General features: G+C 38.8%; 2 protein-coding genes across 2 annotated transcripts; one reads left to right on the top strand and one right to left on the bottom strand.

Annotated features, from left to right (window-relative positions):
• Positions 1–58,207: 58,207 nt before the first annotated feature.
• Positions 58,208–59,654, top strand: LOC140772205 (uncharacterized). Its single transcript, XM_073114149.1, has 2 exons — positions 58,208–58,763; positions 59,231–59,654. The coding sequence occupies exons 1-2, from the start codon at positions 58,251–58,253 to the stop codon at positions 59,546–59,548; spliced, it is 831 nt and encodes a 276-aa protein (XP_072970250.1). The 5' UTR covers positions 58,208–58,250; the 3' UTR covers positions 59,549–59,654.
• Positions 59,655–61,250: 1,596 nt separating this feature from the next.
• Positions 61,251–115,996, bottom strand: LOC140771648 (coilin-like). Its single transcript, XM_073113221.1, has 13 exons — positions 115,684–115,996; positions 112,945–113,009; positions 98,190–98,453; positions 96,762–96,845; positions 88,470–88,539; positions 79,638–79,715; positions 78,201–78,336; positions 73,789–73,820; positions 63,360–63,551; positions 62,989–63,057; positions 62,340–62,492; positions 62,026–62,236; positions 61,251–61,901 (listed from the first exon to the last, which is right to left on the bottom strand). Exons 1-13 carry the CDS (start codon positions 115,984–115,986, stop codon positions 61,672–61,674), a joined length of 1,887 nt encoding a protein of 628 aa, XP_072969322.1. The 5' UTR covers positions 115,987–115,996; the 3' UTR covers positions 61,251–61,671.
• Between the last annotated feature and the right edge of the window lie 28,183 nt (positions 115,997–144,179).

The following is a 144,179-nucleotide window of genomic DNA, read 5'->3' as shown; positions in this document are numbered from 1 at the left end:
AGTGATCGGAGACGTGAATGAACCAATTAAGACAAGACGACAAATCCAAAGTATGGTATCATTTACTTGTTATACATCTTCTTTTGAACCTAAAAATGTGAAGGAAGCATTGTTAGACGATTCTTGGGTTAATGCTATGCATGAGGAATTAGAGCAGTTTTCTAGGAATGATGTTTGGTATTTAGTTCCTAGACCTAAGAATGTGAACGTCATTGGAACAAAATGGATTTATAAGAATAAAAATGATGAACATGGCAATATAGTTCGAAATAAAGCCAGACTAGTAGCACAGGGATACACTCAGGTTGAGGGTATAGATTTTGATGAGACATTTGCTCCTGTTGCTAGATTAGAGTCTATTCGTATACTGCTTGCCATTGCTTGTCATTTAAAATTTAAATTGTTTCAAATGGATGTTAAAAGTGCTTTCTTGAATGGTATCTCGAATGAAGATGTTTATGTGGAACAACCTAAGGGTTTCGAAGATCAAAAATTTCCTTCTCATGTTTTTAAATTGAAAAAGGCTCTTTATGAGCTAAAACAAGCTCCAAGAGCTTGGTATGAGAAGTTGACCACCTTTTTAGTGGATGCGGGGTTCACTCGAGGGGGAGTGGACAAGACATTGTTCATTAGACGTGAAAACAAGAGTTTAGTTGTGGCACAAATATATGTGGATGACATTGTTTTCAGGGCGACGAGTCAATTATTAGCTAAGGAGTTTGCAGATCTCATGCACAGTCATTTTGAGATGATCATGATGGGTGAGTTGAAGTTCTTTTTAGGGCTTCAAATTACTCAATTGGAGAGAGGGATTTTTATCGCTTAAACCAAGTATGCTAAGGATCTTGTGACTAAATTTGGTTTAGAAAATGCAAAACATGCTAGAACTCCTATCTGGTTTAGTTATGACTCGGGCACTATCATATCGGGATACACGGATTCTGATTGGGCAGGTTCATGTGATGATAGAAAAAGTACTTCAGGTGGATGTTTTTATGTTGGAAACAATCTGGTTGCTTGGCACAGCAAGAAACAAAACTAGATATCTTTATCTACTATGGAGGCCGAGTACATTGTAGCAGGGAGTTGTTGTTCTCAGTTACTATGGATGAAACAGATGGTCAAGGATTATGGCATTGAACAAGATACTATGGTGCTTTATTGTGACAACATGAGTGCTATTAATATATCGAAAAATCCTGTTCAACACTCGCGTACAAAATATTTTGATATCTGACATCATTTTATACGCGAGTTAGTTGAAGGCAAAACAATAGCATTAGAATATATTGAGACGGAGAAACAGTTGGGCGATTTGTTTACAAAACCTTTGGATTTACAGAGATTTGAGTATCTTCGTACTTCTTTAGGTGGAAAAGGACAGATCATATGCATTTTATTCAGTACTATAATAAATCATGCTTATCAGAAATTTAGGTGGAAAAGGAGTCAAAGAAAATATGATGCAATGAAATCTCCAATAGTACATATATCACATGCATACTCATGCTATATATCAACTAGATATAAAATGATAACAGTATAGTCATCTCTAATCATCTCTATATATCATCATCATACTCATATCCAAGACCATCCTAATTACATGGATGATAAAATATGCTGGACCGTAATTATTTCTAGATGAAGTTATATAATCATGCTGGAGGCCGAAATATGCGTGTGCATAATATATAATATAACCTAATTTGAAAAACGCGTCTAGGGGATAAGTCTACTATTAGGGTTACTTGTATGTTGTTGACAGTCAGACTTGAGTTATTCTTAGTTTTGATACTGTGGATAAAATTATGATGTTGATATAGGTTTCTTTGATTGTCGACAACTAATCTAGTTGTCAAGTGCCTCGCACGTGCCGTGTGGGCTTTGTGCCATGCACGTGTTTAGAGTTTGGAGTTTGTGTGTTACATGAAGAGAGATTTACTTTTATACCTAGGTTATCTTACTCGTACTCCTAAGATAAACTCAAGACTAAAATAATTTCTCAATGTTTGGATGTTTAATAAAGGAGCCCAACCCCTCTATATATAGAGGTCGAGTACAATAAGTCCCACTAGGACTAGCCCTAAAAGCTGCTACAGCTTGAATTAGGATTTGCCTTATAGGCTTACATGACTTAATTGGACTTATAATTAAAGGATAAATAGACTCGATCAATCGAGCCCAATGTCTCGGTGAATTGATCCGATGAGATATGAATCACGTCATCATGAGAATTAGATGTCTGGATGAGGTCTTCGTAATGGTGGACAAAGGTTGGAGAGTCAAATCTATGAGATTCACGTTTGAGTGACGTGATCCAGATCCGATTGGATCGACAATATGATACTCGGTTGGATTGGATCTATTCATAGTTTCTTGCACTTCTTTTTGGCGCTGCCTTGTTAGTTGAGCCATAAATGAAGTGCTTGCTAAATATGGATTCAACATGTTAATTTGTTAATTGAGTCTAGACTAGTCAATAAATTGTTTTAGTCAAGTCATGAGATGCATAGTGAACCTGAGTTCGACTCGGGCTAGTTGAGTTGAGTTGAGTTGGTTGATCAAGTCCTGATCAATATTGGTCTAGGGTGAGCCTCTATAAATATATGGAAGAAACCCTAGTTTGATCTTAATATGATAATTGTTCTGATATTGCTGCCCCTATATCCCTCCTTGCTCTAGCCGTCGGTGCCCTCTCCCATCTCCTTCCTTCTACCGTTTAGGTCCTTGGTTGACCTCCTCTAACTCCTAAACCCATATATTCTACAGTAACTTCTTCCCCTTCATTCTAAAACAGAAGTTCTCTTGGCATCTATCTAGCGATTGAAGAAGCACAAGTCAATCCAAACTTTTGGGTACTATTTGACTAATATCTCGAGATCTAGCCATCCAAATCCTAAGATATTAGATCCAATGGAAAGCTCTTTCCATGAGTGACAACATATCCAAATTTCAGTAGGATTCAATGGTTAGATCCAGATCGATTGTAATAGCCTTCGAAAATTCCATGTAAAACTCTACCCAAAACTGTTACGAATCGGATCAAGCCGGTTCATAACAACAATTTGGTATAGCCATTGAACAGCTAACAAGCCTGGATTTATCTTGACCTTTTGGCTACTGTTTGGTTGATATCTCGAGATCTAGCCATCTAAACACTGAGATCTTAGATCCATTGGAAAGCTCTCTTCAAGAGTGACAATATTTCCAAATTACAGTAGGATTCAACAGTTAGATCAACTGTAATAACCTTCGAAAGTTCCATGCAAAACTCTATCCAAAACCATTACGAGTTGGATCAAGCCAGTTTGTAACAATTTGGTATCAGAGCCACCGTTCCTCAGATCGTCATGATTATCACAAGATCGAGAGCGGTGAAACAAACGGAACAAACATCACAAACTGTGGATCAAACCATGGAGAGGAAGCACACAACACCACCAAGGTTGCCAACTCCACTGCATTCACGAGATCCCATGGAGTACCTAGTCGATCTACCTCAAGCCATAGCTTCCATGGCGTAGGCGATAAGGGAGATGAAGGCAACCCTTGTGGAGATGAATCAGCAATGTCCAAGGCATACATCAGACCCTACCAGCAGCGGTTCAACAAGATCGATGCCCGGTCCCTCGTGATCAATTTCAAAGACCAGAGGAGCGTCCCTTACAATAGGATTGGGTCCAGCAAGGATCAATCTTGGCCGCACCATGGCACCAACTCACCGAACTGCATGGGCGACGCACCGAATTGCCACCATTGCATCCGAGGGCTCCAGTGGCCCGATACTCAGAGAAAGAACCTTGGGAGGAGTGGGAGGAGCCCATATATAAATCAAGAGTCCAGCAAATGATCTGCTTTACCGAGGACGCGGAAATGGATGTGATCAAATATTACAACCTCGAACTGTTCAAGTTGATTTTCCTAAATTCAGTAGAGGCGACCCGTTGGATTAGATCTATAGGGAAGAAAAAAATTTTACCTATCAACGAACAGCTGACCGCCGAAAGGTGCTTCTGGCCTCATTCCACCCTGAAGATGTAGCGGTGAGGTTCCTTATGGCTTGGTGCGCCACTTCCATGACTTATGGCTGGACATGAAGGGGTGTTGTGCACCTATAAACAGCTGAACCAGAGTTGCACATGGGCTGGAATGAAGAAGGATGTGCAAGGCTATGTCCTAGCTTGCAAGGTGTGCCAAAGAGTGAAGACTGAATTGGCTAAACCTGTCGGTTTGCCTCAACCACTTCCGATTCTTGAGTGGGTTTGGGAGGACATCACCATGGACTTCATCGACGGTCTACTTAAGAACAGAGGTCATCCGCTGATCATGGAGGTGGTGAACCGCCTCAGCAAGTATGTACACTTTTTGGCATTAGCATATCCCTACACAGCGAAGGTTGCAGAGATTTATGTGTTGGATGTGGCCAAAATGCGTGGTATGCCAAAATTGATTGTTTCAGATCGTAACTCTATATTTGTGAGTCAATTTTAGCAGGAATTCTTTGCTCTACAAGGGACTACTTTTCGTATGAGTTCAGCATATCATCCTCAGACTGACAGCCAAACTGAAGTGCTGAACCCCATGCTTGGAGCAATACTTGTAGTGCTTCGTGGGAGATCAACTACGATGCTGCTTAGCCTATTTTCCATTGGCGGAGTAGTCATATAATAAAGCCTTCCACTCAACTATTGACATGACCCTATTTGACGTCATCTATAATCGATTGCCCCTAACCTTGCGCACTTATTTGCCATCCCGAACCGAGGTCGATGAGGTTTTACAAGGCTGAGATGAAGTGTTGAGGAGACTCAAGTTGCACCTAGTGGCCGCCTAAAATCGAAGGAAGCATATCTTTGATGAGAGACACCAAGAGAGGTCATTTGTGATTGGGGATTGGGACTACATCAAGCTCCAACCATATCGGCAAAGCTCAGTTAGACCCATCCTTAACCAGAAATTGGCTCCCGCTCCCAAATCCTATAGACCCTATCAGGTTGCTGAGCAGATTGGACATGTCCTATCAAGTTTGCAATTTATTGGATTTTCGTGAGTACGGATAAGACTTGGATTTGGCTCTATCTTGAAGATCATATATAAGGATTGTGATGCCCTATCTCTAGGGTAGTTGAAGAAGCATTATTGAAGGAGACTTCTTAAGGCTACATCGGTTCTTCAACGAATAAGGTTCTTCTCATGTACAAGAATTTAATCTTTTGTCTTAAGAGCTATCTAGACGAAAGATCAATCTCGAGGGCTACTGATATTGGACTTCAATCACAAGAAGTAGTGAATCGTGGGTTCTAGCGATCAAGACTGAGAGAAACAAAGTCGTTTGGATCGACGGGCTGTTTTATGAGTCAGTCTTGTAACTGCTACTATCACAGTGATTGGTTTTGATCCGAGTTTGGATCCGTGGTTTTTTTCTTGTTTTGGGTTTTTCCACGTTAAAATCTTGGCGTTTATCTTTGCTTTCATTCTCAATATTTCTTCCGACTTTTACTTAAGCGAACGAGCGATATCATTGCCTAGTGTTTAGATACATACGTGTGTCTAGGGGTTTTTTCAATTGGTATCAGAGCAAGTTCTCTCACCCTTTGAGAGAGATCATATAGGCATGGATTTTCATAGAGATGGACCCTCATCTATTATACCTCCTATTCTAGATGGATCAAATTATGGATATTGGAAAGCTAGGATGAGAGCTTATTTGAAGTCTATAGATGAGCGAGTATGGATGGGCATTGTGAACGGTTGGAGTCCACCAATGTACATGGTGAATGATGAGTTTATTGAAAAACCGATTGAGTCATGGGATAAGACAGATTATGAAAAAGTTGGTTGGAATAGCAAAGCAATAAATGCAATTTTTAGTTGTGTTTCCTCGGAAGAATTTAGAAGAATTTCTACTTGTGAAATAGCAAGAGAAGCCTGGACGATTTTAGAAACAACTCGTGAAACCCTACGTATGGAGGAGAATGAAACATTTGATGAGTTCTATGCAAAGCTGAGTGATATAGTCAACTCCAGTTTCAACCTATGAGAGAAAATTCCTGAAAACAGAATTGTTCGTAAGATCCTTAGATCTCTTCCAGAAAGGTTTCAAGCAAAAGTTATAGCTATTGAGGAAAGTAAGGACATCGACTCTATGAAAGTTGAACAATTGGTAGGAAATCTACAAACATTTGAGTCTAGTTTTTCAAAACCGAGGAAGTCCAAAGGGATGGCTCTATCCACTGTTGAACAAAATTTAGAGGAATCTGATGATGAAGGTGATTTAGATGTTGAGATGTTGGCTATGTTTGTCAAAAAGTTCAATAAATTTTTTCGGAAGCCAAACAAGTTGAATGCTGAAAAATTTTAAAAAAGCAAAGCTTTTGTGAAAAAGAAGAATTCTGTGAGTTCGAATACAGGTGTGAGCAACAACAATGTCAAACAGAAAAATAAGAATTCTGAGAATAAAGTTCAATGTTTTGAATATTCTGGTTTTGGACACATCGCACAAGAATGCCCTAACCGTCTTAAGAGGAAGGGCAAAGCTATGAAAGTTACTTGGGATGACTCAGATGAATTCTAATAATGATTCTGAAAAGGACGAATAAAACTTTGTAGCCTCTACTTAATACTGACCCTGTTGTTGATACTGATAGTACAGATGATTTTGATATGCTACCAGCTGAGGAAGATGAATTTGAAATTCAAAAAGCATATAATGACTTGTACCTGGAGTCGTTTAAACTCAAGAAAAGCAATCTTAGACTACTTCAAGTCGTCAAGGTAATTGAACCAGAAAGAATTTAATTTGAGGAGAAGTGCAAATTGTAGCTTGAACGTGTCAACGACCTTTCGGAACAACTTGACAATGCGAAAAATAAAATGAAGGCTGATGAAATTGAAATAGAGCGATTGCATAAGGAAGTTACATTTCTAAAAGGGAAGAACAAACTGGATGAGATTCTAAAAGCTCAGATCTCTCGAAAAGACAGGTATGGTGTTGGATATACTGATAATTCAAATAATAATAAAACTATTTTTGTTTCTGCAGGTATACAAAAGGAAGAATACCTGAAGCCATCAATCGCATTTTCAAAGCAATCCTGGATGAATCCTTCTAAACTGAAGTTGAATCTACAAACTGGTGAATCTTCGACGGTACCAAAGGTAAACTCTAGTCACACTCCTCGACGAAAGGTGAGTAGAAAAGGGTTTGTTCCGACATGCTATCATTGCGGCATTCTAGGGCATATTCGACCCCGTTGCAAATTTTTGCAAAAACCTAGAAGTGTTTTCATTTATGGGATGAAAATAAAGGCCATATGGGTCAAGAAAAGTGATTTGAAATGTTATGTTGTGCATACAGCCTTAAAAACTTTAAATTCTGATTTGTGGTATTTAGATAGTGGCTGTTCAAGACATATGTCGGGTGACAAGTCGTTATTTTCTAATCTCGAAAAACATGAAGGGGGAGTTGTGGCATTCGGATATGGTAATTCATCCAAGGTAATAGGTAAAGGAAAGGTAGGTACTCTAGGGATTCTTAGTCTCAAAAATGTTCTTTATGTTAGGGGCTTGAAAGCAAATCTACTGAGCATCAGTCAATTTTGTGATGAAGATTATGAGGTAAAATTATCCAAAAATGATTGTACTATTCTAGATCATGATGGTAATGTTATATGTTATGGATCAAGAACATTTGATAATTACTATGTCGTTAGAACTTCACATAAACTGAAATGTAACAGTGCCTCTTTCGATATTGCAGATCTTTGGCATCAACGTCTTGGACATATGAATCACAAGGAATTATTTACTCTATCCAAACATGAAGTGGTAAGAGAAATAGCTAAGATGAAAGAAATGTCAAAAAGAGTGTGCGGTTCGTGTCAAATTGGAAAACAAATTCGTATCTCACACAAGAAGGTAAATGCAGCTACCACTGACCGTGTGCTACAATTGGTTCACATGGACTTGATGGGTCCAACAAAAACGGAAAGTCTTGGAGGTAAACGCTATATATTCTTAATGGTCGATTATTACTTTAGATATACCTGGGTTGCCTTTCTACGTGAGAAGTCTGAAACCTTTGAAGTTTTTAAATCACTATGCTTAAGATTGCAGAATGAAAAATCAACAACCCTAGTTAGGATTCGTTCTGATCATGGTAGAGAATTTGAAAATAAAATTTTTTCTATATTTTGCGATTCTCTTAGTATTCAACATTTTCTTTCTCCTATAACTCCACAACAGAACGAGATTGTTGAAAGAAAAAACCGAGTTGTGCAGAAAATGGCTAGGGTTATGCTTCACGCGGTCAATACAGCGGTACATGTGATAAATCATGTTTATCTAAGACCAAGTACAAAAATCTAGTGTTAAATATTTTCGAGTTTTTGGTAGTAAATGTTATATCATGCGTGATCGAGAATATTTGACTAAATTTGACACTAGAAGTAGCGAAGACATCTTCTTGGGGTATTCGAATAATAGTAGAGCCTACAGAGTATTTAATCTTGACACTTTTACTGTTATGGAATCTTGACACTTTTTCTGTTTCTGCAGATACATATTACGAAGAAATAGGAAAGGAGCTTGATCTGGAAGTTGAGAATCATGACAAGGACAAAGTTGAAATGAACAAAAATGACTGCAACGTACCGGAACCATCTGCCAGAGTGAAATCAAATCATCCATTGTCACAAGTGATCGGAGACGTGAATGAACTAATTAAGACAAGACGACAAATCCAAAGTGAGGTATCATTTACTTGTTATACATCTTCTTTTGAACCTAAAAATGTGAAGGAAGCATTGTTAGACGATTCTTGGGTTAATGCTATGCATGAGGAATTAAAGCAATTTTATAGGAATGATGTTTGGTATTTAGTTCCTAGACCTAAGAATGTGAACATCATTGGGACAAAATGGATTTACAAGAATAAAAGTGATGAACATGGCAATATAGTACGAAATAAAGCCAGACTAGTAGCACAGGGATACGCTCAGGTTGAGGGTATAGATTTTGATGAGACATTTGCTCCTGTTGCTAGATTAGAGTCTATTCGTATACTGCTTGCCATTGCTTGTCATTTAAAATTTAAATTGTTTCAAATGGATGTTAAAAGTGCTTTCTTGAATGGTATCCTGAATGAAGATGTTTATGTGGAACAACCTAAGGGTTTCGAAGATCAAAAATTTCCTTATCATGTCTTTAAATTGAAAAAGGCTCTTTTCAAGCTAAAACAAGCTCCAAGAGCTTGGTATGAGAAGTTGACCACCTTTTTAGTGGATGCGGGGTTCACTCGAGGGGTAGTGGACAAGACATTGTTCATTAGACGTGAAAACAAGAGTTTAGTTGTGGCACAAATATATGTGGATGACATTGTTTTCGGGGTGACGAGTCAATCATTAGCTAAGGAGTTTGCAGATCTCATGCACAGTCATTTTGAGATGAGCATGATGGGTGAGTTGAAGTTCTTTTTAGGGCTTCAAATTACTCAATTGGAGAGAGGGATTTTTATCGCTCAAACCAAGTATGCTAAGGATCTTGTGACTAAATTTGGTTTAGAAAATGCAAAACATGCTAGAACTCCTATGAGTACAACTACCAAACCAAGTAAGGACATGTCAGGAAAAAGTGTTGATCAGATTGTGTATAGGAGCATGATTGGTAGCCTTTTGTACTTAACTGCTAGTAGACCTGACATTGCATTTAGTGTTGGTGTGTGTGCTAGGTTTTAGTCTGAACCTAAGGAGTCACATTTGTTTGCTGTGAAACGTATCATAAAATATGTCAGTGGCACAGTTGATTTAGGTATCTGGTTTACTTATGACTCAGGTGCTATCATATCGGGATACACGGATGTTTTTATGTTGGAAACAATCTGGTTGCTTAGCACAGTAAGAAACAAAACTCGATATCTTTATCTACTGCGGAGGTCGAGTACATTGCAGCAGGGAGTTGTTGTTCTCAGTTACTATGGATGAAACAGATGGTCAAGGATTATGGCATTGAACAAGATACTATGGTGCTTTATTGTGACAACATGAGTGCTATTAATATATCGAAAAATCCTGTTCAACAGTTGTGTACAAAACATATTGATATCCGACATCATTTTATACGCGAGTTAGTTGAAGACAAAACAATAGCACTAGAACATGTTGAGACTGAGAAACGGTTGGGTGATTTGTTTACAAAACATTTGGATTTACAGAGATTTGAGTATCTTCGTACTTCTTTAGGGATTTGTGATTTGGACTGATTTTATTGGGATTTGTGTTCTTTTTAGTTTGCGAGTTTCTTTCGTTTCGTTTTTTTTAGGTTTTCTTTTACTCTGAAATTTTCCTTGGTTTTAAGTTTCAGATTTGTCGAGAGTTTTTGTCATAAAAAAAAAAAAAATTGATGCACTCCTAGATTCAATAATATACTCTTGACATAAAAATATGATTTTTCTCTTGATTATGAGTTGTTATAGTCAATTTTGTCATCTTGTAATATATTGTATCAATTTTGATTTTGTCACTCCCTCGACTTCTATTATAATGAAACTAAACTTAATGCACTCATAACGTATGTATATTCTTGAGTGAGTATGATATCATGAATTATTTTTTTAAACAGCTCATATTAACCTTGATTTGCACAGTTTGACCTCATGCTTAGTCATCAAAAATTTGTTCGTAAAAGATCAATGAAAAGGGCTACAATGAGTTAGTGTGAAAGCCATCTTGTTTAGAGTCCAGTTTGACTCAGTACATTATTTGCAAATTCAAAAAATGATAGATGTTAATTTTCTTTTTGCACTTTGTTTGATTTGTACTACAAGAAAAGGGCTACCTACTCATGTGTTAAAGCCATCATTGCACCTATTTTTTAAAAAAAAATATAGGAAAAATTCCTGTTATGTTAAGGAGAATAAGTTGAAAAGTGTAAAATTTCAATACTAAGTCGGTTTGACTACTGTGTTGCATCATTGTTTATATAGGAAAGTTTGTTTAAGAAGATTGGTTCATGTTATCTATGCTCATCTTGCATATGCGTATCGTTATGATCAATCAAGATTAATTTAATTTTGAGTGATGCATTAGAATTTATTATAATATACTTTTGATGACTTGATTGATCTGTGTATGACTTATTTCATTTGATTGTCATATTTTATGTCTTGAATATATTTTGAATTTCTAGAAGTGCATTTCCAAAGTCTATTGATCTTGATTGATTTTGTGCATTTCACGTTTTGATCACGTTAATGTTAACACCTTGATGTTTCTTGTGAGATTGAACGTGATATCTTTGAGTTTTCACCTTGATGTTAACACCTTCATGGTTTCTAAAATTTTTTGAAATTCTTGCTTTTTTTTTTTTTGGTTGCTTTGGGCTTGTATTGAATCTTGCAACTTGTTTCTTTCTCAGGAATGCCTAAAAAAAGTGACAGTGACCAAGAAACCAAGGCCGCCTTCGTCACCGTCTTTGACTCCAAAATTTTCTTCATCGACGGCTGCCGGGCGCTACAAACACAATTTTGGCACTCGTCTTGTTATCTGTGAAAGACCTGAGGTTATTTCTGATTTTTCTGAATTGGGGATTGAACAGATCTTTACTGAGTATCTGTGTGTCGGATGAGTGGGATTGCTTATGTGGAAGTTGTTCAGGAATTTTTTAGTAATGCCACGGTTTTAGATCGTTGTATATGTTCTACTGTTCGTGGTGTGTCTGTATACTTGGACTCAGATGTTATTCGCGCTGAACTTCGTCTTCCTGATGGTGAGTTCCAGTATCCAACGTCTGCTCCACTTCCTGATGTCAATGAATTTGCTGGTACTGTACTGATCAAAGGGGAACGTTGAAAGGGAAACATGAAGCCGCATGCGAAGCTGACATCCGTGGCTCGCATGCTTCACCTTTTTTGTTTGTACAATGTCATCCCTAAGACTCGACATTCCAGTATTAGTCTGGATCGTGCATTCCTTCTTCATGAGATGTTATCTGGAGTCTCTATTGATTTGGCTGCCGTGATTTATGATTCGATTCTTACAGCTGCACAAAAAGAAGCACCTCGTGAGGGGTTATCGTTTGGCATCTTTATTACAAATTTGTGCACTCAGAGTGGGGTGCATGTGGATGTTTCGGAACCTTCCCTTACTTCGCAAAAACCGTTGGATCGGATTACTCTTAAGCGTCAAGCTCACGACTAGTCGTCTCCTCTCAAGCCATCCTCTTCCGCCGCTGGTCGTTCATCGCACCTCCACAGTTCTGATGATAGCTCTGACGATGACTCCTCTCACACTGAGGGGGAGTTACCACTGTACTCTGACCGTTTTGATCAGCTTAGTACTCAAGTGCAAGATCTCCATTCGGCAGTGAATGATTTACGAACTGAGCAAGCTCGTCAAGGGACGACTGTTCTTGACTCTGTGTTGACGATTCTTCCTCGTTTGTTTCCTCCAAGTTTCTAGTCTTTGGCATTTGTGTCAAAAATGGGGAGAGTGTCTAGGTGTCTAGGTGTGTAGGGGTAGTATGGGCATAGGGGGAGTTTATTAGAGTCGGAGTTTACAAGAGTCTTTAGAGTCTTAGTAACTGTGAATTTTGTCTGCTTAAGTACTTTTGAACTTATGCTCCATTGATAACTTGTGTTTGGATTGTTTATTCATTTTAAGTTATTTTCACTTGATCTTGGATTGGTATATGTTTATTTGCAGGAATTGATGTGCAAAATATTCTAGACTTGTTGATTGCTCAGTTTGAAGTCTTTGTAATATCTTGTAACCTAGGTGTTTTGTCACAAATTGCCAAAGGGGGAGATTGTTAGGTTTTTATTTGTTGGCAATTGTGTACAAAATATTCTAAGTGTACTTTTTCATGTATATCTTTGGTTTGAAGAATTGCAAGATTAGTGGTGAAAAGATGTTGAGTTCACACCGCGTTCACAAACGCGTTCGAACGCGGGTACTGCATTCACACAGACAGAGAGCCGTGTTCACAAATGCGTTCGAACGCGGGTACTGCGTTCACAAAGACAGAGAGCCGCGTTCACAAACACGTTCGAACGCGGGTACTGCGTTCAAATAGACCAAGAGCAGCGTTCACAAACGCGTTCGAACGCAACCTGAAGAATTCAAGATGTCGCGTTCGAACGCACTTGGGCCCGTTCGAATGCACCTGAGATTAAGTTAGGCCATTTGAACGAACCCGGGCCGCGTTCGAACGCACCTATGAAGTTTGCAATTTATTGGATTTTCGTGAGTACGGATAAGACTTGGATTTGGCTCTATCTTAAAGATCATATATAAGGATTGTGATGCCCTATCTCTAGGGTAGTTGAAGAAGCATTATTGAAGGAGACTTCTTAAGGCTACATCGGTTCTTCAACGAACAAGGTTTTTCTCATCTACAAGAATTTAATCTTTCGTCTTAAGGGCTATCTAAACGAAAGATCAATCTCGAGGGCTACTGAGATTGGACTTCAATCACAAGAAACAATGAATCGTGGGTTCTAGCGATCAAGACTAAGAGGAACAAAGTCGTTTGGATTGACGGGTTGTTTTGTGAGTCAGTCTTATAACTGCTACTATCATAGTGATTGGTTTTGATCCGAGTTTGGATCCGTGGTTTTTTTCCCGTTTTGGGTTTTTCCACGTTAAAATCTTGGCATTCATCATTGCCTAGTGTTTAGATACATATGTGTGTCTAGCGGTTTTTTCAGTTTCAAGCCAAACCCTAGCCACGGGTGGCTCAGTTCAAGCCAAGCTCTAGCCGCCATTAGGTTAGACCAAGCCCTAGCCATGGGATGTGGAGTTTCAATGCACCGAACGTAATCTCATGCCCCTAATCCTAGTGGGTTCGGCCATTGGTGTGTGCACGCCAAAGGGATGGGTTCCATTCAAAACCCTACAACATCCTCTCATTCAACCAGTTCAGTGCTCATCAATTCGAGAGCTGCAACATTCCTGTCTTTTTGGGTTTGGGGAGTCCGTTCATCATGGAGTTCACAAATAGCACTATCTCAGCCTTGATTGCTTGTATTAATTACAAGGATTGAAGCACCTCCGGCGGAGTTGTCGTGGGTGGTGGGATCAGCGGTTCCAGCGGTGGACTTGTGTTTTTGGGAAGTCGTCGCCGAGGGTCGATACATGACCATAGAAGTCTCCCCAATTACTCTTACTGCCATCCCTTGTGTGGTTGCCATCTGGTCTGAGGATAACGACGACTCTGATACCAAATTGTTACAAACCGACTAGAGATGATCTGCAATAAGTGAGTATAGGCTTCGGTTTGGGCGAATGATGGTAGATGGAGGGGGTGGAAGGAGGGATGATGGCGGTGGTGACGGTGAAGGGAAATTAATTTACTTCAACTCCTAGGCTATCTTACTCTTACTCCTAAGATAAACTCAAGGCTAGAATAATTTCTCAATGCATGAATGGTCAACAAAAGAGCCAACCTATCTTTAGATAGAGGTTGGGTACAATGAGTCCCACTAGGACTAGCGTTAAAGGCTGACACGACTCGAATTGGATTTGCCTTCAAGGCTTCTATGACTTAATTTGACTTGCCTTAAAACAGTTACTTGACTTAACTAAACTTGCCTGGAGGGTTGTTGGTCATGTAGAGCTGTATTGGGTAAATTGTTACATACCGACTAGAGAAGATCCACAATAAGGGAGTGTAGGCTTTTGTTAGGGCAAATGATGGTAGATGGAGAGTGTCGAAGGAGGGATGATGGCGGTGGTGATGGTGAGGACGATGAGGCAGCAATGGCGATGATGAAGGGAGATTAATTTAGTTCAACTTCTAGGCTATCTTACTCTTACTCCTAAGATAAACTCAAGGCTAGAATAATTTCTCAATACTTGAATACTCAACAAAAGAGCCAACCCATCTATATATGAAGGTTGTCTAAAATGAGTCCCACGAGGACTAGCGCTAAAGGCTGATACAATTCGAATTAGGATTTGCCTTAAAGACTTTTATGACTTAATTGGACTCGCCTTAAAGACTTACTTGACTGAACTAAACTTGCCTCAAGGGCTGTTAATCATGTGCTCAGGTAAATTGGTCATAACAACTATGTAGGCTGCAACTCAGGCTCGCAAGCTAAAACATGGAACACTAGGTGCACTCGCAAGTCATCGAGAAGATCAAGTCAGTAGGCCACCTTGCCTGCACGTTTAATCACTTGGCAGGACCCAAAGTACCCACATGCCAGTTTTTGCTTCATGATAGAGGTTGAACTGAAGCATGACGGATAGGGCTGGAGTATGATGTAGACCCAATCTCCTATAGTGAACATCCAATCTTGGTGTCACCAATTGTAGATCTGCTTCATCCATTTCTGTGCAGCTGCGAAGTTGGCCCTCGTTGGATCTGAGCATCCCTGTCCGCAAGGCTTTTCTCAATGTCTGTGCGTTCCATTTGTCGAGTCGGTGCATAGGAGGCGTCCTACCATAAACTGCCTCAAACGGCGTGGTATCTATATGGCTGAGTGGAGGGCAATGCTGCAGGTACACTCCGCCCATGGTAAGAATTGGAACCACCACCTTTAGCTGCTCTCTGGTGTGGCACCGTAGGTAATGCTCCAGACACCAGTTCAAGACCTTTATCTACCTATCTGTCTGTGGATGGTATGCCGAGCTTAGCCAAGACGTCGTGCCCTGTAGACGAAGGAATTCTTGCCACATCTAAGTAGTGAACACCAGATCTCAATAGATCGTGGTATCCAATGAAATTTAGCTACGTCACGAACAAAGACCTCCGCGACCTTCCGTGTGGCCTTTGGACAGTTGGTAGGCCTTCAATGAAGTCCATTAAAATATCTTCCCAGATTTGCTCGGGCACGGGAAGGGTTGGAGAAGGCCGGCTGGACGAGTCGAATCTGCTTTGGCTCATTGGCAGACTTCACATGTCTAAATGTAGTTGCGCACATCATTCTTCATGCTGGTCCACTAGAAATTGGGACCTAGTCGCTATGGGTTCAAAAGATGCCTACATGGCTCACGAGGGGTGACTCGCAAGTCTGGATTAGTTGGGATTAAGATCTGGTCCCTCTTGATTGGTTGTAAACAAGGATGTTGTTAAAAAACACCAAAACATACAATCGTAGGAGTAGGCAAAATACATTATTCATCAGCCCTAGAAAAGTTTCTGAGGCATTGGTCAGGCCAAAGGGCATTGCAAGGAACTTACATAGCCAGCCTGCAAACTTAAATTGGTGAAGATGGCAGCACTAGCTAACTCGTCCAATAATTCCTCGATAACTAGTATGAGATACTGGTCCTTGATGGTGATAATATTTAGTTTTGGGTAATCCACATAGAATCGCCATGAGTTGTCCCTCTGCAATAGTAGCACTAGCAAAGAGTAGGCACTATGGCTTGGCCGGATAATGTCTTGGTCCAACATCTCTCGTATCAACTCGGTGATCTCATCGTTTTGGGCATGCAAACACCAGTAGGGCCTCTGGTCCGGCTCTTGATGTGATCTTGATTCGACGATCATGGTCTTGGATCAACAATTGTCCTTGCGGCTCTTCAAGGGACTTGACCAAACCCTTGGAGGAGTCCAAATCAGCGGGTATAGTGTTACCCAGGTTCGGTTCTTCCATGGTTGATATCAACCACATCAACAAGCCATCCAGCCAACTTGTGCTAACCCGGTTAGGGCTTGAAGGCTAGCCTACTTTTCGGACGCAACCCTTCGAGTTGAATTGGTCTTGCCTCATACTCGAAGTCCATCCAAATCATGCCAAAATCAACTAGGATTGGGCCTAAGCGCTAAAGCCATTTGAAGTCCTAGGACCAAGTCGGCCCCCTTGAGCACCAACTGGTGTAGCTGTGCCATCCCCGATGGCTACATCGAATCCGATGGTTGGAATGACCCCCAACCCGATTTGTTGCACCAACTTCTCATCCATGAATTTATGTGTGTTGCCCTAGTCCATTAGTATCTTGACTTGGTGCTTCTAGATGAAACCCTGGATATTCGCTACCTCCTCTGCATCATCGCATGGCTCAATTTCGCCTCATCGTCTCCTCCAAGAAACTTGATAGTTGCAAGTTATTTTCCACACTTGTGGCCCAGAGCAAACTTTTCGTCGTAGTAGAAGTGCTAATCCTTGGCTCTCCTTTCTTTGATTTATGCCGGGGTTAGCCGTCGGGAGAAGCATTTTTATTGCCCTCCTTGTGGCTGAGTGGGAGAACCAAATCCAACACTGCTTGACGGGGCCAGCCGGGATCCACTCTGGTTCGTAGGCTCCATGGCACCTTGGAGTTTCTTCCTAACTCCTTCACCTTCTCCTCCATCATGGCCACTGTAGAAAAAGCCTCCAATAATGTCGTAGGCCTCATGGCCTTGACCTCCACTTGCATGTTGGACCTGAGTCCATTAATGAAGGTTTTGCGGAGGGCTGAGTCTAACAAACCCAGTACGTGGTTGCAAATTCTCTCAAACTCTTCTTGATAAGCTCAGACCGAGGTCTATCGAGTTAGCTTAGTCAAGATTGTTTGGAAGTTTTCATACTCAGTTGGACCAAGTCCTAGCCATTGGATAGGGTGGAGTTTCAGTGCACCGAACTCCATGATGTGCGCTTAACCCTAACCCTACGACATCCTCCTCTTGAACCATTTCAGTGCTCATCGGTTCAGGAGCCACAACACTCCTCTCTATTTGTGTGCTGGTGGCATCCTTTCATCATGGAGTTTGCCAATAGCGGACACCATCTTAGCCCTAAATGCTTGTATTGATTGCAAGGATTGCAGCACCTCCGGCTGAGCTGTCAAAGGTGGTGGAGTCGGCGAGTTTCCAGCGGTGGTCTTTTGTTCTCGGGTAGTCGGGCAATCGTCGCCTGTGGTGGATCTCTGACCATGGAAGTCTCCCTGATTACTCTTGCTGCCATCTCTTGTGTGGTTTTCATCTGGTCCGAGGATAATGACGATTTTGATACGAAATTATTACAGACCGACTAGAAAAGATCCGCAACAAGGGAATGTAGGCTTCGATTAGGGGGAACGATGGTAGATGGAGAGGGTGGAAGGAGGGATAACAGCGGTAAGGAAGGTGATAAGCAGCGATGGTGGTGATGAAGGGAGATATTTTACTTCTAGACCTAAGTTATCTTTCTCTTTCTCCTAAGATAAACTCAAGGCTAGGATAATTTCTCAATACTTGGATGGTTAATAAAGGAGCCCAACCCCTCTATATATAGAGATCCCAGTAAGACTAGCCCTAAAGGTTGAGACGACTAGAATTAGCATTTGTATTAAAGGCTTACATGACTTAATTGAACTTGCCTTAAAGGCTTATTTGATCTAACTGTACTTGACTTAAGGGCTATCATGATATATTTGGATAGCCTTAATGGTTCCTCTAATTTGATGGTACTCCGCTCTTAAGTCAAGTGTTGAGAAGTTGCATGTGTCTGCCAAATTCTTCCAGCAACTCTTCAATCATAAGTATGGCATACTAGTCTTTGACGGTAGTGGATTTGAGTGCTTGGTAGTCCATGCATAACTGCCACGATCCATCCTTCTTCTGCACGAACAAGACCGGTGAAGAATAGGTGCTTCAACTTGGTTTTATAACTCCGCTAGACAATATATCTTGGACTATCTTTGTTTTAGCCTCCTTTTGGATGAAAGGATTATAGTATGGTTGAACATTTGTCGGACATGCCCCTCTCACGATCTTGATGTGATTTTCTTGCGTTCTAGGTGGAGGAAAACCTTGTGGCTAATTGAATACATCTTCAAATTCCTGCAAAATAGCTTAAAAGTCAGTAGTAGATCATTCTTGCCTTTGTCCTCTTCGATGAGTTGCTGCATGAGGGACTTGCTGCGGCACCCTGGTTTTGGTAGCCCTTCAAGAGACTTCAAGGAGCCCTTAGCCTCCTTGCTTGGTGTGGCTGGAAGCTGGACAGGTTGGTCTTGATGGCTGAACTACATCGCCATGGTGGTGAATTAGAAAGGTGACCGATCCAAGCCCTCTAAGCCAATGTACCCTGAGCACCAAGTCAGCCCCTTGTAAAGCCAATGGATAGAGATCAATTTGGAAGACACGGCCTTAGGTATGCAGCTGAACCTTGCGACATATGCCCTTCGTTCTTAGTATCATTCTATCACCAATATCATCAAAGCTGTTGTAAGGTTCTGACTCCAAGCCTAAGCACCTGACCATCCAAGAATCAACAAAATTGTGGTACTCCCTAAATCAATAAGGATTGGAACTTTGTTCTTCTTGATCATACCTTCAACCCAAATATTTTTCGATGTCGTCTCATCTTGCTGGTCCCCAAGATCTTCAATGGGATCCTCCTTAATCGCCTCTTCCATGAGCATAATGACAGTAGGCAATTTGGTGCATTTATTGCTTGGTATGAAGCGCTCATTGCAATAGAAGCATTGGCCTTTCGAGCGCCGATCTTCGGACTCCGCTTGTTTATGGTGAAGACCAATCATCCGCGGTTGTCATGTAGGGTTAGACTCGATCCGAGATTGAGGTAGCCTTTTTGGGATTGGCGGAACCCACCTCGAATGCACCACGCTTGAGAGCTTTCGTAGGTTGGTGCTTAACTCGGATGGTGGTCCAAGTCAGTTGCTGGGTCACCTTCAACTACCGTATCTTCTCCCCCTCCATCATTTGTGCCGCTGAGAAGGCCTTCAACTGCCATCATCTTCAAAACCATCACCACATCCACCATCATCAGAGCATACACTCCTTTGTTATGGATCTTCTCTAGTTGGTCCGTAACAATTTGGTATCAGAGTCGTCGTTATATCCTCGGACCAGCAACAAGAGTAATTGATGAGACTTTTACAATTAGGGATCCACCGCTGTGATGACTACCCGAGAACACAAGTCCACCATTGGAATCGCTGACCCCACCACGCTTGACAGCTCAGTCGGAGGTGCTACAATCCTTGCAATCAATACAAGCATCCATGACTGACAGGGTGTCCTTTATCTGCGAACTCCATGATGAACAGACACAAGGAGTACAAATTGAGAGGAGTGTTGTGGCTCCTAAACCGACTGATGAGGAGGAAGGGTTTGGACTGCACCCATCCCTTGGGCATGCAGACCGATGGCCGAACCCACCAAGGTTAGGTGCACTAAAACTCTACCACCTCCAATGGCTAGGGCTTGGATTGACCCGACGGTGCCTAGAGCTTCGTTGAACTACCCACGCCCAAGGCTTGGAATGAGCCACCCACAGCTAGGGTTTGGCCCAAAACATAGTGAGGTGGGCCTTGGCATGAACCGCACCAAGACCAAGGCTTGAGCCACAGCTAGAGATTAGCTCGTGCCACCTACGGCTACGGCAGGTAATGGAGTCGATGCCATATGCCATAGTGGGCCCGTCCACATGAATAAGGGACCCACGTGACGAGCGGGGAAATGCCATCCATGAAGGTGGGGCATTTGTAGGGGCTCAAGTTCGAACCCACTTGATTTCCCTATGTTCGCCGGAGGGGAGCCACTATATAGGATTGGAAATCCTGTATTTTACATATCCATACAATGGAGTCCTTAGGTTTCCGAAATAGTGTAATGCAGAAAGAAGTGCTTTGAATCATTGCTATTTGACTCGGACTTGTTCTGAAAAAGTCGAGGTATTTCGAATTGTTTGTTGACATGGACAAAGTAAGGGAAAACCTCTGAAATGATTTCAATATTGGACCTTGGAGATAGCTCTATCGAGTAGATCAATTTGTCACCTACCAAGGGACACCAGTGCTGGATTTGGTCCTCCCATTCTGCCACAAGGGGGAAAATCCCTTCCACGTAGTGCTCCTCTCACTGACTTTGGAGGGCAATGGAAAAGCTTCTCTGGATAGCTAAGCCCAGCAAAAATTGAGGAAAATAGGGCCAAGGGATGATTGAGGAAAATAGTGCTTGGTAAGGCCCTATCGGTATCAACATGCTCAAAGGGATGAAATCATTTGGCAGGTATGAGAGATGTTGGACCATGGCATCATCTAGCCAAGCCATAGCACCTACTCTTCACTAGTGCTCCTGGTGCGGAAGGACAGCTCATGAAAATTCTGGGTGGATTACCAAGCACTAAGTGCTATCACCATCAAGGTCCAATATCCCATAATGATTATCAAGGAATTATTGGATGAGTTAGCCAGTGCCACCATCTTCACCAAGCTAGATTTGCAAGCCAGCTATCACCAAATCAGGGTTCGAGCGGCCAACATTCACAAGACAGCCTTTCGAACCCATGACGGGCATTGCAAGTTCCTTCTAATGCATGCCCTTTGGCCTGGGCAATGCCCCAGCAATTTTTCAAGGGCTGATGAATGATGTATTTTGCCCACTCCTTTGACAGTATGTTTTGGTGTTTTTTGATGACATTCTCATTTACAGCTGATCAAGAGAGGAGGACCTACACCTACGAACAGTCATAGAGATACTATAGGTGCATGCGGTGAAGGTAAAAAAAAGCAAGTGCCTTTTGGGGCAGCCAAGAGTTGAGTACCTAGGGCACTTCATCTCTTCTGTATGTGTGGAGGCCGATCCCACGAAGGTGGCTAGCATGGTCCACTGGCCACGACTGAAGATGCCCAAGGAGCTCTGAGGCTTCCTCGACCTCACTGGCTCACTATTGTCGATTCATCCAAAGCTACATAAAGATTGCTGCCCCACTGACCTCCCTACTCCGCAAAGACGGGTTTAAGTGGAATGACAAGGTGGAATAGGCATTTGAAGAACTCAAGCAAGCCATGACTAAGGCGCCCGTGTTAGCCCTACTAGATTTCACCAAGAACTTTATTGTCAAGTGTAATGCATCAGGGTTTGGGATTTGCACAACAAACCAAGAAGTCTGCCCTACTTACTCAGGCAAAGGATCCACACTCCAACGCAACAAAGGTGGCTTTCCAAGTTGCTCGAGTATGACTATGACTTGGGTTACAAAAAGGGTTCGAGAATGGTGCAGCCGATGCACTCACATGCCAAGAGCTAGCCACCCTATTGATTCCAACCCTCCACTTGTTGGACCGGATCAGGGAGGCCACCTTGAAGGACCCAAGACTAGTGGAACTTGCGGCTAAGGTGACTCAAGACAAATCAGATCGAGTACAGCAGGAGAGACGGCCTTCAATGAAGTCCTAATCCCAAGTAATGCCACTTCCACGACTCACCCCTCGCAGGCCACGAGGTCATATTTCAAACCCACATGCAACTAGGCCTCAATTGCTAGTGGACCGACATGAAGAAAGACATGCGCAACTACATCCGCACATGTGAAGTATGCTAATGAGTCAAAGCAGAAATGACTCGACCAACTGGCCTCTCCAACTCTTTCCCGTGCTCAATCGAATCTGTGAAGATATTTCGATGGACTTCATTGAAGGCCTATCAATCGTCCAAAGGCAATCTCCTCCCGAAGTATGTGCACTTCTCAGTGCTCGACCACCTCTACACCGCGCGAAAGCTCGCAGAGGTCTTTGTTCACGACATGGCCAAACTTCGAAGTATACCACAAATAGTGTCTAACCAAGATCTGGTGTTCACTAATCAGTTCTGGCAAGAATGCTTTCATCTACAGCCATGGAGAGTAGCCAAGGCGGTGGCTCCCATTCTAACTAAGGGCATAATAGGCCTACAACACTGCCCACCAGTCAACCGTAGACACCACACCATTTGAGGCAGTTTACGATAGGCCACCCCTTACCTCGGTCTCCTACTCACCAACTCGACAAACGGAATGCATTGACATCGAGGAAACCTAGTGGCTAGGGATGCTTAGATCTGACAACTGAGGTCCTACTTAGCGGCTGCACAGAACCGGATAAAGCAAATCTATAATTGGTGACACTAGGATCGGACATTCATAGTAGGAGATTGGGTCTACATCAAACTCTAGCCATACTATCTAACCTCGGTTCGACCCATCATGAACAAACTGGCACAAAGGTACTTTAGGCCATACTAAGTGATTGAACCGGTAGGCGAGGTGGCCTACCAACTTGATCTTCCAGATGACTCGTGGGTGCACCCAATGTTCCATGTTTGAGCATTGCGAGCCCAAGTTGCAGCTGAGACAATTGCTATGACCAACATACCCAATACAGCCATACAGGACCAAGAGTCCATGCCACTGTTATGAACCAGTTCTAGACTAATATGGACGTCAAAAAATTATGAAAATTGGAGGTAGCCTCATAAGTTTGGGTTCTTATGACTTTGATCCCACGTCAATCGGATGTCTGGATGGAAAAGATATAACTAAAATAATGGAACAATATCAGAATGGGGATGAATAGCAAAGATCCGATATTGGGACGATCATCGGAGGGAGGTGGTGGATAGATGTAAGATAGGGTGGCTGTTGGAGGTGATGGTGGCTATGGGTTGGAGGTAGAATTAGGATTTCTAACTTAGATCTACTCCTAGAAAGATAACGATGATCTAACGGCTACGGTAAAGGATAAGGACAATAAATAATGCAAGGTGAATAAACTTAACTCAATATTCCTTCCATTCAATTCCATGCATAAAGAAAGAAGCCCAGCCTCTTTATATATATAAAAGTCAGGTATAATGGGACCTACTTGGACTAGCCCTAAAGGATTATATGATTTGAACTAGGACTTGCCTTAGACTAACCCTAAAGGCTTATACGACTCGAACTAGAACTTGCTTTAGAGGCTTACATGACTTAGTTGAACTTGCCTTAGTGGCTTACATGACTTAACTAAATCAGCGTTTCTTATCGTTTTAGTACTGATTCTTTGTTCTACCATAGATAGAGTCCAAATCTGGAGAAACCTTGAATACGGAAGTTGTAGATCAGGACACGTCTTTGATCTTCTTCAAGTGGTTTCATAATATTTGGTCGTCTGCAAAATATCTTTCAAATATTTTTCCGAAACTGTATAGAGCTGAATTAGTTAACTAACAAATTCTAACCTAATAGGACTCTAATTAAAGCAAATAAGCATATAAGATAACTAGACTCAATCCATTGAGCCCAATCTCTCCTTGATGTGATCTGATTTGACCTGGTTTGTATCAGCCATTTCAGATTCTATCTAAGAGAAGGATTTTGGTAGACAGAAGATTTATTACACAAGTACAAGTGGAGTGGTCTAACAGACCAATGAGAGATCTGACTTGGGAGTCATTCAAGTTGATGTAGCACTTCCCAAACTTCTTACCTACAGGACAAGGTGGTCGGAAGTGTGGTGAAGTGACGTGATCCGGATCTGATTGGATCAATTCATGGGGATGTGGCTTGATTGATCAAGTCTATTTATCCTTTAATTATTTTATGATGTAAGTAGGGGTGGCAATCGGGTTGGTTTAAATGACTTCAGGTCGGGTCAACTTCACCATGACATGAACACAGCCCGATTACTAAACATGTTGCCTTTGGTAGACACAAACACGACTTGATTATTAAACAGGTAACACGACACGACCTGCCTAACCCGTTTAATACGACACATCTAACCCATTTAATAAATACTATATAAAATTTAAAATTTATTCATTTCTCATACAAACAAAATAATCTATTTCCAACTCAACTCATAGAACTATCAAAATTACAATTCTAATAATTCAGGTCATAACAAAACACATTTTTAATAAATACTATATAAAATTTAAAATTTATTCATTTCTCATACAAACAAAATAATCTATTTCCAAGCTTGGCAGGGAGCTGCAACGTCATCGCTGGTGATGAAGCTGTCGTGGTCGACTGTCGATTGACCGAGGAGAATCAACTCATAGGAATTTAAAATAGAGTTCTAACTCTTAAGCCCAAATTCATACAACAAATTATATGAAATAAAATTTAAAACAAATCCATACAACATGCTATAGAACAAAGTTTAGAGTTTAGAACAAAGTTCTAACTCTTAAGCTGAAATCCACACAACAAATTGTATGGAATAAAATTTAAAACAAAGTTTAGAACAAATCCATACAACTCTCAAATATAACATTCCCATAATAATTAGAACAAAGCTTATAGTCCATTATAAATTACAAAGCTCAAAGTTTGCAGTCCATTATAAATTACAAAGTTTAAAGTATACAGTCCGTTATAAATTATAAATGTAACAATCCGATAATAACCAGAATGCTGGATTTTGCTTTAATGGTTTCAACAACACAGTCCAAAAGTAGTTTCCAGTCTGCAAGTTGGGCCTCATCATGTAATATTAAATCACAGTTTATTTTTTATACAAGCACAAATGTCATATAGGTATACTTAACATTCTGCATATGCTAATGACTTTCCTGTGGTAGTTGAATAGTAACTTTATTTGGAAATAGTTTAGTCAGTTGCTTCATTGTCTAGTGAGTTTATTTACTTCTTTCATGCAGTCTGCTAAAGTTATCCTGCTTCACAATATATTTATAGCTTTACTTCACGAAACAAGGAGAGTGATGTATGGAGAAACATGAATCAAAATTAATTGACCCCATGCTTATTGGATAATACTACTGTCACATATGGTGGGAAACTGGGAATTAATCATTGATTACCAATAAATTATTCCTTTAATAAAATGAAAAGAACCTAGTTCATGTCAAACAAACACAAACAACTTGCCAATGAAAAGATTCATTCGTTCTTGTTGGAAAACTAGAGATTACCTGGAAAGCAAAGTCAAGTAGAGCTTCGTTGCACCCAAATTTTGTAAGATAGAGGAGAACAGATGAAAAATTATCCAACATCTACAAACAACAAACAAAAGGGGAGATTGTGTCATCGGGCTAGCTGAACCGTGCTGTAAAGCCTCCTATAAATACTTAGGTGCTGGAAACATTGTTGACTATTAATGAATGAGAATTTGATCTAAGTCCCTCTCGCACAACCTCCCCGTCTCTCTTCAAGCTTCATCCTCGGTCATGCCCGTCACCATTGTCGCCCTTCCCTTATGTTAGATCGTCCCCTCTTGTCACTCAGATTACAATCACCCCTCTTGTCATCTAGTTTCATAATTTATCCCACCATGACAGCCATCTTCCACCTTCCATAACCCTAACCCTAGCCACAACTCCATTATTCCACCTTCCACGTACATCTCGCTACCCTTGACCTTCCATGACCTGGTCGAGTGGTGGAGAACGGCTAAAACAGAGGTGTAGATAGAAATTTCCGAGGTGATGGAGGAGGCTAGTTAGAGTATGGCTACTCCTATGGCTAAAACTAGCTGATTCATTTCATAATGAGCAACAGAGCTGCACACCACAATTTAGTGGGTAACTCCGAGTTAAGGTGGTTAACCCTCTTTTAGACTGACTAATGCTAATAAGCAAACTTAGACAAACTAGGTCTAACAAGCAAATGCAACAGACCATAAGGTCTTAATTGAACAACTTAAAGGAAATAAGCAAAAATTTAAGATAGATAGTGTGTGCGTCCAATAGTAGATCAAGTGATTTTGCTTGGCTAGGCTAGATTAGGTTGGGAGTCATTACACTCCACCATGCTTCTATTCACCTTGTCCTCAAGATGAATATTCTGGAAAACATTGCATTAGTTCTAACTCCAACTCCCATGTTGGGTCCTTAGCTGGTCCACCAATCCACTCCACTAGGACTTAGATCGACCTCCCACCCATGTCTTTCGCTTGGCTAGAGTCTTAAGGGGAACCGGATCATGGTCTTCTGTGATAGTGCCACACAAAGTCAATCCAGCATGACCTTCTCACCTCCAACTCGTGCTTGTAGAGCCGACACGTGAAATACAAGATGTATCCTCACATCATTGAGCAAGTCCAATCTGTACCTCACCAATTCGCTCCACGACCTACCTAGTATGGAAAGAAATAACAATGAGCTAATTTCTGGTTGGGCACCGGTCGAACTGAAATTTGGCGATTTGGTTGTAGTTCGACAAAGACCCAATCTCCTAGAGCAAAAACTTGATCTGTGTGTTTAAGATCATAAACTTGACTCATCCGATTCTGATCTCGAGTTAGATTTAGCTTCAATTTCTTGAGTTGCTCATCCCAGTCCATGAGAGCTTCTCTACTTCTGTCCTCTCTGAACATCATTCTGCAAGATATGCCACAAGAGTGGGTGGTGGTCTTCTGTACACAGCTTCAAAGGGCGTGACACTAGTAGCAAAATGGTGGCCGGTGTTGTATGCCCAGTCCGGTCTATGGGAGTAATTCCAGCCATCTTCGTGGTTTCTCACTAGCATAGCAACGTAGATATTGCTCCAAGTAGCGATTAACTCTTTCAATTTGCCCATTAGTTTGAGGATGGAAAGCGGAGCTCATCTTCAACTCGGTCTATTGAAAATGTGTCATTTCAATCCAGAACTTGCTGGTGAAGATAGGATCTCAGTCAGACACAATAGAGCGTGGAACCCATGGAGACGAACCACTTCGTGTATAAAAGCTTTCGCCACTGTCCGAACCGTGTAAAGATGACTTAGCATGATGAAATGTGCATACTTGTCGAGACAATAAACCACAACCATGATAACAGATTTTCTCTGAAGCATTGGCAAGCCTTTGATGAAATCAAGCGAGAGGTCTTCCCAAATCTGATCTGGTTAAGGGCTGCAGCAAGCCAGCGGGCATGTGTCACAAGCCTTGACATAGGCTAGCATATCCTTCTTCATCCCTGTCCACCTACAGCTGCGTTTAAGACAGAGAATCATGGAAGTAGCAGATTAAAACTCTTCTAAGTTCAGCATTTGTGATCAGAATTAGGCCATCCCTCATGGTGTGGTTCGATTCAGCCAGATTTTGCTCAATTTGAAGTTTGATTTTGTGGAGCTCTGAGTCTTCTTTGGTAGCAGTCCTAGTTCTGTCCAAGAGGGAAAATGTTGAACCAGACAAGGTTGCTAGTTCAGCCAGTTCTGTTTGCCTTGATAGAGCATCTGCAGCATCATTTTCGCTGCCCTTGTTGTTGAGATGGTGCAATCTCTGCGATAGAGCCTTGCTTATGTATGCTATTGGTCTTCCTTCCTGCATCAAAACCTCTCCTAGACCTGTCCCTGATACACCACATTCCACCACGAAGGTCTTAGTGAGTAAGGCAACCATTGGTGCACTGGTCATAGCTTGTTTTAGTTCCAGAATTACAGAGTCAACTTTTTCACTCCAATTGAACCCGTTCTTTGTACAGGAGGTCCATATACCTGAACGAACTGCCGGTAGTATCCGGTCAAGCCAAGAAATTCTCTAAATTCCTTGGGTGTTCTCTGCTTAGGCCAGCTCACGGTGCCCATAATCTTCTCTGAATCTGCCTCTACACCATTGGCTGAGATTATGTGGCCCAGATAATCAGCTCGAGGCTGAGCCCAGGTGCATTTGCCACTCTTGACTCATAGGCCTTGCAAGTTTAAGAAGGCTGTCTTAGGAATGTGTTCTGCTCGGATTCAAATCTGGTGATATCCTGCGCATAGATCCAGTTTGGTGATGATTGCTGCACCCGCCGACTCATCTAGGAGCTCCTCAGTGACCGGAATAGGGTATCGGTCTTTGATGGTGATTGAGTTCAGGGCACAATAATCCACACGGAACTACCATGAATTGTCCTAGCACACAAGAACTACTACTGAAGAGTAGGCACTATGGCTCGGTTGGACGATTCCTTGATCTAGCATCTCACACACCAGCCTTGTGATTGCCTCCTTTTGAGTGTGACGGTATCAGTAGGGCCGTACATTCGCTGGACCAGCTCACGGTGTGATCTAAATGCAGTGGTCACAAGCTCTAACCAAAGGCAACCCTTTTGGTTTGTCAAATACTCGTGGGTAGGCTTGCAAAATAGAATTAGGTGGCTAACTCCGAATTAGGCTAGTTAACCCTCATCTAGACTGACTAATGCTAATAAGCAAACTTAGACCAATGAGGTCTAATGAGCATATGCAATAGACTATAATGTCTTAATTGAACAACTTAAAAGAAATAGGACAATTGTTACGGACCGACTAGAGATATGATCCGCAACAAGAAAGTGTAGACTTTGATTAGGGGTGAATTATGATAGATGGAGAGGGTGGAAGGAGTGATGATGGCGGTGGTTATTGCGAGGAAGATGATGGGCAGCGATGGTGGTGATGAAAGGAGATTAATTTACCTCTACTCTTAGGTTATCTTACTCTTACTCCTAGAATACTTTGGCAATGCTTGGATGCTTAACAAGGAGCCCAGTCTCCCTAATATATAGACGTCAATTACAAGGTCCCACTAGGACTAGCTCTAAATGCTGACACGACTCGAATTACGATTTGCCTTAAAGGATTACATGACTTAATTGTACTGGCCTTAAAATCTTACTTCACTTAACGAGACTTGCCCAAAAGGCTTATATCATGAAATAATTAAAAAATAAATAGACTCGATCTATTAAGCCCAATGTTCCCATGAATTGATACAATCAGACCAGGATCACATCATTCGACCATGCTTCCGACCACCTTGTCCTCAAGGTGAGAAGTCTGGGAAGTGCTGCATTAACTGGAACTCAGACTCTCAAGTCGAATCTCCCGTTGGTCCGTTGGACCACTCCACTTGTACTTGCATGATTAATCTTCTATCTACCCGAATCCTTCTTTTGGCTAGAACCCAAAGAGATGTGATTCGAGTCTAATCAAATCAATTCACGGGGACATTGGACTCGATTGATCGAGTCTGTTTATCTTTTAATTATTTCATGATGTAAGCCTTTTAGGCAAGTCCAAATAAGTCATGACAGCCCTTAAAGAAAGTCCAATTAAGTCCATATTTATCTTTTAATTATTTCATGATGTAATCCTTTTAGGTAAGTCCAAATAAGTCATGACAGCCTTTAAAGAAAGTCTAATGAAGTCATGTAAGCCTTTAAGACAAATCCTAACTTGACTCATATCAACTTTTAGAGCTAGTCCTAGTGCGACTTGTTATAACCGACCTCTATATATAGAGTGGTTGCGCTCCTTTGTTAAGCATCCAAGCATTAGGAAAGTATTCTAGCCTTGAGCTTATCTTAGGAGTAAGAGTAACATAACCTAGGAGTAGAAGTAAATTAATATCCCTTCATCACCGCCATCGCTACCCATCATCTTCCTCACCATCATCACCGCCATCATCCCTCCTTCCATCCTCTCCATCTACCATCATTCACCATAACAATTTGGTATCCGCAACAAGGGAGCGTAAGCTTTGATTAGGGTGAATGATGGTAGATAGAGAGGGTGATGAAGGGAGGATGGGTAGCGATGGCGGTGAAGGGAGATTAATTACTTCTACTGCTAGGTTATAGATAAACTCTATGCTAGAATACTTACTCAATGCTTAGATGCTTAACAAGGAGCCCAACCCCTCTATATATAGAGGTCAGTTATAACGAATCCCACTATGACTAGACTAGCCCTAAAGGCTGATACGACTCAAATTAGGATTTGCCTTATAGGGCTAATTAGACCTCTCTTAAAGGCTTATTTCACTTAATTAGACTTGCCTTAAGGGCTGTCATGACTTATTTCGATCTGCCTAATTGACTCACATGACTAAACTAGACTTGCCTAAAAGGCTTACATCATAAAATAATTAAAAGATAAATAGACTAGATCAATCGAGCCCATTGTCCCTGTGAATTGATCCGATCAGGCCCGGATCACATCACTCCACCATGCTTCTGACCACCTTGTTCTCAAGGTGAGAAGTCTGGGAAGCGCTGTATCAACTCGAACTCAAACTCCCAAATCAAATCTCCCCGTTGGTCCTTAGACCACTCCCTTTCTACTTGCATGATAGATCTTCCATCTACCGGAATCCTTTTCTTGGCTAAAACCTGAAGTGGCATGGACTTTCGGTCGTGTGCTTGGATCACGTATGCTGGCCGCAACAGCTGTAGCGACTACAACTTGGGCTTGCAAAGTTGAAACATGGAACACTAGGTGCACCCATGAGTCATATGGAAAATCAAATCAGTAGGTCACCTCGCCTACCTGTTCAATCACTTGGTACGGCCCAAAGTACCTATGTGCCAGGTTTTGGTTCATGGTGGGTTGAACTCGAGGTTTGGCGATAGTGCTAGAGCAAAATGTAAGACCAAATCTCCTACTACGAACGTCCAATCCTGGTGCTGCAGGTTGTAGATCTGCTTCATCCAGTTCTGTGCAACCGCCAAGTTGCCCTCAACCATCAAATCTGAGCATCCCTATCCACAAGGGTTTCCTTGATGTCCGTGAGGTCTGTCCGTCAAGTTAGTGGGTAGGAGACCAAAGTAGGAGGCAGCCTATAATAAACTGCTTCAAACGACATGATGTCTATGGCTGCATAGTGGGCAGTGTTGTAGGCCCACTCGGCCTATAGTAAGAAGTGGAGCCACCACCTTAGTTGATCTCCGGCATAGATCATAGATATTACTCCAAACACCGAATCAAGACCTCTATCTGCCTGTCTATCTGTGGATAGTACGCCGAGCTTATCTGAAACATCGTGTCCTATAAATGAAATAATTCTTGCCATAACTTACTAGTGAACACCAGATCTCGGTCAGACACAATAGATCGTTGTATCCCGTGAAGTATACCCACGTCACAAATGAAGACCTCCACAACCTTCTATGCAGTTTAGTGGTGGGCAAGTGCACATACTTGGAGAGGCGATCGACCACCGCGATGATAACCGATCGCCCTTGGGCAGTTGGTAGGCCTTTAGTGAAGTCCATTGAAATATCTTCCTAGATTTTTTCGGGCATGGGAAGGGGTTGAAGAAGGCTGGCTGGTTGAGTCATCTCTTATTTGGCTTGTTGGAGACTTGACATGTCCAAATGTAGTTGCGCACGTCTTTCTTCCAAAGGCATAGTCACTTGTGGGTCCGAAAGATGCCCTTGTGGCCCGCGAGGGGCGAGTTGTGGAATTGGCTAATCAAGGAGATCGACAATTCTGCATTAGTTGGGATTAGGATCCGGTCTCCCTTGAGTACTAGTCCGTCTCTCATGCTATACTCGGTTTGACTTGATGGGTCTTGAGTCACCTGAGCCGCAAGTTCCACTAGGCTTGGATCCTTCAAGGTGGCATCCCTGATCTGATCCAACAAGGGGAGGGTTGGAATAGATAGGGTGGCTAGCTTGACAGCATCAGCTTGGCAGGAGAGTACATTGGCTGCACCATTCTCTGAACCCTTTTTCATAAACCAAGTCATACCTGAGCAGCTTGGAGAGCAACCTTTGTTGCGCTGGAGTGTGGATCCTTTGCCCAAGTAACTAGGGCAGACTTCTTTGATCTCACTATGAACCGCTTTCCAATCAGGTATGGGCGTCACTTGCTAACAATGTTGACCACGGGTAATATCTCTCGCTCATACGTCGAAAATTGGCATGACCGTTGCGAGAGGGCCTTGCTCATGTAGGTTACGGGTCGTCCTTCTTGCACCAAGATTGCACTGATCCTTGACCCAGATGCGTCACACTCGAAAACAAAGGTCTTAGGGAAATCTGGTAGGGCTAACATGGGCGCCTCAGTCATGGTTTGCTTGAGTTCTTCAAATGAGCATTTCACCTTGTCGTCCCACTCGAACATGCCTTTGTGTAGTAGTGCCATCAGCGAAGATGCAATCTTCTTGTAGCCCTGGATGAATCTATGGTAGTAGTCGGTGAGGCCGAGAAAGCCTCAGAGCTCCTTGGACGTCTTTAGTTGTGGCCAGCGCACCATCCTAGCCACCTTCATGGGATCGGACTCCGCACCCACAAATGAGATGAAGTGCCCCAAGTACTCAACTCGTGGCTGCCCCCAAAGGCACTTGCATTTTTTCACCTTCAGCCCATGCCTTGTTATCTCCATTGCTGTCCATAGGTGTAGGTGCTCTCTCGATTAACTAACTATAAATGAGGGTGTCATAAAAAAGCCTCTAAAACAGACCATCGAAAGAGTGGGCGAAATACATCGTTCTTCAGCCCTTGAAAAGTTGCTGAGGTATTGGTCGAGCCAAAGGGCATTACAAGGAACTCGTAATGCCCGTCATGGTTTCAAAAGGCTGTCTTGTGAATATTGGTTGCCCCGACGCTAGCTTGGGGAAGATGGTAGCACCAGCTAACTTGTCCGAAAATTCTTCAATAACCAATATTGGATATCAATCCTTGATGGTGATGGCATATAGTGCTCGATCCATGCAAATCGCCATGAGTTGTCCTTCTTCCGCACCAACAGCACCGACGAATAGTAGGCACTATAGCTTGGCTGGATGATGCCTTGGTGCAACATCTCTCGTACCAGCCGTGTGATCTCATCCTTTTGGGCATGTGGAAACCTCGTAAGGCCTCATGTTCATTGGTTCGGCTCCTGGTGTGATCGTAATCCGATGATCGTAGTCTCGAAACGAAGACTTGATCAAACCCTTGGAGAAGTGAGTCCAAATCAGCAGCTAATGTGTTACCTGGGTTCAATTCCTCCGTGGTTGAGACCAATCCCATCAACAAGCCATGCCAACCGGCTTGCGGTAACCTAGTTAGGGCTTGCAGGCACAACCCTTTGAGTCGAATTGGTTTACCCTCATAAGCCATGAAACCATTGAACTCCTAGGACCAAGTCGGCCCCCTTGAGCACCAAAGCTTGCAAGTCCAACTGGACCATCTCACCTTCAATCTGCCCCTTTATTCCATTGCACCTACTATCGATCCGCAAGACTGTGTCATCTCCGATGGCTACATCGAATCCTATAGTTGGAGTCACCTCCAACCCAATTTGTCGCACCAATATCTCATTCATTAAACTATGTGGTGCCCGAGTCAATTAGTATCTCGTCGTTGGGAGAAGCTATTCCTTGCCCTCCGAAGTCGATGAGAGGAGCACAAGGTGGTAGAGACTTCCCCCCTTGTGGTCGAATGGGAGGACCAAATTTACCATTGCTCGATGGAGCCAGTCGGGATCCTCTCAAGTCTGTAGGGCTCCATGTCACCTTGAAGTTTCTTCGTAGCTTCTTGACCTTCTCCTCTGTCATAGCCACTGTAGAAAAGGCCTCCAACAATGTCCTAGGCCTCATGGCCTTGACCTCCGCTTATATGTTAGACCAGTGTCTACTTATGAAGTTGCTGTGGAGGGCTGAGTTTGACCAACCTGGTACGCAATTGTAAATTCTTTCAAACTCTTCTTGATAAGTTAGTTTAGTCAAGATTGCTTGGAAGTCTTCCTACTCAGTTGGGCTGAACCGAGTCCAAAGGGCAGACGCAAACTTATCCTTAGACGAAAGTGGTCTGTTAAGTTAGTTTAGTCAAGATTGCTTGGAAGTCTTCCTACTTAGTTGGGCTGAACCGAGTCCAAAGGGCAGACGCAAACTTATCCTTAGACGAAAGTGGTTGAATTCGTTGTGCTGCTTGGAACCATCTGATCGCGACATCCTCCACGTGGAATGAGGCTATTAGAAACTTCTTGTGGTCTAGGGTCCCTTGGTAGGTGCAGAACTGATCCGCTCGATAGAACCAGGTTAGTGGATCCCCTGCTGCGGACTTGGGGAAATCAAGTTGTATGGTCCGAACTTGAGCCTCTACAATGGCCTGTCTTTTTGGAAGGCACGTCCTTGATGCGAACCGGGTCACATCAGATCACATCAAGAGGAGATTAGAGTCTTATTAATTAGAAATTGTTAGTTAACTAATTCAGCTCTTTGCAGTTCTGGGAAAATATTCAAAGGATATTTCACAGATGACCAAATATTATGAAACTACTTGGAGAAGATCGAAGGCATCCTGATCTAAAACTACCATATTCAAGGTTTCTCCAGATTCGGACTCTATCTGTAGCAGAATGAAGAATCAATCTGAGAAGGATAAGGAAGGCTGTTGGGGCTAAGTCATGTTTATCTCTTACGTAAGCCCTTAAAGCATGTCTAATTAACTCATGTAAGCCACTAAGGCAAGTTCAATTAAGTCATGTAAGCAGTATAAGGCACTAAGGCTAGTCCGAGTAGGACTCATTGTACCCAACCTCTATATAAAGGAGCTGGGCTTCTTTATTTAACCCAAGCATTGAGAATTATTTGAGTTTAGTTATTTTTTTATTACCGCATTTACCATTTGATCGTAGCCGTTCGGTTGTCTTTATTTCTCTAGGAGTAGCTCTAAGTTAGAAACCATAATCCTACCTCCAATGTAACACACCTGCTCGGTATAGGCACGTGCACGGCCACGCGGTCAAACAGCACACACGACGCACACGACAGGTGAGGCAAGGCCCGTCACAGATAGATACACTCCTGTGCATATATTATCATGACATCATCAAATAAAACCTGCTAACATATCCATGCTCACATAAACCTGTTAACATATGAATATCTAAGTCCGTAACAATGCACTAGACAGCTAGATAATCTGGCAAGGCCCTCACAGCCCACGACAAACAATCAAAATATAACTAAAATTACCAATACATTAGTACACTATGATTCGACCTGTATTATACAAATCATCATCTAATACAAAGGAGTATAAGTATCAAATACTGGTATAACTCAATTTCTATATAAACTATCATTTATACCATCTTGCATTTATAGCTCACCTCATCATTGCTCTAAAATATCACCTGAAGATATCTCAAGTCGCTATCACGTACCATATACCTGAGAGGGGTTAGAAAAGAAAGAAAAAAATAGTCATGAGCAAACGGTTTAGTGAATAGACCTTACCACGAATCGGTGATGCCAAACAGAGAGTAAATCATGTACTGGATAATATGAATCACATAGGAGCATTATATCATAAATAAGAATATGAATATGTCTTCAATAATACATAAATAAAATGTAGATAACATGTCATAACTGATAAAAATATATAATCCTCGACAATGAATAAACAAATCTCCATGTTATGATTATCATAATTCTCTCTCAAATATGACACATGATGCATGTCGACTATAACCATGCTATGATATCAAATGCAATCATATATGAAGTATATTTGACCACTAGATAATCAGGTAATCAGATGATAATAAAATCATATGTATTTCTTAACATCTCAGTCATCAATGTCATCTCTGAAAAATCATCATCATACTAGACCACTGTGCATAGTCAATTCCTGGTACCCATTCTCAACATCATGCCCAAAGGCTCATAGTATACTCTGCCACCCGCAAGGAGTATCTCAAATGTAACAGGAATTTAGGTGGAACAGGAATCAAGAGAAAAAATGATGCAATATAGTCTCCAACCATATAGCCAACATTACTTAATTAAACTTGCTTTAAAAGCTTACTTAACTTAACTAAACTTGCCTTAAGGGCTATCATAACTTATTTGGACTTGCCTAAAAGGCTTACATCACCTACAACAATGGTCCGAACAAAGGGGTCATAAAGCTGATGGCATAGTGGGGTGCCCCGTTCAATGTGGCAGAAAGGACCGATGCGGGGAACGAGGACGTGCCATCCATGAAGATGGGGCATTTGTAGGGGCTCGAGTTCAGACCAAATGACTCAATTTCCCCAAGTTCGCAAGAAGCTATTGTCTAGACTAGCTCTATCGAGGGACCCTAGACCACCAAAACGTCCTAATAGTCTCATTCCAGTTGGAGGATGTTCCAATCAGATGGTTCCGAGCAGCATAACGAAGTCAACCGTTTTTGTCTTGGGATGAGTTTGCGTCCGCCCTATATACTCGATTTGGTCCGACCGAGTATAAAGATCTCCAAGCAATCTTGACTCAACGGACCATGGTTCGAGCTTATCAAGAAGAGTTTGAGAGAATTTGCAACTGCGTACCAGGTTGATCAGATTAAGCCCTCCGCAGCACTTTTATTAGTGAACTCAGGTCCAACATACAAGTAGAGGTCAAGGCCATGAAGCCTAGGACATTTTTGGAGGCATTTTCTACAGCGGCCATGATGGAGGAGAAGGTCAAGGAGCTACGAAGAGGCTCCAAGGTGCCATCGAGCCCTACAGACTGGAGAGGATCCCGGCCGGCTCCATTGAGCTATGCTGGATTTGGTCCTCCCACTTGGACTCAAGAGGGGAAGTCTCTACCACCGAGTGCTCCTCTCATTGACTTCAGAGGGCAACGGAAGAGCTTCTCCCAACAGACAACTTCGGCACAAATTGAGGAAAGGAGGGCCAAGGGTTTGTGCTTCTACTGCGATGAGAAGCTTGCTTCGGGCCACAAGTGTGGAAAACAACCTGTGACGATCATGTTCCTCAGAGGAGATGAGGAAGGTGAAATGGAGTTGTGGGGCGATGAAGAGGAGGTAGCGGATATGGAGGACGCAAACCAGAGGATGAGATGCATGCTAAGTTGAGCTTACATGCCTATTTGGGCACGCGAGCACCCCGAACCCTACAAGTAGATGGTTCGATCAAGAAGCACCAAGTTGAGATACTAATTGACTTGGGCAACACACATAACATAATGGATGAGAAGTTGCTGCAACATTGGGTTGGGGGTAACTCTAACCAGAGGATTTGACGTAGCCATCGAAGATGGCATAGTCTTGCGGACCGATAGTAGGTGGGATGGAGTTGAGGTGCATATCCAAGGTGAGATGTTCCGGTTGGACTTGCACTCATTGGCGCTTAAGGGTGCTGACTTGGTCCTAGGAGTTCAATGGCTTTAGGGTTTAGGCCCAATCCTAGTTGATTTTGGCATGACATGGATAGACTTCAAGTATGAGGGAGACCAATTTGACTCGAAGGGTTGCGACCCAACCCTATGGCTAACCTTCAAGCAATGGCTTGCTTATGCGATTGGTCTCAACCACAGAAGAACCGAAGCTAGGTAACACAATAGCCGCTGATTTGAACTCACTTCTCCAAGGGTTAGAGCCGCATGGACTACCGCTTATCTGAGACAACGATCATCGGATTGAGATCACACTGGGGACCGGACCAGCAAACATGAGGCCTTACCGGTATCCACATGCCCAAAAGGATGAGATCACACGGCTGGTATGAGAAATATTGGACCAAGGCATCATCTCGCCATAGTGCCTACTCTTCATCGGTGCTACTAGCGCAGAAGAAAGACAACTCATTGCAATTCTACATGGATTACCAAGCACAAAATGCCTTCACCATCAAGGACCGATATCTGATACCAGTTATCGAGGAATTATTGGACGATTTAGCCAGTGCCACCATTTTCACCAAACTAGATTTGAGAGCCAACTATCACCAGATCAGGGTTCAAGCGACCAACATTCACAAGATAACCTTTCGAACCCATGGCGAGCAATACGGGTTCTTTGTAATGCCCTTTGGCCAGTCAAATCCCTCGGCAACTTTTCAAGGATTGATGAACAATGTATTTCGCACACTCCTTTGATGGTATGGTTTGGTGTTTTTTGACTTGATGGGTCTTTAGTTACCTGAACCAAAAGTTCCAGAAGGCTTGGGTCCTTCAAGGTGGCATCCCTGATCTGGTTCAATAAGGGGAGGGTTGGAATCGATAGGGTGACTAGCTCGGCAACATCAGGTTGGCGCGAGAGTGCATCCGCTGTGCCATTTTCTGAACCCCTTTTGTAAACCAAGTCATAGTCATTTCCGAGCAACTTGGAGAGCCACCTTTGTTGTGCATGAGTGTGGATCCTTTGCCGGAGTAAGTAGGGCAGACTTTTTAGATATGGGTGCCACTTGTTAACAGCATAGACCACGGCTAACATCTCTTGCTCGTACATCAACAATTAGCGCGACTGTTGCGAGAGTGCCTTTCTCATGTAGGCTACACAGGTCACCCTTCTTGCATCAAAATTGCACCGATCCCTGACCTAAACATGTCACACTCGACAACAAAGGTTTTCGTGAAATTTGGTAAGGTTAACATGCGCGCCTTGGTCGTGGCTTGCTTGAGTTCTTCAAATACATATTCCGCCTTGTTGTCCCACTCAAACCCGCCTTCGCACAATAGGGTAGTTAGCAAGGGCTGCAATCTTCCCATAGTCCTAGATGAATCGACGGCAATAGCTGGTGAAGCCGAGGAAGCCCCAAAGCTCTTTTGGCATCTTCGGTCATGGCCAGCGCACTATGCTAGCAACCTTCGCAGGATCAGCCTCCACACCTGCAGAAGAGAGGAAGTACCCTAGGCACTCAACTCGTGGCTGACTTCAAAGGCACATGCGCCTGTAGTATCTCCATGACTGTCCGTAGGTGGTGTAGGATCTCCTCTCTTGATCTACTATAAACGAGGATGTCGTCAAACAACACCAAAACATACCGTCGAAAGAGTGGGCTAAATCCATCGTTCATCAGCCTTGGAAAGTTGTCAGGGCATTGGTTTGGCCAAAGGGCATTACAAGGAACTCGTAATGCCCATCATTTGTTCAAAAAACTGTCTGGTGAACGTCAGTTGCCCGGACCCTCATCTGGTGATAGCTAGCCTATAAATTTAGCTTGGTGAAGATTTGGCACCGGCTAACTCGTCCAATAATTCCTCAATAACCGGTATTAGATATCGGTCCTTCATGGAGATGGCATTTAGTGCTTGGTAATCCACACAGAATCGCCATGAGTTGTCCTTCCGCACTAGAAGTACCAGTGAAGAGTAAGTGCTATGGTTTGGCTGGATGATGACTTGGTCCAACATCTCTTGTACCAACCGTATGATCTCCTTGGTCCAACATCTCTTGTACCAACCATGTGATCTCATCCTTTTGGGCATGTGGATATCAGTAAGGCATCACTTTTGCTGGTTTGGCTCCTAGTGTGATCTCAATCCGATGATCGTGGTCTCGGATTGGCAGTAGTCCATGTGGCTCTTCGAAGACTTGATCAAACCCTTGGAGAAGTCGGTTCAAATCAGCGGCTATTGTGTTACTTGGGTTCGGTTCCTCCGTGGTATAAACCAAGTGCATCAACAAGGCATGGCAGCCAATTTGTGGTGACCCAGTTAGGGCTTGAAGGCTAGCCCTAGGGTTCGGCTGCAACCCTTTGAGTCGAATTGGTCTACCCTCATTCTCAAAGTCCACTCGCATCATGCCAAAATCAACTAGGATGGGGCCTAAGCCATGAAGCCATTGAACTGCTAGGACCAAGTCGCCCCCTTGAGCACCAAAGGGTGCAAGTCCAACTAGAACATCTCACCTTGGATCTGCACCTCAAGTCCATCGAGCCTACTATCGGTCTGCAAGACTATGCCATCTCCGATGGTTGGAGTCACCCCCAACCCAATTTGTTGCCCCAATTTCTCATCCATTAAATTATGTGTGCTGCCCTCAATTAGTATCTCAATTCGGTGCTTCTTGATCAAACCCTCTACCCGTATGGTTTGGGTTGCTTGTGAGCCCAAATAGGCATGCAATTCATCCTTGTGGTCCATGACCTCCATATCTACTACCTACTCTTCATCGCCCTATGACTCCATTTTGCCCTCCTCATCTCGTCTAAGGAACATGATTGTTGCAGCTTGTTTACTACACTTGTGTCTCGCAGCAAACTAATTATTGCAGAAGAAGCATAATCCCTTGGCCCTCCTCTACTAAATTTGTACCGAGATTAGCCTTCAGGAGAAGCTTACATTGCCCTCCGAAGTCGGTGTGAGGAGAACAGGTGGTAGGGACTTCCCCACTCGTGGTCAAGTGGGAGGACCAAATCTAGCATTGCTTGATGGAGCCGGCTGGGATCCTCTCTAGTCAATACGGCTCCATGGCACCTTGGAGCTTCTTCATAGCTCCTTGAACTTCTCCTCCGTCATAGCCGCCGTAGAAAAGGCCTCCAACAATGTCCTAGGCCTCATGGCCTTGACCTCCACTTGTATGTTGGACCTGAGTCCACTGATGAAGGTGCTGCGGAGGGCTGAGTCCGACCAACTCAGTACGTGGTTGCAAATTCTTCTTGATAAGCTCGGACCATGGTCTGTTGAGTTTACTTAGTCAAGATTGCTTGGAAGTCTTCATACTCAATCAAACTGAACCGAGTACATAGGGCGGATGCAAACTCATCTCAAGAGTGAGACGGTTGAGTTCGTCGCTTGGAACCATCTGATCGCAACATCCTCCAAGGGGAATGAGGCTATTAGGACCTTATGGTGGTCTAGGATCCCTTGGTAGGTGAAGAACTGATTCGCTCGATTTGAATTTGGATTTGCCTTAAATGCTTGCATTACTTAATTGAACTTGCCTTAAAGGCTTACTTGATTTAACTAAACTTGTCTTAAGGACTGTCATGACTTATTTCGACTTGCTAATAGTGGCTCACATGTCTAAACTAGACCTGCCTAAAAAGCTTATATCATGAAATAATTAAAAGATAAATAGAGTCGATCTCCAATCAGGGATCACATCATAGATAAATTATCTTCTATACCATCTCAAGTTGCTATCACATACCACATATCTAAGGGGGTTAAGAAAGACATAAAGAGAGTCATGAGCTAAAGGCTCAGTAAATAGGCCTTACCTCGAATCAATGATGCCAAATAGAAAGTAAATCATGTACTGGATAATATGAATCATAAAGAAATATAATGTCATATATGAGCATGTATATGTGTCCTTGATAACATACATATAGAGATGTAATCAATATTATCTCATGAATAGGCATATTATATCCTCAACCAAAAATTTCACATGATGAAATTATAATATAACATCGCCCAATATAAATACATATGATGTAGTTCATGCTCTAGTGGTAATCCCTTTGACTCCTCCTCGGTCTCTCCATCAATCAGCATCACCGTATTGGTTGGCCATGCATAACTGTGTCCTAGGGTGAACTTCTTGTCACAGCTGAAGCACAATCCATTAGCTCTTTGCTCCTCTACCTAGGTAGGTGTAGAGTTTGCATAGGGGTCCTAAGGGCTATTTTTACATCATTAGAAATGAGGAAAGGTGGCCGCCATCTAGCTACACGTACGTAATTCGAGCCATCAAGTGCATGCGTCAGAATTGGTTGAAGCTTGCTACTCCATGGTTGCCTCAAGTGCCCTCTAAGTGCTCGAAGTTTATCCTCCATGAGCAGTGTATCCTCTATGGCATTGCCCAAAATTTGTCGGTCATAGTGCTTGCACTTTGGCTTGTGTGTCCTCCCTCAAATGGGCAATGAATGTGGATATGAGCTAAATATTCAACCATGATGGTGTGCATAGGCTAGACACTAGTTCAAATTCATCATGGTAGGCTCTCAACGTCGTCTTCTGGACCATCTTCTTCGAGATAGCATGAAAGTCATCATAGCCCAACGATCTAAACCGTTTGTAGACCAAATAGTGAAACTTCGCCCACATTTCAATCGGCCGATGAGTGGTAGCTGACTGAAGCCATCGTAGCGCTGCATCCTCGAGGTGGAAAGATGCAAGGAGAACCTTATGGTGCTGCTCCATGCCTTGGAACATGACGAATTGTTCGGCTGGATAGAGCCAATCTATTAGATCTCCACCTCAAAAAATTAGAAACTCCAACTGAACAGTGTGCCCATGGATGCCTATACCGCAGTTGGGATCGAATCTTCCTCCACCTCTAATCAGAGGTGGGTGTTGATGTGATCCGGGTCTGATCGAATCAATTCACGGGGATATTGGGCTCGATTGATCGAGTCTATTTATCTTTTAATTATTTCATAATGTAAACCTTTTAGGCAAGTCTAGTTTAGTTATGTGAGCCATTAAGGCAACTCGAAATAAGTCATAACAATCCTTAAGGCAAGTGTAGTCAAGTAAGCCTTTAAGGTAAGTCCAATTAAATCATATAAGCCTTTATGACAAATCCTAATTTAAGTCGTGTCAGCCTTTAGGGCTAGTCCTAGTGGGACACATTGTAACCGACCTCTATACATAAAGGGATTAGACTCCTTGTTAAGCATCTAAGCATTGAGAAAGTATTCTAGCCTTGAGAAAGCATCTAAGCATGTAAGCACAAGTGACTAGGCAAGTATTTGAGAAAGCATCTAAGCATGTAAGCACAAGTGACTAGGCAAGTATTTGAGAAAGCATCTAAGCATGTAAGCACAAGCGACTAGGCCTCGATTGCTGGTGGACTAGCATGAAGAAAGACATGCACAACTACAACCGCAACACCAATGAGCCAAAGCAAATTCCACTCGACCAACCAGCCTTATCCAACCCCTTGTCGTGCCCGAGCAAATATGGGAAGATATTTCAATGAACTTCATTGAAGGCCTATTGACCATCCAAGGGCGATTGGTTATCATGGTGGTTGTCGACTGCCTCTCCAAGTATGCGCACTTCTCTTCGGTCGGCCAACCCTACACCGCACAGAAGGTTACAGAGGTCTTCGTTCGCGATGTGGCTAAAGTTCTTGGATACCATGATCTATTATGTCCGATAGAGATCCAATTTTCACTAGCCAATTCTGGCAAGAATTCTTTCGTCTATAGGGCATGACATTCTGAATGTGCTTGACATGACATCCACAAATGAACGAGCAGATAGAGGTCTTGAACTGTTTGAACCAATACCTACAGTGCTACATTAGAGAGCGGCCAAGGCGGTGTGGAATGTTTTGTTCGCAATGTCGGTCCTATTGTATTGTACTGCTTTGGAGTCCTTAAATGGGATGCAACCTTAGGATTGCAATATTAGTGTCGTCGCAACACTAGTTGGGGATTTTCCTTGCACATGCCTACAAAAATAATAGGGCTTACTTTCAAAACGTAATGCCCCACAACACCTTCAAAACGTAGTTGGGGCTTACTTTCAAAATGTAATGCCCCACAACACCTTTGATCCCCCCGAGATGCAGAATTATGGATGCTCATACTTAGGAGTATAGGATAACTATCTAGAAGCATTAAGTGAGTTAGCTTTGCAATTGAAGTACCACTAGTTCAATGGTATTCATTTTATCGTCGATGGCTATCCTGCCCCTTTAAATTTCTTGTTGTTGGCATATCTTGTAACTTCTTTTTCAATCAATAGAGAATCGCAATCTTTGTGCCAAACTGCGTATTTTGCTTGTCTTTGTCAAATTCTTACCATGGGCAAAATGGGCCTACAACATTACCCACCATTAAGTCATAGACACCACACTATTTGAGGCAGTTTATAGTACGCCACCCCCTACCTTGGTCTCCTACGCAATGACTCGACAAATAGAATGTACAGACATCGAGGAAACCCTAGTGGATAGGGATGCTCAGATCCGATGGCTAAGGGCCAACTTGGCAGCTATAAAGAACCTGATGAAACATATCTACAATTAGCGACACTAGGATCAGATGTTCGTAGTAGGAGATTGGGTCTACATCAAACTCCAGCCATACCGTCAGACCTCGGTTTGACCCATCATGAACCAAAAGCTTGCACATATGTACTTTGGGCTGTACCAAGTGATTGAACAGGAACATGAAGTGGCCTACTAACTTGATCTTTCAAATGACTCGTAGGTGCACCCAATGTTTCATGTTTTAGTTTTGTGAGCCCGAGTTGTAGCTGAGAAAACTGTTGTGACCAATCTTCCCAATCCAGCCACACATGACCAAGAGCCCATGCCACTTTGGGTTCTAGCCAAGAGAATGATTCGGGCAGACGGATGAGTGATCGCACATATATAACTAGAGTGGTCTAATAGACCAATGGGAGATCTAACTTGGGAGTCTGAGTTCAATTTGACAAATTATTAACCATCTAAGCATTAAGAAATTATTTTAGCCTTGAGTTTATCTTAGAAGTAAGGGTCAGATAACCTAGGAGTAGAAGTAAATTAATCTCCATCATCTTCCTCATCATCAGCACCGCCATCATACCTCCCGAATCGATGAGCACTGAACCGATTGAAGAGGAGGACGCCGTAGGGTTTGGGGTGGACCCATCCCTTAGGCGTGCACACCAATAGCCAAACCCGCAAGGTTTAGACGCACGAGATGGAGTTCAACGTACTAAAACTCCATCACATCCAACAGATAAGGCTTGGTCTGACTTGATAGTGCCTAGAGCTTGGCTTGAACCACCCGTGCCTATGGCTTAGACTGTGCCATCTGTAGCTAGGGTTTAGCCTGAAACAAAGTTGGGTAGACCTTGGCATGAACCGCCTGCACCAAGATTGTAGCAACCTAACACAAAAAAAAAAAAGAATTAAAAATTAATTTGGGCATGACGCGACTGTCCACGTTTGGCTGGCCTCATGCCCAAGTCGAGCCCAGCAGGTGAGAAATTTCTCACATGCTGCAGCAAGCCGTGGGACCACCATGCACTACTGCTCTTCTAGCTCTCTCTCTCTCTCTCTCTCTCTCTCTCTCTCTCTCTCTCAGGCTTTGCCAGAATAGAGCTACCGGCGAGAGTCCGGCCACTGGTTGGCCATTAGCAGCCGAGCCCCTCCCTGTCAACCTAGCTCCTCCTCCCTTCCCTTCTCCTCATTCTCTTCTCTTCTTCTTCTTCTTTCTTTCTTTTTTCTTCTTCTTTACTACTTCTTTCTTCTTTCTCTTCTTTCCTTCTTCCCCTCTTTGTTCTCCTCCCTACTAGCTAAGTGGTGGGCCAAGCCCAGCACTGTCCTTGCTATAGTGCTGGGCTCAGCCCAGCATTGTAATAGAAATTTTTCTTTTCTTTTCTTTTAAATTATTTATTTATTTACACTAAATTTAAATAAACAGTTAATTAGTTTAACACTAATATAATTATTAAGCTAAGCATAAGTAGGACAAACATAATTAATTGTAAGTATATGTATTTTGGTATTTATAGCTTAATTATCATTATTAGATTAATGTATGTAGTTTATGAAAAATAATCAAATTACATAAGTTTCCATTAATATTCATGTATGCTTATATATATATATATATATAATGCATTTATAGCACTTACTGTTATCTATATTATTTTCCATAAAATAAAATCTAAGCTATGATTATTATTTTTGTATAAACAGATAATAATTATTTTTATAACTAGTGACTAGTTAACTAAAAGTAGTCATTGCTAAATAATTAAATTATACTTAGTTATTTTATGTACATGTATTTTTAATTATATTATTTTATATCTTATTCTTTTAAGGTTTTATATCAAAAGAGATTAATTATTATATGCCTAATATATAATTAGAATAAGGTTATCATAATTATATATATTATAAACCTAGTTATTTAATAAAATTTAATAAATTATTATATTTTACACAAATGGATTCTAATTAGATAAATAACTAACTTTATGTTACTTAAATATTTTTGGATCCCGAACCCCTTATGTGAGACCCCGTGGGCCCTGTTAGCGATAAGTTAAACACTTGGTTCCCGGATGGGAGGGGTACGTGGTTTGTGTCTTCTGATCAAATGTGAGTCTTATCCCTAAATGCCTTTCTCCAATTACAATTTATTATCTAATTATGTAAATGCATGTTTTGGCCTCCAGCATGATTATATGACCTCATCCAAAGATGATTTTAGTTGAGCATATTTTATCATGCATTTGACTAGACTGATCTAAGATATGAGTATAATGGTGATTTATAGAGATGATTAAAGATGATTATACTATTGGAACTTTATGTCGAGATGATCTCTAGCATGAGTTTGCATGTGATATACTAGTAGGGGTATACATGTGTTAGATATATGGTTGGAGATTGCATTGCATCATTTTCCTCTAGGCTTCTTTACCATCTAAATTCCTGAGTTGCATGATTTGTTATAGTATTAAATAAAATGAATATCATCTGTCATTAGAAGGAAAGCATGAAATCTAATTGATAGAATAATTAATAGAAAGCGTAAGGATACTCGAGTGGGTGTGAGGGTTAGGACGCGCTTAGTGGATGATTGATCGCTAGACGTAGTCGTGATCCTGTGGCCTTACGTCTGAGGTCGTTAGTTTGTGTGTGCAGTAGATATTCGGATGCATGCCATTCGCCAGAGCATATGTGGCGAGTTATCCTCACATAGTTCTATCAACTAGAAGGGTGCTCAGTCTAGATGGATGTTGATAGCCTTTGCGAATGGCAATGTATAATTATGATTGAGATACCCTTTGTAGATGGCAAAGTATGCTCTAAGCCTTCTGACATGTTTGATGAGATCAAGAACCGAGTATTGACTGAGCATAGTGGTCTAGTATGATGACGACATTCAAGGATAACATTGATGATTGAGATATTGAGAAATGTTTATGATTTCATTATCATCTGATATACCTAATTATCGAGTGGTCATTATGCATCATATGTGATTGTATTTAATATGATAACATGGTCATGGTCGGCATGCATCGTATGTGTCATATTGAGAGAGTTATAATGATAGTATGACATGGAGATTATTTTTATACATTATCAAGAATTATATACTTTTATCTTTTATTTATATATTATTGAGGACATATTCATATACTTATTCATGACATGATGCTCTTTCTTATTCATATTATCCAGTATTTGATTTACTCTCTGTTTGACATTGTTGATTCGGTGTAAGGTCTATTCATTGAGCCTTTTGCTCATGACTCTTTATTTTTTGTCTACCCACCCCTCGGCTCCTAGATATTATGATACGTGATAGCGACTTGAGATATCCTGAGTAGAAGATATTTTAGAACAAAAATAAGGTGAACTATAGATGAGAGATAGTTTATCTAGATAATGAACTGTGCCATTATTTGATATTTGTACTCCAAAGTATAGATAATGATTTGTATAATATAGGTCAAAATATAGTATACACATGTTTTAACTATTTTAGTTGTATTTTGATGATTTGTTGTGGGCTGTGTGAGTCCTACCAGATTATGTAGTTATCTAGTATAGTTTTTATGGATTTGGGTACTTAGATGTTAATAGGTTTGTTTGGTTCATAGTATGATTTTATCTTTGAGATGGATTATGTTGAGCATAGGAGTATATCTGTGCGTAACGGGCCCCTCCAGGCCTGTCGCGTGCACCGCACGTGCCGAGTGGGTGCATGGGCATGCACATGCCTGTACTGGGCGGGGGCATTACAAAGACCATGTCTTGAAGAATCCGCAGCAAGATATTAGCTCGAGGCACCTGCAGCTAGGGCAAGCAATGGTCCGAACTAATGGGTCATGGAGCCAATGCCACAATGGCCCCCCTCCACATTGTAGAAGGGACCCACATGGGGAACAAGGACATGCCATCTAAGAAGATGGGCCATCTGTAGGGGCTCAAGTTTGAATCACATGACTTGATCCATTAGATTGGCTCTATCAAGCGAATCAGTTCTTCACCTACCAAGGGACCCCAGACCACCAGAAAATCCTAACAATTTGTTCTAGTTAGAGGGGTGTCATGATCAGATGGTTCCAAATGGCACAACAAACTTAACCGGTTTCATCTTGGGATGAGTTTGCATCTGCCATATGTACTTGGTTTGGTCAGACTAAATACAAAAGACTTCCAAGCAATCTTGATTAAGCTAACTCAACAAACCTCAGTCCGAGCTTATCAAGAAAAGTTTGAGAGAATTTGCAATCATGTACTGGGTCAGACTTAGCCCTCCAAAACACCTTCATCAGTGGACTCAGGTTAGACATACAAATGGAGGTCAAGGCCATGAGGCCTAGGACATTGTTGGAGGCCTTTTATTTAGTGGCCATGATGGAGGAGAAGGTCAAGGAGCTACGAAGAAGCTCCAAGGTGCAAAGGAGCCCTACGGGCTGGAGAGGATCCCGGCCAGCTCCATCGAGCAATGCTGGATTTGGTCCTCCCACTCGACTGCAAGGGGTAAGTCCCTACCACTTGCTCCTCTCATCGATTTCAGAGGGCAACGAAAGAGCTTCTCCCGACAGCTAACCTTGGCACAAATCAAGAAAGGGAGGGCCAAGGGTTTGTGCTTCTACTGCGACGAGATGTTTGCTCTGGGGCACAAGTGTGGAAAACAATCTGCGATGGTCATGTTCCTTAGAGGAGACAAGGAGGGGGAAATTGGACCTGGCTTCACGGCTTAGGAGCTAGCCTTCAAGCCCTAACCGGGTTACTACAAGATGAAGGAACCGAACCCAAAAAACATAATAGCCGCTGATTTGGATTCACTTCTCCAAGGGGTTGATCAAGTCTTTGAAGAGCTGAGGATATGAGAGATGTTGGACGATAGAGTTAGCTGCTGCCACCATATTCACCAAGCTATATTTAAGAGCCAGCTATCACCAGGTTAGGGTTGGGGCAACCGACGTTCACACGACAGCCTTTCGAACCCCTGACAGGCATTACGATCCTTGTAATGCCCTTTGGCCTAACCAATATCGAAAGGCAACTTCGCCCACTCCTTTAGATGGTATGTGTTGGTGTTATTTGATAACATCCTCGTTTACAGTCAATCGAGAGAGGAGCACTAACACCACCTACGGACAGTCATGGAGATATTATAGGTGCACGGGCTGAAGGTAAAGTAAAGTAAGTGCCTTTGGGGGAAGCCACAAGTTGAATACCTAGGGCACTTCATCTCTTCCATAGGTTTGGAGGCCGATCCTGCAAAGGTGGCTACCATGGTGCGCTGGCCACAGTTGAAGATGCCCAAGTAGCTCCGAGGCTTCCTCGCCTCACCGGCTATTACTGTCGATTCATCCAGGGCTATGGAAAGATTGCAGCCCCACTGACTGCCCTACTTTACAAAGGCAGAATGCACATTTGAAAAACTCAACCAAGCCATAACCAAGACGCTTGTGTTAGCCCTACCAGATCTCACCAAGACCTTTGTTGTTGAGTTTGACTTATTTGGGTCAGGGATCAGCACAATTTTGATGCAAGGACGACCCCGTAGCCTACATGAGCAAGGCCCTCTAGCAACGGTCGCGCCAATTGTCGACGTACGAGCGAGAGATGTTAGCCGTGGTCCACGCTGTTAGTAAGTGGCACCTATACTTGATTAGAAGGTGGTTCATAGTGCGCATCGATCAAAGAAGTCTGCCCTACTTACTCAGACAAAGAATCCACACTCCTGCAAAACAAAGGTGGCTCTCCAAGTTGCTCGGGTATGACTATGACTTTGTTTACAAAAAGGGTTCATAGAATGGCACAACCGATGGCACTCTCGTGCCAACTTGATGTTGCCAAGCTAACCACCCCATTGATTCCAAACCTCCCCTTGTTAAACTAGATCAAGGATGACACTTTGAAGGAACCAAGCCTAGTGGCACTTGCGGCTCAGGTGACTCAAAACCCATCAAGTCAGATCGAGTATAGCACGAGAGACAGACTAGTGCTCTAGGGGGACCAGATCCTAATCCCAAATAATGCAGACTTGCGGATTGGCTTGATTAGCCACTTCCACGACTCACCCCTCGCGGGCCATGAGGGCATCTTTTGGACCCACAAGCGACTATGCCTCAATTGCTAGTGGACCGGCATGAAGAAAGACATGCACAACTACATTCGCACATGTGAAGTCTGCCAATGAGCCAAAGTAGATTCAACTCAACCAGCCGGCCTTCTCTAACCCCTTCTTGTGCTCGAGCAAATATTCGAAGATATTTCAATGGTCTTCATTTAAGGCCAACCGACCATCCAAGGGCGATCGGTTATCATGCTGGTGGTCGACCGCTTCTCCATGTATGCACACTTCTTAGCTCTCGCCCACCCGTACACTGCATGAAAGGTCGTAGAGGTCTTCGTTCTCAACGTGGCTAAACTTGACAGGATACCACGATCTATTATGTCCGACCGAGAACCGGTGTTCACTAGTAAGTTCTAGTAAGAATTCTTTCGTCTATAGTGCATGACATTCCGGATGAGTTGGGCATACCATCCACAAACAGACGGGCAAACAGAGATCTTAAACCAGTGTCTGGAGGCAATACGTACGGTGCTACGTCGGAGAGCAGCCAAGGCAGTGACTCCAATTTTTACCATTAGCAGAATGGGCCTACAACACTGCCCACCACTTAGCCAGAGAAACCACAATGTTTGAGGCAGTTTACAATAGGCTGCCCTCTACCTTGGTCTCCTACGTAATGACTCGACAAATAGAATGCAGGGACATCAAGGAAATCCTGGTGGATAGGGTCATCTCTAGTGGCTCGTAACAGGTGCTAACCACATTTTGTTTATTGAATGAATATTGAACCAATTAGCTTTGTTGCAAGGCCCTTCTCCCCAGCTTCCCCTCTCGTGCAACCTTCCTCTCTCTTGCTGAGCTTCATCCTCGACTGTGGTTAACACCATCACCTCCCTTCCCTTATGTTTGATCATCCCCTCTCGTCCTAAGAGTACTGTCTACCTCACTCCAAGGCCTTGTGTAATTGAGTACAGCAACTTCCATGCCATGCTTAGCAACGTATGCCAAAATACGATGTGAAGGTGTACATGGAAGAGTTCAAGCACATCCATAGTCCATTCTTCAATAACGTAGCGACTTCCTCTCAAGTCTTTGCAGAGATATCCATGTTGACGTCAAGGCCCTAAGGTCGAGTACCATGGAGGAGATGGTGGAGGACACACTAGTTATGGAGGAGAAGCACATCGAGTTAAGGTTGCACCAGAGAGCATTGTGGACTAGACAGGAGATGCGCCAAACCGGCCAGCCAAACTACAATTGTCGAGAACGTTGCAACCACTAAGAACAACACAAACAATTGGAGGACACCAATGGTTGCTACTAGCCCAAGAGCTCCCTTGAGGCTCTCTAATGATGTGAAGCATCCACTTAGACACCCTAGATAGACTCCCACACCTGCTTAGGTGTAAGAGTGACGCTCTAAGGAGCTATGCTTCTGTTGTGACGAAAAGTATGTGCTCAATCTACCACTACTAGAACCACAAACTGTCTTCCTAGATTTGCTCAGGTATAGGAAGTGGTTGTAGTAGCCCTATTGGTTTGGTTGCTTTTGCCTTGACTCGTTGACAAGTTTCACACTCATGCACATATTTGTTACGCCCCGATCTGAGAACATGATAGCCACGAATCTCTAAGATAAAATACGAAGAAAATATGAAAGCCCAACTAATAATCAAATCCTAAAATAGATTGATATAGCAGAAATAATACTCAGCCTTTAGAGTCCTCACTAAGCGGCGTTTTAAATTCTTGCAAAATAGTAAGTCCTCATGAGCTAAACGCACAACAAGTAACTCACTCTACTAATAATAATTCTAATGACAAATATCAACATGTAATACATATAGTAGCAAAAAAAGAATAATAATAATATATATAAGCCATCTTGGATCTTGTCTCTTATACTGAATTTCAAAATCCATATATGCTAATTAGAATCATAAATTATTCACATTTACTCATTTTGAATAAATCAATATAAAATGAATTAATCTCTATTGAAAGTGTACTATCATGGAAATTAAACTAGAAATCATTTATGTTAACACAATTTGAGTAAATTAATATAAAACGAATCAATGTCCGCTAAAAGTGTACTATCATAGAAATCAAATCATAAATCATTCATAATATCTCAATTTGAATAAATCAATATAAAAGGAGTTGATCTTTGCCAAAAGTGTATTATCATGGAAACTTGTCAAAACTAATAAAATGTCATATTGTCTCATTCATGGGTACTTTGACCCAAGGTCACATCGCACTACCTAGTCACCATCAGGATGACACTTGAGAATTTTCTAGATAGTCAATCCGTCTAGGCTCACTGTAGGTACTCTACAATGCCCTACCGACCTTTCCACTAGCCGCTGTGTAAAATTAGAGTCACTAAGACAAAAATCCAAAAAAAGTTTCCCTAATCTCGCAAGAATCACTTAATAGCACGTCGCAACGTTACATTCCAAGAATCTTTTTCCTAGACTTATCTTCTTGAAAATAAATTTGGTTCAAGATCTCACTTTTATCAGTGTTCAACTATACACCGATTCATTAGGAATTTTAAGTATCAAATTTCTCAATCATTAAAATTCTCAATTCTTCTAAATACCATATATGCACGAAAAATCCAAAATTCCAAATATATATATAAAAATATGAATAAATAATAATCTAATATTTGATCTTGTAAAATTCCACATTTCAAAATAATATTTTATTTGTGATTGTCTTCTCAGAAATAGAGATCTCTTATATTTTATTTAGAGAAAATAAAATATATTAGCATAAAGATTTCCTCTGTTATTTTCCAAAAATAAAATATAATAATAAATAACTTTTTAGAAATCTGAAATCCATTTAAATTGAAATACTTCCAATTTATATCTTATCTTCTACAATAAAAATAAATATTAATTATTTTCAGAAATCTGAAATTTATTTAAATTGAAATACTTCCAATTATATCTTATTTTCTGTAAAATATTTATTATTTTCAGAAATCCAAAATTCATTAGAATTGAAATATTCCTAATTTATATCTTATTTTCTGCAATAGAAATAAATATTAAATATTTTTCAGAAATATGAAAATAATAAACAATAATTTTTTTTTTATTCCAAGAATAATAAATCTGAATTTTCTATAAAATAAAAAATATTAATATCTCTAATTCTTTATTGAAAATCCTTAAAACAACGAATTTATTAATTTCCCACATAATTGTTATCATCATATTGTAAAATTTCTTATCTCATAAAATTAAACAGGATAAGAATAAATATAAAGAGATATTTCCAATTCATCAATTCTATTTTTGTATAATAAAAATTTAAGAAAGTATGAGTCAAAATTTGCCTTCCGCTCAATCCAAAATAGTTTGATTTTCGCATCCTAATTATAATCTGCACGGATTCCAAAGTGCTCTATGATTGTCTTCTATTTCCTTTTCTTCTCTTTGGTATAATAAGCTCTTCTTTTCCATCTATTGTCTTCTCTCTGTTCTCTTCTATATACACGTTTTCATCTTTTTTATTTTTTTTCTTTTTCTCTCTAATCTCTCTCAAGAAAAATCTCTCTTTTTTTCCTATTCTCGTAATGTAGCACCGCTACAGTGCTGCCCTAACTACTCTCTTAAAATTTCCTCTAGGGTTTTCTTCTAGGCCCCCTTTTTTTATAGTTAAAAAATATATTAAGAGTCCTATTAGAATAAGGATTCTAATATCTTAAAGATATACCTAAAAATTTAATTTAATTTAATAAAAATCCTTATATATAAAAGATAAAAGAAAATTTCTCATTATCTAAATGTATATTTCTATTTATTTATTTATGTTTTAAAATTCTGGGTTGTTACATATTTCTTCCCATCGACCTTCATAAGTCCAAACGAAGCCTTGCACTCGCCCGAGCACCTGACAGTAAACACCCTCAACTTAAAGAGCCGTGCCATCACCTATCATCACGTCAAACCCCATCGTCGGCTCCACCTACAAGCCTATTCCTCAACAACCTCTTGTCTAGGAAGTTATGAGTACTCTCGTATCCACTAAGATTTGGACAATGGTTCATTTGATCTCTCCTTCCATCCATAGTGTACACGTCGCCATCGTGCCCGTGTATGCATGTAACGAGATTTCTGCCGCCATCTCCTCTTGATTCTCCTTCACTACCACCAAATAGCACTTTGTACTCGTCCTTCGGACCTTCCCTAGTAGGAGGGTCATCATCTACAAACTCTAGACCATCGAGAAGAAAAATCGTGCCCTCAGTTGTGAGCAACGATTACTTTGCAATATTAGCACATCTGTTTTTAGCAAAACAAGATGCTGGAATTTCTATGCGAGAAGTGGCTCGGCTACATGGTATGCCTAAGTACATTGTTTATAGTCGTGCCTGAATATTCATTAGCTAATTCTAGAATGAAGTCTTCATGTTATAAGGAGCTTTATAAGGAGCCAAGCTCACACTTAGTTCATCCTATCGAGGTAGTAAATCGTTGGCTGCACTAGTACATCCACTACTTTGTGCCAGATCGGCCCAAAGATTGGATCAAATTCCTACCCTAGGCTGAATAGTCATACAACACGCCGCACCATTCAAATACAGGGATGACTCCATTTGAGGCAATATACATGAGCATTCCATAGGTGTTACATGTGTACGGTCAACTCATGGCTTTGGATCAAACAGAAGTTGATCTAGAACTAAGGGATCTTGATGAAGTGCTATGGAGGTTGAAGACCCATATAGCGGTAACCCAGAACTGAATGAAGCAAACATACGACAAGAGCCAACGTGAGAAGGAATCCGAAATGGATTAGATGGTTTGTGTTAAGTCACATTACAGTCGATCTAGAACTAAAAGCTGAATTTTAGGTTTTCTGAGCCGTGACGGATTGTAGAGTAAATTAGCTTACCGGTTGCAATTGCCAAAGGGAACCTGGCTCCACCCAGTTTTCCATGTCTCACTCTTTAAGGGTCGAATAGGAATAGAATCAACCATCGGGGGAACTATACCTGAGCCCACCATGGACGAAGGATGACCTATATGAGTTTGGGCATTGGCTAAACGCTAATGATATGGTACTAGGTTGGAGATAGAATTACTAGTCAAGTGGCTAGGCAAACCAGTGGATGAGTCAACTTGTTAATTGGAGTTCAAAGCCACCGACCGCTTCTCGAATTTCACACCGTGAGGTTAAGGTGACGGATGCATGGTGGAATGATACGAGTTGTGCCAACCCAATCGTCTCGAGTTAGCAAAATAGGGGCCAAAACCCCTTAGCTTAATTAGAATTGTTTGATTTTGCAATTTAGTCCTTAATCAAGATGAGCTCGGCATACCATCCACAGACGGATGAGCAGATAGAGGTTTTGAATCGGTGTTTGGAGCAATACATACGGTGCTACGCCGGAAAACAGCCAAGGCGGTGGCTCCACTTCTTACTATGGGCAGCGTGAGCCTACACACCACTCAACCATAGACATCATGTCATTTGAGGCAGTTTATGGTAGGTCGCCTCCTACCTTGGTCTCGTACGCACCGACTCGACGGATAAAATGCACGAACATCGAGGAAACTCTTGTGGATAGGGATGCTCAGATTCGATAGTTGAAAGCCAACTTGGCGGTTGCACAAAACCGGATGAAGTAGATCTACAATCGGTGACACCAGGATCGAACATTCACAGTAAGAGATTCGGTCTACATCAAACTCCAGCCCTATCGCCAAACCTCGAGTTGACCCATCATGAACCAAAAGCTAGCACATAGGTACTTTGGGCCGCACCAAGTGATTGAACAGGTAGGCGAGGTGGCTTACTGACTTGATCTTCCAAATGACTCACGGGTGCACCTAGTGTTCCATGTTCTAGTTTTGCAAGCCCAAGTTGTAGCGAGACAGTTGGTGCGGCCAACATACCCGATCCAGTCACAGATGACTAAGAGCCCATGCCACTTCGGGTTCTAGCCAAGAGAAGGATTCGGGTAGATGGAAGATTGACCATGCAAGTACAAGTTGAGTGTTCCAATGGACCAATGGGAGATCCAACTTGGGAGTCTGAGTTTGAGTTGATGTAGTGCTTCCCAGAATTCTCACCTTGAGGACAAGGCAGTCAGAAACATGGTGAAGTGATGTGATTCGGATCTAATCGGATCAATTCACAGGGACATTGGGCTCGATTGATTAAGTCTATTTATCTTTTAATTGTTTCATTATTTAAGCCTTTTTTTAGGCAAGTCTAGTTTAGTCATGTGAGCCATTAAAGCAAATCGAAATAAGTCATGCCAGCTCTTAAGACAAGTCTAGTTAAGTCAAGTAAGCCTTTAAGGCAAGTCCAATTAAGTCATGTAAGTCTTTAAGGCAAATCCTAATTCGAGTCGTGTCAGCCTTTAGGGCTGGTCCTAGTAGGACGCATTGTAACTTACAATATATAGAGGGGTTGGGCACCTTGTTAAGTATCTAAGCATTGAGAAAGCATTCTAGCCTTGAGTTTATCTTAGGAGTAAGAATAAGATAACCTAAGAGTAGAAATAAATTAATCTCCCTTCATCATCGCCATCACTACTCGTCATCTTCCTCACCACCACCACCACCACCATTATCCCTCCTACCACCCTCTATATCTACCATTATTCACCCTAATCAAAGCATACACTCCCTTATTGTGGATCATCTTTCGTCGGTCCGTAACAAGCTAGATTATGTAGATGTTTAATATGATTGTGGTGGATTTAGATATTGATATGTTAATATGTTTAATTTGATGACAATATGATTTATTTTGTGATAGATTTTGTGAGCACAGGTGTTTCTGTGCGTGGCAGCCCCTAATACGATTGAGTCTAGTTATCTTATCTATTTATTTGCTTTAATTAAAGTCTTATTAGGTTAGAATTTGTCAGTTAACTAATTCAACTCTACACAATTTCAGAAAAATATTTGAAGGATATTCCACAAACAACTAAATATTATGGAACCACTCGGAGAAGATCGAAGACGTCCTGATCTACAACTTTTGTATTCAAGATTTCTTCAAATTTGAACTCTATCTATAGTGGAATGAAAATCATTCCGAGAAGGATAAGGAAGGCTAATTTAACTAAGTCATGTTTATCTCTTATGTAAGCACTTAAGACAAGTCTAATTAAATCATATAAGCCACTAAGATAAGTTCAATTAAGTCATGTAAGCCTTTAAAGCATGTCCTAGTTTATGTCATATAAGCCTTTTGGGCTAGTCCGAGTATGACTCATTATACCTGACCTCTATATATAAAGGGGTTGGGTTTCTTTGTTTAGGCATGGAATTGAATGGAAAGAATATTGAGTTAAGTTTATTTACCTTGTATTTACTTATCGTCCTTATCTTTTATCCTAGTCATTAGATCGTCGTTATCTTTTTAGGAGTAGATCTAAGTTAGAAACCTTAATTCTACCTCCAACCCATAGCCATCATCACCTCCAGTAGCCACCCTATCCTACGGCCGTCCACCACCACCCTTAGCCGTCCGCACCCTCTGTGGACCGCCGCAACGTCGAATATTTACTATTCTGCCCCATTCTAACCTCGCTCTACTAATGTAATTATATCTTTCCATCCAAACATCCAATTGACGTGAAACTAAAGCCATTAGAACCTTATCTTGTGAGGCTACTACCATCTAAATTTTCATAATCATGCTATGGACGGGTCATTCCAGATTTGGTTTATAACAGCTAACATCAGCTTCAACCTCTCATTGTTTAACAAATGAGCAGAACTATGAGCAACCATTATAGCCTAGTCGTTAGGTCCTATTGGCCCACAAAAGAGGGCATTAGATCAACCCTTCTATAGATATTGGAATTGATATTTGATAATTTTCCACTAAAGGGGGATATATATAAGCATGATTTAAGCCTATATTGATCCGTTTCTCGTGAGTATATATATACCTAGCCTACGAATGGATGATTATCAAAAACATAAATAAATAAAGCGGGCTTGAATTTTGATGTTGATGAACTTGATAATCTATTTCGAGTCAAACCATAGTGGATCCTAAGCCATTTCCTCCATAGAAAATAACATGGACCTAAATTGACAGTCATCCCTCCCACAATTTAACGCCACAAACACTTAACCAAACCAAGGATAACACCAAACCTCGCAAGTCTTCCACACCCATGCTTTCCTCTTGCCCATCTTGTAGGCCATGGCCGAAATCTTCACCCCACTCCTCTCTACACTCCAAACCCCCCCCAAACATCTCAGCATCCTTCTTCACCCCCAACACTCCCTCCTCCTCCGGCAAGATAAAGCGCCTGGTCCTCTCCCCGGAAGGCCGGACTAAGCTGAACACTCTCCCGGACCGTGAATTCTACTTCACCCCCCGCTTCGTGACACACGTAGACGACGGCTTCATCGTGGCCCTGACAGATCTTTATCGGGATCGGCTACGACCCGGTAACGACGTGTTGGACCTCATGAGCTCGTGGGTGAGCCACCTGCCGCCGGAGGTGGAGTACGGGAGGGTCGTGGGGCATGGGCTCAACGCGCAGGAGCTTGCCAAGAATTCTAGGCTGGATTACTTCTTCGTTAAGGATTTAAATCTTGAGCAGGAGCTGCAGATGGAGAGTTGCAGTTTTGATGCGGTTCTCTGCACTGTGAGCGTGCAGTATCTGCGGTGGCCGGAGAAGGTAACGCATCTCCTGACTAGAAAACCAGAGGATCCTCTGCAGTCTCCACCGCAGGAATTTACTGCAGATAGTAAACATGCTTAGTCTAGGAATTTCCTGCAACCATGGCTGCAGAGTATCCGATGGCAAAGTTGAATCATAGTTTACCTTTTTTCTGCAAAATAGGTCTACTACACCTATTTGCCTAATAAATTTGAGAAGAATTTTTGTATAGTGTGTTAAAAAAATTTCTCAGAAGCATATATTTGATAAATGTATAGATAGATATACATATAAAGAGGAGAAGTTGAAAAAAAAAAGATCTATTTTAGTAATAATCATCAACTAATGTTAGATCTATGCCAAAGGATAATTAATTCATAAAAAATCGCTGACAGATATTTGCTGAAAGCATCGTTCTAGTAAATAGGATGTCATTAATACCCTAAGAATTGTTCTAAAATTGTTATCAAAATTTCTTATTGTAGGTTTTTGCTGACGTCTTTAGAGTGCTGAAACCTGGAGGCATATTCATTGTAAGCTTCAGCAATAGGCTATTCTACGAAAAGGCTATCAGTGCATGGAGGGATGGAACTGACTATAGCCGGATACAGTTGGTTATACAATACTTCTCTTGCATTGAAGGATTTACACACCCAGAGGTAATCAAGAATAAATTACCCATGAAGGCCAATAGATCACCTCTAGATGGGATAATGAGATTACTGGGGATATCAAGTTCTGATCCATTTTATGCAGTTGTTGCTTACAAGAACTTCAAACCCATATACGAAAGGACAAGTTGAATATGAAACTTGCTTCGTTGCTTTCTCGTATGGAAGGGTTGTCAAAAACATCAAGTCAATCACAACTTTATAATTTATGAACCTGTCTGACAGGGATATTAACTCTCGTATTTGGTATTCTTTTTCTCATGTCAAATAAAAAATTCAACAAACATGGGATATCATACTTTACCTTCTTAGACATATTGCTTCTCTAAAGTCAGTGTTTGTTCATACGAATTAATTTATCAGTTGTAAATTCGTTGACAAACTTAAAGAAGGAAAAACAACTCCAGAACACATCAAAGCAAGCTAAATTTGCTCTACCAAAGCAAACATTACCAGACCAAAGATTCAACTTTTACCACCCAAATTGGTCCTTCCAGGAAGCATTAATTTTATAATCATCTTGTTTCAAAACATTACGCACTCCAATCTGTTCTTAGCAGGAAATTCTCATCATTATTTATACTAATTACCCAGAAAAAGAGAAGAAAAATTTTACAAGGGATCAGAATGATTGGATTGTTCGTAGACTTTGAATATTTTATTTGAAATTATCTGTTGATGATATTTTTTAATTTAATGTTATTTACCGAAACTGAACTCGAATGTTATTTACTGAAGCTGAACTTGATTAGAGAATAATCGATTTAGTCCATGTGATCAAAACTGTGAATTTTATCCCACGAGCCAAACAGATAAGCCTTTTCACTTGTCGAATAGAAATAGTTTTTTCTTTTTTGTAAATAAACCTCCTTATTCCGGTAAGATAACAATTTAGATTCTTCTACTACATGAGTTTATCATCATTCTCTCTCGTTTTATTCTGTATAATTTTTTTAAAGTTAATTTAATAATTATCTAAAATTACTATTTTACTCTTAAATTAAACAACACTTAAAATAATACTTTTATCATTTAGTTTGAAATTTCACTCTCAATACAAATTCTTTATCATTGTATCACATTAAAAATATTTATTACTCCGTATATTAGTACTCATAAGTTATAGTAATGTTAACTCGCTTCTTCTTGTATTAAAACTTAGAATGCTTCTAAAATTGAGCTTATTCTACAAGTAAACAAAGCCTCATCAAAGAAAATGCCTTTATTTTAATGAATAAGCCAAACTTCTCCGGATTAAGCCCTCGTTTACAAAATAATGATGGAATAGCTATAACTATTCTAATATTTTATATCCTAAGAAGAAAACTAATACCAAGTATAACTATTCTAATATTTAGTTTAATACTAGTATAAAGAGTAATAATTATACTTAATGCAATACAAATACAGACATATATATTAAAATATTAAATAATAATAATTGCATTATAAATAAGTGATATTTTAAACTAAATGACAGAAATACTGAGTATATATTAAAATAGTAGTAGTTAATAATATTTTTCTAAAATAATTTTTTTTGTTATCTTAAAATGCTTTATATATCTACATTAATTAAGAACAAATGCAGACTTACAAATACAAAACAGTACACAATGCACTGTAATGCACTTGATAATACAAACTACACAATGCATGGCAATTATGTGATATTTTTTTCAAGAAAAAAGAGAAAAATATAAAGTGATATAATCCAAGTGTCTCAGAATATCCTAAGATATTATTTAATTACTACACTACAAGCTTACTTTAAATAAAGCTAAATTAACTACATTTACCTATTTCTTGATTCACTTCCAAAATCAAATATCTAATACAGATTTAGAAGGTCAAGGGCATTCTCATGCAGGTTCGCGTACAGCAATTCTTCACAGGAAAGTCAAGAGACAGATCTGATCTGAAGTCTATCCATGGCCAAAATAACATATCAGCACCAAAACTACTACTATCATGACCTGCGTATGTTGTCTGACAAAAGTAAATTCATGAAGTCCACAACTATCCAAGAGAAAAGAAAAGAAAAAAGAAAAAAACTTGACAAAATCTAAAATCAAGGTTCATAGTACAAACTGTTGGTCTTATGGGAGAGCTAACATAATTACATGATAACTGTCAGCATCACTGTCTGCTTGGATAAAGCCACCATGACAAAACTTAGATAATTACACTGATAACTGAGAGCTTTAAGGAAGAATTAAAAGAGCTCCCTTCCCTAGAAAAGCTGACTCCAGTCTTCACTTAGAGAACTTCGGGATGTAGCACTTGGCGGAGAAGCTTTTACCATTTTTTCTTCGTATATTGGGCCCTAGGGCAGTGCCTCTTGGTACTCTGTAGGAGCACAAAGTGGAAGTAGTAGTGGTACTGCTCTTATTCGGGATCCAACGACCCCAGCCATTTGACTGAAGCTGTGTTTCCTCATTTACGGTCCGACCAATTTGATCCCAACCTGTACTTGGTCTGCTTCCTAAATAAATAGAAGTTTATGCTTCAGAATAGGGACAATGCTAGCACTTAAATCTTACATATCATAGAATAGAAGGAAGAAAATAGAACATCTAACTGTTATTTGTTTACTATTTGATGAATACCTGCAGGGGAAATTGCTGAATCTTTAGCACTACTCTTAGCCACAGCTACTTCCCAGTCGTCAATTTTTGCAATATGCTTACCCGAGGCTGCTTTCCTACTATTTACTGGTGCTGCATCCTTGGTTAATTGTCTAGAATGAGAATTTACTATTGTGGACTCTGATTCACTTTTCTTCAGAAGACGAACATCAACAAGTGATGGATAGTCAATCTGGTGACATTCCACTACCACGGTTATCAGCCTCTTTAGAGTTAAAACTCCAAATGCACCAGCCAATGGATCCAAATAGATAACACAAACACTAGTAATGTACCTCTAAAGATCCATCCTGCTTATAAAATGAGATGCCTGGTTGCATTTCCAGTCCCTCTGCATCTCTTTTTCCAGGGGGAAAGATCGGGTACTCCGGAACAGGTATCAGGATAATCTTCATGGATATGCAGTTATATGATGAAACTTTTCCAACCTAAGACCAAACAAAAAGAGCACATAACCATGTTAGATTACCGTAGTTCTAGCAAAAGATCAACTTGCAACTGTTCTTTATTCTCTAGACCAAGATTCTAAAAATCGATATCGGGATCGAGATCGGCTGTTCGAAAAAATAATACGTTTCAGCCGTCTGTATCGGATCAGACCATTTTAATTAAATAAAATTCTAAATATTATTTAAAAAGTATTGAGAAATTTCTAAAAATTTAAAAAAATTACAAGGAAATAATAAAATAATAATTACTTATATATAAAGCCTAAAAATCTCTTTTCCTCCCTCTCTGGTTTCAACTCGTAGCCGATCCCGATCCGCAGAAACTGGGATCTATGCTCTAGACTCTACTTGACTGATTCCCAATCACATAAGTAATTTCTTACATCACTCAAATAGGTTCCCTTTTGGCAGTTAATAATTTAAAAATATTGCAAGACATCATAGTTCTTTTCTAGAATGTAGACATAAATCTTACACATATCGGAGAAAGCTCAGGACACCATGATGATAGCTCCACCATACGATACACAATAACATCGCCTTCCTGCAAAAGAAAAATGCCCCATCATCATTCCAAGCAATTAAAAACTATATTTTGCAATAGATTGTAGAGAAGTCAGCTGTTGGAAACTATATCTTAAAGCCATAGACCATTCTTATAAATGGACTCTGTTACAAAGCCCACATACTAGTCATGTAGCTGACATACTGGCATCAGAAATTGTGAGTACAGAGAGAGCAGAAACAGGTTATGTAAGTTTAGAAGCAACAGTCATTACAATTAGACACATAAGAAACCAAATAGAGCATACAGGGAGGCTTTATTGGTCAGACCAGGAAACAAACCTTGGGAAGGCGCGTAAGAGGGAAAAGGCTTTCAAAATCTAAAAGCTTATATATTATTTTTCCTTCTCCAACGACCAACTTTTCATTTGTTGACACATGAAAACCATTGCCATCATTCCGCCTGCACATGGTCTTCTCCTGACCCCACTTCTGTCGCTTCATGCTTGTTGTACCATTCCACTGATAAGTTTTCTGTAGCACAGTAGTTCAGTACAGAATCACAATATAAATAAGACAGCATAAAAACATGGTTCTATACCAACTTAAGACTGCTTAAGACAGATAGAAACTTTTTCAGATATTGCAGAGATAGAGTTTTAAGATATGTGTAGCTATTTATATCAGGATGCATGTAGTACAAGAAAAATATATGGTAGCTATAGATGATCATTCAATAATCATTCTTGTGCCAGTGGAATAGATCAACAAGAAACGCACTAATGGTGGAGAGATAAGATAAATCAACACAAATGAGATATCCACGGGGTATGCAACTGTTTTCTTTTCACTATGAGGGGAAAAATATCTGTACAATAAATCCACTCAAAAACTTAAATAAAAGCTCCACCCGAAACCGAGGTGCAATTCTTTGCACACCCTCAACTTTTCCAAGACTGGATCACTATGACAAAATGATTTTCTCCCAATTTTTATGCATCTTTTGTTTTTCTCAGATTAATTATGCATAATGCTTTTCTCTTATGATTCATGATTTGTTCTGAGTTCTGACTATTTAGCCAACTACATGTCCTGCTTATGTTGATGAAAATGAATTTATATCTGAACATAGTTCAACTAAATTTTTGAAGTCAATAGCAATCCTTTCAGTGATGCAGACATGTGACATGAATAAGCATTTCAAGATAATTGAGTTTTTTATCAACTCTTCGAAGGTAGAAGGCTTAAGATAGTCAAGATTTTCAGGAAATTTAGTTATCCAATCTCCCAATTAATGCAAACTCTCCTACACCAAATTGTGAATCTCTGCACTGCTCTTGATGATTATGATTATCATCATGTAGAGCAAAGCCATCCGAGTTTCTATTCACATCGAACTTCTGCAGTTGAGCTATCCGGCCAGGATTTAGAACTTTCTTGAAAGGTCCTCTAGCAAACTTAGTTCTGTAGTGTGTAATTGTTGACACCAGTTAATTTGCAGTTATGGAAAGGTACTTGTTGATTGAGCCCATCAGTAAATCAATGTTGTTGAAGAATTCCTTCCATATGAGGGTTGCACATCAGATTGCAGCTACCAAACCAAATTGATAGATCCCATAGTATCATACTATCAAAAGCTACAACTCATTACAAGTACAAAAAGGAGTGTGCATTTTGACACCTCTTTGTGGTTTCTAGACACGTAGTGTAGCAGTAGCAAGGTAAGTATTTAGGCACTTCCAGGATCAGTTTGCCCTCTGAAATTCTACTACATAGATAGTGAAAAAGAATTTTGCACAGTACACATACATGCATTGATGATGTATGTACATAATAAGTTAGTGACCCCATGCCTAGAATTCTGGCAGATGCCTTCTGGACACATGAGGACCTTAATAGTTAATACACTAATATACAGCAATTACTTGGCCATTGTTTCTGTTTTTTCATGAGAAAACCAAGAATGAGAATGGGCTCACCACATGAGCATGCAATGACAAGTGACAACAAGATCTTGTTAGAAAATAACAACACTTGACTTTTGAGAACTGTATAAATCATGGAAGCTAGTTTCGATCGATCCCGACCGACCAATCACGATCCAAGCCGAAACTAGTCCAATAACTGGTTTCGGCCTAGTATCAGCTGATACCTAATCTATTTCAGGTTGGGATCGACTATATCAGCCGAAACAAACAAAAATCAGGAGAAAAAGGGAGAAATAGACAGGAGAGAGAGAAAGCTCGTCGGAGAGAGAGTGGAGGAAATGGGAGAGGGAGAGAGGAGGTAGCAGAAGAAGGAGAGAGAGAGAGGATAAGAGAATTTTTTTTTCCTAAGAGAGGGTTAATAAGAGAGAATTAGAAAGGAAGATATAAAATAGGCAGAAAGGGAGATAAGGGAGAGAGTTTTGTTTTTAAGAAAAAGAGTTAATAAGAGAGAGTCGGTCAGAGAAGTGGTAGTGGGGAAAAAAGTTTAATAAGAGAATTAGTGGGTGAGAGAGAAGAGGTAGTGGAAGAAAGAGTTTGATAAGAGAGTTAGTAGGAGAGAAGGTAAAAAATTTTAATTATTTGAGTGGTAGAAAGGAGAGAGATAGAGATTAAAAAATAGTATTCATTTTATAATTTTTAGTCTTTATATATGAATAATTTATATTTATATCTTATTATTATTTTTTATAAAAATTTTAGAAGTTTTCTGTATTTTAATAGGTATTTTAAAATACAGGCTAATACCACCAATGCGTAACCTTGGTATAAATAAATGTAGCTTTATTCTAGTGACAAGATATAATTGGGTAAATAAAATGCCTGTCTTGTTTGGATAGGAGTATAGCTGCACGACTTTAAATTCACTATAACAGTCCAAAGTTTTACAAAAAAAATGAGAACCTAGAAAGGTGATCCAACTAATGCTTTTACCAGATGTTGGCAGACATGCATTGATTGCACTATTTGAGCATTTTAGCTCTATTCTTGCTATATGCACAGGAGGTATAATAAAATGCATTTCAAATATTATGCAGAGTATACAGACAGTCAATGCTAACATTAGCTTTGACTTTGACTTTGACTTACATAACTCCTGTAAGTTAGCAGATTAATTTAAAAGCTCCAAGGGTACAACTGTGTACATCTATTTCTGTTGAGGCTCCATTGGTTTACGCAATACAAATGATAAAAAAAGAAAAAGAAAAATTATTCTATGCATTCAAGGCTATATAGAGTCAAAAGCAATCAGAAGGAAGACAGTCTTTCTACTCATTATGCAACAGAGGGGCATAAATATCGTACCAATCATTTATTTCCTGTCTCCTTAAGTACAAATGACAACAAAACCATTTTAACTAAGTTTTCTTGTTTTGTAAATATGATTTCTATTTGCCATATGATGCAAAACGTGGTGGAGAAAGATGGGAGAGGAAAATAAGAAGGGAAGGAATGGGGCTTCACACCTCCACCCTAAGAAATGGTTTCACACCAAAATTCTCTAGAGAGCAAAATCACATAAACTTTCACTACCCTCCAAAGAAAATATAACGGGTCTATATATAAACCTACAATAAAATTAAGCAAAAAACACCCTACATAGAAAATAAACAAAAAACACCCTAAATATATCAAAATCATAACCAAATCCCTATAGGAGGGATCATCAACTATCGGCGCCTCCTGCGCTAGTACACACGCTATCGAGTCCTATCAGTGATGTCCGCATCATTCTCCCCGAGTGGAAGAGAATTCGACTTCGTCGATTATGCTGCTCTGCTACTCTCATACTGCTCTAAGGTATCAGAGTGATGCACCTCTAAATCGTGGCGATCAAACCACATGTTATCAGATGTAAGTCATCCTTTCCAACGTACTAGATAATGTTGGGTTCCACCTTCTTTAGTTGAAATAATCTTATCATCTAAAATTTTATCAATTTCGTCTGCTGTGTTAAGTAGAATATTAGGAAGTGGAGGTAAAAAGGGTCTCTCATAAACAGGCTCATAGGTAGACTCAGTATCTAGTGGGTTATCTAGGGTAAAATCTAGACTTTTATAAGCCACTATATCCTCAATATTAAAAGTAGAACTGATGTCGAAATCATTGGGGAGATCTAAAACATGAGCATTATTATTAATTTTCTTGAGAATTTTAAAAGGTCCGACACTTCAAGCATGAAACTTTTTGACAGTTCCATGTGGGAACCGTTCCAGACGTATCCAGACTATCACAAAGTCTCTAACATTAAATTCTTTGAATCTCCTTAGATCAGCACGAATTTTTTAACTAGTATTATTTTGAGTAATTCTGTTACTGATTTCTTTATGTAAGTCATGAATATGTGATGTGAATGCAGATGCAGACTCAGATAACCTATGATAATGGGACATAGGAATGAGATTTATAGGTTGTCTAGGTTTGTAACCATATACTACCTCAGTTGGACTTAGACCTATTGATCTATTAACGGAATTATTATATGCAAATTCAGCAGTTGGCAGTTTTTTATCTCAGTTTTTTAGATTCTCGCCGACAAGAGTTCTTAGTAGGTTACCTAAACTCATATTGACTACTACAGTTTGCCTGTCAATTTATGGATGGAAAGAAGTTGAATACTAAAGCTTGGTTCCCATCTTATGTCATAGGGTTTTCTAAAAATAGCTAGTGAATTTCACATCTCATCTGATACAATAGTTTCATGCAGCTTAATGATTTCATCAAAATAAATTTTAGCAACTCGAGAGACATCAAAAGTTCGAGAATAGGGTATAAAGTGGGCCATCTTTGAAAATCGATCCACCACCACAAGAATGGAATCATGCTTTTGTATGGTCTTTGGAAGTCCAAGTACGAAGTCCATACTAATATCTTGCCAAGGACAATTAGAAACGGGTAAAGGCATGTACAATCCCGTATTTTGCTTTCGCTGCTTAGTGAGTTGATATGCATGACATCGACTAACAAGTCTCATAACATCTCATTTTAAGCTTGGCCAAAAAAATTAATGTTTCGTAGCTTCAATAGTTTTCACATGCCCAAAATGTCCAGCTAAACCCTCATGCAATTCCCAAATTAAAAATTCCCTTAACGAGGTGCTAGGAATGCATAACTTTCAAGACTTAAATAGATAGCCATCCTGCAAGATGAAACCATCTATTTCTTGAGTCGCTCCATCGCTTAATAAATTGTAAACTTCATGAAAATCCGGACATGAGTCATAATAAGTTTTGATTTTATCAAACCCTATTACTTCTGCATTCATCGTTAAAAGAAGAATCATGCGACGACTCAGTGCATCAGTCACTTTGTTGTCTACTTCAGACTTGTGTCGCAAGGTGTATGTATCGTCCTGGAGAAATTCAACCCACCTGCCGTGTCTAGAGTTAAACTTCTTCTGGAAATTAAGGTAACAAAAAGCTTCATGGCCATAAAAGATTACGAATTCTTGAGGGAGCAAATAATGTCTCCAGTAGCGAAGAGATTAAACCACAGCATAAAATTCCTTATCGTAAGTGGTATACCGTTATCTAGTTTCATTCAGCTTTTCACTAAAGTAGGCAATCAGATGACCTTCTTGACTCAGAATTCCTCTTATACCAACTCCAGAAGTATCAAAAGTGACTTAAAAAACCTTAATAAAATCGGGGAGTCGCATGATAGGAGCTTTCACCATTTTCTTTTTGATTTCAGTGAAAACTTTAGTGGCACTTGCTGACCACTCAAATTCACCTTTCTTGAGGCATTCTGTTATCGGAGCCATAATGGTACTAAACCCCCTGATGAACCGACGATAGAAGGTAGCGAGCCCATGAAAGCTTCTCACGTCTCTTATGGTATGGGGTTCAAGCCATTCATTAATAGCTTTGATCTTATCAGGATCAGCAGACACTCCTTTGGATGAAACAATGAAACTTAAGAAAACAATTTTGTTCGTTAGAAAGGTACATTTCTTAGGGTTTGCATAGAGTTGCTCTTTCCTCAAGACAGCACAGACTTGACGAAGATGATCTATATGTTACTCCTGAGATCGACTATAGATAAGGATGTCATCAAAGTATACGACTAAAAATTGTCCCATAAAATGTCGTAATATTTGAGTCATCACTCTCATAAAAATAGTCGGAACATTAGTCAAGCCAAAAGGCATAACCATCCATTCATATAACCCATCTTTTATTTTAAACGCAGTCTTCCATTTATCGCCAGGGAGTATACGAATTTGGTGATAGCCACTTTTTAAATCTATCTTTGAAAAGATCATGGCTCCTACCATAGGCTCGTTCAAAATTTCTCGAGCAACAAAAATCAGAATAGGAGTTCCTTTACTCATCTCGCGTTCAATGCTTCGTGCACTAATCAAGCTGACTTTACTGTTTGAGTGGATGGGATCAAACTTCTTTTCCACCTTACCACTTCTAGGCTGCGATGGAAGAATTTTGATCTTCTTATCCTCGTGTTCAAACATATAGATATTTGAACAACCATAAATATGCACATCATTATCAAATAGCCAAAGCCTTCTAAGAATAATTTGACCCACATCCATGGTCAATACATCGCACTGAAATCTATCTTAAGTCGTGAATTCAATTGGAACCAAACAACACTTTTTTATCTCAAGCGTGGTTGAATTGATCCACAAAACCTTGTAAGAATTAGGATGGGAAACTACTCTCGGGTTTAGTTTTGAAATAATGGTGGAGGACACGGTATTTATATAGCTCTCACTATCCATAATTACTTTGCAATTTTTGCCTCCAATTTTTGTGAACGTGTGAAAAATGGAGCTACGCCTCCAATCATCATTGACTTTAGGTTGAGAGAGGGCACATCTAACATGTAACTTTGTAGAGTCTATGTGCCTCAGGCATCCTAGAGTAGTTTCTTCCTCTTTGTCTTCAAAATCTCCTTCTTCACCGTCTACATAGTGAACATATCCATCAAAGTCTTGTTCAAAGTCTTTTTCAAAGGTTCCTCAATTAAGCTTATTTTATACGGGCTTGCACAATTTGCAACAACATGTCCATAGCCTTAACACTTATAGCATTTGACCCGAGGATTAATTTTAGAAAAGTCTTTCTTGATGCTTTTACCCTTGTATTCTATCTTGGATTGTGAAGGGCTAGGGGTAGATCGATTAAAAGATTGATTGGTAGATTTGGCTTGATGAAGACCTATGGAGGATTTATGAATTTGAGGTCTTATTTCATAATTTCTTGAGATGTGGTTAGGTCTAGACTCCTTCAAGTCTTGAACTAAGTTGTAGGCTTTTACCAAAATATCAATGTTACGAGCCAAATCTTCGCACAAGCCAACCCTAAATTTGGACAAGATTTGTATGAGGGTTTCCAATTCGATCACGCTACACCGAACTAGTAGTTTATCAAAAGCCGCAACGTAATCCTTAGCTGACTTACTCACTTGGGTAAGTCGGTTCCAGAGTCTCAACGTTGGTCCAGTATTGATTTGCTTGCCCAGTCAATTTCATGGCAACAAACCTGACCTTTCAGATTTCCAACATATCATACCATTTAAAGCAACGGTCCATATCCTTGATCCAGTCCAAGAAGTACTGTGGATCTAAATGACCATCAAACATCAGAGCATCAACTTTAATGCTTTGAAGGTACCGTTCATTAGGATCTCGCTCATTCCCTTGAAAGGGTTGACGACGTAAAGGAGTGGGAGATTCACCATGTTCAAAGTCAAGGCGGTAATTATTTTGAAGAACGGTGTGCTCACGGGGTCTTTCTACCCTATGTAGTCGTTCATCGGTCACCCATTGATACCCAAGCAAAGTATCCTAAGTATCTCTGACTTATTGAGCTAAGGTACCTAGTTGACCCATAATATCGTCGAACTTCTTAATAAGTTCGAGATCTATACTGCTACTACTGGACTCACTAGAATCACTGAAGAGATAAGCCTTACCTCTACGTGTTGGCATACACTAATAATTGCAATGTATAGGTTAGGTATTGCTTTTATTTTATTTTATGCTTGCTAATTTAAACAAAAGTAAATAGTGTTCTAACCTAATAGAATGCAGACGTCTCCTAAATTTAATCCAAATGCAAATGTCTTAATCTAAATGATATGAGATGATATGCTATGCACTCAAAAAAATCTTAAAAGTGAATATTTAATTGAATTTAGATTTCTAATCAGGAGATTCAAAGACTAATGTCAAGATTTAATGGTTTATAAACAAAAGTCACATTTAATAAATGTCAAGCCCTTTAAATTTCTTTCCAAAAATTAACATAATACTAATATTCTATTCGGCACAGTTCAGCTCTTAATATCAGGACTAAAGCATATAAGGTTTCTATCTATCCTCTCCCTTACTATATGTGGACAGCAGGAACTGACAAAAGTTTAGAGATGATACTAGAAAAGAATAGCCCAAAAGTATTTAATACAATGAAAAGAGCGTGTACCTGACTATCTGAAAAATTGAAATTTAATTATTTTTCTTTTCACCCTTCTTTCTCCTCTCTTCGTCCACAATTACTTGCGGTGCAGGTCCCTTCCGTCAGCACCAACGAATGGCCAACAACAATGTCAGCAGCAATACCTGAGACAGTGGAGAGATCGAACAATCCAACAGTGATGGTCACAATTAGCTATGGTGGGGAACAAGGCACGGAGATCACTCCCTTCGACAGTAGCGATCAATCTTAGTGAAGGTGACAGGAGATCAAGGCATGGGCGTCGACGTCGTCAACGATGGTTGTAGGCGTCAAGAGGGATGGCATCGCCGGTGAAGAATGTAGTCGTCGACGACGGAGAAGGAGGGCGTCGCTGTCGAGAAGCCCTGGTAGTGGTGTCGTCGATATAAGGCATCGATGCGACGTCACCGTCGTCGGGTGGAGCAGACGAGTCAAGGCAGTGCAAGTCGTGGAGCAATGGCGTCGAGGCGACGTCGTTGGGTGGAGCGACGGTGTCGGGGCGGGGCAAAATCGGGCAGACGTCGTCAGGGACTTGACGACGTTAGAACAGTAACAATGGGGAATTGGGGATTGGTGTGTGAGGGGAGGTTGGGGATAAAGATGGCTAACAGGTTGAGATGATGATGACTAACGGGTTAAGGAGTTAGTTTAATAGGTTTTGGGTTTTGGATTAAAGTTTGATGGTTTTAATGGGGTTGAGTTGGGTTGGAAGTATTTGGGTTAATGGGTTTGAGTGAGTTTGGGTTAGGTGGCTAATGGGTTTGGACTTGGAGCTGATTTGAAGGGGTTGGTTTCAAATTAGGGAGAGGAAATTTTGAAAATTGAAAATGTTGGAGGGAGAAAAAAAAAAGATTGTTTGGTAGAGGAAACAGGAACGATGAGATTTGTTGGGATGCTAAGAAGAAAAAGGAAATTTGATAGGAAGTTTAGGGAAAGTAGAAATTGGTTGGGATTCTATCAGAAATTAAGAGCCAAAAATGGAAATTTCAAAATTTTGAAACACTGAAAATTCGATTTGATTTTTTTTATTTTATCTTTTTTACAGCAAAAGAGATGTGCTGTTTTTTTTTCAATCTATAATGAAAATAAGGATGGACCCAAGCAGTAGATCACTGAATAATGCAACAACAATTAATTTTTTGAAGAACTTGGAATCTTACGTGGTAGTGATTCCACTATGACAACGGACTCTTTTTGTTCCTCGTCGACAATAATTTCCTTACTCGTCGTGCATCGGATTTCTTGACATTCCAGTGTTCGTGGAGCAATTGGTCGTGCGAAGAACAAATGTAGTGCGACGTAGAACTCGAGAGGAGGGACGTCCATAAACCAAGATTCTTTGCTCTGATATCAAAAATGATGCAAAACGTGGTGGAAAAATATGGGAGAGGAAAATAAGAGAAGGAATAGGGTTTTACACCTCCACTCTAAGAAACAGTTTCATACCAAAATTCTTTAGAAAGCAAAATCACATAAACTTTCATTAACCTCCAAAGAAAATATAACAGGTCTATATATAGACCTAAAATGAAATTAAGCAAAAAATACCCTACATAGGAAATAAATAAAAGATACCCTAAATAAATCAAAATCATAACCAAATCCCTATAGGAGGGATCATCAACTATCGACACCTCCTGTGCTGGTATACACACCATCGAGTCCTATCAGTGATGTCCGCATCACCATATCAGCTAAAGTCCAACTCACAGTTGATAGTAGAACTCACACCCAATAACTATAACAAATAGTATTGTAGTCAGTTTAATTTCTTTAAATGTTTTCCACTTGCTTCTCTATTTCTTCTTGAACTTTCTCATGGCTTTGAAATTTCACTGCTAAGCATTGATCTACTATAGAGTCACCTGGTCACCCTTGTTTTCATGTTGGTGGCTTTCTAGCTCTCCTGTGGTCATTCCCTAAGATTTTTGAATGTAGGTCTCCAAAGTCTGGTCTTTTGTTATTTAAATTCTTTTATTTTTGTCAATCCCATTCATCTCAAAAAGATTAATAAGAATTAGTTCTGAATAGAAATATTGGAGAAATATTTTTAACAGTGGCACTAGGCTACAAATAGCTCCAGCTAGCCTCGATCTGTCATAAGATAGAAGACATTAACAATCCTAGTGTAACTAGTCAATCTATTCTAAACCTTCTGTGCATATCACTTAAAAAAAAACACCCAGAACAGCAGAATAAAGCCCCTTTTTCTGCATCTATGTTTGTATCATATATAACAACTTTCCAACTAAGCTGACAGACATAGAAAGTCCAGTGCATAAATAATTTAAATCCATGATGACATCTATCCACACATGAATAGAGATATACCACTGGTCCATTTGGCTGCAAGTTGCTCTGTTCTGCATTTGTAGAGGAGCAATATTTTCAGTCTATGAAATGATAATCTAAAGTAGAAGTACAAGTAATAGCATGAAAACATAGGAAGGCACTAAAACTTCAATATGTCAGAACTTTTACCAGATACATTCACCATGGAAATGAATAGATAAAATCATAAAAAGGTACTATAAAGCTCAATAAAGTCCACCTTAAGGTATCAATTTAAATAGAGGTTAATTACATTTAGCCCCTGTATCACTATTTTCCACATGCACTCACAAACTTTCTTTCTACTATATAGATCCCTTGAACTAAGAAATTTTTTACCACAGACCCCTTTAATGATATGGATATTATTTTTACTGCGGGGGGTCAATGGATAAAAAAAGGTTTAGGATATGCTATGATATACGTGTGTGATTTATATTTAACTATGTTTGAATCATATTAATTTGTTTGCATTTTATAATATTTTTTACACTCAAGGCTCATGTGTGATTTATATTTAACCATGTTTCAATCATTTTTTTTTTAATTTGTTTGCATTATATAATATTTTTTATAATTTAACAAAATAAAATTTAGTCTGATCTCGAAATGATCAATACGATCAATATGTTTCATTTTGCTAGGGGACTAATCCCAATCCCGAAAATTATACTTAGAACATTAGATAAAACATAAATTAAATGAATGACATTAGTCTCAACACCTAATGCAAGAAGATTACTTACAACATAAGTAATGATATCAGCCTGCAAGGGAGCAAAATTCACAGAAGACATGATCAGAACCATCACGAGCATGAATGTGGTCCAAAGGCCAGGAAATAGACATGGACATCATAAAATTGGACAATATCAGTTTGTAAAAGGCAAGGTTCCCAGTATCAGGATCGGGATCAGTATCGGCCGTCCAGAAAAACGATACGTATCGGCCGTATCGGTCGTTCGTATCGGATCAGACTATTTTTTAATTATATAAAATTCTAAGCATTATTTAAAAATGCAGAAAAATTTAGAAAAAATGACAAAAAATAAGAAAACAAAAATTACTCACATTTTAAGTCTAAAAACTTTAAAAAATGTATTAACTTACTCAAAATTTAAAACTTTGTTGAATACCGAGTTGGTTCTCGTAAATTTCTATAGTCTTCATCATCATAATCACCATAAGTTTGTAAATATTAATGTCTGGGACCTTGATGCTCCAAAAAGTGATTCCATTATACTAGTCATATTATATGAATCTTGTTGTATGACTTGCGTTTGGAGATAATAACCAGCATTTGGATCTCGTGCCTGAGAATACTAAGGATAATAACTAGCATATGGATCTTGTGATGGCTCCAAACAATAAATACTCGATGTACCATAATCATAGGAACCAAAATACATCTCATAACGACGTCACTGATATGTATATATATCCTCAGTTTCTCTGTCTTCACTCTTTATGTCTCCTTGACTTTCCTCAACAAATGTAGATGGAACGATCTCACCACCATATGTATCATCAGGACTATGACTAGTACTAGTAGGTATACTATCTCTCGCTGCTGAATGATTCATACCAGCCTCTGCCCTCGTTGTGGTCTCTCCCAATATTTCATCTAACAATGGGTTATCTCTGTCATCTAATAACCTATCATCTATTTCTCTGATCCATGGAGTCAAAGGGTCTTCTTCATCAAAAACATGATTTAAATCAATCAGTTGTTCATTTTCTGTCTTTCTTCTTAAATTTCTCTTCCTCAATTTCAAATTATAATGACAAAAAACTAACTTCTCCAATCTTTCCATTGTTAATCGGTTGTGTTTTTGTGTGGATTAAGGAAAAACTAGTCCAATTTTTTTCACACTGTGATGAAGACACAGTTTGACTTAAAATCTTCTTTGCTATTGGCGTCAAATTTGGTGCCTCCTCCCATCCATAAATAGACCACCATTCAGCTAGAGTTTATGAGATATAGCTGCAGCAATTTTAACAGTACTGAATTGCCCAGCTCTCAATCTATATCTCTTCGTCTGAAATCAGAAATATATTATTAGCTTATTGATTATATTGAAAGTTAAAACTTGAAACAAATAATAATAAAATTATTTAATTGAATCATAACTCACTTCTTTATCGCACAGAATTTGTTTATGAATATCGGGCTCAAGCTTGTTGATTACCTTTCTAACCCCCAACAAGACTTTACTATCATTATTGACATTTTTAGAGAATTGAAATCTTGGATTAAGGAAATACCTTATAGAAATTTAAAATTTGTAAGCATTCAAATTTTTAAATATTCATAAATAAAAGTAAATTAAAACTTAAAACTTAAAAGCATGCTTACCAGCAGCGTGTATATCTCTATGTAGTTGTTTGTTCCATCTAGAATCAATCATCTTCCATCACTTCCTATAACTTTGGCCTACATTTTTTTTTTATTGATTCTTTAGCTATGTCTATTGTCTCATATAAAAAACCTATCTTAGATTTGTCATCACTATCTACAAGTCTTAATACTTTGACAAGAGACTCAAATACTATGGTGGCAATTGTAATATTATCGCAAAATGTATTTCCAAGAGCCATATTTTTCAAAGTTTCACCTAAAAATTTATCTTTAGATTTCATATTCTTAATTTTCATAAACCACTCCTGTGATGTAAACATCCGCATAATATCATCCTTGTAGCGCATGATGCTCTTCAAGGCCAAAAAGTAAGTGGCAAATCTAATGACACCGGGTCTGATGATCTCCCTACCACCAGTCATCTGCCTGAGTAAATTAAGAACCCAACCATGGTTATATATAAAATTTGTTAACCTCTGACCTTCACATATGATTATGTCAATTTCAGGCTCTTTTGCAATATCCTCTAACATCAGATCAATACAATGTGCAGCACATAGCGTCCAATATAAATGAGGTCTTTTAATCATCAATAAATTTTCAGCAACTTTATAATTTATCCCATTATCAGTAACCACTTTGACTACTCTATTTTCACCGATTTCTTGTACTACCTTATCCATCAACTGATAAATATAATCTGCATTTTTGAAATAAGCAGTAACATCCACAGACTTCAAAAATATTGTCCCCATACTAGAGTACACTAAGAAATTAATTATATTTTTTCTATTTTGTGTACTCCACCCATCACACATCAATGTACAACCAAATTCATCCCAATACCGTTTAAATGTCTCAATATAAGTATGAAAATTATCTACCTCTGAGTCAAGATATTTAGTAACAATATCATTTGAACTAGGAGGGGGAACACCAAGCCCTAATGATTGTATAGCATCCACCATAGTGTGATAGTAAGGGCCATCAGCTACGTTGAAAGGAATATGGTTGTAGAAGAAAAATTTAGAGATAGCTCTACCAATGTGTTTCTTTGCATTTTTATTTTTGCTTTACCTTTAATCTTCTAAATAGGAAGCCATTAGAACTAACATTCAGGAATGAAATAATTGGTATTGATCTTAGCAATAATTAGCAAGGATAGTTGTGCCGCTTAGCACGCTGCGTACTGATCTCCGTGCGATGTGGAGTCATTTTTTTTAATTCTCTATTTTCATTAATTATCATCGAATCAACCTTAATTATTTTCTTAACAAACATGATATGACATATGGAGCCCATTTTTTTTAACTTTTTCTTAACTCCATCAATCATCATCAATCAACTTTAATATTACATGTTGAATATTATTATGTGTTGAATTATATTATAAAGTATTCAATCATTAATATTAGTTTCAATAAATGTATTCAATCATATTATATGTATTTCACTATTGTTTTATCTTTAATAAAATATAGTATTTATAAAAATAATCTAAAAATAAAACACTATAATGTAGATTTTACTATATATTTTTAAACCAAAAATTGACATGCCGAAGATACAAAAATATCTCTAAATATCCTAAATTTTTTATTAAAATTAAGTTAAATGTGTGCTAGTGGCATGCAAGGACGTGCTGAGGGCATGTTGTGCCACTATTGGCATAGCACGACCATCATTGATATTTAGAACTTTTAGACTAAAAGACAATTTAACTAGGTGACCAAATACATAGGACAAAAGCTTATCGTGTTGAGACCAAAAGAACTTTTAGAGTGAATGGTTTTGTGTTGTCAAAAATTTTTGACAAGAGCTTTTGACCATTTCCATTGTAAAACTGCACTTTTGCAAAGGCTAGACAAATGAAAAGGCCATGTGTTCCAAATTTCCATTGATTTAAGATACACTAGCAACATAATATTAACTAGAAGCTCATCTTGTGAAAGAAACAAGGTATTGTTATTCATGCGAAAACTTTTTTGAATTCATATTTGATATTCAATAATACTGAAAGAAAGCTGCAGAGTAGGTAACAGTTGAACTCTACCTGGAGGCTCAAAGCGAATATGACCAGATTGAACAATGATAGGAACAATTTCCTCTCTTTCAGTGTTGTGATTCTCTGTATGATATTTTGAAGAAGTGCAAAGCAACTCATTTGCTAGCACATGGCCCTGCAGATCCTGTGGATTTCAGAAGTATTACTAATGAATAGTTACTAGTCATGAAAATCGATTATCAGTAATAGCAAATAAAGGTAATCAAAAGTAACTTCTGTGTCACTTTGAGTCTTCCTGACACTGGGCACTAGGGAAGGCAAACTTTTGACATATTTATATTAATCATTTAGAGGGCTAAACATAAAATTAGAAAATAGTAACTATATTTTTCTTTAATAAATAACCATGAAGATCTACGTGGGTTCAAACTTCAGTCAATACTATAACTATAAATTAAGTGCAGAAGGAACATGGTGCATCCCCCATCTTCTGGCATTATAGATGCCAGGTGAGACAATCCATTTTCAGGTAGGATTATGTCAGGTAAGGCCCAAATCCTCCTATTCTTCTTCCCTTCTGTCTCTGACATAAAATTGCCCATGGATGGTTTTGCAATGCAGCAGCATGACCATAATTTTGTATCTTTCTAATCCCATGGGTAACCGACATGCTGCTTGGCATGTAAAATGTCAAGAGGGACTCAAGTCCCTGAACAGTAACTTCTCATGTGATAAGCTTCATAGAAAATTGATTATTAAAAGTACGAATGCGTAAGAAATGGGAAGCTTTGAAGTGGCTTTTTGGTTGCAAGAACATTTATGATGTTCTAGATTCTAGAAGCATTGGAAAAGATCCTCTATCTTTCTAGCTAATGTCTTTGACTTTTTGTTGTTCATAGGAAAACATGCTTTGCCCCACCTTTTCTTTCTTCTCTCTAAGCCCAAATTACTTGTGAAGATTTCATTAATAAAGTTCCCAGTATATATTGGTTAGTCTAAGCTAAGTTGCAAAATCTCAATTGAATATGAAATAAGATGAAAATTATAGTAAATTTCTTTTCCTACTAACATGGAACTAAGATCATAGGTTCAGAGATTTTACACGTAGTTTCCCTTTTCAAGTCAGGTGAACTTCCTTACTGTGTTTTCCTTTTCATGATAACAGTTATTAATAGTCCTTCAAAGGCAATGAACTTGGCCTCTAGTAGATCTTCAGACCATTTTATTCCTTCATACAAAGTACATGCAGAACTTACTAATATGCCAGTTCAATTGGGATAAGAAAGGCTGAACTTTAGGCTATGTTTCCCTGTTATTTGGGATGGAGAATAGCGAGTGTGGATAAATTAGTCTAGAGGGATTCTTCTGCACACTTGTCAGGGAGAGGACTTTGGGAGGTGACTGAACCCTCTTACCTCTGCCTGCCACAAAGTAAAGATGAAAACTGACTGTTTTTCAGTTGAGGACTTCTCCAAAATGCAATACCTTCCTTAGTTGATGACTAGCCTTTTCTCGCCTCAATTGTCTTTTAACCTTCTTACGACGAGCACTTCTGCTAGGAAGCTGATGAAAAAAATATCTATGATTATGCATAATATTGAATTAAAACAACCTAAATAAGAAAATTGAAATCATTGCCGATAGTGATACAGGATTCAAAAGAAACAAGTTATCATAAGTTTCAATGTTATTGCTCTATCATTAAAATGAATAACCAAAGAATAACAAATCACCAAAAGGAATGAAAAGGCTGCCTAACATTAACATCCATAAATTATCTCAGAAGTAAAGCATAACATTCCAAATTTAGCATCAATAGAGAAATGCCTGTTCTTGAAAACATTAATATCCAGAAATTCAAAAATTATTACCTGTGTCATAAGGAGATAATTCAAATGGACATAGGATGGAGAAAATTTAGATGGACTAGGGAATGATAATTCTTGTTATCAGGAATGACAATAATCCTAGTGGAACGGGAAGGGATTGTAGAAGCAAGGCACATCTAGTAAGATACTAAAAAAGGTATGACAGTACATGAGGCTCCTTTGAGTGGAGGGTGGAACGTCCAAGATGCTAGCAGAGGAAATATTTAACTTATACCAATAATCAAATGAGTGGTGGTGCAAATGTGCAATGGGTTTACAGAGAAAGATTTATTTCTGGAAAGAAATGTGAAGGCCTGCCAAAATTAACTTTTACATGATATCTTTCTCCAGAAAGAGAATGTGATGTAACAAGAATTAATTGAAACATACTTGCCAACAATCCCAATCTCCACAAATTATTATACTGCATATACAATAGATGCGCACAACTAGGGTGAAAACGGATTGGATTAAGTCCGACCCGATGCGCTACCAAACCAGGATCGGTTTTAATCCATATCCAATCCGGATCCAGCTTCAGATACGGATAGACTTTTAGTTACATATCTAGATCTAGATCCGGATACCGATACAGGGATAGCTAATGTTATCCGATTTAGATCGGATAACGAATATCAATTTAACCGCTAAATACCCCTACCAATAACCCAATCCTGCAACCTAGCAATCCTAACCCTAACCCTAACCCTCTCCATCTCTTTCCCAATCGATAGCTGCCTCCACCAAAATATCTCCTCGCCATCACCCGATCACCATCTTCAACTACTCCTCCGTCGCCATCACTGTCTTCCAACTCCCCCTTCGTCACCATCACCTCTCTGGCCTCTCTGCATGTATGATTGCTTCCAACTTAATATAGCTTCTGTTATGTAGCTTGATTGTTAAGTTAGTAGTTTGATTCTTTTGAAACTAGCCTAGCTTTCATCATGATAGTGAATCCTTCAAAAGGTATTAAATTTTTTTATTTTCAAAATCAGAACTTCGGTTGTAGGACATTAACAAATTCATTTTCTTTTTTTTGCATAATGGTTTGAGCTCGCAAACTAAATCTGCTGGACTTACACAATTACATGAAAATGATTGCATAGGCTTATCATTATTTAAATTTGGAAATTTTTATTCTCCGTAAAGTCATATCAATCTGATAATCTGGAAATTATATGTTCTACCTAAAGTCATATTGATCTAATACTTTCATATTTTTCTCCATTGGGATTGTACAACCATTGCATTGCATTTGTTTCAAAATGATGTTGGTCTAATTGATGGTTGTGTAGGTCAACACGCCCCGTGCCGACCGGCACTAGGCGTGCCATGCCGGTCATTATGCCATGTGGAACTCATTTTTTCAAAAAAAATTCTATTTTCATCGATCATTATTAAATCAATTAGTCAATTGATCATTTAGAAGGCTAAGATAAAATTGATGATGATAAAAAGATATGAGTTCATTATCATTACCATCATATCAATTACACTTACCAGAGCCACAACACCATTATTTTACTCTATATCTACAATCTGCATATACTTATGGTGTGCCTGTGCAGGTGCCGTCTGTTCCCGTGCATGTTCAATATTCATATCATATCATAGAAGAATTACAAAATTCTTATTTGTATAAAGACTATGTGAGACATTATAACGAACAATGCTATCAGCGGAAGAGTTTTGAACAATATCAATAATATTTAATGCAACATTCTAGTATTATTCTTGTACCGACAAATAAAATTTTTGATCCTCATTGTCTGTAACGATCACCTTACTAACCCCACAATGTCTGCGAGTCCAAATCTAAAGACGGAACTAGATTTTGACTCACGTAGAGAAAGTTAGAATTACTGCGAATCTCCAAAATTAAGAGGTAACTTGAGATCTAACAATTAGATGGTCGAGTGCTTTTGAAATTGAGATAGATTCGAGATAAAGAACGAATCTATCGGGGAGGGTAAAGAGACGTGGTGGTGATCGACCTAAAGTTACGGTATGGTGGTGGAGATGTCAATGGTGGAACTCGAGGTAGTCGGTAGGAAAAAGATAGAGAAGAAGTAGGGCCATTCCTTAGGATCAAAAGGGTGCGACCAAACGAAGAGAAAGACAATAATGAAGATCTTAGATGGTGGCTAGGGTTCCAAAGCTTAGAGGTAATCAAACAAGAAGGAGACGATCTTGCAAATTAACTTCAATATTCAAAGATGAAAATCTTTGGTGCACACCACATCTATTTATACATGGCTCCTTGACTCAACTAGACTTAGCAATAGGATCAAATAAGCTCGACCTTTATTGCCTAACATAAGCAAAAGCACTTAATTAAAACATCTAAACTAGAGTTCCTCGTTGTCAGGCGTCTAAACAGTCTTAAGGACGTTCAAACACCAATTTATTTTCTTGGCTCTCGAGAAATTGGCATTAGAACAGCTTTGGAAGCATTCGAACGCCTATTTAATATTCCGCTCTCAGAAGATTGCGTTTGAAAACCAATTCATTTTGCTGCTCTCCAAAAATTTGCGTTCGAACGCTAGAAGGGCCGTTCGAACACCCAATCCCGAAATTGAGTCTTTTAACTGCTGGAACTTTATTTCCTAGATATTATTTTTTTTTAATTATTAAACTATTATCAATTAATATTGTGTTAGAATGTTAATATGTGTTCAATTTTATTATGGAGTATTCAATTATTATATTAGTTTTAATGAATGTATTCATTCATATTATATGTTGAATAATATTTAATTATTATTTTATTAAATAGGCATGGTTTCCCGATCCCAGCTAAAACCAGCTGGTTTGCCGGTTTCGACTGGGGTTTCGACCGTTTCAGTCGAAACCTGATCCATTTCGGTCGGGATCGGCCGTTTCAACTGATCCCGACCGAAACGGGTGGGATCGAGTCGAATCCGACCCGGGGGACATCAATAATTGATATATATCCCCACCCCCACCTGCCTTTCTCCCTTTTCTCCCTCTCTTTTCTTTTTTTCTCTTTTTCTTTCTTTCTCTCTCACGAGTCTCTTTTTCACCAACAACTGAGTAGATCTCCAGTGACCTCAACTTCCGACGACGTTCTTCGACGAAGATTCGATAACTTCGATCTCCGGCGACCTTAGGTAAGTTTTTTTTTTTCAGTTTTCATTTTTTTTTTCATTGTGCTGCTACAGCAGGTGCTGCTATGCACCTACTACAGGTGATGCTATGCACCTGTTGCAGGTAGCAGCACAGCAACAGTGCTGCTGCTCTGCTGCAACAGCACTAGCACCACTACTGGTGCAACTTATGCAGTTATACCTCACAAATTTTAAATTATTTTATATTTTATTTTGATTTTTCTTAATATTTTTTAGTTGTAGAGTTAAAATATCAATGGCTCCAAAAGAGAAGTCATATGATACCGACATTGGGTGGCAACATTGCAGCACTATTGGGTAAGATAAAAGACGGGTTAAATGCAACTGGTGTGGAAAAAAAATAAGTGGTGGTGTCAGCCGTTTAAAAGAACATTTAGCTGGAAGACAAAAAAATATAATAGCTTACACTCATGTGTCATTGAAAGTTAGAAAGCAGATGTTGGCTCATTTAATTGGCAAAAAGAAGAATAAACAATCTGCACAACAAAGAGAGTCAATGATTTGTGAAGCATTGATGCATAATCCTGTACACATTGATGATAATAGCAGTAAGCAAAGTGAGGAGGATGAGGAGGAGAGACAGATGAGGAGGGCAATGAAAGAAAGTAGAATTATGTATAGAGAAGAGAGAGATGAGAAGAAGCACTGGCGGTAATTTTCAGAGATCTAGATCAGTTAATATACAAGGAGAGAGAGAATATGGGGGCAACAGTTCTACCTATAGGACTCCTGGTGTTACAATAGAGTCTGAAAATATTGGACCAATGGATATATATCTATCAAGACAGCTCTCAAAGGAATTAAAAATACAAAGAAACACATTGGTTTTATTTACTAATTTACTTTTAATTTTTAATTTACTAATTTACTTTTATTTATGAATATTTAAAAATTTGAATGCTTACAAATTTTAAATTTCTACAGGGTATTTTCTTAATCAAAAATTCTAGTTCTCTAAAAATGTCAATATTGATAGTAAAATCTTGTTGGAGTTAAGAAGGTAATCAGCAAGCTTAAGCCCGATATTCATAAAAAAATCCTTTGTGATAAAAAAGTGAGTTATGATTTAATTAAATAATTTTATTATTATTTATTTCAAGTTTAACTTTCAATATAATCAGTATGCAATAAACTAATAATATATTTCTGATTTCAGATGAAGAGATATAGATTAAGAGTTAGGCAATTCAGTACTGCTAAAGTTGCTGCAGCTATATATCATAACACTCCAGCTGAATGGTGATCTATCTATGAATGGGAGGAGGCACTAAATTTGACGCCAATAGCAAAGAAGATTTTAAATCAAACTGTGCTTTTATCACATTGTTAAAAAAATTGAACTACTTTCTCCTTAATATACACAAAAATACGCAACCGATTGACAATGGAAAGATTGGAGAAGTTAGTTTTTTGTCATTATAATATGAGATTGAGGGAGAAAAATTTAAGAAGAAAGACAATGAACAACTGATTGATTTAAATTATGTTTTTGATGAAGAAGACCCCTTGACTCCATTGATTAGAGAAATAGAGGATAGGTTATTAGATGACAGAGATAACCCATGGTTAGATGAGATATTGGGAGAGACCACGACGAAAGCAGAGACTGGTATAAGTCGTTCAACAATGAGAGATAGTATACCTACTAGTACTAGTCATAATCTTGATGATACATAAAGTGGTGAGATCCGCATTTGCAATTACTAAAAATATGATCTAGTAAGCTAACTCATCGTCTTCCTCTAATCTCGCCAATCCACGCTCATTTTTTTGTAACTCTAGTCTAAAATTGGCGATGATGGATGATTTTAGAACCAAAAGTACTCTCTCTCTCTCTCTCTCTCTCTCTCTCTCTCTTCTTTATCATGTCACGGCATGACATATGCCACGGGCATGACAATCCTTGATATTAGCCATATCAAATGACTCTTGTTCTTGTTGTGTTTGCCACTAGGAATTAGCATAACCAGTATACGGGTCATATGACTCCTCGAAGTGATAAATACAAGACTAATCAATCATAGGGAGCAACTCACTCATAACATAATTACTAATAAACATGGAATTCCACATTTTTTGTCTACAATCCCTCTTATCATGATATGTGTCGATGTCGGCTGATCACCTTATCTCTATCAAATATGGAAGAGACAATGCCATTACCAAAGGCATCATTATGGCCAAGAGTATTCCTAGAAATACTTGCACTACTATCTCTCATTGTGGAATGACTCTTCCCAACCTCTCTCCATGTCATAGTCGCCCCCTCATCCTATAACACCTTGTCCAACCAAAAGTTACCTCTCTCCATGTCGTGGATTGGTTGAAATGACCAGATATGGATTGGAGAAATGGGTCAAATCTAATGATATCCTCATATCCCTCTCCCAGCAACATTCTTTGCTCTCTCTCTTCTAACATATATCCGTCAAAATAGGCCCTAGAGAAGTATTCTGACGCAGATCCATCAAAGTAGGCATCCAGCGAACTCCTCCGAAGACGGAACAAACAACATTGCACTCCAACAAACTTGGTTAAGTCCTCTTTTGTTAGTTTGAGTTTTTTTTTTTTTTGGCTTTTTCTATTTCTCCTTTCTATCTTCAACAATCTCATCACTTTCTCTCTCTACGGCAGAGTTTACTCTCTCTCAATGCCTCCCCCTCTCTCTTCCTCTCTGTTTTGCAGTAGTTATTCTATTGCAGCAACAAAGAGCAAAAGAGGAAACAAGTGAAATGGAGTGTGGCAAAGAGATTGGAAGGAAAGTGTGTGAGAGAGAGAGAGAGGGGGGGGTAGGAGAGAGGTCATTTGGAATGAGAAAGAAAGGAATTTTTATTTGTGAGAAATGAGAGTACGAGAGTGAGTGGAAGAGAAGGAGAAACATAGATTGAGTAAGTTTTTTTTTTTTAATTTCCAGAATTTATGTGAGTAATTTATATTTTTCTATTTTCCTATTATTTTTTAAAAAATTAGGAGTTTTCATGCATTTAAAAATAATTTTGAAATTTACATAATTAATAAATAGTCTAACACCAAAATGATTGATACATGCCATTTTTTCAAGTGACCAACCCCAATCCCAACACTTGGGACCTCACAATTATGTATAAACAGTACTATTAGAGCTACAAGCATGGATTGTAATTCCTAATAACATGTGGGGTTGACTCCTCTAGCTCTACCTAGCATCACAACTAAATCTATAATTCCTCAATTCTTTAGAGTCTAAGATGCAAGCACAAAATTAAAAAGATACTGCTATCAAATATCTACCGCAATTTAATACTTCGTAACTTTTGTAGGAAGCTTTTCTCTTGACTTGTTTTCTTTCAGTGGAATAGTTTTCGTAAAAACTTATTTTCAATTTATGAGAAGGCATACAGGAACCAATTGACCTCAATATGAGATCGACAAGCCAAGGATTCTAAGGGTGCAAGGAATGACAACAAAGGACAATGGCACCAGAGAGGTGCAGTCATAGAAGAGAAAAGCACTAAACCCCCACAATCCACAGTACAGTATCTCTTCAACCAGATGCCAAATTTGTTGGAACTAACTATACCTAGGCCCTCAACTGTCTTTTTAAGAGTAACCAAGGATATGACTATATACCTTGGGCAACAACTATTATTTGGACTAAAATTTATGGACCAAGTTGTCCCAATTAAATCTAACAGACATCAAGAATTAACTAAAATCAAATAAGCAAAGTATATGTTGTCTAAAATTCTGGAACTATTTCATAAATGTGCACTAAAAAGTGGGGAAAGATCATAACAAAATGAAGAGCCTGAGATCATCTTTGATAACATTTAAACTTTAAATTTTCTACTTCATAATATCACTACCTGTCTCAATCCTCAACTTATTACTAAATGTCAGTTTATCTCCTTCTCCACATTTTTACCAGAAAGTTTTATTTCTTTCGTTTCTTTCATGTGAGAGATCATAGGTTCAAGTCTTGGAAACATTTGTCTTCAAAAATAAGGATATAGCTGTATATATCTTCCCTGCGCAAGCCCAACCCACCTAGGCCTGGCCCAAACCTGCCTGATCTTAACCGGGCTAAGCCTGGCCCAACCCAAGCCCGAGATGATGAAAGGCATGGGCTAGGCTGTTACGAACTGGACCGATATGGGGATGGGTTGGTTATTTGAATTGAAGAGAGATCTTGATGACGATGGAAGGGGAGGAGAAGATGGTATGTGGATGGGGATAATCGCGATGAGAGATGGTAATAGATGAAGGGAAAAAAGAGATCGCTCCTAGAAGAAATAGGGCTGCGACAAACGAGAAGGAAGATCTAACCAATGAAGGTTAGGGGATAACAAGAAGTTAGGGCAAGAAGAAGAAGGAGAGAAAAACAGAAATAGATAGAAAGATATGAGAAGAAAATATGATTTCATAACATGACTCAACTAAGGTACACTACACAATACTTAAAGGCTACCCCTTGGACTCAAACAATAGAAATAAAACACTAAAAACAAAGTGTTCTCGCCGCAGTTGCAAACGCGTGCAGCCGTTCGAACGGGCTCGAGGCCGTTCGAATGCACAAATCTCGTTCTCTGTATTTGTGAACGCTTGCAAGAGTTCGCATAATGCGTTCAAACGTGATCCCCTACGTTTGAACGCCCCCCGACAAAAATTTTATTTTCTTTCAAAACAAATTTATTTCTTCCAATACAACTGGAATAGGCCTTTGCCCGCCCGAGGCGTAGCCTGTTACGCCTCCTATTCCTATGGTTTTTTAATTCCACATTAGATATTAAATAAATTGAATACCACTATATACCTAAGTTCCTATGAAAGCAAACTAAGCTATTTTCATGGAGGCATTTAAGCTTCGCCTATTATGCTCAACCCCATTATGCCTATCGGGCTAGTGAATAGTAACGAGCTATAATATTCTAGCAAGACTCGAACCCGACAAGGCCCAAGTTATTAGTAGGCCGAGCTATCAACAAATACTTAAGCCCGATCAACTCGAAAAGCTTGGCCCTAATTGACCTGACCCACTCAATGATCATCTCTAGGTGGCAGCCTCGTGCATTTTGATGCCTTCTTTTATCTTGTGCAATTCACTATACAAGTTCTTACACAACATGCATTTCCTTCAAATGTTAGTAGATATCAATTGTTCCACTGAACGATTGATCCTGTTACAGGATAAATGTAATAGTAGACATGAAGTCCAACGACTATTAGCAAACAAAAATCCCAAGGTACAATAACTCTCTAGATATTCTCAATCAAATCAACTTAAGGAAGAAAAAATATTATCGAATTTAAAAGCAAACCTTTTTCGCAACACCACAAACATGAGCTTTGCAAGTATTTATATGGCAATTCTGCTCAACTTGTTCATTCCTGAAAAAGAAAAGCCAGTTAAAGAGAAATTATGCACGTTTTGAGAGAAACAAAGTCGACATGAAAAATGAACCACAACACCTACTTTACATAAATTAAAAAGTGTATAAAAACTTAATTAGTAGCAAATGATTGTCCGTGTCCCAAAAAAATAGATTGATCATGACTTTCACATAGTATCAGAAAACACCAAGAGTACCACCAATGATGTCTAGAAAAAGCCAAAAAACATATCATCAAATCGATAAAATGAAAACGCAAAAAGGAGAAAGAAGTGGCCAACCTTGCTGCTCCTGCCTTTGATTGTAGCAGTGGCCTACCTTACTGCTCTTCCTAACAACTGTGGCAGAGGTCATAACGCCTTTATTGGTACTAGCTAAAATGAAAGAATAGGAAGAGAGAGATTGCGAAGGACAAAAAGAGGAGAGGGAGAGACAAAAGGACTAAGAAAGATAGACAAAAGGATCCAACAATTTCTTTCTCCTGCAATTGCTTAAATCCCTACTCATCCAAGCATATTAATGGGAACAAGAGTCAAAAAGTGTCACACTCTAAGGCAAAACCATAGAGGTCATCCAACATCCTTTCATGATTGGAGGGTTCTTGTAAAGGAACTAAACTATGCTGGGTCAAACTAGTAATACGAATGCAATTCTTAACATGCTTAGATTGCATAACAATTAATTACCTAGGCATCTTTGACCAATTAGGCTCACAAGTTGCCACCTAGGCAGGCGCATCACCTCAGCCCATCAAATACTACCATTTCGTATTGCACGGGCATTCATATGAGTGTCCCTCCCAAGGCAACATCCTGAACTATTTTTCAAAACATTGTTTTCTATCATGTCAAGAAGAATCACCTAAAGAGTACATATGTTACCTTGGATGTATAATTCAATGAGGACACTGTACAGAGAATAACAACCTAGGAAGCACGGACACCTCCTACTAGGAGAGGTGCCTGTGTGGGACACGTGTTCGACACGGGTCCGGAGTATTTGCAATTAAAGAAAATAAAATTAAAAAGGGACACTGGCGGGACACTACACGGATAGGGGGACGCAGTTGAGTGAAAATTTTATTCTTAATGGGTCGGGTTAATTTTTGTTAACCCGGATCCAAACTCAAAACTAATTATCTCCGAACCCCACCCCCCGGCTACGATATGTTAAAGACTACACTACTTCAACAAGTGAGAGCAAATATTGAAATGTTGCTAAACCCTATTAGAACATAGGGGAAGAAAAGGGTGAGTATTGAATGTAATGATTGGATTAATGCACAAAGGAGATTTCTTATAAATTTTTAAGCGGTGACTGAAAGTGGCCCCATGTTCTTGAGGACTGTGAATTGTGACGGAGAATATAATGAGAAATGTTTTATCTCCGATTTGATCATTAAAATTATTAAAGAGGTTGGGCTCTATATTGTAATTCAAGTGGTTATGAATAATACACCTGTTTGTAAGACAGCAAGGATGCTTCTTGAAGCAAGGTTTTCTTACATTTTTTATACTCCATGTATAATTCATACTCCTAACCTAGTTTTGAAGAACGTATGTGCACCAAAACACACCAAGCCAAATGAGATTGTGTGTGATAAGTGTAGCTGAATCTTAGACATTGTAAGGGATGTAATGTGCATAAAAATTTCATCATTCAACTTTCAATGAGTGCTTAGAAAAGATCTTCAATCAATAGTAATCAGTGATAAATGGAGCTCTTATAAGGAAGTTGATACTGGCAAAATAACAATTTGTCAAAGATAAAGTTCTCGATGACCTTTGGTGGATAAAATTGACTATATACTTGCTTTCATCAAACCTATAATAAACCTATATATAATATATTATGGGTTGTAAATACAGATAAATCATGCTTACATTTAAAAATATAAAATGTGGGATACCATGATTGAATGGATGAAGACAAGTCATATTTATGCATGATAACAAGAAAAGAAAGGCAATGAATCTCTTTTTTATTTAGTGGTGCACTAAGATCCTACAAATGAATAGTTGTAAGTTCACGTTTTCATCATCTTTGGTAAAATCAATCCACCTCGTAGACAGACCATAATCAAGACAGCTATCAACTGGATAAAAATGCAAAATATAACATTGCTAAGGCTATTTCTAAATTTTTCTTCTACAACCATATTTTTTTCATGTAGCTGATAACTTTTATTATCATACAATAATGGATGCTATAAAATTATTAGATCTTGTTTGTTTTGAGCTCAAGGGGGGACTAGGGTCCCTGAACTTGGTTATGGCTTCCTGATATTGTTCAATAACCAAACACCAAATTAACTTTTTTCTCTTAGTCAAGTTCAATCCTCAATAAATAAATAAACAATAATATATAAATTCTCATATTCTTTCGAATTGATCCTAGTTTTACCTTCTACATGACTAAAATCTATCAATTTTATCTCTCCTCTTACTTCTCTCTCTCTTCCAAAATATTCATATTTTATATTATAAAATATGTCTCATATATACATGTGCCAAATTATATCCAATTAAGCCTCTCTCCTCTGCTCTCCTCTCTTCCCTCACCAAGTTTATTAGATAAGCCAGCAAATATATACTAAAGCCCACAAATGGCTATTATAAACACCATATAAGTTATCAAATATACCAGCAAATGGCTATTATATATATATGCACCATATACGCCAGCAAATCCTTCCAAATATGCACTTAAGTCCGCAAATGGCTATTATGGACACTATAAGTCAGCAAATATGTACTTAAGCCCGCAAATAGCTATTATAGACACTATATTAGCTAACAAAGGGCTATTATAGACACCATATAAGCCAGCAAATACACTTAAGCCCGCAAATGACTATTAGACACTATATAAGCCAGCAAAGATACATTTGAACCCACAAAAGGCTATTCTAGACATTATATAAGCTAGCAAACATGTACTTAAGTCCGCAAATACCTATTATAAACACCATATGAGCCAGCAAATATGCATTTAAGCCTGCAAATGCCTATTATAGGCTCTATATAAGCTAGCAAATATGCACTTAAACCTACAAATTACTATTATAGATATCATAAAAGCTAGTAAATATGCACTTAAACACGTATATGGCTATTATGTAGTTGCCTCGATCTACAAAAAAGTGGATCATTATATATTATATTCAGATACTATAAGACAACATATAATATTCGTATATTACCATATAATATTCACATATTATAATAATGACAACAATCATGACAGGAAAAGAGTATTTTCATCCATTAAAATTACATATTATTTTTTTTCCCTCCAAAACTAATATTTTTCCATATTTTCAACTCTCATCACAAATAATAAATACATCGGTGGCCTAATTCAAAACCAAACATCAAATTATCTTAGCCTAGTTCAAGGTACCTAAATCAAAATATGAAATAGGGCCAACTAATCTACTTTGGAAAAGCTTAGCCTTAAACCAAACAAGGCCCTAGAGACTAGTGTTCTATATCTAAATTCAAATGATATTGCTAGTAAATATCTTAAAACAAAGGTAGATGTGCTTCACACTTACATTGAGATCAAGATATTTAAAAGCTATTAGGATGAATTTAGTTATATACTGATGTACGATGGATGGCCGACAAAGAAGAAAACAGATATAATTAATTTATTAATTTATTTGGGCATTTGGATAGTATTTTTGAAAGCTGTGGATGCTAGTGCTCATTTAAAAAATGTAAGTTATACTTTTTAATTAATAAATGCTGTAATAGAATAAATGTAGCAGAAAAAATAAGTCAAAAAAGATAGTCCAAGTAGTTACTTATAATAGGACAAATTTTAAGATTGTTGAACAATTACTTATGTTAAACAGACAGCATTTGTATTGAATATTATATGCTAACACAGTATGAAGCACGGATATTTCATTTAGGCCTCCATACCGATATTAGATACGATACGTATCCAATACGGCTAAAGAAGTATTAGAATTAAAATAATTAATTTTAAATATCCGATACGGCTGGGATACGACAGGGATATGGCAAGATACGTTTTTGAATTATTTAAGTTAAACGGGTTCGTTATACAAATAAAACTCATTTAAAAGTTGTTAATAACTAACCCGTTAATTTTAACTAACCCAATATCGCTTAGCTCTATCGTTCCTCTTCTCACGCGCGACCTAAAAAACCCTTCTCTCTCTCACGCGTCAGCGGCGATAAAAACCTTCCTGCCTTCCTCACGCGCCGACGACGAAGGCCTCCTCCCTCCTCCCTCAAGCACCATCGATGAAAGCTTCCTCCCCTCCCCTCCCCCGTATGGCAATTCCCTCCGATGATTGAGGTACCCTACTTCATCTCCCTCCCTCACGCACCTTCCTCCCTCCCTCTTGCACCTGTCTGTGATATTAGAATTTAGGGTTTGATTTCGCTTTTACGGGTTTTGATCATAGTGAGGGAGTGACCTAATTAATGCTAATAGAGTAATTTAGGATGCTAAATGATCACAGATGAGCTGATTGATGTTTGTGCTCACGCCCTCACTACCTCACTGATAATTACTCCCTCACTGCCTTACTCTCTCACTGCCTCACTGTTAGTTACTACCACACTGCCATATTTTAGAAACTATTTACTGCCTCATTGCCATGTTTTAGAAATTAATTACTGTCTCACTACTATGTTTTTAAAAATTAATTACTACCTCACTGCCATGTTTTATAAATTAATTACTGCCTCACTAACTAAAGCATGTTGGCTTAATGATCAGTTGGTCGTAGTAGTGAAGTCACAGTTATACTTTCCAACCCTTGTCCTTTATGAAGGTAATTACAAAACATTCACAAGATTAGTTAGAACCATATGCATTAAACCATATGTTATATTGGTTTGCAATATATTATAAATATATTTTTATTAATTTTTTATTACCGTATCCGTATCCTAGTTTTTCAAATTTATCATATCCTCGTATCCGTATCCCCATATCTCATATCAGTATCCATGCTTCACAGGCTACACATTATCTTGATCTCATGTTGGAGCATATTACTAAAGATCCTGAAATTGATAAAGTTTAACACTTTATATATAACAATAATTGAGTTATTAATTTATTTAGGGAGATAACTGATGATAGAAAAATCACCATACCTGACCTCACTAGATTTGACACATTTTCTAGAATTAGAGAGCATCATGTGATATAAGAAAAATATTATACAGTATTTATATTAAAGAAATGATCTATAATAATTAAGAACATGAAACATAAAGATCAAAGATTAAGTAAAACTATGAACATAATGATTTTTGAAAATACATTTTGGGACAAATCTAATTGCCACTATAGTATTCGAGCCTATTATTTAAGGATTATGATTTATAGACAGTGACGACAAGTCTAAGATAAATTTATTATATAAAGCTATAGGCATAGCAAAAGAATTAATCAAAAAAATATGGACAAAAATTACTAGAAGTGGTGCCACTCATTGTTATTGTCATCATGGCAAAAAAAATATAAAGTTGTAATTACTGTTTAAATAAAACTAAAATAAAATTTAAATAAATCACCAAGTCATATTTACTAACAAAATTTATAATTATTGTTTAAACAAAAATAAGGTAAAAATTAATAGTAACTAATAGTCATTACTCACTGCGGTATAAATAATTAAAAAAACAGATATATTAAAAAAAATTATCTTTACTCGAAATAAAAACCCACCCACTTCTACTTCTCAACTCAGCCAAAGAGAGAAAGAGACCTCAACGAGAGTGTCGTCGGCAAGAGAGCTTCACACTGTTAGATAATCGTCGACGAGAGTGTCATCGTCAGGAGAGCTTCAAACAATCGAGAGTGTCGTCGACAGAGGAGCACGAAGGTTGTGATTTGGGGTTTTAGAGTTTTGTGGGTTTTAGAGATTGGATTTTAGTTTAACAAGCTATTGTCCCTGGCATGTCCCCGACGTGTCTACGGCGTGCCCGCTTCTTTTTATCATTATCGGATACTCGGCGATGCATCTGACACGTGTTGGCAGGTCAGACATGGCCATGGCACCTATTTTGTCGTGTTTGTGGTTTGGGCCTCAATATAAATATAAAGTTCATCTACTTGTAACTCAAGATAAAAAGCGAAACTCCAAGCCCTAGTGATTCTATAGCATCTACCATAATATGATAAAAAAAAACTATATGCTACATTGAAGAAAATATGTTTATTGACGAAAAAAATTAAAGATAGCTCCACCAACGTGCTTTTTTGCATTTTTTTTTTATCTTTTGGTGTTGATAGTGGTATGTGCAACCGTTTTTGTGACGATATGCATCCCTTAATCCAACATTTCTAGACTCGCTTGTAACACCAGAAATCCTATAATTGTTGCCCCCATGTTTTTTTTCTCTATATGTAAACTAATCAAAATCTATTAAAGCTATCACCACTACTTCTCATCTCCTTCTCCATTCTATACATAATTTTGCTACCTTTTATTGCCCTCCAGATTTGCCTCTGAGTATCATCTTCCAAACTATGGCAACTACCATCATCATCAATTTCTTCTATTTCAGGCTCGCGCATCAACTCTTGACAGATTATTGACTCTTCGTTTTGTAAATTGTTTATCATTCTATTTGCCTAAAAGCAGTGTATTGAAAGGTCGCCACAGTTGGCGAGCGATCACCCTACACACCTAGCACCAAGATGGGCACCAAGGCAAGATAACATTTTTAGATATAAAAACTAAAAATAATTATATATGACATATAAAACATTACTAATATAGTTTATTAAATGTATATAAAAATTTTAATTTAATTTACAACCATAACAATATATATAAGCTATTAGATAAATATTACTATCAGCTGATGCACGACAGCAATGAGTGGGATGTGAAGGACTGAGTGAATTAGTGGGTGACACATGGCAATCAATGAGAGAGTGAGTGAAAGGTGAGAAAAAAATAAAAAAAATAGTTCCCAACATGGGAGAAAAAGCATGAGAGGGAGGAAGAGCACCTCAGTATTTTATAGCTGCTGTTTTTGAGTCATTTGAATTTTCAAGGTAAACAACTAAACAAAGATTAAATTGAAAATGTAATTAACAAAACTAAGGACAAAAATAATTTAAAATTCAAAACTAAATCTCTCTCCAACATCTCTATCGTAATTGCTCTCTAATCACTCCCTCTAATCACTCTCCCTATATTTCTCTTTTTAACCTCGCTTTTTATCTCATTCAAGAGATTTTTCTCTCTTCATTGTTTGACAACATTACTATTGTAGAAATGAGATAAAGAGAGAGCTCTCTCTCTTCAACACTAAAGAGAAAGAGAGCGGTAGTTTAGAGAGTGAAGGGAGAGAGAGCAAGAGAAAAGAAATGAAAAAAAACCATTGCAGCTCTTGTAGAGAGACTAAGAGGGGAGTTAGAGAGAAGGATAAGAGAAATGAATTAAAAAACACATTGTAGCTGCAAAGGGCAATGAGTAAGGGGAGCTAGAGAATGGGAGAGAGAAAAAAGTAGATGAAATGGAAAAAAAAAACCGAAAAATACTCACCCAATTTGTCAGAGTGCGGAGTCACCATATTGACTGTCGGATGAGTTCGGTGGTTAAATAGGAGGGAGAAAAGAGTATGTCAAAGAGAGTAAAAACAAAAATCAAAAGCAGTTGGGGGACACAATTATTGATGTCCCAGACAGTTGCATCAAAAAATGGATATGACCTGGCCCATTTAAAGCTTGCGTCAGGTTATTTCGGCCGAAACAGCCGAAACTGTTCCAATACAAGAAGGAATCGGCTGATCTAGCCCGGAACGAGCCAGTTGGGTGGAATCGAGGTGGGATCAGGATCGTCCGAAACTAGCAACCTTAGTTACAGCTGAACGCATACTGTTGGTATTTCTAACATTTCTGTTCTCTTAGTTCTTGTGCTCTATTAATGTTGTCGTGCTAGTATATAATTCTTTCAATAATATTTTATCAAGAAATCTTGTTAAGACTTCTCTGAAAAATTATGTTGTGTCCCTAAAAACTAGAAGGTTCACTAGATGATGATGAAAATAGAAGGCTCAAGCTCTTGGTGCACAATTCATTTCCTATTACCTCTAAATAACATTAGGTCACTCGGTTGGCAAGACCACAAAAAAATAAGCATTTGATATATGACTTTGTGAAAAGTTACAATCAGACTAACAAATAGATTTAACATTTAATCACAGTTGAACATACCTCACAACTGTTGTTGCAGGATTACTTGTTTCCTTAGAACCAATATCAGTTCGATGGAGAATTAGTGCATTTAATTTCTTATTCCTGCATAAAAGAATGCAAGCTAGTTAAATTGATTATAGAAAAGATGGCTACTATGTGCTATCTATGAAATGTCAGAAAGATCACAGGGAAGAGACGGCATTTATTAGTTAGATAAATGATACAAGCACATTCTACAATCCTATAGAAACTTAAAGTGCATCAGGATATAACATAAAGCCTGCATAAATTTGCAAAATATAAGTCATAAAGGAAAACTTTTGCCTTCAACATCACTGAAGTATCAACACATACAGCAATACTGTAAGATAATAATAATTTACATCAAGGATGGCCGTGCCGACGGCGTACCGGCACGTGGCACGAGGGTGCCGCACGGTACCCCTCCTAATGCATCGCTGCTCACCATCGACCTTGTCGCCGATCGCTGATCGCCGCCCACCGCTCGCCGATCGCTTCGTGCCCTAGCCCCCGAGAGAGAAGAGATATTCTCTCTCGATCTCTCTGTCTCTTCTCTCTCGGGGGCTAGGGCACGAAGCGACGGCCACGACGAGCGGCAGGCGGCGAGCGACGGCTACGGCAACTACAATGGCAAAGGTGAGTATCCCTTACCTCTTTCTCTCATTCTCTTACGGCATGGCCGGCAAGTGCCGCGGCACATGCCGTGCCAGCCGATGGTTGGCCTGGTCCGTGCCTGTAGCACGGCCATCGTTGATTTACATCGTACATCTATCCATGTGCTCATTCTTCGTTAGTAATGATAATCTGCCAAAACTCTATGAAACAGCAAAGAGCGTGTGCAATCAATGAAATTCTTGAGCCTCGATAAGCAAATCCCTAATCGAAATCTCTACTTATGAAAATTTGTCACATAAGAATATATATCAATCTTTGGAAAGAAACACTTTCAGTCATTTATTCAGAGATTTCATGTAATGTCATTGTCTCTAATCTATACCATGTGCACAATAAATGATGCTCAAAGGTTCTTCCTTATATCTCAACTTGGATTTTATCCTCATTCTAGCTTCTTAGTTAAAATAAATTCATCACAGAAAACCACAGAAGACATATATCAGACTTCATTCTAAATAAACTTAGATCCTCCAACGTAAACAAATTATTTCCTAAATGAAAAAGAGGTTTTTACCAATGAGGAAACTTTCAAAGCTATTTTTCTAAGAATGTAAAAGATTAAAAATTCATGAAGTTTTACATTAAACTATGATTATCAAGAAGTTAAAATAATTTATGATAAGACTGAATAGTAGAATGCAATATCAGTAAAATCTGATACATAAGCATTACTAACATGCAAAAAAAAAAGTTTATTAAAGCATTCAGATCATGCCATCACTATACTGAAAAGGGGCATGAAAAAAGTACTTTGAACCCTGCAATTTATCAGAACTTTTTCTCTTTCCTTTTGTGTCTGTGCCCTCACTTAACAGGCGTTGTTGACAGATTGGATTATCTTGATTCTCATACTGATCATCTTCATTTTTGCTTTTATGTTCCCTAACATCTTCTTGGAACTCCTTAATGGCTAGAAGTTCAACATTGTGGAGTATAGGCTGCTTCTCTACAATCACAGAATCATGAACATCATATAGCTTTATGAATTTCTTTTTATCAACCTTCTTTCTTACCCTGCAAAAAAGAGTATGATGTTAACTTACAGCATTACGACATTATTAAAGATAGTGAATGCAGAGTGAGCTCCACATGAAGTTCCTAAGAATACAGATAATTTTTTTATGATACAAATATTTTTTAGTGAATGCAGAGTGAGCTCCAAATGAAGCTCATAAGAATACAAATAATTTTCATATAGTCGAATAATTAATGAAGTTGCTAGTTGCTACCATTAATGTTCTAAAAATTGTGCCACAGTTAAGTAGTGGTCATGGGGTTTCATTGGCGATAGAGGATGCCGGATGGCAAGTGCCATGCCGGGTAACATGAGTTCAAGGCATGTCTCTCAAAAATATATTAGTATATAATTTTTCCTAAGCTATCTATCTCATATATTTTAATAAAAAAGACAAAACTAAAAGTAACTAAGAAATAGCGTACTACAACATCAAATAAAACATAGTCACCATAAAATGTGCAAAAGAAACATCATGCAACCAGTTGAGAGACACAAACCACAAGAACTTCTTGCAGTCTTCTCACAGCACCAATTCAAGTTATTTTCATGCAGAACATAAGAATTCGAGACATAATTTCTTGCAAACGTCATTCTTATATCTGCTGCAGCACTGAAGATCCTGGATGTGACTAGCGTAGTCGTTTATTTTAAGAGTAGAAGTTAATCATAGCCGTAAGAGTAGATTTAACTTAAAACCCTAATTCTACTTTCAAACCCTAACCATCATCACCTCCATGAGCTACCCTACCATACAGCTGTCCATCACTACCTTTAGTCGTCCGCCACCCTCCATCGACCCCCGCACCATCAAATAATTACCAATCTACCAAATTCCAACATTCCTCTATTATTTTAATTTTATCTTTTCACTCTGATTCAGAATAGTGAGACCTCTCTTTCTCTTTCTATTTGTTGCCATTTTGACAACCAAAGTCATTAGATCTATGACTTCCGAAGCTTCCTCCTATAAAAGTATCATAATTTTCTTACATTCAGATCTGATTTGTAACATAACAACTAACGTCTCAAAGATATATCCTCTTTTATCTAAACTGCCCACTATTCAAAGAGTCAAGTTTAAAACTTCATCTAGTTTGAATTAAGTTATTAAAGTTTCAAAACACAAATGATAGGGCTTCATTTATCTGAAGTTATTCTCTCAACACAAGGTCAGTATGATTCCAAAATTGGGTCATGAAAACGTCTCAAAAATATAACCTCTTTTATCTAAACACCCACTATACAAAGATTAAGGTTTAAAACTTCATCTAGTTGATTCAGTTACTAGTCTAACCTTATTTGAAAGAGTTGGTTAATTCAAATATCAGTCTCATAGCACACAAAAGGAAACCTATGGCAACCCTAAAGGGCACACAATTGGCAGGAGAAATAAGTAAATAACCTACCCATTTCTTCCTCCTCTAGGCAACTAGTGACTTTCATGTTTTCTGCTACTTTAGGAAGATGAAGAAAGAAAGTCTTTTATGCCTTCTTTTAGGCCTCATCACGCCTTCCCCCAATTCATTGATGCGTAGTACTTTTAGCCATCCTTCTGATCTATGACCACCAAACACTAGTCCGTTGCAGTCTTCGTTCACCACCTTACATTAAGCCATTTCACTGTCAATGTAGCACGAAAGAGTCAGTGCCTTTCTCCCCCCTCTCTTCTGTTGGCTAAAAACATTTTATTTCTCTCTTTGTCCTCCAACAGCCCATCCTCTTCCCTCCTTTTCTCCTTCATTTTTTTGTGTTTTCCCTTATCAGTCCTTTATTTCTCACTTGTTCTTCACCAAAGAAAAATTATCCTCCTATTTCATTCACAGGTTCCAAGTTGCTGTTAAGGCATTCCAAACTGAAAAACAAGAGGTTCTACTCCATATAGAAACATGTTGAGACCATTCGAGGAAGTCAAGGGAAACATAGATGCACATTTTTTTACCAACAAAATGAGTGAGATTTGGCGGACAAAGAGATTCTACTTCTCTTACAATTTCTTATTGCATTTGATATTCTTCTGCAGCGATATTTATTTTCCATCAAGTGTACAACATGATAAACATCACCAAAAACTAAGGTTCTAAGTATTAGTTTCTGAATTGGGATCAAGCGATACGAGCATCATTGATAGGACACGATAGCATGTGTACCAACACAGAAGGCACCGACAGTTGATGATCCACTTTATAGATATTTGGTTATAATCGATTTTGTATCTTTATTTATTTAAGGTGTCTTATATTTATTTCCTATTTAAGGTGTCTTTTGCTTATTTTCATTGTAAATCATATATAGACCCGTTGTATTTTTTTTTAAGGTTAATAAAGATTATTTGACTTTGCTCCTTTGAGAAAAATGGTGCGAAACCATTTTAAGAGTAGAGGTGTGAAACCCCACTCCTTTCCTCCTTTTGTTTCCTCCATCTCTCTCTCCACTATGTTTTGCATCATTTTGGTATCAAAACGAAGGATCCCAATTTATGGACACTCCTCCCAAATTCTACACATTACAAATTAATTATTCACATGACCAATCGCTCCACGAACACCGAAGCGTCAAGAATTCTGATACACGACAAGCGGGGAGATTACCGTCGACGAGGAACAAAAGGAATCCGTTGTCAAAGCAGAATCACCACGTAAGATTTCAAAAGTTATTTGCTCATACATCATTCAATGATCTACTACTTAGATCCATCTGTATTTTCGTGATAGATTTAAAAAAAAAAAAACAGCACGTCTCTTTTGCTGAAAATAAAATGGAAGAAAAAGAATTTTCAAATTTCAAATTTTTAATTTTTGGCTCTTAATTTTTTCTATTAGAATCCCAACAAATCCCCTTCTTTCCTAACTTTCTACCAAATTACCTTTTTCTTCTCCCTACCATATCCCAAACTTCAAATTTTCCCCCAAAACCTACTTACTCTCAAACCCTTACGACCAACCTAAACCCAAAACACATTAACCAAATACTTCAAATCCAGCCCAACCCCATTAAACCCATTAGGCATAAACCCAAAACCCATTAGGCATAAACCCAAAACCCATTAGTCCTAAAACCAAAACCCATTAGACTTCAACCCGAAACCCATTAGACTAAAACCCAAAATTCATTAGCCACTTCATCATCATCCCCAACCTTCCCTTACCTCACACCGAGACTGAGCCCTAGCCTACCTCCCCACTACTGCTGCCTCAACGCCAGCACTTCCTAGACGACGCCTCAATGCCGGCACGTCCCTGACGACGCCATCACTCTTTATGCAGACAACCAATGCTAACGACGCCAACGCCCGTGCCTCGGTCTCCCTTCATCTTCACAGCAACGCATTGCTACCAGCACGAACACCAACAACCCCTTCACGCAATCGACCACCACTGCCAACACTTATAACTCCAGCGACCCCAACACCACTGGGGCCACCACCAGTGCTCCCCATCGACGCTGCTTGCGACCATTATCACCAACCCTCCTGGCCTCTCCACTGCCCTAAACATTGCCTCCTACGTTGCTACCTTTGTGATTATGCCACTCGTTGTTGCTGACGTAAGGAAACTAGACAACAAATAAAAGAGGTCAGAGAGAGGAAACAAAGAAGGGTGAGCAATTAAAAACTATTTTTAGATAGTCAGGTACACGCTCTTTTCATAGTAATAGATATTTTTCGGTCATTATTTCTAGCCTAATGAATCAATATCTCTTAAGGTCACTCTCGTGATTGAGGAATTCTCAAATATTTTCTCTGAAGATCTTCCAGATAAATTACCACCATGATATGATCCAGGTGAGCTGGGTCAGTCTAGAAGATGGGCTTGGCTCAATACAGTTATCTACTCTATTTGCTTATTCACTTATTGCATTTGCTTTAGTTTAGTCCCATATTGGGTAATGGGCTAAGCCCACTTGTATCTTCCTCTTATAAATAGGAGGGTTGATTTTCACTTGAGAATCATGGATGAATTATTATGAAACTTTTGGCTTGAGCCCAGTTCTCCCTCTTCTATCAGTCTAGGACTTGACTCATCATGGTTATGTCCCTCTCCCCCGTATTCGATTAGTCGTTCCCTCTCAACCCTGAGAGCTGACTCCCTTCTCCCTCATCTTCTCTGCCTTGCGCAGCACCCCGATCTAGCCCACACCATCTCATTCATCTCCTCTACGCCCTAAGGTCTTCCCACGCCCATAAGCCTTTCCACCATCCATCGACGACCTCCATCCTGTCGATCCGTAGGCTCCACCTTTCACGTCCATCTCACAACCACCTAATCTTCGGTCAATATTTTCACCATAACTCTTGATCTACTCATTCGATCGACCTGATTTTAATTTCGTTAGATCTTTGACTTCCAAGGGAACAACCTACCAGAATATCAGATGTTTTGGACGGTTAGATCGATCAAAATCTATCTCAAAATATCCACCTCTAGATCTATTCTGATCCAACGGAGTATTTTAGTAAAACCTTGATATCTAAAAATCCACATATCGCTCGAGATCCCACAACCCCATTCCGAAAAGCTGACTCAGAGATCTATCTTCCATTCAAGTTTGATAAGTATCCAACGGTCGGATCATCGGTAAATCAGCCTGGAAGATACGGCTATATTTAGATCCAAATTAGACCTCAATCATCATCTATTTTAAATTCTTTCCTATATTTTCTTAAATATCCTTCCATCATATTTCATCTACCATCCATAGCCATTCCATCTCCACCATCCATCCTTAATCCTCCATAATCCACCGAAGATCTCGTGCCTCCATTCATGGATCCATTTACGAATTCCCCTGACGTTCGTCTACTTATCTAACGATATCTACAGATCCCGCCGTCCGATTTTCCTGAAACTAGATTCTTGAAATGCTCTTTTTCAGGGCTACAACGTACCAAAGTTTCACGTCGATCCGATGGCTAGAATTTTCAGACTCCTTTTCCAAAGTTTCGTGCCAGATCTTGTCCAGATCTGAAAAATAGGATAGATCTAACCTTAGCCCAATGGGAGATTGTATCAAATCCCGTTTTTCAGATCTAGATAGGATTTGGCACGGAACTTTGGAAAAGGAGTCCGAAAATTCTAGTCATCGGATCGAAGTGAGGTACGTTGTATCCCTAGAAAAGAGCTTTCCAACGAATCTAATTTTAGGAAAATCGAACAGCGAGATCTATAGATATCATCAGATAAGTAGACGAACGTCAGGGGAGTAAGTCAATGGATCCATAGATGAAGGCACGAGATCCTAGGTAGATTATGGAGGATTAAGTATGAATGGTGGAGATATAATGGCTATAAATGGTAGATGAAATATGATGGAAGGGAATAGGGAAGATATGGAAGGATATTTAAGAAAATATAGGAAAGAATTCAAACGCAGCAGTTCATGGTGGTAGACTCGCGTCGGGAAGTTGTCGGTGCGTTTCCGATCGCCATGGCTTCTCTTGTCGCCCGTATTTCCCATATCATCTCCCTCACCATCTGATTATTTATGGCCATCTGTTCGGAAGGTGATCCGATCATGGCTTGAACGCTAGGCTCTTCCGTATTCAGATTTGGTCGGACGGTTCTGTGGGTGAAAGTTCCTGCAGCAGTTTCCCTCCTCTATTGAAGTCCGAATCGTATCAATCCACCACGCTTATGCAACTTTGTCCTCAAGGTGTGAAATTGGAAAAGCGATCCATGATATCCGACTTGAGCTCCCAAGTAGACTCGTCAATGGGCTTGCCTAGCCACTCAATCAACATTTCTGTCTCCAACCTGGATCCATGGCGTCTTCTCTTATGGCCTAAGACTCGGACTGGTTCAGCGGGGCTCTCTTCCTCTATTGGTTCAGGCTAGGCTGAACCCACCACATAATTAGGCCCAATCTGGGCCTTCAATGCTAATACATGAAAAACCGGATGGATTCGGGTTCCCTCAGGTAAGTCCAACCGATAAGCTACCGATCCAATTCGTTGTAGCACTCGATATGGCCCGTAGTACTTGTGACCCAGCTTCTAGTTCAAAATTGGCCTCAACGTAGATTGTCGATACAGTTGAGCTCGAACGAACACCAATTGATTCATGCAGTTTTGGGATGATGTTAGGTGAATCTTGAGCCGTCTTAAGATTTCATCTCGGTTTGCAAGTTCCAAATCAAGATCGGTCCGATCCACCGCTGCGAGTCTATCGTACGCACGCAAGACAGGAAGAGTGCGTCCATAAACCGCCTCAAAGGGGGTCATACTGATGCTAGAGTAATGAGCTATATTGTAAAACCACTCGGCCCATGGAAGGAATTTGACCCAATCCTTTGGTCGGTCCGCCACAAAGCAACGCAAGTATTGCTCTAGTCCACAATTCACCACCTCGGTTTGGCCATCCGTCTCGGGGTGATAGCTGAACTAAAGTTGACTTGAGTCCCTTGCAATCTAAAGAACTCGAACCAAAACTCGCTGAAGAAGATGCAATCCCAGTCTGACACGATTGTCCTAGACATCCCATGCAAGTGTGCCACTTCCCAAACAAAAATTTCAGCAACCTTTTTCGCTAAATACAGGTGCGTTAATATTATGAAATGAGCATATTTGCTCAATCTATCCACCACAACAAACACCACCGATTGTCCTCGAACCTTCGGTAGCCCCTCGATGAAGTCCATGGAGATTTCCTCCCAAATATGCTCCGGTATAGGCAATAATTGCAACAGCCCGCTGGGTTTGAGCGTCTCCGATTTGACTCATTGACAGAATTGGCATTCACGCACATATTTCTTCATGTCTGACTTCATCGCTGTCCATGTACAACTTTGGGCCAACTGCTTGTACATACGTAAGACCCCTTCATGGCTTGCTATAGGAGTATCATGGAAGTGTGCCATCAATAATCTCCGTAGCTCTTCGTCCGTGGGTACCTTGATCCGCCCACGCTCGAGTACCAACCCGTCACGCTCCTCATGCTCGAGATGGCTTGATAAGTTCTCTCTCAGCTCCTCCATGAGTCAAACCAGATCACTATCCTTAATGCTGGCTCTCCGCAATTCTGAGAAAAAAAAAAAAGTGGGTGCTAAGAAAGAAGCGAGCTCACTTGCGTCCCCTGCGCTTGGAAGTTCAAACAGCGATTGCAACGCTGGTTCTTACCGCGGTTGATTTTCATCCAGCAACACTCTCCAATCATTCCTCCAAAATGCCAGTGTGAAGTTTGTAAAGTTAAATGTCACGGGCCTAAAACTTTGAAGCCATTGAGTCCCCAAGACAATGTCGGCATCTCGTAAGGCCAACGGATAAAGATCCAATGTGAAAATTTGGCCTTACACCTTCAACTCCACAGCTCCATAAATAAAATTTGCCCGCAATGTGGTACCATCTCCAATCATCACATCGAACCCGTCCGTAGGTTCCAACTCGAGCCCAATCTTTCTAAGAAGCCTCTTCTCAATGAAGTTGTGGGTGAACCCGATGTCAATTAAGATTCTCACTGTGGTTTTTTTTACTACACCGTTCACCCGCAAAGTCTTTGGTGCGGCTGTCCCGAAATAGGCGTGGAAGATCTCGACCATCATGTCCTTCACAAGTTGCTCCTCAGCTACTCCTTGCTGTCCAGCCACACCCTCATCTCCATCTACAATCTCATCCTCAGTCTCCTCCAATCCGTCTATCAGTATCACCGATCCCATCGATTTAGCACAACGATGTTTGGGTGCAAACTTCTCATCACAGCGAAAGCATAGTCCTTTGGCTTTTCGTTCCTCCACTTGAGCTAGTGTGAGTGCTCGACTCGGATCTCTAGATGCATACTTCACATCTTGGGAGGGTTTCAGGGGTGCTCGATGAGGTACCATTGCAGCGGTGGTTAGGTACGCTGGTAACATTTCCTGCTGCTATGGTAGGTTGATGGGTTTTTATACCAACTCATAGGCTTTGATACCAAATTGATGGGTTCTCATACCAAAGATAGGCTACGCAACGATTCCTTCAAGATTTGAAGGTATTACAGGAATCAGTCCGCGCAATCGTAAAAAAATATTCTTCAGATATTCTCCGGTAGTCGAAAAATTACAAAACCAATTGGGTTAGATCCGTAACTTCCTAACCTACAACTTTCGTATTTACGCCCTTCGCATATTCGAACTGCAATTGGGACGAAAACACGAAATAACCTGGGTGATGGTGGTGGTCACGGGTGGAGTGGATGTTAAAGTTATGGATGGGTATGGAGATGAAAGTGGATGGTGGATATGATTAACAAAAGGTAGACGAAGGGAACGAAGTGGTCGAGATCCCAAAAAAGAGTGGTGGCTCAACAGTCGAGGGAGATTAGAAATTAGAAAAAACATTGCCAATAGTAGAGGTAGAAGAATGATGAAGAGGGAGGAGGGAGAGAGTCTAAAGAGAAGAGACAAGAAATCAATAATCCAATAGCATAATGAATTTGGCTGCCATCCACATATTTATAGAGGCTAGCCAACAAGTCCTAAAACAATATGAAACTTTAATTCTAGAGGATTCCCATCGATCGCGTTCGAACGTGAAAAGCTCCATCTCTGTATGTACGAACGCGATGCAGGCATTCGAACGCGGGCATTCGAACTCGCCCGACTGCGTTCGAACGCACAATATGCGTTCTCTGTATTTGCGAATCTGATGCAGGCATTTGCAAGGACATTCGAACGCGACCCCTCCTGCGTCTGAACGTGACCTATAGGAATTTTATTTTAATGAAAATAAACAACTAATGCAATAAGAAAAGATCCTAACTAAATATATCATAGGCCGAACTGGATTACGACTTTCTTGGTTCATCTAGTTCTGTTTGAGGTGTATCTTTATAGCTCGATGTTTGTCTTTCATGAGTACTACATCTTCGAAGGCCTCCTTTAAGGTTCTAGGCTTTAAAGCCCTCGTGTCAGCTTGTATGTCTCCCTGCAGCCCAGATATGAAGGTGCTGCGAAGTTGTTGATCCGTCCATGGAGGTTGGCATCGACTACTTATCCTCTCAAATTCTTCTTGGTATGCCCCAACTATGGTCCTTTGCACCGTCTTTGAGAGGAGAGCATTGAAGTCTTTATACCGATGCTCCAAATCGCCGTGTGATATCGGTGTAGAAATTGGCTTAAGTTTCAAGCATCTCATGGGCATTGGCTACTCGAAACCAATGAAGCGCCGCATCTTCAAGGTGGAAGCTCGCAAGCATCATCTTATATTTTTCCGCTGTACCTTGGTACGTGAAAAATTGTTCCGCCCTATACAACCAATCGATCGGGTCACCACCTTTGAACTTGGAAAATTCGAGACGCACGATTTGCCCACGGATACCGTTGTCTCAATCCGGATCATATCCAAGTCCTTGTCTAACCGGAGGAGGATGCACCATGAATGGGTGATGATCTCTCTTCCGATTTTGGTTAACTCGACGCGGTTCCGGTTCGTACTGCCCCACCCAAGGATCTAGATCTCCCCGTGGGCTAAGGTTAGATCTATCCCATTTTTTAGATCTGGACAAGATCTGGCACGAAACTTTGGAAAAGGAGTGAAAATTCTAGCCGTCGGATCAATGTGAAACTTAGATACATTATAGCAAAAAGAGCTTTTCAACGAATCTAGTTTCAGGGAAATCGAACGGCGAGATCTGTAGATATCATCAGATAAGTAGACGAACGTCAAGGAAGTACATCAATGGATCCGTGGATAGAGGCACGAGATCCTTGGTAGATTATGAAGGATTAAGGATGAATGGTGGAGATAGAATGGCTATGAATGGTAGATGAAATATGATGAAAGAGAATAGGAAAGATATGAAAGGATATTTAAGGAAATATAGGAAAGAATTCGAAATAGATGATGATTGAGGTCTAATTTGGATCTAAATATAGTCGTATCTTCCAGGCTGATTTACCGATGATCTGACCATTGGATACTTATCAATTTTGGATGGAAGATAGATCTCTGAGTCAGCTTTCTGGAATGAGGTCGTGAGATCTGGGGCAATATGTGGATTTCTAGATATCAAGGTTTTACCAAAATACTCCGCTGGATCAGAATAGATCTAGAGGTGAATATTTTGAGATAAATTCTGATCGATGTAACCGTCTAAAAGATCTAATATTCTGGTAGGTTGTTCCCCTAGAAATCAGAGATCCAACGAAATTGAAATCAGGTCGATCAAATGAGTAGATCAAGAGTTATGGTGAAAATATTGATCGAAGATCAGATGGTTGCGAAATGGACGTGAAAGATGGAACCCACGGATCGACGGGATAGAGGTCGTCGACGGATGGTGGAAAGGCCTATAGGCGTGGGAAAACCTTAAGACGTGGAGGAGATGAATGAGATGGAGTGGGCTACATCGGGGTGCTGCGCAAGGCAGAGAAGATGAGGGAGAAGGGAATCGGCTCTCAAGGTCGAAAGGGAACGACTAGTCAAATACGGGGAAGAGGGACATAACCATAAGTCCTAGACTGATAGAAGAGGAAGAAGTGGGCTCAAGTCAAAATTTCCATAATAATTCATCCATAATCCTCAAGTAAAGATCAGCCCTCCTATTTATAAGGAGATACAAGTCAGCTTAGCCCATTACCTAATATGGGACTAAACTAAAGCAAATGTAATAAGTAAATAAGCAAATAGAGTAGATAACTGTATTGAGCCCAGCCCAATACCCTTTGAGTGGACCAATTAGCCTAAAGCCCATCTTCTAGACTGACCCAGCTCACCTGGATCATATCACACCAATTCGAGACATTCAGCATGCTGTCAATCTCATTCCGAATGCATCTCTTCCTAAATTGCCTCATTACCGACTTAATCCAACTGAACACGCTAAACTTAAACGACAAGTTGATGAGCAATTAAGAAAAGACTTTTTGAGGGGAAGCCTAAGTTCTTGCGTGACATCAAAAAAAGATGGAACTTGGCGCATGTGCATCTACAGTCCTTTCATTAATCAAATAACGGTAAAATACCATTTTCTCATTCCTCGTTTGGATGACATGCTAGATATAATGGTAGGAGTCATAATCTTTTTAAAGATAGATTTAAAAAGTGGCTATCACTAAAGATAGATTATATGAATAGATGGTCATACCCTTTGGCTTGACTAATGCTCCAAGTACTTTTATGAAAGTGATAGACTCAAGTATTACGACTCTTTATGGAACAATTTTTAGTCATATACTTTGATAACATCCTTATCAACAATCGATCTCGGGAGCAACACATAGATCATCTTTGTCAAATCTGCATTGTCTTGAAGAAAGAGCAATTATATGCAAACCCTAAGGAATCTACATTTTTTACAAACAAAGTTATTTTCTTGGGTTTTATTGTTTTGTCTAAAGGAGTCTTTGCCGACCCTTATAAGGTCAAAGTTATTGATGAACGGCCTAAGCCTCATACCATAAGAGATGTAAGTTGTCATAGACTCACTATCTTCTATTGTCAGTTCATTAGAGGGTTTAGTACCATTATGGCTCCGATAACTAAATGTTTTAAGAAGAGTGAATTTGAGTGATCAACGAGTGCCACCAAAGCTTTTGTCAAAATCAAAAGGAAAATAGCGAAAGCTCGCATTATGTAACTCCCTAATTTTACTAAAGTTTTCTAAGTCGCATGTGATGCTTCTAGAATTGGTATAAGTGGAATCCTAAGCCAAAAAAGTCATTCAATTGCCTACTTTGGTGAGAAACTGTATGAAACCAAGAGGCGGTATACCATTTACAATAAGAAATTCTATGCTGTGGTTCAATCTCTCCACTTTTGGAGGCATTAGTTGCTCCCACAAGAATTTGTAATCTTCTCTAACCATGAGGCTCTTCGTTACAACAACTACTAGAAAAAGCTTAATGATAGACATGACAAGTATATTGAATTTCACCATGATTATACATACACTTAGCGACACAAATCTGGAGCAGAGAACAAAATTGCCGATGCACTGAGTCGTCGCATGATTCTTCTTTCAAAGATGAATACAAAAGTAATAGATTTTGATAAAATCAAAATTGAATACGAATTGTGTCCAAATTTTTATGAAGTTTACAATTTGCTAAGCAACGGAATGACTTAAGAAATAAATGATTTCATTTTGCTGGATGGTTATCTATTTAATCTCAAAAGTTATGCATTCTTAACACATCGTTAAGAAAATTTTTAATTTGGGAATTGCATGCTGGAGGTCTTGCAGGACATTTTGGGCATGCGAAAATTATTGAAGCTACAGAACATCAATTTTTCTACCCAAACCTTAATAGAGATCTTATGAGACTTATTAGTACATGTCACACATGTCAACTTGCTTAGCAACGAAAGCAGAATACGGGACTGTACACACATTTACCTATTCCCGACTATGATTGGCAGGACATGAGTATGGACTTTATATTTGGACTTCCAAAGACTACTCAAAAGCGCGATTCCATTCTTGTAGTAGTGGATCGATTTTTAAAGATGACCCACTTTATACCGAGTTCTTAAACTTTTGACGTCTCTCGAGTTACAAAACTCTATTTTGATGAAATCGTTAAATTACATGGGCTCCCAAAAACTATTGTTAGATAGAGATGTGAAATTCACTAGTTATTTTTAAAAACCCCTATAGTATAAATTGGGAACCAAGCTTCAATATTCAACCGCTTTCCACCCACAAACTGACAGGCAAAGTGCAGTAGTCCATAGGAATTTAGAGAACCCACTAAGGACTCTTGTCGGAGAAAATCTAAGAAATGGGATCAAAAACTGCTAACTACTGAATTTGCATACAATAATTCTGTTAATATGTCAATAGGTCTAAGTCAACTAAGCTAGTATATAGTGATAAACCTAAACAACCTATAGTTCTCATTCCTATAACCCATTATCATAGGTTATGTGAGTCTGCATCTGCATTTGCATCACATATTCATGACAACATTAAGAAATCAGTAATACAATTAATCAAAATAATGCCAATTATAAAATTCAAGCTGATCTAAAGAGATTCAAGGAATTTAATGTTGGAGACTATGTGATGGTCTGAATACGTCTGGAATGGTTTCCTCCTAGAACTGTCAAAAAGTTGCATGCACAAAGTGCCGAACTTCTTAAAATTCTCAAAAAAAATCAATGATAATGCTTATGTTCTAAATCTACCAAATAATGTTGGCATCATTTCTACTTTTAATATTGAGAATCTAGTAGCTTATAAAGATCTAGATTTTACCACATAACCCGCTAGCTAGTGAGCCTACTTATAAAAGACCCTCTTTACCTCCACTTTCCAACATTTCACCTAACACAATAGACGTAATTGATAAAATTTTAAATGATGAGATTATTTCAACTAGAGAAGGTGGAACCTAACAGTATCTAATACGTTGAAAAGGACGATCGACATCTGATAACACGTGGCTTAATCATCATGATTTAGAAAGGCATCATCCTGATATTTTGGAGCAATATGAGAGCAGCACATTCAACAGAGTCAAATTATCTCCCACCTGAGGAGAATGATGTAGACATCACTAATAGGACACAATGACGTGTATACCAGCGTAGAAGATGCCGACAATTGATGATCCCCTCTGTAGGGATTTGGTTATGATTAATTTTGTATTTTATTTATTTAGGATATCTTTTGTTTATTTCCTATTTATGGTGTCTTTTGCTTATTTCTCATTTATAGTATCTTATGCTTATTTCCATTGTAGGTCTATATATATACTCGTTGTATTTTTTTTTAGGTTAATGAAGATTATTTGATTTTGCTCCTTCGAGAAAATTTCGGTGAAACCATTTTTAGGGTGGAGGTGTGAGACCCCATTCATTTCCTCCTTTTGTTTCCTCCTCTATCTCTTTTTCTCCAGCACGTTTTGCATCAGCGGGTGCTTGAAAAAATGATAAGTACCGACCTCCTATTTCGAGCAATTTAGAATGGGGATCGACCAAATCAGCCATATCTACCGATTTATTTCGGTGATACAGATCAGGATTAGCCGATACTTGAATCCATGCCAAACACAACCTCTAGTTGTAAGAATTAGAACAAGTGTATACAAGCTTCACCAATAACCTTGCTAAGATGCTTTTAAATGAAATATCGCCTAGTCTTATATGATAAGTAGATAACAGTTTATTTACTAATTTTTCATTACAGTCATTAAAACAATCACAGATCCTATCCCGCTTAATTATATAGTAATAGATCTTGTTTGCTTTGAGTTTAAGGACCCCCCCTAAGACCCCTGAACTGGTTCAAAGTTTAAACCAGTTTAGGGGGTCTCCTCAAACTCAAAGCAAACATCTTTTTTATCTTTTTCAAATCTAATAAAATTTACTCTCCAAAAAATTACAACTAAAAAGTAAGACTAACTAATCGAGTTCGGAGCTTAGTCTCAAGCCAAACAAGGGCCTAACAGACAGACTCCAAGAATGTGTAGAGTAATGGGATTTTTCACAAATACATTCGGGCATGTCTAACTTAAGGGAGAATTCAAAAGTCATACACAATAAAACTATGTAAGAGAAAGTTTAGCAAACTTCACCTGATGATATCCTTATCTTTGAAAATGCAAGTCAACTCAAATGATGGTAAAACAAATTCATCCATCTGTCCACAAGCGAAAACAAAAGATATACAAATTTAAAGTTGCTTTTGCAGTATGTTTATAAAGAATTTAACACTACAAAAGAAACAGGCTATTCATATTCTGTGTAGCATAAATTTGAACTGTGGTTGAAAAGGAATAGAAGAATTCTCAATGACTGCTGGGAAGGATAATAAGGGAATTCGTAGCAGTATTAATTCCTTATTCACATTTTGGGCGGGTTCTTTGGAGCTGGAGATGAAGGAACAGGCTATGTGGAACTGTTGCAGGAAAAGATAGGATGGAAGATGGAGTGAGAAGCAACTGAGGAAGCTGGGGAAAGAAACTTTTTGATTTGTTCTAACTTCTAAGTTGTCTGGATTAGTATATGTTGGGTGTGTGGATGCAATCAGATGTATTTTGTTAGTTGTACCTCTTATGGTATGTATCGGTAAATGTGATTGGTGTAAAACTATACTATAAGAGAGGTTGTGGTTTAGTTTCTAATGAAACTGGATGCAGGTATAATCTGATATTCGGATGTACTTTGTGGTTTATAAGATTCTTCCAGTATCTCTAGGTTGGACTTTACATAAATCAGACTTGCTTAAGTCTAGGAGGCTTTCTTTAATGATCACTGCCTGAAATTCCTCCTATACAAGATAATAGTCAGAAATTTTCGTAGGTACATTCAGCACAAAACAACATAATAGAATTAGATGTCACCTCAATGAAACACCTATATTACTCTGCCATAAAAGTCACATGTTCAAGAGTACAGCCACCACAACCAAGCATTTAGACCAACAATGGTCAAAAGTCTATCATTTTCTCCTCACCACAACCATACTAACAATTCATTCTCACCATCTGATCAAAAAAAAAGCAAAGAATTAGGGAAATCTTTCAGCTAAACTTAGTGCTTGAATCTCCTAAATACCATCTTTGATTTGAAAGATTTCACACTTTCCTTCCTAAACTTTTTCGATCATGCAACTGATAAGCAGAATTATAAAATATTTATTCTAAAAAAGCCTTTCCAATTTGTTCTTCAGAAAGATATAATGTAAATCTCAATTGCAGATCAAACCACCAGCTTCCACCTTGTCCTGCTCTTTTAGTTATAATGTTGATTTCTTTGCATTGAAACTCTAAGGTTGCTTTCATAGTTTTATGTAATTGGCAATAGGACAAATGTTTCAAATATTTGTAAAAATATCTAGAATTTTTGTATAAGGATATGCACAAAACTTATGAAGATTTATGAAGAAATTCAAGAGGAAGACACTTTCTAGAAGTGGTTCTAACCACTTTGAAAATAATCCAAAGCATAAAATCCAAGACCTTTTGATGTACAAGCATTAGAAGAGTAGCTCTAACCACTCTAGGAAAGAAAATCAGGAAAAGCTACTTTTGGCATCAGGCATTTGAACACACTTAATGGCGCTAGAACATACTACGGACTTTTGAATTTCTACTAACTTCTTGGTCAGGCTTGGAGGTGTTTTTAGACTTTATTTGGTTGAGGTATTTATGAGGGTTTTAGCCTAACCCTAAGTCACCTCTTTGAACATCATTGGAGAAACTTCTAGAGAACACAGCACGGCTTTCTTCTCAACTCATCTTCTTCAAATCTTAAAAAGACTGGATCTCGAGGGTTCCTGAGGTAGGAGTGTCATTCTCAAAGATTATCGAGGTTGGCAACCAACCATGGAAAGTAGTAGATCATAAGTTTTGGTGAGCAACTAATATACATATAGTCATGTTATCAATGAATGATCTATAAGTTGTCTTGTAACAGTCATAATTATTTTAGTAATTAATTTGATCCGAGTTTAGCTCTGTGATTTTTTACTATAGTTTAGTTATTTCACGTAAAAATCTGTGCAGCTGCCATTGTTTATTTATGCTTTAATATTCCGCATTTTATTAAATTAAGCAAGTGTGGGAGATTGCTCCTAGGTTTTTTTAAATTTTCAGAAGCTTTACTAGGATCACAAAGGACTAGTATGGAAAGATGGGAAAAAAAGAGCTTTTTAAGACACATAAGCTATCTATCAACGATATATAATTGCCTAATGTATTGTGAATAAAAATCAGCAGAATGAATCCTTGGGACACCAATAATACCCATTTCAGAGAAGAAAAGAATATAATGAAACACTCACGTTCCCCTAAATGGTGAAAAGAGTCTAAAGAAGGCTTCAAGGCCAATTTTCCGCTCATTTACACCATGAAATCACTTGCGCAACTCCCAAATAACCAAACTCCTCTAAACATATAGTGTTGGCCTAAGATTAAGAAGAACCAAATCTCCGCTCAACATCAAAGCCTCAAAAGAATAAGCCCAAAGGCATAACAGACCTAAGATTAAGAAAACGAAATGGTCAAAACTTCGACAGACATCAAATGCTCAAAACAGTAAGTACAGAGACACCACATTGCTACAAACCAAGAATAAGTCCAAAAATTCAACGATTTGGCGTAAAATTAAGAAGACCCAAAACCCCGATCAGCATGAGATCGTCGAGCAATTCAAAGTTGTGATACATTCCCAAAAAAAAAAAAAAAAATCCAAGACAACTCAAAAGAGCATGTCCAAAGTTCAAAGACTTGACCATCAATTAAGAGACTCAAAATTGCCATCAACATCAGATCATCAAAAGAGAAGGTCCAATGTGCCACATTGCTACTCACCAAGAACAGGAGGTCATCAGAAGAAGTGACGCGAAGACCGAAACGGGACGCGACGTGATCGGCGAGGTCAGCAATGGTGGCGCACTCCGGCCGCAGGAGAAGCCAGCATTGCCTCAGGCCTTCCGACCTCTGCGACTTGGTGAGGAGGCAGCGATCCTCGAAAACGACGCGAACCCTCACCGGCCCTTCCATGCGAGATCGAGAGAAAGAAGGCGATCGAGAGCGAAATACGAAGAACATTAAAATGCTTTTCCGGGGTTTAGTGCAGAGGGAGTGACCTCGGGCAGAGAACTCCAAAGTCATGTCGTTTCGAAGTCCATGTTGTATCGGCTAGGTGTGGCATAACAAAGAACACATTATTGGTCGAGTCATATCATTACAAGCGGAAAAGTATTTTACTTAACATTTAATCTAAAGAAAGTTGGAACACGGAGAGTTGTTTTTGGTGGCCTTCAAAAATTATCTATCGATACGCTGGTATACTAAACTTAATACTGAAAAGAACCTCTCAATCATGTAAAGAAAATGGAACAGTTTTAATATAAAATATTGAACTCTCTGATGTTTTACGCTTTTTCGGTACGGTAATATTTTGACACTATCCTGACAAAATAACACGCAAATCTTCTACAACGTAAAATTTTAAACCAACCAAACATTTTAAAAATGTCGTAGCTAATCAAAATGTCACTAAACCAACAATATCAAACAAATTTCATTAAAACAACCAAACAAAGTAACAAATTTTTACTAAACCAATCAAACAAACAAAATTTTACCGATCAATGTAACTCTCAAATTCTAACTAAATATTTTTATTGTTTACCAAACCATTAGAATGATATATATTTACAACAAAACGTAATCGTATTAGTCACCATGTGTTGAAAATTACCCCACTCCTCATATAAAATTTATTGGTATCTTCTTCTTCCTCCTATACAATATCTTTATCGCCATCACATGAAAAATAAAAGGCTACTATGTAAATTGGGAAGTAAACATCTTAGGCATATCATATCTGTATCATTTACACATGCAGATATAGAAAGCTCCTCAATTGCATGCATAATGATGGGTAGGTTTGAATTCAAATATATTGCGACGTGTCTATCATATGAGACCCGCATATAGATTGGAAGCTACCAACATATGCATCATCACCGGATAAGATCAAAAACTAGCCAAAATGATAGTAAAGTTGTATATCATAACAAATTCATCAATGGTACAAAAGCAGGTAAAGTTCCCGAATATAAAAAGTATATGCTAAATTTAAGTTACAACAAGGGAAAAACATACTTTTTATACTATTACAACAAAAAATAAGTTATAAAGGAGGCTCAGCACCTCACAAGATGGACTGCTACAAAAGTTTTTGCCATAATTGCAAAAACTCAACCCTAAAAAAAATGTCTTTCGTGCCTTAGGATAAATATTTATCAAGCGATATGATAGGCTTGCAAAATAATCTAATAGTTAAAATCCTTAAAGGTATAATAGGAATACTAAAAAAGTCAAAGGTATTACCGATTCGATAGATAATTATTTATTTTTAAAATATAATTTTAGTATTTATCTATTTCTTTTCTAGAACAACTTCTTTCCTACAAACGACTTCTTTTTAATTTCTCTCGACAAAAAGTGATACGACTCAGTTCATATTAGCTCCACTTACGACATTAGGTTCATTGGAATAAGCCTATTTATCTAGTTGAATTTTGTTAGAAGAAATAAAAAAAATTTTGCAGGGGCACGTTCGAACGCGGATGCGAACGTTTACACACATTTGTGAAAATGCATTCGAATGGAATCAGGTTGTTCAAACGCAGTCGTTTGAACGCTTGCATGCGTTCGCATCGACGGAAAACTAAAATTTTGTGTTCGAACGTGATTAGGCACATTCGAACGCATTGTGGTGAAAGTTGTGGGTTTGTTAGAGTTGTTTAACTTAGTTAATGAGTCTCTAGGTAAGCCTCTATATATATATATGGAGGAAACCATAATTAGAGTTTATTTTGGATAATTGAAATTGGCTTTGGTATTTATCTCCTTCTCAACTTGTCTCTAGCCATTGGCGCTCTCTCCCACCTCCCTTCTTCCACTGCCTAAGTCTTTAGTCAACCTCCTCCAACTTTTAACCCCTCTCTTCTACAGCAACTTCTTCCCCTTCGCTCCAAGGAGTTACCCTAACATCTATCTAGCCATTGCAGGGCTATTAAGCTAGGATTTAATTAATCTTCAGCCATTGTTTAGTCGATATCTTGAGATCTAACTATCCAAATCCTATGATCTTGAATTCATTAGAAAGCTCTCTCCAAGAGCGACGACATATCCAAAATTCAAGAGAATCTGTTGGTTAGATTGTTCATAGATTCCTTCGAAAGTTACGAGCTCACGAGGACGGATAGAGGGCCCTCCCGATCTTGCACAAATCCTGGTGCTCATGACGCAAACGTTGTTGGAGATCAACGCCACCCTTACATCAGGAACCATTATCCTCCAAGGCATACTCCTGAGCATCATCGAAGACATGAAGATCACCCCTTACCTAGAGAGAGGAACCGATGATGACCGATCCTAAAGGCACCATGGTAACAGAGCGACTTACCACCCTTACACCCGAGGGAACCAATGGCCCCACATCCAGAGGAGGAGCCTTGGGATGAGTGGGAGGAGCCCCCACATCAACCAAGAGTCCAGCAACAAGAGTCACTTCACTAAGGACGCGAGAACAGATGCGACTAAATGCTACAACCCCGTACCATTCGAGTCGGCTTTCCTAAATTTAGCGGTGGTGATTCATTGGATTGGATTTATAGGGTAAAGCAATTCTTCACTTATCAAGGGATACCTAATCACCAAAATGCGCTTCTATCCTCATTCTACCTTAAAGACGTAGTGGTAAAATGGTTTCAAGCAGCGCATCACGTGTGCACTTTCACCACTTAGGAGGAGTTCACCGACGCATTTTGTGTGCGTTTTGGACCCTCCGACTATGAGGACTTCTAAGCCACCTTGACGAAGCTAACCCAAAAGACTTCTGTAAGAGCCTATCAAGAGGAGTTGGAAAGAATTAGCAATTGAGTCTACGGGTGGTCAGACTTAGTCCTCAAAAACACTTTCGTCTCTGGGATTCATCGAGATATTCAAGCGGAAGTCAAAGTGTCTTATCCTACTACCTTGTTGGAAGCCTTCTTAGTAGCTCAAATGATGGAAGAGAAGATAAAGGAGTTGAAGACGACTCACCGTCCAAGATGAGTTGAAGGCAACTCACCATCTAATGAAAGTTGTGGGTTTGTTAGAGTTGTTTAACTTAGTTGATGAGTCCCTAGGAGTGAGCCGCTATAAATATATGGAGGAAATCCTAATTGAAGTTTATCTTAGATACTTAAAATTGGGTTTGGCCTTTATCTCCTTCTCTACTTGTCTCTAGCTATTATCGTCCTCTCCCACCTCCCTTCTTCCATTACGCAAGTCTTTGGTCAACCTCCTCCAGTTTTTAATACCCATCTTCTACAACAACTTCTCCCCTATCACTCTAAGGAGTTACCCTAGTATCTATCTAGCCATTGGAAGGCCATCAAGCTAGGATTTAATTGACCTTTGATCGTTATTTGGTCGATATCTTGAGATCTAATTGTCCAAATCCTATGATCTTGAATTCGTTGGAAAGCTCTCTCCCAGAGCAACAACATATCTAAAATTCAAGAGGATCCATCAGTTAGATTATTCGTAAATTCCTTCGGAAGCTATGAGCTTCATCGAGTCCAAAACTGTTGTGAATCAGATTAGGCCGGTTCGTAACACAAAGTACAAAGCACAAATCACTCTGTAGTCTCGTCCTTTGTCACACCATTTTCTCTCCCCATTTTTTCTTGATCTCAACCAAAGGCATTAGTGTTAGAAAATAGAGTAACCCTTATTTTAATAATTTGATAATAGATTTAAAATGTAGACTATTGTATAGTCGCATGATCAATACAAAATAATATTAATAAATATAATATTTTTAAATAATAATCAATCTAATAGTATTAATAAATATTTAATCTAATAATATTAGATAGAAATACGAAATTATAAGAAATTGAGAATCTAGCTATGAGACGTGGTAGTCACTCCTATAAGGGCAACATGCGCACTTTCATGCAGAGATTCTCGTCGTGGTATCTCTAAAGTCCAACCCAAGTTAAATTCCTCTTTTGATCCAGCAATGGTAGGGCTTAACAAATTGGCATATTAGTAAGTGCTCATATAGTTAAAAATTAGACATGGAAAAAAGTAGAAAATAGTTGAGAGAGAGTAGAATCTTTTGTCATATTTCTCCAAATAAAAGAGAAGATCACAAGTTAATCTCTATCTATGAAAATTAAAAATCACGAACTCATGCACAATCTACTCGTTGATAATGAAGTTTCTATCGTTATGGAATTTGCTTATCAATGTGACTACATGGGAGGTTTTCTCCAATTTTTATTTACTTTCATTATTTTATTTTATAATAATTTTTAAAAAATAATTCAAATTTTAAATTGAACAGTTGGGCTGGGTGTGTTCACCATCACTACGTCGTTAGAGCTAGCGGACTCCTTCGATATTCACACAATATTCTAGTAACGCCATTTTTAGTGTTTTATATTTATCTAAAAAGACCATTGACGAGCTATATTAGGTGATAGGCATGTAAAGTCATACCGGTAGCCCTATGAAATTAAACCCCCAAAATACAAATTACTAAAAAAGAGAAAGGAATAGGGATTGGGAAACTCAACCAATGTATCAAAGAGCGAAGAGAGGAATAGGAATTGAGAAGATCAACCAAAGTATCAAAAAATTTTAATTTAAAATTCTAATCTTGTAATTCCAAATTATTTAATTCCAAATTATGTAATTCCAAATTAAGATAGATTTCCTTTTTTTTTTTCATATATGCACTTTGTATAGTTAGATTGATTCAAATTAAACTTAATTAATATGTTGCCTTAGCTCACATTACAGAGATTCTAGCTTATTATAAGACCAAATCGACAATGGTTAACTATCTTATTTGTGTCTCACCACATCATGTTAAAATTCAATTCATATATCTCACCCTATTTAAGATCATAGACAATTAACTAGCCCATATTACATTACTAATGTCAGAGAATGAGTTGAGATAAAAATATTAGAGAATTTCATATTGATTAATGTGATCTCTTTGAACATTATTGAACTCTCCACAACAACATAGGGGTACCATCTAAAAGCTTAATTAAAAGATCAAGAAGAAAAAAATAAAGATGCATGCTCTCACGTAAACCACCTCATTATAATAAAATGGAACAAATTAGAAATGATAAAGGCATGCTATGTCGCCTAATTGGATTTATAGCACTAGGATTATGCGTAGTTATAGATAAGACTTCTCTTTTACATCACAAAATGTCTAGATAACATCTTGACAACAAAACATAACATGTCAAATTAAACTTGGTTAATATGTAAATATAGATGATCAAAGTTTCACCTAACTATATCTCATGTGGCCAACTTCATCATCTAGTTGATTTTCTAGTGATTTAACTGGTAATTGCAAACTGATACTTGCAAACCCATGCTAGGATCAGAAATAGGTTCTCACTAGTTATAATGGTTGTTATATTTTGGTTGATATTTATGGCGGGTTATTAAAGTGTTTGCCTATTTTTTACAAATTAGACCATGAGCTTTGTTTTGGGTGGGTTGTGGCTAGCCCATCCGAATGAGTTTTCTTTTGAGTAGGTTTTTTTTTTATATTTAGTTTTGATCATATTAAATTGAGACATTAAATACCAATTATCAAAATATTATGATTAATTGTTTATGATATTGTAGATATACTATGACATGCATATATTTGACCATCTTTTATTATTTTATTTTTTTTGACAAAAGGCCGAGACCCCATACACTTGGCATACTCTTAGCCTATATTTGAATTTGATAGAGATATTTATCAAATTACTCACATAGCAAAACCCATATTAATAAAAGAAGAAAGCATCCTAAGGGTTAATTCGCGATCAAGTAATATCAATTCCACCAACTAATAACAACAACAATTATTTCAACAACTAGTAACTAAAACTATGACAACATCCCAGAAATTGAACACAACAAACAAAACGAGTTGTTCCAACATTTAAACCTGAAATAGTAAGAGCATATCGCCATAATCACAGAACGATTTCTTCTATTTGTAAGGAAACCGGGCATTCAATCTTCATCTTCCAAATTCACCAGTAATCTAGAGATGATCTTTTTGTCTTCCTTTTTCATTTGCTCTCCTTCACTGCCTGCCCAACATAAAAATAAAGTTGAGCACCTCCCATTTTTTTTCTACAGTTTTTAAAATTCTTTTATTCCGTTATATCCAAATATACCATATTAGAACTGCCATCCACATTTAAATTAGCTTGTCATTTTTCTTTCGTTAACAAATATTTTCCCTCAAGAACCAATCTTTCACATTCTTTGTAACGCTCCCGCCTGGCATAGGGATGTGCACGCCCACACGGCACGCATGACGCACGTGATAAATCGGGCGGGGCCCGTCATGCACAGATACACTCCTATGCACATATAAACATGATATCATCAAATAAAACCTGCTAACATATCTATGCTCACATAATCCATTACCAAATAAATCATACTATTAACCAAATAAGTTTTTAACATATATCCAAGTCCACAATAATATACACTAGACCACTACATAATTTGGCAGGACCCACACAGGTCACGACAAACAATCAAGATACAACTAAAATAACTAATACAAGAATACACTATGATTCGACCTGTATTATATAAATCATTGTCTAATATAGAGGAGTACGAATATTAAATATTAGTACAACTCAATTTTTATATAAACTATCATCTATACCGTTATGCATCTATAGCTCACTTCATCATCGCTTTAAAATATCTTCTTAAGATATTTCAAGTCGCTATCAAAGGGGATTAGAAAATAAATAAAGGGAGTCATGAGCAAAATGCTCAGTGAATAGACCTTACCCCGAATTAGTGATACAAAATAAAAAGTAAATTATGTACTGGATAATATGAATCAGAAAGAAGCATGATGCCATATATGAGCATGTATAAATGTATCCTCGATATATATATAAATGAAATCAATTCTCATGAACGAGCATATTATATCTTCAACCAAAAATATATCTCATGATGAAATTTAATATAACATCACCGAATATAACAACATATCATATATAACAATCATGATCCAATGATACTAGTTACATCAATGATGATGCATGATGCATGCCAACCACTAAATAATTATATATGTCATAATCAGATATAATCCACATATCTCTCACTATCATAATCATCCGTCTCAACTCTGAATATCATTCATCACGTTGGACTACGGTACTCAGCCCTAAACTCAATACTCATCATGCCACAAGCTCAGAGCATACCCTGTTATATTGTAAGAGTATCTCTAGAGATAAATCATACCTTACCATACGCTAAGGGTATCTCAAAAGAAAATAATCATACCCTGTCATACGCTAAGGGTATATCAATGATAGTTATATGATAAAGTTTACGGTACCAAATTGATAGGCTCTGATACCAATGATAGAGTCTATGATACCAAATTAATAGGCTCTGATACCAATGATAGAGCTACGAAATGATTCCTTTAATATTTGGATTTATTGTAGGAAGCAGTCTGCGCAACCGAGGGAAAATATTCACAAAATATTCTCCTATATTCACCAAATTACAAAACTAAGTAAAATCGATCCGTAATTTCCTGATCTATGATTTTTGTATTTACGCCTTTGTAGATTCGAACTGCAATTGAGATGAAAATACAATATAATGTGGGTGATGGTGGTAGTGATGGGTGGAGTAGATGTTAGGATTATGGATGATAATGGAGATGAGGGTGAATTATCGATGTAGTTTAAGGGAAAAAGATGAAGGGGAAGAAGTGGTCGAAATTCTAAAGAAGAAGGAGGACTCGACAAACAAGGGAGATTAGAAGTTAGGAGAGACTTTGCATGGTAGGTTGGTGAAAAGGGAGGAGGAAGATTATGGTAAAGAGAATAGAGAGAAGATAGGAGGCAAGAAATCAATAATCCAATAGCATAATGATTTTGGCTGTCATCCACACCTTTATAGAGGCTAGCCAACAAGCCAAAATATAATTATTAACCCTAATTTCCAGAAGATTTTTGTCGATCGCGTTTGAATACGCCTGATCGCGTTTGAATACGCCTGATCGCGTTTGAATGCACCCGATCGCGTTCGAACGCACAAAAGACGTTCTCTATCGATGTGAACGCGATATCGGCGTTCGAACGCCGCGTTTTCTATATTTGCGAACCTAATGCAGGCGTTCACAAATGCATTCGAACGCGACCTATAGAAAATTTATTTTAATGAAAACAAATAACTAATGTAATAAGAAAAAACCTTAATTAAATGTATCAGCCCACCACGCTTCCCCCATTTTGTCCTCAAGGTAAAAAGTTGGGAAAACGCTCTAAAATATTAATCTCCAACTCTCATGTTGCCTCATCGGATAGCTTGCCAAGTCATTTAACAATGCCGAAAAGTGCGCATACTTGCTCAATCTGTCAACCACCACAAAGATAACGGAATAACCACGTACCAGCGGAAGACTCTCTATAAAATTATAGAAATGTCTTTCCAAATATTATCCGATATAGGTAAAGGCTAAAGCAATCCGACCGGTTTTAATGTGGTTGCCTTAGCCCTTTAACAGACTGCACAAGCACAGACAACTCCTCATATCTCGCCTCAATCCTAGTCACGTGCAACTTTGTGATATCCTCCTATAAGTCCTCAAGACACCCTCATGATAAGCCTTTAGAGTTTGGTGGAAGTGCTCCAACAATTTCTGCCGTAACCTATCATTTGCGGGAACTCGAATGCATCTATGGTTTAGCAGCAAACCGCCTCGATTTTCTAACTCTAGATGGTGTTTCGGATCATCCATCACCTCTTGTAACAATCTCAAAACATCTGGGTCAGATGTACATGCATACCTCAGCTCATCAAGAAAAGAAAAAATGGGAGAAGAATAGGCTGCAAACTTGGCAGTATCGGGTTGGCGTGATAATGCATTCGTCGTTATTACTGTTTTTAGTTTTTCAAAGCCTATAGTAGCTTTATCCATCCATCTAAAATAGTCCTTCAACAAAAAAGTGAGAGAAGCAAAGATCTTGCCATACCCAACAATGAAGCGGTGATAATATCTGGTCAGCCCCAAAAATCCTTTCAATCCTGTGGTGGTAGTAAGAATAGGCTAAGCGGTTAGGCCAAGTGGTTAGGCCAAGCGGTCATGCATGCTACCTTTTGAGGATCTGTTGCTACACCTTCCGTTGAGATGATGTGGCATAAATACTCCACTTGTGGTACTCCCCATAGACACTTGGACTTCTTGATCTTCAATTGGTTTTGAATCAACAAATTCAATACATCCTCCAAATATCGCCAATGTTTCAATTCAGTCATACTATACATCAAAATACTGTCAAAGAATACCAAAACATACCTTCACAATAGAGACCGAAATATATTATTCATGAGGCTTTGAAAAATAGTTGGAGTATTGACGAGACCAAAAGGCATCACTCGAAACTCATAATGCCCATCCGGAGTCTGAAATGCAGTCTTGTGTACATCCACCAGGTGAACTCTAATTTGATATTACCTGGCCCTCAAGTCAAGCTTGCTGAATATAGTTGCCCCTACAAGCTCGTCCAGCAGCTCCTCTATAACTGGAATGGATACCGGTCCTTGACGGTAATAGTATTTAGTGTCCAATAATCGACACAAAAATGTCATATCCCATCCTTCTTTCGCACCAATAGTATAGGCGAGGAGTAAGAGCTACGACTTAGTTGAATGAGGCCTTGCTCTAACATCTCGGCTACCATCTTAGAGATAATTTTCTTTTGTACATGTGGATACCGATATAGCCTTACATTCATCGGTGCAACCCCGAACACAATCTCTATGCGATGGTCTGCCGATCTCCTTAGTGGCAACTCTTTTAGTTCCTCAAACAATCCTACAAATTTGTCTAAAAAATTAGACAACTCGATGGTAGTATCTGGACTCATTTGAGGCTCGTCTCCTACTGGTCATAACTGAAGAAGATAGGCTAAATCACTCACATATGGCGACCCCACCATCGGCTGCATCACAGGATTCGATAGAGATCGAACGCCATCAAGTCGCACATCTTTGTTTCTTTACTTAAATTTCATCCACATGCTTCGAAAATCAAAAGTGACGAGTCCGAAGCTTTGTAATCATTGTGTGCCTAGGACAATGTTCGCTCCTCACAGCGCCAATGGATATAAGTCCACAATGATGTCGTGTTCTTGCACCCGAATACCGACCCGGCAACACAAGCTCTCCGTCTTAAGCTTCGTGCCGTCTTTAATAGCAATGTCAAACCCCGTGGTCGGTTTAGCATCCAAGCCCAATCTCCTCACTAACATCTTGTCTAGAAAATTGTGTGTACTCCCGGAATTAATAAGGATGTGCACACAATGCTTTCTAACGTGTCCGTCTACCCATAACATCCTCAATGCGGAAGTACCCGAATATGCTTGCATCGATATTTTAGTTTGGATATCTTCCTCTATGCCCTCTTCAACAACCTCATCATGGACCTCCTTTGAACACTCTCCATCACCAACAACTTCATCGTCCTTCTCGAGACTATCAATGAGCATCACACTTTCGATCGGTTTGGAACATCGATGACCGATGGTGAAACGTTCATCATATCGAAAGCAAAGACCCTTTGCTCTTCGCTCCTCCACCTGGGCAGGTGTGAGAGTTTGAACGAAGGGTCTTGTGCCTCCTCTAACATTAGAAGAAGGTCTCAAAGGTGGTCGTGGTCTAGTACTCGCAACAGCTATCTTTGAACCTGTAGAATTTTCAGTAGACGTTCTAGACGCAAACCGTCCATCACGGTTACCCCCAACTTATTTTCGCTGCCATCTTAATAGCCTTATGCTTTTTCTCTATCCTCACGACCTTCTCAAAGGCCTCCTCAAGAGTGGTAGGACAAAGAGCATGAACATCCGCCTGTATCTCATCCCACAGCCCTGAAATAAATATGCTTATTAATGTCGGTTCGGGCCAAGGTGGTTCACAATGACTACTAACTCTTTGAAATTTAGCTTGGTACTCCAATACGGTCGTCCTCTGAAGCATCTTGCTTAATGTGGTAGTAAAATCTTTATATGCCGCTGTCCCAAATCTTCTTGTAATTCTCCTACAAAAGTCAGTCCAACTAGTAAATCCTCCACCACGAATAACCGATCGATACCAATGCAATGCCGTTCCTTGGAGGTGAAAGCTTGTCATCTAGACCTTTGTGTCCTCTACTGTCCCTTGATAATCAAAATATTGCTCTACTTAAAACACTCAATCCGTTGGATCACTGCCTTAAAATTTTGGAAAGTCAAAGCATGCGGTTCTCCCCCGAATAGCATTATCGAGTTCGCGAAAAATCCTTAGTTCAGGTCTGAACCTTTGTGCATGTTAATCTCCTTCTCTAAATCCTCGAGCACGTCCATCACTATCTCCGAAGGGATCAACCTCATCCTCAAAGTGCCAATCCTCCTCTGCAACAGAGCGCACTGGTGCTACTCACCTCTCAGGTTCTACCACCGCTGGTCTTAGGTTTTGTAACAGAGGTGGGGGATAATGTGTAAGCATAGGTAAAAGAGGATCATTGACACTAACATGTCGTACCTGAACCTGTGAGGTATCAGTTCGGTGTGGTCCCACCGCTAGTCCTTCTTAAGGTACCGATCGTTGTCGAGGAGATGATGAAGCCGATCACTTCATGACATATTCCTTTAAAGTATTTTGATACTTCTACATTGCGTCAACTTTATACGGCAATATTTGGAATATGCCCCTAAGTTCATCCGCCAAGTCCATATTCACACCCATGGACGTTGGTTGACTCGGTCCTACTATGGTCGCTCCAAAAGAATCGGCCTCACGGTTCGGGTTATCGTGCGTTGAGTCTTCCCTTGTCGTTGTCATCATCTTTATTTTAATCATTAATGGAGGTTTTAGGTTCGCTTGGCTCTAATACCAATGATAGAGTCTACGGTACCAAATTGATAGGCTCTAATACCAATGATAGAGTCTATAGTACCAAATTGATAGGCTATAATACTAATGATAGAGTCTACGGTACCAAATTGATAGGCTCTGATACCAATAATAGAGCTACGAAACAATTTCTTTAATATCTAAATTTATTCACAAAATATTCTCTCGTAGTCAGAAAATTACGAAACCAAGTGGACTTGATCCATAACTCCGTAATCCATAATTTTTGTATTTACACTCTTCATAGATTCAAACTACAACTGGGACGAAAATATGATATAGTGCGGGTGATGGTGGTGGTGACGGGTGGAGTAAATATTAGGGTTATGGATGGAGATGAGGGTGGATTGTCAATATGGTTTAAGGGATAAAGACGAAGGGTAAGAAGTGGTCGAGATCCCAAAGAAGAGGGAGGATTCGATAGATGAGGGAGATTAGAAGTTAGGAGAGACTTTGCCAATGGTAGAGGTGGTAGGTTGGTGAAGAGGGAAAATGGAGATTAGGGTAGAGCGAATCCATATAGGTTCCCATCTAGAGATCATCTTCGCATGTCCCTTTTTCCTCATTTCCATCTACTTCACAGTGAACCTCAAACACCACAATTTTCGTAGAAATTTTATTGACATCTTTTAGCATAACACGTAATCTAGCATACTTGAGATTAATCTTCTTAGAAGTTCTTTCGTCCACCGTAGTGAGAAAACCAAAGTATTCCACTATCTTTGAAAAACTGAGATACGAATCCATATAGGTTCCCATCTAGAGATCATCTCTGCCTCTTTTCGCAATTGTGAAAATTTCACTATAGTCACACCCAAATCAATATCTCCCATATGATGTACCTTTTCCATTCTTTGAGTTGAAGGGAAATCAACCAAGTATTCTTCTCCTGATATTGCTCTAGCTCTCTCCATATATGACCCTAGGACCACATGACATCCATCTCTAACTCCAAGTTATTCATTGAGATCTATCCGCTCTTAATCGAAACAACCATACTTAGCTTCAACTTGAACTCATTTTGTTGCATCTCCTCTGATGCCTGGAGCATCGCCATCGAAGATCCGTCTCCTATTGATATCACCTTCTCTATAAAGTCTCGGTAAAATTTTGCCCGACGACCGAAGTTGCCGCACTTGTAGCACAGGACATTATTACGACAACTTGCCGCACTACGTTCTCGTCCACCGCAAGCGGAACACCTGATCAATCGCCGCCCAATGACCGAAGAAACCCTAGATAGGGACTTTGCCTTTTCTTGAACCCTAACAAGACATCCCTATATAGCGGCTTACTACTTTCCCCTTCTTCCCAGACAGTAGACCTCTCTTGACACTAGGTTATACCCCAAGATATTGTGCACTTTGAGATCTCCATCCAGTGTGAGAATAACTGGCACTTTTCCTAAGACTTTTCTACTAACATTATACTCGGATTCTTTTCTTGCCTTCAACGAATCCAAATTCAGAACATGATAGTCCTAGACCGATGGCTGGGCTAGATAATAGGCCAAACATTCACCAGAGTTCGCCCATTCTTGATCGCTAGAGCCTGTCTTTCTTTTCACTAATATTCTTTACTTGAGTTCCAAGGTGCAAGGATTTTTTTTTTCTCAAGCCATCTTTTATTGTTAGCATTATACTTTAATACATTATACGATTGAATACATACTTTATCATTTATTGTATTTTACTAAGGTGTTTTTCATTATCAAATATATGAAGGAGAGCTCCAATCAACAGGGTGAAACCTCATAATATGAATATAATATAGAAATACTAGCAGAATATGAGGATGTAACATAGATGACATTTTAAGTGAAAATGAAGGATATAAATTTTTCAAAAAACAAAAATAATTTAGTATAAGAAAAGATAATATAAAACATCATGGGAAGATTGATGTTATATCCTACCGCCATTTTCTTTGCTCGAGGGCTGGTGTTCGAGATGAGAAGTATATGTGAACATGACTGATAGACAAAGAAAAGAACGAGCCCTCTGAATGTTCCGCCCAGTTTACTATTCAAATTAATTTTGATACTGGTAAATAGTTTGTGCAAAATTTTACTGATAAGCAAAACTATGGTCTTGCTAGGTCAATTGAAATTCCTTTTTAACAGTCTCATCGTAAAAGTAATGATATTAAAAAAATAATAATATTTCATTAAAAGTAGGGGGCTTCAGAAACACTAAATAACAGATGTGAAGGAATATCAACATCGTGGCTTTGGAAATATTGGGTTTGTGTCAAGGGACTTATATAATATTTTTTATAAAAATAAAAAATCCAAGGTTATTGAAGATGATATAGATATAGTGCCTAAACTTTTGCGAGAGAGACAAAAAGAGGATATTTAGTTCTTTTTTCAATACCATGTTGACACAAATGGTCATTTATCAAATTTATTTTGGTCTAACCATCAATCTAGAATTGATTTTTAAGTATTTTGTGACACCGTTGTGTTTTATAGTACTTATTGTGTGAATCGATATAAAATGTCTTTCATTCCTTTTATCAGTGTTATCTATCATCATTCCACTATTATTTTTGTATGTGGGATTATTTCACATGAGACTGTCGATTCATATAAATTGTTGCTATTTACATCTTTGACGGTAATGTATCAACGGATATTTTATATCTATAATTGTAGATAGTGACAGAGAATGCAAACAACTATAAAAGTCATACTATTAAGTACTATTTATCGATTGTGCATATGACATATTAGATAAAACATTACTCGTCACCTATGTTCTTCAAGTGTAACTGATTTTAAATTATTACTATATGATCTCAGCAATTCAGGTTCTTTTAAATAAGGGATTTTTATAAATCACACCCTACATTTTGCCTATTTTGTGATTCGCACCCCGTCTTTGTGGATTTTATAACGCGACCCTTCCTTTTTATAGTAATGTTCATTTAACACCCTGAGTTAACTTAACCTAACTATTATCAAACAGAATGATACCAGAAAGAGAATATTCTGTTATAATCTATCATATAATTTATAATATTCCTAAATTACCCTTGTACTCATCTCTAATTTTATTCATAACTTAAACCTTTATAATTTATTATCTCATAGCTCCCCAAACTATAAAGAACATCCCTAAATGCCAAGCTGACCTCAAAGCTTCCAAACCCCAAGCAGTAGCTCCCCAAACACCAAGCCATTGGAGTTGAAGGAGCTTGTAGTCGGAAGGTTGCAGCTTGGAATTAGAGCTTCCCAAAGCCTACATCACCAAAACATCAAGTAGTCGAAGGTTGAAGGAGGTTGCCTTCCGAAGTTGCCCAAATGACAAGAGCTTCTCCAAGCCTACATCACTCCTCCTAAGTTGGGATTTTGGGGTTAATTTCTGTAATCATTTTTGGTTGAATGCCATTTTGGGGTTTTAGGGTTTAAAGACAACTCAACCCCATTTTGGGATTTTAGGGTTTAAAGATGATTCCTTAAGGGTATTTTAGTAATTTTTGAACTAGAGTCACATAAACCATATAACATGGTTAATGTCAGTTAGCTAAAGTAACGTTAGGGTGTTAAATGAATATTATAGGAAAAATGAGGGGTCGCGTTATAAAATCCCCAAAGACGGGGTGTGAATCATAAAATAGGTAAAATGTAGGGTGTGATTTGTAAAAATCCCTTTAAACAAAGATGAAAATAATTTATTATCAAAAATATATAATTTGTGAAGATCACAAAAAGTTGAATTGAATGTATATATATTTTATAGGTAACAATTAAAGTGAGGGCTTCGTGAAACGTTGTATTTTTCAGAAAGGGAGTAGCTGTTTTTTGTTTAGTAGAGGACGAAAGTAACATACAGGACATTATTTTACTTTTTTTTAATGTAATTATCTTCTTTTGTCCCATCCTAATAATTTATAGAATTTTTTTTCGCTGGCTTTTGTTTCAAAATGCACAAATGGAACTCTAGATGACTAATTTTCCTTCGAAATGCAGATACTTGTTATCTATCCTGCTTATGCTTCTATTTTGTTTATGATGACGCACAAGTTCTAATTGTTGATTTTTACTATTATAATTGTTGTTTTGTTTTGATCCTCAAAATTCATGGGCAAGGTGCAGATTGGACATTCATGACTGTATTTCCACTCAGATTGAATTCACCATAACACAGAGGCCTATATATATTGCTGGAATGCTGTGGTTTTATGTTAACTCCGAATCTTCGTATTTTCTAAAGGAGGCAAAGCAACATATAATGGTTATCTTAATCCTATTAAGGGTGTTATGGTGAATTCTGTTTCTACATGGAGAATGGGAAAGTGATGCTCATTTGAAGAAACTAGCATGAATGAATATCACAGGAAGAAAACTTCATTCCTCTGAAATCACATCTGCTTTTATTTCTTTGGCCTATTCTTATAAGAAAAAGTTCTTGCATATGTTGCAGAATACTCTGTCATCGTGAGGTTCTCATGCGTACTTCTGGAAAAGCTACAAGTCAATATGTTTACCAAGATGTACCTCACATATTCTGCATAGAGTAATTTATTTTGCTTGACAATTCAAATATTGGTTGGTCCTTTAGAGAATATTTCTCCATGTAATCTCATGACCAGCTTCTATGTAGTATTGTTCTTCTCCATTTTTTTTTATTCTCTACGAAATCTGGTACATGATTGCAACTTGGTCCTAACAGCAACGAATTGAGCATGTTAGTAATAGACAAGTTTTTCATCCAAATTAAAAACATGAAATAGTTTTCTAAACAAAATCTTTTAGTCATCAATCAAGTTATCAATCAAGTTACAAGTCCACTAACTAACCATTGAAAGATGTAATACTAAAAACATACATCACGAATCCTATGGTGCTAGTATACAAACATGATACTCTCCTTAAGCTGAATATAAATTTTTTTAACTTTATCATAAGCTGCACTTCATGTTTCACGTCGTTTCTTTCATTTAGTGTTGTTAAAAATATTTAGTCTACAACTCTTTGTTTTCTGAAATACTCCATATCTGCATAAAACATTAAATAAAAGTAAATAAATTTTTACATAGTAATAAGTTGAAACAACCATTATATAATATATAAATAAGTAAAAGTTGATATAATAATACATGTACAAAATTATGGGTCAGATGAAATTTATCGTAAAGTTGCATATAATTTATTATAAATATGTCACATGAGAGCAGTTGTAGCAGAGAAAACAACATATCCATAACTTGAATCATAATATAACTAAATAGAATAAAAAATTTCTAAAAAAACCTATCAGTTTGTTGTGGAATGTTCTTGGTGACATTAATTAGTCATTCTATAATATTAAGATAATCATATTTCCTTTTCAATTTAGAAGATCTATTAACTGTTGCCTCCATGCAATTAGGAGTGACAAAAATTGATCCAACCTGATAACTCGACATGGTAACCCAACTTTTAAACGGGTTTGAGTTTAGTTTAATTGTATTTGGGTCATAAACGGAACAACTCATCTAACCTGATTATTAAATAGGTCATGTTCGTGTTTATTACCTCAACCCATTTAACTCGTTTATGACTCGACCTGACAATCTATTTATAACCCGTTTATGATACGATAACTCATTTATGACTTAATTAATCTGTTTATGACCTAACTAACCCATTTATGACCCATTTAACTTGTTTATAACCCAAAAAACTTGTTTATGACTTGAAAAACCCGTTTATAACCCAAAAAACTTGTTTATGACTTGAAAAACCCGTTTATAACCCAAAAAATTTGTTTATAATCCAAGAATACCCATTTATGATCTGAATAACTTGAATAAATTTGAATAATTTATTCCACTCGACAACCCTTTTATTACCTGTGTAACATGCTTAATAAATGTGTCGTGTTAGTGTTTAGAAATTTTAACCCGTTTAATAAACGATGTCGTGTTAGTGTTTAAAAATTTTAACCCGTTTAATAAACGGGGTTGTGTTCGTATTTGTATTAACTTGACTCGACCTGAACACGAACTCAGCTAACTCGACCTAATTGCCACCCTACAAGCAATGTAGTATGCTGATTCTCTACATAATAATTACTAGATTTCCGCAATAACATCCATGAATAATTTACAAAATGTAGTATATGAAATATACATAAGAAGTCCTTCATAGCTTCTTTATAATAATTTATACCAAAAGCTAAGGAATTCAATATATGAAACCCCTTACCTAAGAGATGTAGGATGAACAAATCAGTTGTTATTATCTAATTATTTAGGGTAAAAACTTGCAAACTGAATTAATAATTTAAGACATTAATATCAAAAAAGAAAAAGAAGAATTGAATTTATCATGTTACTACTAAGATAACTATCACTAATCTTCTTGATTCATGATTTTGTTCTTTTACTGCAAATCTGATTATTTTTAAAATTATTGTGCAATCCACACAATTATTGATATTGGTATATTCTTTCATACAAAACATGTGACCCAGCCATGCATTTCTCATAGTTCAAAAATTTTATAGATAAATTAATAATCTAACAACAATTAAGCAACCAATTAGTCTATTATGCTAGGAAATCAAATATAAGCAAAAGAATTACAGCTAAATATCTCATTTGGTATCCATTTATTCGTATTTTCTTCTTTAACATGCGTAACCAAATAATCCATCTGTATACCCTTCAATTTAATATCTTTCATAATAATAATAATAAATATTCATCTGAAGAAGAATGCATTACCATGTATTCGATAACAGCAATTTATTTGCATGTGAAGATCTTGGAACATTCTAGTATTATATCTTTTGCATTATCACTTTAATATTCGACGTTCTCGAATTCAAATGTAAGGTCTTTGTGCACATTTATGATCTAATCCAATTCTTGTTGTGTACTAACTTTTCGCTTAACTAGTAAATATGGTGATTTGTAATATCTACTTGGCTCTCGATGCTTCCCATATATCTTTTGCACTCTTTCTGCAACTATTGATTCTTTGACATGGTTCTTTGGTTCTTGTAAAATCTTGTGTTTTTCATCAGATGAATTATTTTGTGAGGAAAGCTTCATAATCTGTTTACAATTATTATTAATATTATCTGCATTATTTTCATAAGCATATTTTTGGCAAATGCATTTCTCGTTTATTGCATTTAGTTTTCGAAGTATTTCCTATATTCAAATATGTAAATTTTCATACCATAAAAGTATGGACTAATCGTGCTACATTGATGATTATACTTATACTAACATTTATATTATTCTCCATAGTAGACATTCTGTTAAGTTGTTGCATAGACTAATCTAAGCTTGATAGATATTTTATAATATTATTTAGAGCATTCTTCACTAAATAAATAGTATTAGATGCATCAGAAGAAATTTGTACCATAAGTATGAAGATTATACGGAATGATCATTTTATTGTAATAGTTCTATTTTGGTTACTTGCTTGAGTTGGTCTTCACTAGATACGTATCTCTTCTCCAAATTGTACCTCTTGATCTCACTACTACTTGCCGCTGATATGTTGGTTGCATAATTAAGAACATCAATTACAATATCATCATCATCACAAGTATCTACTATGTTCTTTTTATTCTACAATAATATTTTAGGAAAAGTAAAATTAGTCAAAGTAAATTTGACTAGCTAAATTGCATGCTTTATATATTTGCTAATAGGTAGAGCATTTTATGTTTTATTAGTTTTGTGGTCCTCATATTTAATTATCTTTTTGAGCTATATATCTTTTTTAAAAGATGAATAAGTTAAATACATCACTATTTGCTCAACAGTGAGAAGTTTCGATTAAGATATCGTCCGATTCTTTTTTTCTATTGATTCTTTTTTGATCGAGATGTATGGATCTATGGATAGACACATAGATCCTCAAGAGAAAAAAAATATATAAGATACACCATAAGAATTTTTTTCAATTTGAATATCTCTTCTTTGCCTCGCCTATATATCCTATCATATCGATCCCTCTTTAGAATTTCATTGTCAAGCCAATGTGCCATTAGTGGATAGGTATGATTATTGTATTCAAACTCATCTCTAATAGCTCTTATATATTCTACATATTAATGCTGTATTTAAGAATTCAAATTTAGTCAGAAGATTTTATGTTAATTAAGTATTATATAAATTAGAAAAAATTTCATTTACCACTCTACCTTTTTAATTATTTGTAGTTTACATCTTGCCTTTGTAATAAATACATATTTTTCTATGTTTTGCCAAATACATAGAAATGAGGGTGTTAAGTGTAAAATTTTCTATATATGAAAACTAACAAAAACAAGTATTTAAAGTAATGCCAAGTTTACTTCTAAATACTTGCTTTCTTGAGATTTATACCGTGTCAAGCTATCAAACAAATACTCAAACATAAAATTAGTAGGTGACTTGTAGTATCTACTGGACTTCCCCTCGGCTAGCTTCTACTTGCCAAAGGGAGCGTGTTGGTGGGGTCAGTAGGGTTTGTCGTTGGCGGGTTCGTCGACAGCTCTTCCCTCGTAATAAATTTGGTTCTTGTCATCAGTGGGTGGTTATTGTCTTCCCACTAGCTGGGTTGGCATTGTAGATGTCTTCCTCCATTGATAGGGTGTTGCTTGCCCTATTGGCCTTAACTGCCGGTGGCCTCCGACAATCATCTTTCCTTCCTCCTTTTAATTGAGGTGAGGTAGGGGGGCGGGGTGGGTGCGGCCTAGCCCGTGTGCCGGGTCGGACTGGGTGCAACGTAGCCCAAGGCCTATGTGCCGGGCTGGGCTAGGTGTGGCCCAACGTGTGTTCCAGGGTGGGGTGGGGTGGGTGCAACCCACCCCATGTTCTAGGGTGGGCTGGGTGCAGCCCAACCCGAGTTTGTGGGTGTGGTTGGGCTGCATGTAGCCCAGCCTATGTTGTGGTGGTGGGTTGGGCTATAGCTTACCCAAAGTGTTTTTCTGGATAAGGTGGCCTTTGGGCCAAATTTTTTTGTAGGTTTGTTTTTGGCTTTGTGCTGGCCAAATAGGGTAATCACTCTCTAATTTTTTCTTAAACTATTTAAGTTATTTTAATTATTTTTAGTGATGGCAACCGTGAGCCTTATTTAATCATTTTTTAGCTGATAGTAGTATTCACTATATATTTGTTTTATAAATTAATTTTAATGAATTAGGCTGTGGCCTAATAGTGTCATTATGAATAACACATAATAGGAACTAGCTTCAATTAGAGTTTAACATTTGCTGATTATAATGTTAGGTTAAAATACTTTTATCAAAAGAGTTGGTGGTATAAGTGTATCTATATTAATTGCTCATATCGGAGAATTAATACAGATCAATGTAGAAAAATGATATTAAGCGTGTTGCATTATTTAACGACGCTTATTAATTAAATATTATCTATGCGATCTTCTGTAATTTTGATAATACCGATTTGGACAATAATTTGAGGAGAATATTTTTTAATATGTTTAATAACGCGTCATGCCTTGGTACAGCTTTGCAAGCTCTACCTGATTAATAAAGGTAGAAATTATGAGATGGATTTACCTAAGCCTGTAGTGAATGTTAGTTAGATTATTAGCTAATTAGTGATAAGAATATTGTGCTCATGTTTTTTATTTAGTTTTCTTATTAAGGTGGACTCCGTACCCTATGAAGATGATCATGTGGCGTAGTTGTAGCAAGTATTAGGAAAGCGGTTTAGGCAAGTGAATCTTCTATAATTTAGAAGTAGTGTAGCGAATGAAATAACTTATCTTATAACATCACTATGTTTATAGCATGCATACGCATACGTTTTCCTTACTGTTATTATTGCACGTCGTACATAGTAATTTTATTTTGCAGTTCAGTAGGATTTCACATCATGATTTCTACGCATATTTATTATGCATGAATATGTGGGTTACCACATAAAACATGATAATAATGTGTTACATTATGCTTGTTATGCTGTATAATATTATGTCATGTACACACGTGCACGACCATAAAGGGGGTGACTGTTGTGTCTCGATAATACCTGACACCTCCCGAGCCAGGGTTAGGGGCGAGGGATACTATTATACTTATATATATATATGTTAAGGCCTACACTGGAGGTCTTAGTCTTCTGATCATAAACAATCAAGTAGTCGCTTTGTCAGGCGATGGGCAATTTACTATCGATCGATAGGAGTCATACTCTTTAGGATGTTTAAGATGGAGAGAGAACGATAGAATGACATAGATCTAGATGTATCCGATGACGCAATGTGAGGGTTGATTATGAGCAATAGCTCATGATTTTCACACAATGGTGTGATGATGTGGAGCTAAAGGTTTGGATGGTAGTATCGATATGCGATACTGATCTATGTGATAAGCTTATGACTGAGGTCCTTCGTCTACGGTGACGAACAATTAATCATGCTATTCATCGGGTGGTGGGTTGGCGATTCTACTGCTAGGATCTACCCTCTCTTGGGGGTATATATGTGGTCGGGTGTGAGTGATGATATAGTTTACTGGTGTAGCTCTACAAGAGCCTAAGTTACAGACTTGGTAGTCTGAGAGGATGCATATTATGTGGTGTAGCATTGATATGGTCTCTAGATGAAGCTCTATGCAAGCTTGAGTTTGAGGATTGGATAGTCTTCTACTTTTTATCTTATTCCATTCATGTAAATTAAGCTAAATGGCTTGTAGCTCCTACGTAGACATTGATTTATATTTTTATGGATATGTATTTTGGGCTTATTGTGGCATTGATGTTATGGGCATCTTTTGTCTGTATTATTTATGGAAATATGAGTTTTTCACTTATATATTGTATTAAAACATTGACTAGTAGATCACGTGAGTCCTACTTGCGTGAGGGGTACGTGTTTGGTGGTGAGTGTTACAATATAATTGATTAGACATATGCTTGTATTTTAGTTTGATAGCTTCCAGATGAAGCAAAGAATCTCTCATGTGAATCCTTTTATCGCTTGCGAGCCAAAGTAAGGATTTTAATCTAAGAGATTGATAGCTTCCTAATGATAGGATTGAATTTTGATTCAAGTCTTCCCTGAGATAAGGCTAAATAAATAGATTTTGATGTGAAACAACATTTTGGGGAAAAGTTAGTTTAATTTAGTTAGTGGTATGTTGCGTGATCCTTATACATATCGAGATCGCTTAGGTGGTGGTTAGTTGGGTGTTCCTTGATGGTTTGTTTTAATATTTTGTAGGTAGTAGCCACATCGCTTCAAGAGCCACTTGAGATTAAGGGGAAGTTAAAACTAGATAGGCTGTTATGTTTGAATGTTTTGGATATTCCTCGTTCATATCTTGTATGCTATTTGGGCTTGATGCTTGTTTTTTTTATAGTACTTATAGAGGGAACTTTGAAAATATCTCTCCTTTTCTGTTTGTATCAAGCTTGTAAAACATGATTAGATTCAATAAAGTTATCTACCTATGGGCTATTCCTCAAAAAAAAGTCTAGCGGAAACCACCAAAGTGCACCATCTTGAATTTGAATCAAATTGATTCCCCTAGCAATACTTACAATCTCCTAGATTTCACTAGATAGAGTATTGCTTCTTCTTCGAGGCCAAGATAGTCCACTAATATGAATACGAGATGAGAATATTCTTTTGAAGATAAGTTGAGATGGTGGGGTGTTAACCTTCTTTCTTTCTTTCTTATCTTGCCAAAAGAGTAGCATATATCAATATTGGACAATAAATTTCATCCACAAAATGGCCTTTGGGAGCATAGTTTCATGTATTTAAAATTTAGGATTTTCTTTGAGAGTATAAAAGATGGGAACTTTTGATGGTAAAGGTTGTGGTGGTAGTGATGACGGTGAAAAACAGTGAGGAACATGATCATATAAATCATGAAGAGAACAACTCTATTTTGGGTCTTGTTATGGTAGCATGTAAAGCTGCATGCTAGTTGTTTGATCGTCTAAGATGTGATTTGTGCCTTCCAATGTAATAGTTATCTTGGGTAAATTTCATAGTGATAAACTTGTAAACTTTATAGACGAAAGCACTAGTCATACATTCCAATACAAAATTGCCGGTTCACCCGATCTCCATCATGGTTTGAAGTTTTATCTTACTTTACTTAGGACCACTTCGCCCATGGTAAGAACTCCAACCATCGTCTCAGCATCTCTCCAACAAAGAACCTCAAGTAGTACTCAATGCCTCGATTGACCACCTCGGTTTGGCCGTCCGTCTGTGGATGATAGACCAAACTGAAGTTCAATCGAGTCCCCTGCAATCTGAAAAAGTCCATCCAAAAGTCACTCATAAATACACGATCATGATTCGAGACAATCGTGTGTGGCATGCCATGTAACCGAGCAACATCTCAAACAAAAATTTCACCCAGTGACTTGGCTGAAAATGAATGCGACAATGCTGAAAAGTGCGCATACTTGCTCAATCTATCAACCACCACAAAGATAACAGAATAATCACGTACCAGCAGAAGACACTCTATAAAATCTATAGAAATGTCTTCTCAAACATGGTCCAGTATAGGTAAAGGCTGTAGTAATCCGGCCGGTTTCAATTGTGTTGGTTTAGCCCTTTGACAGACTTTGCAAGCACAGAGAAAACTCCTCACATCCCGCCTCAATCCTAGCCACGTGTAAGTCTGTGATGTTTTCCTATAAGTCCTCAAGACACTTTCATGACCAGCGTTCGAAGTTTGGTGGAAGTGCTTCGATAATTTTTGCCGTAATCCATCATTTGCGGGCACCCTAATGCATCCGCGGTCTAGCAGCAAATTGCCTCGATTTTTTAACTCTGGATGGCGCTCCGGATCATCAAACACCTCCTACAACAATCTCAAATTATCTAGGTCAGATGTACATGCATACCTCAACTCATCAAGGAAGGGAAAGGTAGGAGATGAATAGGCTACAAGCTCGGCGGTATTGGGTTGGCGCGATAGTGCATCCGTCGCTATATTTTTCGTTCCCTTCTTGTATTGAATTTCATAATCATATCCCAGCAATTTTGTGACCCATCGCTGCTGTGCCGGAGTGTGTATACGCTGTCCCACAAAGTATGGAAGACTCCTTTGATCGGTTCGGATAATGAATCGTCTATCGATCAAATAAGGCTTCCACTTTGTCACCGTATGCAGAATTGTCAACATCTCTATCTCATAAGTCGATAATTTTTAAGATTTTTGAGATAAAGCCTCACTAATATAGGCAATGGGACGTCCTCATTGTATTAGTACAACTCCTATGCCAACACCCGATGCATCACATTCCATAATGAATTCTTTGGTGAAGTCCGGTAGCGCTAAAATAGGTGCCGTCGTTATTGCTGTTTTTAATTTTTCAAAGGCTATAGTGGCTTCATCTATCCATCTAAAAGAGTCTTTTTTAATAAAGAAGTGAGAGGAGCAGCAATCTTGCCATATCCGGTCAGCTTCAAAGATCCTCTCAATCCGATGGTAGTAGTAGGAATAGGCCAAGCGGTCATACATGCAACCATTTGTGGATCCGCTACTACACCATCCGTTAAAATGATGTGGCCTAAATACTCCACTTTTGGTACTCCCCATATGCACTTGGATTTCTTGATCTTCAATTGGTTTTGCTTCAATAAATTCAGCATGTCCTCCAAATACCGCCAATACTCCAATTCAGTCCTGCTATACACCAAAATATCGTCAAAAAATATCAAGACATACCTTCGTAATAGAGGCCAAAATATATCATTCATGAGGCCTTAAAAAGTAGCTGGAGCATTGGTGAGACCAAAAAGCATCACCCGAAACTCGTAATGCTCGTCCGAAGTCCAAAATGCAATTTTGTGCACATCTGCCGGGTGAACTCTAATTTGATGATACCTGACCCTCAAGTAAAGCTTACTAAATATAGTCGCCCCTGCAAGCTCGTCCAGCAACTCCTTGATAACCAGAATAGGATACCGATCTTTGACAGTAATAGCGTTTAGTGCTTGATAGTCGACACAAAAACGCCATGTCCCATCATTTTTTTGCACCAAAAGTACGGTGGATTAGTATGAGCTATGACTTAGTTGAATGAGGCCTTGCTCCAACATCTCGGCTACCATCTTTCAGATAACTTTTTTTAGCACATGTGGGTACCGATATGGCCTCACGTTCGTCGGTACAACCTTAGGTACAATCTCTATGTGATGGTCCGCCGCTCTCCTCGGTGGCAACTCCTGTGGCTCCTCAAACAGTCCAAAAAAGTTATCTAATAAATTAGACAATTCAATGGTAGTATCTGAACTCGTTTGAGGCTCATCTCTAGTTGGTCCTAATTGAAGAAGATGGGCCAAATCATACGCACAAGGCAGCCCCACCATAGGCTGCATCGTAGGAATCGGCGAAGACCGAATACCATCAAGTCGCACATCTTTGTTTCTTTATTTATATTTAATCCACATGCTCCGGAAATCAAATGTGACGGGTCCCAAACTTTGTAACCACTGAGCACCAAGGACAATGTCCGCTAGTCGCAGCGCTAACGGATACAAGTCCACAATGATGTCGTGTCCTGGCACCAGTATACCGACCTAGCGACACAAGCTCTCCACCTTAAGCTTCGTGCCGTCTCCAATAGCAATGTCAAATCCCGTGATCGGTTCGGCATCCAAACTCAATCTCCTAACTAACCGCTCATCTAGAAAGTTTTGAGTACTCCCCGAATCGATGATGATGTGCACACAATACTTTCTAACGAGTCTGTCTACCCGTAACGTCCTCGGTGCGAAAGTACCCGAATATGCATGCATCGATATTTTAGCTTAGATATCTTTCTCAACGCCCTCCACAACGGCCTCCTCATAGACCTCCTCTGGACACTCATCATCATCAAAAACCTCATCATCCTCTTCAAGACCGTCGATAAGCATCACACTCCCGATCGGTTTAGAACACCTATGACCGGGGGTGAAACGCTCATCACATCGAAAGCAAAGGCCTTTCGCTCTTCGCTCCTCCACCTAGGCAGGTGTGAGAGTTCGAACGGGGGGAGGGGGGGGGGGTCTTGTGCCTCCTCTAACATCGGAAGAATGTCTCAAAGATGGTCGTGGTCTATTACTCGCAGCCGCTGTTTTTAAAATTGCAGAATTTCCAGCCGCAATTCTAGGTGCAAACCGCCTATCTCGGTTGCCTCAATTGATTTTCGCTGCCATCTTTAGAGCCCTATGCTTTTCTTCCATCCTCACAGCCTTCTCAGAGACCTCTTCAAGAGTAGTAGGATATAGAGCATGAACATCCGCTTGTATCTCATCCCGCAGCCCTAAAATAAATGTACTCATCAATGTATCTCTTTCAAACTCCGCTTGATACTCCAATACGGTTGTCGTTTGGACCATGTTGCTTAATGTGACAGCAAAATTTTCATATGCCATTATCTCAAATCTTCATGTAAACCTCCTACAAAAATCAGCCCATCTGGTAAATCCACCACCACGAATAATCGATCTATACCAATATAATGCTGTTCCTTGGAGGAGAAAGCTTGCCATCTGGACTTTTGCATCTTTCGCTGTATCTTGACAATCAAAATATTGTTCAACTTGAAACACCCAATTTGTTGGATCACCGCCTTAGAATTTTGGAAAGTCCAAGCGTGCGGTTCTCCCCGAATAGCATTGTCGGGTTCACGAAAGATCCTTTGTTCAGGTCTAAACCTTTGTGTATGTTGATCACCTTCTCTAAATCCTTGAGCACATCCATTACCATCTCCATAGGGATCAACCTCATCCTCATAGTGCCAATCCTCCTTATCGACGAAACGCACCGGTGCTGCATGCCTCTCGGGTTCCACCACCGCTGGTCTTGGGTTTTATAACGGAGGTGAGGGATGATGTGAAGGCATAGGTAGGAGGGGATCATTGACGCTCATATGATGCACCTGGACCTGTGGGGTATCAGTTCGATGAGGTCCCACTGCTGGTCCTTCCTTGAATTCATTGTGATCCTTTTGCATATTGTGAACTCTGTAACAATGTTTGGAACATGCCCCTAAGTTCATCCATATTCAAACCCATGGACGTTGGTTGACTCGGTCCTACTGTAGTCGCTCCAAAGGAATCGGCCTAATGGTTATGGTCATCGTGTATTGAGTTTTTCGTTGTCGGTGTCCTTTCCATAGGTCTCCTTGTTGATGTCATCTTTCTTGTTTCAACCATTAATTGAGGTTTGAGATTCGCTTGCTCTAATACCAATGATAAGCTCTAATACCAAATTGATGGGTTCTTATATCAAAAAATCGGCTACGGAATAATTCCTTAAGATCTGAATTTATTGTAGGAATCAGTTCGCACAACTGTGGGAAAATATTCGTAAGATATTCTCCAGCAGTTAGAAACT

The sequence above is a fragment of the Typha angustifolia genome, chromosome 12, assembly GCF_048772165.1.
Source record: "Typha angustifolia cultivar Huaian chromosome 12, ASM4877216v1, whole genome shotgun sequence".
Taxonomy (NCBI): Eukaryota; Viridiplantae; Streptophyta; class Magnoliopsida; order Poales; family Typhaceae; genus Typha; species Typha angustifolia.
The sequence above is the reverse complement of the archived record's forward strand: the minus strand, read 5'-3'. Positions and strand labels throughout refer to the sequence as shown.

Coding starts and splice junctions, on each gene's coding strand:
- LOC140771648 (XM_073113221.1), bottom strand. CDS start 115,986: ATGACTTTGGAGTTCTCTGCCCGAGGTCACTCCCTCTGCACTAAACCC. Junction 63,058..63,359: donor CTCTTACGCGCCTTCCCAAG/GTTTGTTTCCTG, acceptor TTTCTTTTGCAG/GAAGGCGATGTTATTGTGTA. Junction 62,237..62,339: donor AGCAGGATGGATCTTTAGAG/GTACATTACTAG, acceptor GAATGTCACCAG/ATTGACTATCCATCACTTGT.
- LOC140772205 (XM_073114149.1), top strand. CDS start 58,251: ATGCTTTCCTCTTGCCCATCTTGTAGGCCATGGCCGAAATCTTCACCC. Junction 58,764..59,230: donor ATCTGCGGTGGCCGGAGAAG/GTAACGCATCTC, acceptor TTCTTATTGTAG/GTTTTTGCTGACGTCTTTAG.